The sequence below is a fragment of the Rhinatrema bivittatum genome, chromosome 8 (assembly GCF_901001135.1).
Source record: "Rhinatrema bivittatum chromosome 8, aRhiBiv1.1, whole genome shotgun sequence".
Taxonomy (NCBI): domain Eukaryota; kingdom Metazoa; phylum Chordata; class Amphibia; order Gymnophiona; family Rhinatrematidae; genus Rhinatrema; species Rhinatrema bivittatum.
Genome location: NC_042622.1, coordinates 267,247,743 through 267,391,921, shown reverse-complemented (window position 1 = coordinate 267,391,921; position 144,179 = coordinate 267,247,743). Strand labels below are relative to the sequence as shown.

The 144,179-nt window shown below is 48.4% G+C and overlaps 2 protein-coding genes across 2 annotated transcripts in view; both read right to left on the bottom strand.

The window, feature by feature from the left end:
* The window catches only part of LONP1 (lon peptidase 1, mitochondrial), a 132,430-nt gene extending 91,557 nt beyond the window's left edge, over positions 1 to 40,873 (bottom strand). The window contains exons 1-3 of the mRNA XM_029614947.1: positions 40,266 to 40,873; positions 30,663 to 30,751; positions 5,834 to 5,953 (exon numbers count right to left, since the gene is read on the bottom strand). Of these exons, the coding sequence (XP_029470807.1) occupies positions 5,834 to 5,953; positions 30,663 to 30,751; positions 40,266 to 40,715 (659 nt within the window). The 5' untranslated portion in view covers positions 40,716 to 40,873. The remainder of the gene's footprint in view (positions 1 to 5,833; positions 5,954 to 30,662; positions 30,752 to 40,265) is intronic.
* Positions 40,874 to 74,625: 33,752 nt separating this feature from the next.
* On the bottom strand, positions 74,626 to 133,816 carry PRR22 (proline rich 22). The gene is made up of 3 exons (XM_029614945.1): positions 133,689 to 133,816; positions 103,921 to 103,983; positions 74,626 to 75,968 (listed from the first exon to the last, which is right to left on the bottom strand). The coding sequence occupies exons 1-3, from the start codon at positions 133,750 to 133,752 to the stop codon at positions 74,743 to 74,745; spliced, it is 1,353 nt and encodes a 450-aa protein (XP_029470805.1). The 5' UTR covers positions 133,753 to 133,816; the 3' UTR covers positions 74,626 to 74,742.
* Positions 133,817 to 144,179: the final 10,363 nt, after the last annotated feature.

Here is a 144,179-nt window from a genome sequence, read left to right as displayed (position 1 = left end):
ATGTATTCTTTGATTCAGGCCATAACTGGATCAGTAGTCATGGCCCATGAGTACCTCCAGGATTTGCAGTAGGAGGCTTTGCAGCCAACTGGAAGCAAAGATTTATTTACATAAAGATATGATGTCACTTTTTTATGTTAATGTTTGCCATGTTTTGGGTGCAAATATCTCTACTGTGTAGTTCTTAATTTTTTTCTCTCTAATGTCATTTGAAAGAGCACCTTTTTTGCTACAAAAGTCACCCAGTTTCGTCTTGGACCCAGTCTTGCTTTGGCCTGAATTACAGTCCCAAAGACTAGCATCATTTGTATGTGTGAATGCACCATGTTAAAGAGAGCCATCTTTGGCACCCAACTGTGAAACATGCAAAACAGCTAGAGATGTGAAATTTTACAATGCAGCTCAGTTTACTGTGCTTACCACACTTCAGGCCTTTGACACATATTTGTTTAGACATGTTGTTATAAATCAGTCATCAAAGTCAGAGCAAAACTTTGTATGCTGATTAGTTACCTTGCATTGATCAGGAGTGGTTGAGTTACTGCCAATTCAGCAAAATCGACAACCCCATTGCCTAGGAGCCACTCCAGTCAGATAAGGTACCAGCCACAGGTTTCCAAGCTTTTATTTAAGCACAAAACAAGAAAAGGCAAGGCACTACATATGAGAATTGCTTAAAGTGCAGATTTCACAAAAATTAATTTAGTGGTTTTTCCTGCCTTGCTCATGCCCTTGAATGTCCATGCTGCCTGCCTGATGAAGTTGTTATGGGTGCATCAGGGGTAGCAATATTGTGCGCTTCTGGAACCCAACGGGTGTCTCTACGGGGCGGCCAATAAAATGACCTGGCAGGACCTTAGAGGTGCAAGCAATTGACCAAGACATCACTTTCCTCAGTTGAGACTTCGCATATATGGCCAATCCACCAGGATTTATCATAGATGCAAGCTAACTACTGTCCAGATTGGAAGCTGGAGACTTGAAGGGCATCAAAATATTCACATTCATGTTCTAGATCACTTGCAATGAATGAGGTGACATCATTTGAAATTTTGCTAAGGCAAATTTTAGTTGCATCAATGGGCTTGAGTTTCCCTTGGCCAGCAACTGTATGACCTTTGCTAAACCTCTCATCCTGAACAGGTCTGATTGCTTCAATGTCCTCCTTTGGCACAAAGAAAATTTTGATGCCAGGGTACAAAGAGCACAGTGGTGTCACAGGCCAGGGCACGTTCCCAAAATCTCTGCCGCAACACACTGCTCACATGACATTACCATAGTTCCTTGTGAAGGTGATACCTTTGCATGTTCAGGCTTGCATGCAGGAAATAGCACAGCACAATAAAGTGTCCATTTTGAGGGGTCATTTATTAAAGTATGTCGAAGCAAGATGTGCCATCAGCTACAAGCATGGTAAGCACAACAAGCTGCGCTGCACTGTAGAATTTCACATCTCCAGCTCATTTGCGGGTTACACAGCAGAGCGCTAAAGATGCACCCACGCATGCAAATGATGGATATCGTTGGGGCCTTAATTCTGACCAAAGCAAGATCGGGTCCAAAATGAAACAGGGCAGCTTTTATAGAAAAAAAGATGCTCTTTCAAATGACATAAAAAAGAAAAGAATTAAAAACTACACAGTAGAGATAATTGCACCTGAAAATTAGCAAAACCTTGCATAAAAAAGTGACATTGTGTCTTTATGTAATTATATTTTTGCTTCCAGTTGCCTGTAAAGCGTTTTAGTGCAAATCATATACGTCTATGCCATGATTATTGTCCAATCAGGGCCTGAATCAAAGTACAGGTCAGGAGTAATAAGGAGTCAAAGTAGGCCTTATATTTCTTTTGTAACATTTTTCACATACTTTGCTGGCCCATAAAAAGGGAGGCAAGCTCACGCTATGTTCCAAACTTTGCACTGGGACTTACCACCAGGGGTTGAACTAGTCCACCAAATTTCAGACCCTGAGAGGTGTTGGGCTGCAGCACCTGGACAAAATGGTCATTTTAGGTTGGACAGAGCTTGGTACTCTGAGGTGACCTCCATTCAACTGCCTCTAGCTCTCCAACCAATGGAGGTCCAGGTGAAAAGTTTAGTACGGTTTTGTTTGTGACCCTAGAGAACATCCGTGCAAACGTTTGTTTGATTTGGAGGAGGCTGAGTGTGGACCCCTGGTCCACTTGATACGGAATGACCCAATACTACCAGAAGTGGTTATTGTATGAGGATCTAGAAGGGGCAGACTCTGCAGTAACAGCAGAAAATGTTTCTTTACTGAAAAGGTGGTGGATGCATGGAACGAAGTACTAATGGAGGTGATAGAGACAAAAACAGTAACGGGATTGAAAAAGCCTAGAATAAGCACAGAAAATCCCTAGTGGCAAAGAAGTAGGAGGAAAGTCAGATTAGCTGCAATCTGTCACTACACCAGGAGTAAGTGAGGGCAGGCTAGATGGGCTGAATGGTCCTCATCTACTGTCATGGTCTGTAAGAGTGGTAAGAGAGCTGGGAGATCAAAATACCGCGAACACCCTGCCTTTCACCCCCTGAAGAGCAGAAGCCGGGGAGCGATAGGACAAGACAAAGGAAACATGACCTAGTGATTCTGCAGGCCGTTTGGCACCAACAGGCTAGAATACCCCAGCTTGGTACAGACAGGTTTGTGATGTCCAGCAAAGGTCACAGGAGGCCAGATGTTCGGGCAACAACTGCACTGGGCTGGGACAGACTTCAACTAGCAGTTTACGTTTGGTGGCGGGTTGCAGGGTCCGTTCTAGTGGAAATGCTTGGGCAATGCCCACGTTAATACCGATGCCACTTAGATCATTGCCAAGCAGGAAAGCAAAATGGGAATTCATATCCTCATCTGCCCAAGAGAGTAGAAAGATGAGAAAAACCTCTTACAAATGATCACACCAGGCAGTGAGAACGAGAATAACTGGGCAGACAGGATGGGCCAATAGATCTTTTTTTCTGCCGACATCTACTACGTTAAGTGCAAGCACAGTATTTAATCTTTGTTAGCTAGTAAACCATTTTACAAGGAAGAAATGTTATAACATTTATAAAAATAAAAAAAGCCTGTAATAAGTAGCTCCATCAGACCCAATTTTAAAAAAGAGCCATAAAAGTCACGCCCCAGCATGAAACTTGCCACATCTGACTGCAGTCCTCACCCAGTACGGGCAGGAGTCACGTACCCCATGCTGAGCACATGAACCAAGACCTCCGTTTCCTCCGTATTACCGCAGTTACATTTGGCTTGGTAAGTTTCCACCCCTAGCATGCACGGTTTCCCCTCTCGCTCACGGCGTGCATCTAAGCAGGGAGAAACAAGGCCTTTGTTTTCCCCACTCAGTGTGGCTGTTAACACACCCTGCGTGTGTCTCTTCCTCAGGTGACTCCCAGGCATGACGCAGCAAGTTCCTGGGAGGTGTGATCAGCACCGGCAGAACACAGAGAGAGGGAGAGAGAGACGGCCTGGTCTTTCGCGGAGTGGCCAAACCAGATCTTGGGGTGAGTTTCTACAATGCTGACTCAGACACCAGTCCAGCAAACGGCCCCGGTAGGAAGGAGGTGGTGAGAGGCAGACGCCGTGCTCTGAACAAACACTTGTGATATTTCTGCACAGATAATGTAGAGATGTGAGACAAGATGATCCTAAGCAAGTCGCAAGCTTTCCCCAAACACCCCCCCAAGCTCCTGCCACATGGGGGAACGTTTACCCAGGACAAAAGGAGCTGTCTGAAGCACTTTTACCTTGCACTGACTGGAGGCATTCCTAGGACAGGGAACTGCAACAAGGGGCCTGCGTTTTGCAATTTTCAAAACTAGAGCAGTTGGGGTTTTTTCAGGGAAACAGTATCTTCAGTGAAAGCAGGGGCAAATCTCGGTGGGCACTTCCCCCCCCCCGAGGCAGTTTTCAAAGGGAAAGTAAGCGTATATGTTCCCTAGAGAAATCCGGTGCAAAGCCCCGTGAGTAAAACTACCTGAGCACTTTGCATGAAGATTGCCCCCTTAATTTTCTTCTGAACAGAAAAAGTCATTCTACAGTCTCCAGGTGAGGGTCCTGTCAGCCCCTCTGTTCTGTGGCCCTCTATAAGCAAATCATCGCCATGTGACTGCACTGATGGCGTTTTATAAATAGTTTCTGCAATTGTTAGTCCTGGGGGGGATTTGCCCAGAATTCCCCACCCCCTACGCAGAATTGCCAAATTCTGCGCAGAAAATAACAGAGGAGACCTCGGCATGCCGCAAATGGAGCGTGCGAAGACGAAGGCCCACGTGTGCCGCGGGATGTGCTCCATTCGCGGTGAAGATGGAAGGCCCTGGAGAAAGAGAATGGGTGTGAAAGAGGGGAGGTGAGGGTGAGATTGAGCATGGGAGGTGAGAGAGCGGGAGGGATGCTTGAGTGTGGGTGCCAGAGAGAGGGAGCCTATATGAGGAGATTGTGAAGGAGTGTGAATGTGTGTGAAAGATTGGGAGCTCGTGTGTATGAAAAAGGGATCGTGTGTGTGTGTGAGAGAGAGCCTGTGTGAAGGGGTACATGAGAGAGAGACGTAGGTAACCTGTGTGAGGAGATATGTGTGAGAGAGAAAGGGAGCTTGTGTGGGTGTGTATGCAAGAGTGAGGGAGCCTGTATGAGGGGGTGTGTATGCAAAAGAGAGGGCCCTGTATGAGGGGATATGTGTGTGTGCGCGAGAGAGTGAGAAAGCCTGTATGAGGGTGTGTGTATGTGTATTAGAGAGAGGGCGCATGTGTGTGAGAGAGGGAGGAATAGAGGGAGCCTGTGTGAGGATGTATGCATGAGAGAGAAAAGGAGCTTGTGTGGGTATGTATGCAAGAGAGAGAGCCCTGTGTGTGTGTGTGTGTGCGCGTGCATGCGCACGCGAGAGAGATTGAGGAAGCCTGTATGAGGGTGTGTGTGTGAGAGAGTGAGGGAGCCTGTATGAGGGTGTGTGTGTGAGAGAGTGAGGGAGCCTGTATGAGGGTGTGTGTGTGAGAGAGTGAGGGAGCCTGTATGAGGGTGTGTGTGTGTGAGAGAGTGAGGGAGCCTGTATGAGGGTGTGTGTATGTGTATTAGAGAGAGGGAGCCTGTGTGTGAGAGAGGGAGGGACAGAGGAAACCTGTGTGAGGGGCAGTACTGAGAACAGGGTCAAACTCTGGGACTGGAGATAGAGTGGAAGGGGTTGAGCCTAGAGGTGGAGGGGAGAGATACTGGCAGGTGGAGGAGTTGGGGCCTGAGAGGGCAAAGTGGCCAGGGGAGTAGGGAGAGTGAGTGGAAGGGACAGTCTTACAGTGAATTTCTAGGGAAATTCTGCTCAAAATATTTAAAATTCTGCATCTTTAAGAAATAACTTTTTTCTGTATTAATTTAAAATGTAATTACTTAAAGACTGTCATGTAAATTGTGTTATTTTGACCAATATAAAGTTTGCAGAATTTTAAGTTTTTGTGTGCAGAATTCCCCCAGGAGTAAGTTGTATAGTGCTGTGTACACTGATGGCACTTTGTACAGTGCCATCTACATTGATAGCACTTGGCAGTTAATTTTCCAAGTCAGAATAATCAGCCTGCATAATGTCAAAACATTTTCAAAACACCTTTCAAATGTGTAGCAAATACGTAGATGGAGACAAAGGCAGAATGAACATCCCCAAGAGAGGTCAACCTATGAAATCATCCCCTGGAGACACAGCATAGGCAAGAGGACAGCCTTCAAAAGCTGCAACGTGCGGCCTCGCACTCATGCCGGCGGCTGGCTGTAAAAGCGTGGGGGTGGATATAGAGAGGGTCCGCTTCCTTTGCGCGACCCGGAGGATCGTTACCTGCGGTGCCCCATGACAATCATGCGAAGCTTGTCTCCGAGGTCCTGCATCTCGTGGATCTGCACGAACGTCCCCATTTGGTAGATCTCGTTTAGGTTTTCCACGACATCCGACTCATTGCTAGCAATAAAGACAGTAGCATGGTTTTCAGACTTATTGTTCATTAGCATCACGTCAGCAAAACAACAAAAAAACACATGCTACATTTTATACAAATGTTCCAGTGCATGCACACAAACACATACAAAACCTTTCTGACCATCTCAAAAAATATACTGTAGGGGGCAGATTTTAAAAAGCATTTACATGCGTAAATCTGGGTTTTACGCATGTAAATGCACTTTACTCGAGTAAGTGGGCTTTTGAAAATTGCTACAATATATGCCATTGAATCGTCCATAGGATTTATTCGCATAAGTGCACTTTACGTGAGTAAATGGCTTTTGAAAATTGCTACAATAGTAGTTACATTTATGCGCGTAACTCCTTTGAAAATCACCCCCTATATAGATTGCTCAGATTAGGAAATGCGAGTCAGAAAAGTAATTTAGGCACACGCAGAACTCAACTTAGAATATAGTTTTTTCTGCATGGAAGCAAAGTTTGCAGCAATCTCAGAGATCACTGGGCAATTTATTTGTATTTTAAGTCTCATAGTCCATAATACAATAAAAATAAGGGTTGTAAAAAAAAAAAAATGGGACAACATGGTATAAATCAGGTCAGCCCTGCAGCATGCTCTGTTATCCCAGTACGGCACACACTCGGCACACACACAGCTCTGCCAATGCACCCTTAAGAGTGCCTCGCAGCTCCCCCCGTTATCCTGCACAGAGCCTGGCGATCTCCGCACTGCTTCTGGGACAGCTGTGAATGTCCAGCAGGCACTAAAACCGACTTGCAACCTGCAGCAAGGTTTACAGTCAGGACTTCAGCAGCAACAGGTTTTTGCATTAAGCCATTTCACCATCTAGTGCATTTCCTCATTGTAGTTATTTAATTTGATTTATAATCCGTCTTTCTAGGAAAGCGCATCCGAGTACAGTATGCGCCTAACAATAAGTATGAGAACTACAACAATACCCAACACAAGCATCTTAAAAGCATGAAATAATATAATGCATATCAAAATAAAAACATCTTAACATAAACTTCATACCAAGTCAGAGCAAAGGTCCATCAGGCTCAGCATCTGACAGAGGCCAGTGCAGGCCACAAGGAGCCCGCAGGATCCCGAAGAAGAGAAGCCAAACCCTCTTACTCATAACCGGGGATAAGCAGGGGGAAAACTCAAATCCTCACAGCTAATAGCGGTTCACAAACTTTTAGTCCAGGAACTACTTCAAACCCAGCTATGCTAACAGCTTTCACCACCGACTTTGGCAACAAATTCCATAGTTTACTTGTTCACTGAAGAAAAATGTACTTTCTCCAATTTGTTTTAAATGTGCTATCTATCAACTTCATGGAGTGTCCCCTAGACACTGTGAAGCTAATTATTTATATACTGCACCCCCAGTTATAAAGAATAGCTCAAAGCAGTGTAAAAGATCTGCATACAAATGCAAACAAGTTTTATGGTGGTTTTTCGTCTAAACCCTGTATAATACTTACAATAAATAACAACCATCCTAATTCCAGCGAACCTAACCCTCCCACCACAAACCGCAGAAAATAAAATGATTCCTAAAAACTACATTGATGCCCATTAAGCTACTACAAATCACCCCAAGATGCCTCCATCCCCCTAAGCCCGAGAAAACATTCAGTCCCAGCTAAATGCTTTCACTGTGCCCATTCTGCAGCAGGTATTCATCATCGTTTGCGCACACGGTGCCGTATGGCGGCGGGGAGCAAATTGCGGACGGCGAGCAATTCTAAAGGTGGGCTCGCTGGCTGCCCAATCAGTGAAGGCAAAGGTAGCTGTGCCGAGGAGGCGCTGCAAGCTTAGGAGGGAGGGAGCCGCCACCAGGCCAGGCCCAGGGAGAGGAGCTGCTTCTGCTGTGCATGGGAAGAGCCACCCGTGGGGTTCACAGCCCAGGAGCTCCGGCAGGATCTCTACCAGGGAGAGAGAGAGAGCGCGAGCCCCACGGGAGAAAAGAAGTGGTGAGGAAAATGGGCAAAAAGGTCAGAGAGAATGAGGACGTGGAGGGAGGGGAGAAGAAAGGCAAAAAAAAGTAAAAGAAGCAAATCAAAACACGAGAAAAACAAACAAACAAACAAAAAAAAAAGATGAGCAAACTAGGAAAGATACAACCACAAATACAGAGAGAAAAAAAGGACTGAAAACAGTAAAAGAGCAATAAGAAAACAAAACAAAGAAGCAGGGCAGGGTGGACTGGAGTTTCTCTCAGCTCCTAAAGCAAAGCTTTGAAAAATGTCCCGGCGCTTTCCATTTGGCTGGCGTGCTCTGGCCCCGCTGCCTGGGAGTGCTGTGTTTGTGTCCCTAGTTTGCATGGCTCTCTGTGTCCGTCTGGGTATCTGTTTCGCACTCTGTCGCTCTGCGTGGGGTGTCCGTCTCCATAGGAGGCCTCTCTGCTTGTGCGCCTGTGCTTACTCCTCTCAGCAAGCTAAAGAGAAACAAGATGGGGGCTTTGAGTGAATACCTGTCGTGTGTGTGTGTGTGTGTGCGGGGAGGGACCTCAACCAATTGCATGAATGGAAAGGGGGCCACGGCTTCAAGAGACTGCTCACCCCTGTGGTCCAGAGACAGATAACGGACACTCCCTACACCAGACAGACAGACGAGGACACAGTGAAAATCAAATAAGGTGACTGATGACTGAGAAGGTTTTAAGTAGGTGGGAATCTCTCACAAGGCCAAGGTTGCTCTAATACATATCAAAACTCCTAAGCCAAACCCCAAAACCTCAAGATCCGCTTCTGTGCTCCCCTGTCACGCACACTTTAGAGACGGCTGCAGCCAGGATTTGTAAGGGCAGGCCAGAGTGAGAACGCTCTGCCGCAGGGACGCTCGCTGCTTTTCCCACTCCGGGTGGTGCTCGCGGCTTCCCGCAGACAAGCTGGACAGATGAGGGTGCAGATGAGACCCCGAGTAACGTGTGCTTCACTCCTTCTCCTCAGGTGCACAGCGGAACAGTCTGAAGAGGACGCCGAGCGCTGAGGTGCATCTCAAGCGGGAGAAAAACCCAAGGGTTTCCGGAGCCGCAGGCAACGAAAGCCGCAGCAGAGCGCAAGGCTTCGTTACTCCCTGAAAGGGGGGTGCGTCCATGCTCGGAGAGCCACTGGCCAACGAAAGGCCGACCTCTCTCAGCACGAAGGAGGCAAGTGAGAGAAGTGTCCTCATGCGAGTGGGGGGAGGGGCTGCTTCTCGGATAGGTGGACCTTCCTCAAAACCCCTCCGTGGCACAAGCCGAGAGCAGCTGACCGCTGCGTGCAAGGGGATCTCAGAATTTCTTGGCCTCTGGCCTGAGAAATCCCACACACTACCTTCACACCAATGTCTGATTTAGGCAACTTGGACTACAAGAGGGTATATACCGAATCTCAGAGTATGCCAAAGAATAATATTTTGTCAATTATTTTGCCAACAGCTCAGCAAACCGGGAAAGGAATCTGCAGCCCTGTGGCAGAACAGCTGACACCTTTCCAGGCTTCCACGTGGATGTTAAGCCAGACCAGAACGGGTAAGAAGCCCTCAGGGGCTTGCCACAAATTCTACTAGCCAGTCTGGGCGTTTTCAGCCCGCAGCTTCCTCCTGGCTCCTCTGGGCTTTCAGTTCGCCTGGTGCCAGCCAGCTTCATTCACAGGGAGCGCCCTCAGCCCCAGACCAGGGCTCCCTTCAGAACGCCGGGGCACACGTAGCTACATCCGCGCCGCAGTCTCTCCCAGGCGATGACCAAGACTGCCCCCCCCCCCCCCCCCATGCCAAAAGGCCACAGAGCAGATCCCTTGGCCTGGCAATCGAATCCAGCTCTCCGGCACTGGGCATCAAATGACAAATTTTCTTCCAGGTGCTGAAAGCTGTGCCGGGGAGGGGAGGAGATGCGAGATATTCAAAGGCAGCAGACATTTTACAGAGGGGAAAAAAAAAAAAAAATGCTGTAGAACAACAGGGTAGACTCAGGAGCAATAGCTGAAAATATTTCTATGTAACTGAGTGAGTTACAGCAGAAATGTCTATGATCCATTTTGTACAATCGCTTAAAAAAAGCTTGATCAGCTTGAGTGATCAATAGATGATTTTTTATATATAAAATGCCTTTCTGCATGGAAGAGCCTCCCAGGGAACAGGGTAGAGGCAAAAACAGTAAGAATTTAAAAAGCCAGGGAATATGCCCGGAGGAGCCCCAGACATGAGGAAGGGCCCACAAAAGCCAGGGATTGACGGCATCCCCGGCACTGCATCGGGAATGAAATGAGCTCGACCAGATGGGCTTCACGGTCTTCATCCGTCATCGTATGATCTTAAAAAAAATGAAGTAACGAGGCTGGGCAGACAATAAAGTGTCCCGCTTCAAATGCCTTTGGACAACCAACTCATCGCATCCCGCGGCAACAGCCAGGTTTATGGCACTGACACGAGTAGGCTTTAAAATAACCCTTAGGCCTTTCTTCCATAAAAAGCAATGAAACTTTCGGGTGGCCCTAACGTAACGGATGCGGTCTTGTGACCTCTCCAGGCCCGGGTGTGGTTTAGCTGGGTAAAAAACACTACCATGCTCAGAAAACCAATAAAAATTATTAATTAAAAAACAAACAAACCCACTACCGTGCACCTAACATCTTTCTAAAAAGAAAGCATTTGAAAACCAAAGGCAGGCGAGGAGAGCTGGCGATGAAGCGGCCCGGGTCCCTGCCAGACAGCGACGTGGCGCCTCCACCCGCCGGGGCCTCGACTTCAGCATCAATCTCGGGGGGGGGGGGTCACGTTTTCCTAACTGCGCAGTCCGCGGGTAATTTTTGGTTTCCTCTGGGGCCAACATTCGAAGCCCAGGAACACGCGAATGCTTTCGCTTGGCGCCTCACCCCGGGAAGACCACGCCCGCTCCCTCCCGCGGGGCGGTTTCCTGGGACGGTGCACAGTTCTGAAAGTGCGAAAATAAAACATGCGTGTTGCTCCCAACCCTTCCCCCTCCTCCAGCCCTGGGAGGAGGAGGGGGGAAAGAGTCATCACTGTGCGTAAACTTATGCACCAGCATTTCCCCGTGCACGGTGGGGGTGAGTTTCACAAAGCACTGTTCTACCCCCAGAAAGGTCTTTGAAAACGACCCCTTACAGGCCTTACTTCCAACCAAAGATTAATTTTAATCTTTTTCTTTTTTCTGTGTTTTTAGACTGTGGGGGTTCCTCTGCCTAAGCCTGAAACAGCAGCAGACGACAAATGCAGCTCGGACCCTTACGGAGGCGAGTTTTCAAAATCCATTCACGCAAAGCTCGCAGGCCCTGCGACGACGAGAGTTGCCCCTGCAAGTGAATTTCCCAAAGAGAAATCCTCACCGAGCGTCCCATTGAAAATCCGGAGCCAGACTGCGCGCCGTGGGTACTTCAGAATAAAATCCGGCGCCGTCTGTAACTGCGATAGGCTAGGAGGATGTGACAAAGGAGTACACTGTACGTGCACAGGGACGAGGAGATGCTGGAAGTCGTGAGGCCGATGCGTGGAGCTGCCACCTCCCCAAGGCACGAGCTCCCGAGGCCTCTCTCTCTCTACCAGCGGCACAGCCCCCTGCCCCTCTAGGTTACTGGATGGGATCAGCCCGGCACTATATTCCCAGGTTAAGAGTCTGGGAGTCATCTGAGGCTCAGAACTGAACAGGAGGGCAAATCCCTTTAATGTGGCAAGATACACACGATGTATGCCACTAGACCTTATTTATCATCTTTGAGTTTATCGCATGCCATGGGGTTATCACGCATCCATGACTGTAATGCACTATGTGAGTGTTTGCCAGGCAGACATATTCATTACCTCCAGCAAGTACAGAAAATATCCGCCCGACTTATTGTCAACTGTTTTGCCAGAGACCACTTTTCTCCTACAAGGAGGGAGGTGCGCTACATTCCTATAGCCATTCGAGCTCTATTTCAGATTATATGCCTGACTTCCACAGCATTCAATGATTTGGGGCTGCCTTATAGCTTTCAGATCTCTCCAGGAAGCATTTTTAAGTGTTCCCTCTTTTAAAGGAAAGATAAAAAACACAGACACATGACGCCAGAGTTGGACCACATGGCCTATCTAACATGCCCACCCACACCAGCTTTACAATCCCTCCCCCTAGAGATTCCCTGGGTTTATCCCAGGCTTTCCTGAATGCAGACACTGTTTCTGGTCTCCATCATTTCCACGAGGCGGCTGTTCCATGCATCCACTGCCCCCCCTATGAAGAAACATTTCCTTAGATTACTCTCGAGTCTACGCCCTTTCACCCTCATCCCGTGACCCCTCATTCTAGAGCCTTCTTTCAGTTGAAAGAGACCCACCTTCTCTGCACAGAAAGCTTGGAATTATTTAAACATCTCTATCACTTCTCCCCATCCTTACCTTTCCTCCATATTTTAGATCTTTAAGTGTAGCCACATGTGCTCTAGAACGAAGGCCGCTGATCACTTTAGCAGCCTCTCTCTGGACAGACTCCAGCAGGAGTATTACCTCCAGCATTGTACACTGTTTTCCAAATGAAGTCTCATCGGGGATCTAGAAGGGTCTTAGCTGTCAGAATCTACACTAGATCCCTCCTCATGTTCACCACACATTCCTGCACATCTGCCCCGCTGCAAACCTTGGTCTCGGCAAACAGACAAATCTTGCCCCAAAGTCCTTCCGCTACGTTTTTCACCCAAATGTTGAGAAGAACGGATCCAAGGACCGATCCATGTGGCACTCCACTAGTTATGTCCCCCTTGTCACGTCCCACTCAACCGGTTTCCAACCCAGCCACTTTAGGGTTAAAAACCAAGAGGGCTCGATTAAAGTTGCCTTTGCAGACCCACGTCAAAAGACTTACTGAAATCCAAGTACTCGCCCCGATCCAACTCTACGGCCACCCAATCAAAGCCATTGATCAGAGGCGTCTGACAGGATTTACCTCTGGTGCTGCCTCGGGCCTTGCGATCCATGGGATTCCAGAAACTGCACTCTCCTCTGTTTTAGCAGCGATTCCATTAATTTGCTTAACCATAAAAGGCCAGACTAACCAGTCTGTAGTTCCCAGCCTCCTCCTTACTTCCAACTTTTGTAAACAGCAACCAAATCCACCAATCTTCAGTCCTCCAGAACTATTCCCAACTCCAAAGCGGAGCTGCCCAATGCTTTCTCTACTTTCAGTTTAGTTAGCTCCTCACAAACACATTTTTAGGGAAAGTGACTGAGGTTTATCTCGCTCCTAATCTTGTGTTAGTTTATGTGTTTCTCCTCCAGGCCCTTCCACAGTGAACATTGAACAGAAATGCCACTTTGGCACTACCCCCAACAGCTCAAAAAAGAAGTCTCCCCAACTGTTTTACCGTATTTGCTATTTTTTTCTTCCATTTGAATTTTTGCATTCCTGACCACTTTCCTAGCTTCTCTTAGATTTTCCACACATTCGGGCCGATTCAGTAAAAGTCGCGGGAGAGCGGGCAAGCACCCGCTCTCCCGGCGCGCACACACGATTCAGGGGGGAAGAAGATGCAAATTAGGGCCCGCGGTAAAAAGAGGCGGCTGTCAGTGGGTTTGACAGCCGACGCTCAATTTTGCCGGCGTCGGTTCTCGAGCCCGCTGACAGCCACGGGTTCGGAAACCGGACGCCGGCAAAATTGAGCGTCCGGTTTCCGACCTGCGGGCCGCCGGCCGATTTAAAAAAATTTTTTAGATTTTTGATTTTTTTAAAGTTTGGGGCCTCCGACTTAATATCACCATGATATTAAGTCGGAGGGTGTACAGAAAAGCAGTTTTTTCTACTTTTCTGTGCACTTTCCTGGTGCCGGCAGGAGTTAATTTCTGAAAGTAAAATGTGCGGCTTGGCTGCATATTTTACTTTCTGAATCACGCGGGAATACTTAATAGGGCCATCAACATGCATTTGCATGTTGCAGGCGCTATTAGTTTCGGGAGGGTTGGACGCGCGTTTTCGACCCCTTACTGAATAAGGGGTAAAGCTAGCACATTGAATGCGCACGTCCAAACCCGGGCTAACAGTGCGCTACAGTACAGTGCGCTCTACTGGAGCGCACTGTACTGTATCGGCCCGATTGTCGCATGTCTTCCTCTTCCTGTGATCTCTTGTAGGTTATGAATGTTAAACCTTTTTTCCCTTACCTTTTCAGCTATTTCTTTTACACAATCCTCTTGCCTTTATTTGCATTCCAAACAAAAGGTTAGCTGCTCTTACACTATTTCCTTTTAGTGTTGTCCACTTCCCCTAGATTTTTCCATCCAGCTAATGACTCCTTAAGGTAGTCATCCTTTTTAACGAAGTTAGTTTTCCTGATGTCTGAAGACCTTTGCTTTAGAGCAGGGGTCAGGAACCTATGGCTCGGGAGCCAGATATGGCTCTTTTGATGGCTGCATCTGGCTCACAGACAAATCTTTAATAAAAAAGTAAAAATCTAACAAAATCCCCCACCCTCCTGACCCCCCCAAGACCTGCCAAAAGTCCCTGGTGGTCCAGCGGGGGTCCAGGAGCGATCTCCTGGACTTGGGCTGTCAGCTGCCAGTAGTCAAAATGGCGCCGACGGCCCTTTGCCCTCACTATGTCACTGGGGTCGACCAATGGCGGCGGTAGCCCCTGTGACATAGTAAGGGCAAAGGGCCGTCAGCTGCCAGTAATCAAAATGGCGTCGACGGCCCTTTGCCCTTACTATGTCACAGGGGCTACCGCCGCCATTTTGACTACTGACAGCCGACAGCCCAAGTCCAGGAGATCGCTCCCGGACCCCTGCTGGACCACCAGGGACTTTTGGCAGGTCTTGGGGGGGTCAGGAGGGTGGGGGGTTGTAGTAAATTAATTTTGGCGCTCTTGGGGGGCGTCAGGAGGGTTTTGTTAGATTTTTACTTTTTTTTATTAAAGATTTGTCTGCGAGCCCTGGACCCCCGCTGGATCACCAGGGACTTTTGGCAGGTCTTGTGTGTGTGTGTGTGTGGGGGGGGGGGGGTTAGGAGGATGGGGGGTTGTAGTAAATTAATTTGGCAGGTCTTGGGGGAGTCAGGAGGGTGGGGGGGTTGTAGTTAGTATGGCTCTCACGGAATTACATTTTAAAATATGTGGCGTTCATGGCTCTCTCAGCCAAAAAGGTTCCCGACCCCTGCTTTAGAGCCTTCATCTCCTGTGCTCTAACCCTGCCCCACACCATCCTGTGGTCGCTGGATCGCAGACGATGGGCCACTACAACATCAGAAACACCGTTGCCGTTGGAAAGCACCAGGTCCAGTATCACCCCCCTCCCGTGTGGGTTCCCGTTACCAGGTGACACAACAGTTCTCCCTGCACAGCATCCAGGATCTCCCTGCTTCTGGCATACACCACAGCTGGGATGTCCCAATCAACATCCGGCAGACTGAAATCTGCTGGCAATAGCAGCTCCCCCTTTCACAGCAATTTGGTGAACGTCCTCCATAAAATCGCTATCCATTTCTTCTGTCTGTGATGGAGATCTGTAGTGTATATTACACCAAATAAATATATATTCCATTCCCTCTTTCCAGATTAACCCACAATGCCACTGCCTCCTTCTCTCATAAGCCCTGCAATTCTACTGCTTTAATATATTTTTTTTATATATATAGTGCCACGCCTCCTCCCTTCCCAGTCCTTCCTGAATAGACTGCAGCCCAGTAGAACTATACCCTAGTCATGGTTTTCTGTCAGCCATGTCCCTGGGACAGCCACTACATCCAAGCCAGCTTCTTCCATGACTGCCTCTAGATACAGGACTTATTTCCCATCCTATGAACATTAGTGTACATAGCTGTCCAGATGTTGCCCTCTCCCACCCCTTTTCTATACAAGTAGTTAATATTTACTTATCTTAGGATCTTATTCATTCATCTCCAATGATCCTTGTTTAAGCTCTCTCCTCAGTAGGTTTGCCAGTTTGTGTTGGAAGCCACTACACCCCTTCTTCAACAGGTGGACCCCCATCTCTACTCAGAAATCCTTGAAACACCATCCCATGGTCCAGGAAGCTGAAACACTCACCAACACCATCTATCCATCCATTCGCTCATCTCCAGAACGTGAGCTTCCCTGCCTTGACTGGAAGGTTGGAAGAGAATAACGCCTCTGCATCTATCGGCTTTACCTCTCTTCTACAGCCATTAAGTCAGTTTTGATACAATCTGTGCGATACCCAGCAGTATCATTCATTACAGCATGGATGAGCAACATCAGATAGTAGTCAGTAGGCTTAAGGACTTTCGGCAATCTCATCATATCTTGGATTTTGGCACCCAGCAGACAGCACCCTTCCCAGAACAAGCAGCCTGGTTGGCAAAGGAAGCCTCCATGCCCCTCAGAAGCGAGACTCCAAACACCACGACCCTCTGCCTCCTAGGTGCAGTGGTTGAGTCCACAGCTTTGAAGGTTTGCAAGTTTCAGTTTGTCCTCATCTTGGGATGGTTTCTGTTTCTCCACTTCCAAGGCTGCATAATTCTTCAGCTCTAAGGAAATTGACGATAGGGTATTGGACCTAGTAGATGTAGTAATCTGGGTCCAGTTGTCTTCTTTTCATCCAGTTTCACCTTTCCCTCTGCCCGAGTGATCCATTTTGACATCTCGTTAAGCATTTCATCAATATGCTCCTCACTCTCCCAGATGCTTCTCAGTCTTATCACCTCCTCTCTCGATTCTGCTACCTGTTTCCGGAGGGAGTCAATCTGCAGACATCTTTCACACTAAACTGGTTCCTCATTGTGGATCAGGACTGCAACAGAAGTGGTAACAGTGACAACAGCTTTGGCGAGAGGTTTCCTGGCCATCATTCATTTGTTGAGAGCTTCTGGTACCAGTTAAAAGAAATGAGAAAGACCTAGCAGTCTCTGCCTTTTGCTAAAAAGTAACACTGGCTGGCCTGTGGAATCAACTTCCACCTCCACACTTGGAATTCCCGCTTGCTTGCAAGTATGCCATGTCTTATCTTATTCTTTCAGATACCAATATGTATTTATAAATCTATTAGGTGTGTAGTTTTGTGTTGCTCGCTTTGTAGACTCTTCTTGCTTAGGATATAAAAAGTAAACCAGAGCAACTAGAAATTATTACCACACAGGTCAAATGTGATGCTACCAAACGAAGCTCTGAAGAAATTCACTTTATAACGTTCTATTAGCAGATGACACAAAATGACCTAAATCATCCGCTGTCCCTCCTCTTCCTGATACACAGCACCGCTTTCTCCAACTGATGACTAATAATGTATCGTAATCTATGATCTTCATCTATTATTTCTTGTAATTTTGGTTAGGGAATAGAACTCGGTCCTGTGCCTTTTCATTTATAGCCCCCAAACATTGAAACTCAAGTAGTAGGGGAGAATATGCTGAGAAGAAGTACTGAACTTACTGAATGCTGATTAAAAGCTGGGTTTTCTTTAAAACCTTAGCTCAGTATTTTTAGTATTTACCATGTGGACTCTGTATTTGGAGATGAATTAAATGTCTACTGCTCACTGTTAGCGCCTTGATAGTGCCCATTGCTATTTGGATACCTAACATGTTAGCTTAGTATGTTTATGTTTGTCTGATTCTAACTTATTGTCAATATTTGAAACTGATACTGTTATATTATTATTTATTGATTTTTTTATTTGTTGAACAGCACTTTAAGCTTTCCCAGAAAGATTTTTTTTTTAATCTAATGGTAATAAAATTACAGTATCCTGGCTGCCCAATCTCCCATGTGCGTTATTCCCTACCTCTAAACACTGCCCCTAACCTTCCACAGTTGTGCAGCACTGGGAGAAACTGCATAATCGACAGCCTGCCACAGAATCAAAATACCCGAAGCTTCCCCACCTCTTAATTCAATATTTTAAAAGAAAGCTACTGGGTGCCTAGCTTCAGGCTAAACACCTGCTGTTCCTGCTGGCTGGCATGTGTGGCCCAATCATACAACATTTACAAATGCTGGCTGACTTTTTGGAAGTCTGCAGCTGCCAGTGTCTCACAGCTTGCAGAGAGGGCATTCATTTCAATTCACAGACGCCTTGATGACTGGCACTATTACTGACAAGTTTCAAAATTGGGTTAATTCAACCTCTTTTTGTGTCTGTTACCATGTATCCAATATTTGCACACATCTTTATGCACACTTAACCGTATGACAAACTGCTGATGAAAGGGCATTTTTTTTTTCATAACTGAACTCATGCTCAATAAGAGAAGGACTCTCTCAAGAAAATACAAAAAGGATGGTTGTGCTATTTCAATTCAAAACAAAAGTGACATTTCACAGTTAAAAGTTTGTAACATTTTAACTTGATAGATTGATTTTTGTTCTTGGTACTACATTTGTTTGTATATAAATTAAATATTATTCAAAACCAATCAATGTGAATGGTTTTCAATTTAAAAAAATTGACCGTTTTCCCATAGTCAGGAAATGTGAATCTTTATGCAAAATTATGCAAATTTGCCACATAACCTTGAAAAATCTGCTGCAGGAGCCCAGGGATTCTTCCTATGAATACACTCGTTTCTTTAAAGTCACAGCTATCAGGCTTGTTGTTAGTACCCCCAGACCCTCCACACCACACAATCCCAGCTACAAGGCCAGTCACAAACAAGGGCAGAAAACTTGCTGGCAAAAGAAATTGGCCAACTGGATCACTGAACTCAGATCTTCCTGTTAAGAATATGCCCCTCCAACGGGCCGATACAGTAAAGTCCGCGGGAGAATGCCCGCTCTCCCGGCACGCGCACCGGCCATTCGCTGGTGCACGCAATTCTGTATTTAAATTAGGCCCGGCGGTAAAAACGGGCAAAAGGAGGCGCTAGGGACACGATGTCAGCATCTCCTGCAGGGGGGATTCCCCCGTCACTCTGCCTCCTCTCCCAGCATGATGTCAGCATCTCCTGCAGGGGGGATTCCCCCTGTCACTTTGCCTCCTCTCACAGCATGATGTAAGCATCTCCTGCAGGGGGGATTCCCCTGTCACTCTGGCTCCTCTCACAGCATGATGTCAGCATCTCCTGCAGAGGGGATTCCCCCTGTCAGTCTGCCTCCTCTCACAGCATGATGTCAGCATCTCCTGCAGGGGGGATTCCCCCTGTCAGTCTGCCTCCTCTCACAGCATGATGTCAGCATCTCCTGCAGGGGGGATTCCCCCTGTCAGTCTGCCTCCTCTCACAGCATGTGGTCAGCATCTCCTGCAGGGGGAATTCCCCCGTCACTCTGCCTCCACTCACAGCATGATGTCAGCATCTCCTGCAGAGGAGATTCCCCCTGTCACTCGTGCCTCCTCTCCCAGCATGATGTCAGCATCTCCTGCAGGGGGGATTCCCCCTGTCACTCTGCCTCCTCTCACAGCATGATGTCAGCATCTCCTGCAGAGGGGATTCCCCCTGTCACTCTGCCTCCTCTCCCAGCATGATGTCAGCATCTCCTGCAGAGGGGATTCCCCCTGTCACTCTGCCTCCTCTCACAGCATGATGTCAGCATCTCCTGCAGGGGGGATTCCCCTGTCACACTGCCTCCTCTCCCAGCATGATGTCAGCATCTCATGCAGGGGGGATTCCCCTGTCACTCTGCCTCCTCTCCCAGCATGATGTCAGCATCTCCTGCAGGGGGGATTCCCCCTGTCACTTTGCCTCCTCTCACAGCATGATGTCAGCATCTCCTGCAGGGGGGATTCCCCCCATCACTCTGCCTCCTCTCACAGCATGATGTCAGCATCTCCTGCAGGGGGGATTCCCCCTGTCACTTTGCCTCCTCTCACAGCATGATGTCAGCATCTCCTGCAGGGGGGATTCCCCCTGTCACTCTGCCTCCTCTCCCAGCATGATGTCAGCATCTCCTGCATGGGGGATTCCCCCCATCACTCTGCCTCCTCTCACAGCATGATGTCAGCATCTCCTGCAGGGGGGATTCCCCCCGTCACTTTGCCTCCTCTCACAGCATGATGTCAGCATCTCCTGCAGGGGGGATTCCCCCTGTCACTCTGCCTCCTCTCACAGCATGATGTCAGCATCTCCTGCATGGGGGATTCCCCCCATCACTCTGCCTCCTCTCACAGCATGATGTCAGCATCTCCTGCATGGGGGATTCCCCCCATCACTCTGCCTCCTCTCACAGCATGATGTCAGCATCTCCTGCATGGGGGATTCCCCCCCCCCCCGTCACTCTGCCTCCTCTCACAGCATGATGTCAGCATCTCCTGCAGAGGGGATTCCCCCCGTCACTCTGCCTCCTCTCCCAGCATGATGTCAGCATCTCCTGCAGAGGGGATTCCCCCTGTCACTCTGCCTCCTCTCCCAGCATGATGTCAGCATCTCCTGCAGAGGGGATTCCCCCTGTCACTCTGCCTCCTCTCCCAGCATGATGTCAGCATCTCCTGCAGAGGGGATTCCCCCTGTCACTCTGCCTCCTCTCCCAGCATGATGTCAGCATCTCCTGCAGGGGGATTCCCCCTGTCACTCTGCCTCCTCTCCCAGCATGATGTCAGTATCTCCTGCAGAGGGGATTCCCCCTGTCACTCTGCCTCCTCTCCCAGCATGATGTCAGCATCTCCTGCAGAGGGGATCCCCCCTGTCACTCTGCCTCCTCTCCCAGCATGATGTCAGCATCTCTTGCAGAGGGGATTCCCCCGTCACTCTGCCTCCTCTCCCAGCATGATGTCAGCATCTCTTGCAGAGGGGATTCCCCCGTCACTCTGCCTCCTCTCCCAGCATGATGTCAGCATCTCCTGCAGAGGGGATTCCCCCTGTCACTCTGCCTCCTCTCCCAGCATGATGTCAGCATCTCCTGCAGGGGGGATTCCCCCTGTCACTCTGCCTCCTCTACCAGCATGATGTCAGCATCTCCTGCAGGCTCAGGGATTCCCCCCGTCACTCTGCCTCCTCTACCAGCATGATGTCAGCATCTCCTGCATGGGGGATTCCCCCCCTCACTCTGCCTCCTCTCACAGCATGATGTCAGCATCTCCTGCAGAGGGGATTCCCCCTGTCACTCTGCCTCCTCTCCCAGCATGATGTCAGCATCTCCTGCAGAAGGGATTCCCCCTGTCACTCTGCCTCCTCTCCCAGCATGATGTCAGCATCTCCTGCAGAGGGGATTCCCCCTGTCACTCTGCCTCCTCTCCCAGCATGATGTCAGCATCTCCTGCAGAGGGGATTCCCCCTGTCACTCTGCCTCCTCTCCCAGCATGATATCAGCATCTCCTGCAGAGGGGATTCCCCCTGTCACTGTGCCTCCTCTCCCAGCATGATGTCAGCAACTCCTGCAGAGGGGATTCCCCCTGTCACTCTGCCTCCTCTCCCAGCATGATGTCAGCATCTCCTGCAGAGGGGATTCCCCCTGTCACTCTGCCTCCTCTCCCAGCATGATGTCAGCATCTCCTGCAGAGGGGATTCCCCCGTCACTCTGCCTCCTCTCACAGGGTGATGTCAGCATCTCCTGCAGGGGGGATTCCCCCGTCACTCTGCCTCCTCTCCCAGCATGATGTCAGCATCTCCTGCAGAGGGGATTCCCCCTGTCACTCTGCCTCCTCTCACAGCATGATGTCAGCATCTCCTGCAGGGGGGATTCCCCCTGTCACTTTGCCTCCTCTCACAGCATGATGTCAGCATCTCCTGCAGGGGGGATTCCCCTGTCACTCTGCCTCCTCTCCCAGCATGATGTCAGCATCTCCTGCAGAGGGGATTCCCCCTGTCACTCTGCCTCCTCTCCCAGCATGATGTCAGCATCTCCTGCAGGGGGGATTCCCCCTGTCACTCTGCCTCCTCTACCAGCATGATGTCAGCATCTCCTGCAGGCTCAGGGATTCCCCCCGTCACTCTGCCTCCTCTCACAGCATGATGTCAGCATCTCCTGCATGGGGGATTCCCCCCCTCACTCTGCCTCCTCTCCCAGCATGATGTCAGCATCTCCTGCAGAGGGGATTCCCCCTGTCACTCTGCCTCCTCTCCCAGCATGATGTCAGCATCTCCTGCAGAAGGGATTCCCCCTGTCACTCTGCCTCCTCTCCCAGCATGATGTCAGCATCTCCTGCAGAGGGGATTCCCCCTGTCACTCTGCCTCCTCTCCCAGCATGATGTCAGCATCTCCTGCAGAGGGGATTCCCCCTGTCACTCTGCCTCCTCTCCCAGCATGATATCAGCATCTCCTGCAGAGGGGATTCCCCCTGTCACTCTGCCTCCTCTCCCAGCATGATGTCAGCATCTCCTGCAGAGGGGATTCCCCCTGTCACTCTGCCTCCTCTCCCAGCATGATGTCAGCATCTCCTGCAGAGGGGATTCCCCCTGTCACTCTGCCTCCTCTCCCAGCATGATGTCAGCATCTCCTGCAGAGGGGATTCCCCCTGTCACTCTGCCTCCTCTCCCAGCATGATGTCAGCATCTCCTGCAGAGGGGATTCCCCCGTCACTCTGCCTCCTCTCACAGGGTGATGTCAGCATCTCCTGCAGGGGGGATTCCCCCGTCACTCTGCCTCCTCTCCCAGCATGATGTCAGCATCTCCTGCAGAGGGGATTCCCCCTGTCACTCTGCCTCCTCTCACAGCATGATGTCAGCATCTCCTGCAGGGGGGATTCCCCCTGTCACTTTGCCTCCTCTCACAGCATGATGTCAGCATCTCCTGCAGGGGGGATTCCCCTGTCACTCTGCCTCCTCTCCCAGCATGATGTCAGCATCTCCTGCAGGGGGGATTCCCCTGTTACTTTGCTTCCTCTCCCAGCATGATGTCAGCATGTCCTGCAGAGGGGATTCCCCCTGTCACTCTGCCTCCTCTCCCAGCATGATGTCAGCATCTCCTGCAGGGGGGATTCCCCCTGTCACTCTGCCTCCTCTCCCAGCATGATGTCAGCATCTCCTGCAGGCTCAGGGATTCCCCCTGTCACTCTGCCTCCTCTCACAGCATGATGTCAGCATCTCCTGCAGGGGGGATTCCCACCGTCACTCTGCCTCCTCTCACAGCATGATGTCAGCATCTCCTGCAGGGGGGATTCCCACCGTCACTCTGCCTCCTCTCACAGCATGATGTCAGCATCTCCTGCAGAGGGGATTCCCCCTGTCACTCTGCCTCCTCTCCCAGCATGATGTCAGCATCTCCTGCAGGGGGATTCCCCCTGTCACTCTGCCTCCTCTCACAGCATGATGTCAGCATCTCCTGCAGGGGGGATTCCCCCTGTCACTCTGCCTCCTCTCCCAGCATGATGTCAGCATCTCCTGCAGGGGGAATTCCCCCTGTCACTCTGCCTCCTCTCTCAGCATGATGTCAGCATCTCCTGCAGAGGGGATTCCCCCTGTCACTCTGCCTCCTCTCCCAGCATGATGTCAGCATCTCCTGCAGGGGGGATTCCCCCTGTCACTCTGCCTCCTCTCCCAGCATGATGTCAGCATCTCCTGCAGGGGGGATTCCCCCTGTCACTCTGCCTCCTCTCCCAGCATGATGTCAGCATCTCCTGCAGAGGGGATTCCCCCTGTCACTCTGCCTCCTCTCACAGCATGATGTCAGCATCTCCTGCAGGGGGGATTCCCCCTGTCACTCTGCCTCCTCTCCCAGCATGATGTCAGCATCTCCTGCAGGGGGGATTCCCCCTGTCACTCTGCCTCCTCTCACAGCGTGATGTCAGCATCTCCTGCAGGGGGGATTCCCCTGTCACTCTGCCTCCTCTCCCAGCATGATGTCAGCATCTCCTGCAGAGGGGATTCCCCCTGTCACTCTGCCTCCTCTCCCAGCATGATGTCAGCATCTCCTGCAGAGGGGATTCCCCCTGTCACTCTGCCTCCTCTCCCAGCATGATATCAGCATCTCCTGCAGAGGGGATTCCCCCTGTCACTCTGCCTCCTCTCCCAGCATGATGTGAGCATCTCCTGCAGGGGGGATTCCCCCTGTCACTCGTGCCTCCTCTCCCAGCATGATGTGAGCATCTCCTGCAGGGGGGATTCCCCCTGTCACTCTGCCTCCTCTCCCAGCATGATGTCAGCATCTCCTGTAGAGGGGATTCCCCCTGTCACTCTGCCTCCTCTCACAGCATGATGTCAGCATCTCCTGCAGGGGGGATTCCCCCTGTCACTTTGCCTCCTCTCACAGCATGACGTCAGCATCTCCTGCAGGGGGGATTCCCCTGTCACTCTGCCTCCTCTCCCAGCATGACGTCAGCATCTCCTGCAGAGGGGATTCCCCCTGTCACTCTGCCTCCTCTCACAGCATGTCGTCAGCATCTCCTGCAGGGGGGATTCCCCCGTCACTCTGCCTCCACTCACAGCATGATGTCAGCATCTCCTGCAGAGGGGATTCCCCCTGTCACTCGTGCCTCCTCTCCCAGCATGATGTCAGCATCTCCTGCAGGGGGATTCCCCCCGTCACTCTGCCTCCTCTCCCAGCATGATGTCAGCATCTCCTGCAGAGGGGATTCCCCCTGTCACTCTGCCTCCTCTCTCAGCATGATGTCAGCATCTCCTGCAGAGGGGATTCCCCCTGTCACTCTGCCTCCTCTCCCAGCATGATGTCAGCATCTCCTGCAGGGGGGATTCCCCCGGTCACTCTGCCTCCTCTCCCAGCATGATGTCAGCATCTCCTGCAGGGGGGATTCCCCCTGTCACTCTGCCTCCTCTCCCAGCATGATGTCAGCATCTCCTGCAGAGGGGATTCCCCCTGTCACTCTGCCTCCTCTCCCAGCATGATGTCAGCATCTCCTGCAGGGGGGATTCCCCCTGTCACTCTGCCTCCTCTCCCAGCATGATGTCAGCATCTCCTGCAGAGGGGATTCCCCCTGTCACTCTGCCTCCTCTCACAGCATGATGTCAGCATCTCCTGCAGGGGGGATTCCCCCTGTCACTCTGCCTCCTCTCCCAGCATGATGTCAGCATCTCCTGCAGGGGGGATTCCCCCTGTCACTCTGCCTCCTCTCCCAGCATGATGTCAGCATCTCCTGCAGAGGGGATTCCCCCTGTCACTCTGCCTCCTCTCCCAGCATGATGTCAGCATCTCCTGCAGGGGGGATTCCCCCTGTCACTCTGCCTCCTCTCCCAGCATGATGTCAGCATCTCCTGCAGGGGGGGTTCCCCCTGTCACTCTGCCTCCTCTCCCAGCATGATGTCAGCATCTCCTGCAGGGGGATTCCCCCTGTCACTCTGCCTCCTCTCCCAGCATGATGTCAGCATCTCCTGCAGGGGGGATTCCCCCTGTCACTCTGCCTCCTCTCCCAGCATGATGTCAGCATCTCCTGCAGAGGGGATTCCCCCTGTCACTCTGCCTCCTCTCCCAGCATGATGTCAGCATCTCCTGCAGGGGGGATTCCCCCTGTCACTCTGCCTCCTCTCCCAGCATGATGTCAGCATCTCCTGCAGGGGGGATTCCCCCTGTCACTCTGCCTCCTCTCCCAGCGTGATGTCAGCATCTCCTGCAGGGGGGATTCCCCCTGTCACTCTGCCTCCTCTCCCAGCATGATGTCAGCATCTCCTGCAGGGGGGATTCCCCCTGTCACTCTGCCTCCTCTCCCAGCATGATGTCAGCATGTCCTGCAGGGGGGATTCCCCCTGTCACTCTGCCTCCTCTCCCAGCATGATGTCAGCATCTCCTGCAGGGGGGATTCCCCCTGTCAGTCTGCCTCCTCTCCCAGCATGATGTCAGCATCTCCTGCAGGGGGGATTCCCCTGTCACTCTGCCTCCTCTCACAGCATGATGTCAGCATGTCCTGCAGAGGGGATTCCCCCCGTCACTCTGCCTCCTCTCCCAGCATGATGTCAGCATCTCCTGCAGAGGGGATTCCCCCTGTCACTCTGCCTCCTCTCTCAGCATGATGTCAGCATCTCCTGCAGGGGGGATTCCCCCTGTCAGTCTGCCTCCTCTCACAGCATGATGTCAGCATCTCCTGCAGGGGGATTCCCCCTGTCACTCTGCCTCCTCTCCCAGCATGATGTCAGCATCTCCTGCAGAGGGGATTCCCCCTGTCACTCTGCCTCCTCTCCCAGCATGATGTCAGCATCTCCTGCAGAGGGGATTCCCCCTGTCACTCTGCCTCCTCTCCCAGCATGATGTCAGCATCTCCTGCAGGGGGATTCCCCCTGTCACTCTGCCTCCTCTCCCAGCATGATGTCAGCATCTCCTGCAGGGGGGATTCCCCCTGTCACTCTGCCTCCTCTCCCAGCATGATGTCAGCATCTCCTGCAGGGGGGATTCCCCCTGTCACTCTGCCTCCTCTCCCAGCATGATGTCAGCATCTCCTGCAGAGGGGATTCCCCCTGTCACTCTGCCTCCTCTCTCAGCATGATGTCAGCATCTCCTGCAGAGGGGATTCCCCCTGTCACTCTGCCTCCTCTCCCAGCATGATGTCAGCATCTCCTGCAGGGGGGATTCCCCCTGTCACTCTGCCTCCTCTCCCAGCATGATGTCAGCATCTCCTGCAGGGGGATTCCCCCTGTCACTCTGCCTCCTCTCCCAGCATGATGTCAGCATCTCCTGCAGAGGGGATTCCCCCTGTCACTCTGCCTCCTCTCACAGCATGATGTCAGCATCTCCTGCAGGGGGGATTCCCCCTGTCACTCTGCCTCCTCTCCCAGCATGATGTCAGCATCTCCTGCAGGGGGGATTCCCCCTGTCACTCTGCCTCCTCTCCCAGCATGATGTCAGCATCTCCTGCAGGGGGGATTCCCCCTGTCACTCTGCCTCCTCTCTCAGCATGATGTCAGCATCTCCTGCAGGGGGGATTCCCCCTGTCACTCTGCCTCCTCTCCCAGCATGATGTCAGCATCTCCTGCAGGGGGGATTCCCCCTGTCACTCTGCCTCCTCTCCCAGCATGATGTCAGCATCTCCTGCAGGGGGGATTCCCCCTGTCACTCTGCCTCCTCTCCCAGCATGATGTCAGCATCTCCTGCAGAGGGGATTCCCCCTGTCACTCTGCCTCCTCTCACAGCGTGATGTCAGCATCTCCTGCAGGGGGATTCCCCCTGTCACTCTGCCTCCTCTCCCAGCGTGATGTCAGCATCTCCTGCAGGGGGGATTCCCCCTGTCACTCTGCCTCCTCTCCCAGCGTGATGTCAGCATCTCCTGCAGGGGGGATTCCCCCTGTCACTCTGCCTCCTCTCCCAGCGTGATGTCAGCATCTCCTGCAGAGGGGATTCCCCCTGTCACTCTGCCTCCTCTCCCAGCATGATGTCAGCATCTCCTGCAGAGGGGATTCCCCCTGTCACTCTGCCTCCTCTCACAGCGTGATGTCAGCATCTCCTGCAGAGGGGATTCCCCCTTTCACTCTGCCTCCTCTCACAGCATGATGTCAGCATCTCCTGCAGGGGGGATTCCCCCTTTCACTCTGCCTCCTCTCACAGCATGATGTCAGCATCTCTTGCAGAGGGGATTCCCCCTGTCACTCTGCCTCCTCTCCCAGCATGATGTCATCATCTCCTGCAGGCTCAGGGATTCCCCCCGTCACTCTGCCTCCTCTCACAGCATGATGTCAGCATCTCCTGCAGGGGGGATTCCCCCTGTCACTCTGCCTCCTCTCCCAGCATGATGTCAGCATCCCCTGCACAGGGGATTCCCCTGTCACTCTGCCTCCTCTCCCAGCATGTCAGCATCTCCTGCAGGGGGGATTCCCCTGTCACTCTGCCTCCTCTCCCAGCATGTCAGCATCTCCTGCAGGGGGGATTCCCCTGTCACTCTGCCTCCTCTCACAGCATGATGTCAGCATGTCCTGCAGAGGGGATTCCCCCTGTCACTCTGCCTCCTCTCACAGCATGATGTCAGCATCTCCTGCAGAGGGGATTCCCCCCGTCACTCTGCCTCCTCTCACAGCATGATGTCAGCATCTCCTGCAGGGGGGATTCCCCCGTCACTCTGCCTCCACTCACAGCATTATGTCAGCATCTCCTGCAGAGGGGATTCCCCCTGACACTCTGCCTCCTCTCCCAGCATGATGTCAGCATCTCCTGCAGGGGGGATTCCCCCTGTCACTCTGCCTCCTCTCCCAGCATGATGTCAGCATCTCCTGCAGGGGGGATTCCCCCTGTCACTCTGCCTCCTCTCCCAGCATGATGTCAGCATCTCCTGCAGAGGGGATTCCCCCTGTCACTCTGCCTCCTCTCACAGCATGATGTCAGCATCTCCTGCAGGGGGGATTCCCCCTGTCACTCTGCCTCCTCTCCCAGCATGATGTCAGCATCTCCTGCAGGGGGGATTCCCCCTGTCACTCTGCCTCCTCTCACAGCGTGATGTCAGCATCTCCTGCAGGGGGGATTCCCCTGTCACTCTGCCTCCTCTCCATGCATGATGTCAGCATCTCCTGCAGGGGGGATTCCCCCTTTCACTCTGCCTCCTCTCCCAGCATGATGTCAGCATCTCCTGCAGAGGGGATTCCCCCTGTCACTCTGCCTCCTCTCACAGCATGATGTCAGCATCTCCTGCAGGGGGGATTCCCCCTGTCACTCTGCCTCCTCTCCCAGCATGATGTCAGCATCTCCTGCAGGGGGGATTCCCCCTGTCACTCTGCCTCCTCTCACAGCATGATGTCAGCATCTCCTGCAGGGGGGATTCCCCTGTCACTCTGCCTCCTCTCCCAGCATGATGTCAGCATCTCCTGCAGGGGGGATTCCCCCTGTCACTCTGCCTCCTCTCACAGCATGATGTCAGCATCTCCTGCAGAGAGGATTCCCCCTGTCATTCTGCCTCCTCTCACAGCATGATGTCAGCATCTCCTGCAGAGGGGATTCCCCCTTTCACTCTGCCTCCTCTCACAGCATGATGTCAGCATCTCCTGCAGAGGGGATTCCCCCTGTCACTCTGCCTCCTCTCACAGCATGATGTCAGCATCTCCTGCAGGGGATTCCCCCTGTCACTCTGCCTCCTCTCCCAGCATGATGTCAGCATCTCTTGCAGAGGGGATTCCCCCTGTCACTCTGCCTCCTCTCCCAGCATGATGTCAGCATCTGTTGCAGAGGGGATTCCCCCTGTCACTCTGCCTCCTCTCCCAGCATGATGTCAGCATCTCCTGCAGGGGGGATTCCCCCTGTCACTCTGCCTCCTCTCCCAGCATGATGTCAGCATCTCCTGCAGGCTCAGGGATTCCCCCGTCACTCTGCCTCCTCTCCCAGCATGATGTCAGCATCTCCTGCAGGCTCAGGGATTCCCCCCGTCACTCTGCCTCCTCTCCCAGCATGATGTCAGCATCTCCTGCAGAGGGGATTCCCCCTGTCACTCTGCCTCCTCTCCCAGCATGATGTCAGCATCTCCTGCAGAGGGGATTCCCCCTGTCACTCTGCCTCCTCTCACAGCATGATGTCAGCATCTCCTGCAGGGGATTCCCCCTGTCACTCTGCCTCCTCTCCCAGCATGATGTCAGCATCTCCTGCAGAGGGGATTCCCCCTGTCACTCTGCCTCCTCTCACAGCATGATGTCAGCATCTCCTGCAGGGGGAATTCCCCCTGTCTCTCTGCCTCCTCTCCCAGCATGATGTCAGCATCTCCTGCAGGGGGGATTCCCCCTGTCTCTCTGCCTCCTCTCCCAGCATGATGTCAGCATCTCCTGCAGGGGGGATTCCCCCTGTCAGTCTGCCTCCTCTCCCAGCATGATGTCAGCATCTCCTGCAGGGGGAATTCCCCCTGTCTCTCTGCCTCCTCTCCCAGCATGATGTCAGCATCTCCTGCAGGGGGGATTCCCCCTGTCAGTCTGCCTCCTCTCCCAGCATGATGTCAGCATCTCCTGCAGGGGGAATTCCCCCTGTCATTCTGCCTCCTCTCACAGCGTGATGTCAGCATCTCCTGCTGGCTCACTATAGATTTACTATATAAAACTGCTATTGCATTTATAGAAATAATCAGCACGCACTAGAAGGCAAGATACCCTTGAAAGGTCAAAAGCAGCATTTAAATGTGGTAATATTTTTCCTATCACCTTTAAGGACCACATTTATTAAAAAGATTCATTTGTAAATGGAATGTATGAATGTCACAGACCACCCCCCCCCCTTCCACTGTACACCCCAGTAGTAACTGAATGTTATCCAGACATGACCAGAGCCGTAGCCGGGCAATTTGGCACCTATAGGCAATTGAAAAACTGCACCCTCAGCCACTACACAACACATGATGAGATGGGAGACTCTGCTCAATGTTTGTACAGCAATGCCCAAGGACAGTGCAAGGGTTATAGAGGCCCCACCCTATCCCATCCTCCTGCATTTATAACAAAAGATTTTACATGAAAAAGATTACATTTAAAGCACAGTCTTGAGGTAAAAATAGAACTTACAACAACATTTACACAGAAAAAAGCAAGAGACACTTGGAACCTATATAGTATTAGGTCTACTGTAATCTAAGAGGCACGAGAAAACTGAATTTCTATATCACAATAGCAACAACCCTATCTATGAAAGTTAAGCCTGCAAATATTACACCAGGCCTACACCCCCTATTAGGAAAATCGCTACACATAACCTACACATACTAATGGGATACCTCATTTCAGTCACACATACAAGACATAGTCAGAGCCTCAAATACAGAATGAAGAGACCGTACAGTATAAACAGAAATGTAAAGTCAAAAACTGCAAAAAGCCAAATTTCAAAACAGACACATCACATAAACACCCAACAATTAAAATAAGGTGCCATAGCGCTCTATGCTGTCAGTGGCAAACAGCGGCGCCATGGCCCCTTTTGATGGTTATGCGTGTGACCATGGTCACACTGGCCATAGGCAGACTACGGCTCTGGACAAGGAGACTTACTTGTCGTCTTTCTTGAGGAAAATGCCGGCATAGGGCTGAGCGAGTCGGACCTTCTGCCTCAGGAGCTCCACTAACTTCGGATTTTTAACCTGGAAAAGGACAAAGGTAGGGTATTAGCCAGGGCAAAGAGGGCACCACACACAAACTGCATTTCAAAGTGCAGTCACAGAGGCCACCCTGAAAGAGCCACTCAAAGGGCTTGAAGCGAGGGAGCAGCCTGAGCACCTGAGGCATTACCAACCAACTAGTTATTTGTTGCATTTATAGTCACCCTGCATTTAACAAATTCAATCTATGCAGATCACAAACGAACACACATAAACCAAAACACAAAATCATCATTATAAAACATCAAATTCACTCCTGTACACTTTTTAATAAAATGTCTGTTTTGACTACTGGGAGATAAGGGTGAGCCTCGCCCTGGAAACAGAGCAGCTGACAAGGCCACAATCTCTCCGCTATTGCCAGTCCTGCACTCATCCCCTGCTGGGACCTCGGAAGGCAGCACAGGACAGATAAGGCTGCAGGGAAGCTTCCTCTGGCCTCAGGGATGTCCTCGAGCTGCAGCTGCCCTCCAAGGAGGAGTTTCTACAGGACTGTCACATTTCAAATATAAAATACTGAACACGAAGAGCTGCTTCCTTCTGGTATATAGACAAAAAAATAGGTATACATTATATATATACACACATACATATATACACACACACACACTTTAATTCAAACTAATTTCTAGAGAAAAAGCCTGAAAATCAAAAGGTTTTAAATTCAAGGCAGGTAGGGGTAGGGAAAAAAAAAAAAAAGGTATCCAAAATTCAGATTTCTCTCTCAAATTCAACAAAATTTTACATCCGAAGTTTCTGTAAGATGGCAATACAGAATCAAGGGAGAGGGGAGGGGTGAGGTCAGTGGCAAGTCAGCTTTCAGATTTAATCCTGTTCTAGAGCTCATTTTTCTTGAACTCCTTCGCTGCCGCTGACTGTATCAAAGTAGAAAATTAGCCATCAGAATGGAAATGAGACCGCGTAGCTGGCAATGTGTTCTGCACAGACATTTCTGCCACTGCTTGCTAGGAGTTCCATATTAGGTGCTACAACCCAAGAAAGAGATCTAGGTGTCATAGTGGATAACACATTGAAATCGTCGGCTCAGTGTGCTGCGGCAGTCAAAAAAGCAAACAATGTAGGGAATTATTAGAAAGGGAATGGTGAATAAAACAGAAACTGTCATAATGCCTCTGTATCGCTCCATGGTGAGACCGCACCTTGAATACTGTGTACAATTCTGGTCGCCGCATCTCAAAAAAGATATAATTGTGATGGAGAAGGTACAGAGAAGGGCGACCAAAATGATAAAGGGAATGGAACAGCTCCCCTATGAGGAAAGGCTGAAGAGGTTAGGGCTGTTCAGTTTGGAGAAGAGACGGCTGAGGGGGGATATGATAGAGGTGTTTAAAATCACGAGAGGTCTAGAACGGGTAAATGTGAATCGGTTATTTACTCTTTCGGATAGTAGAAAGACTAGGGGGCACTCCATGAAGTTAGCATGGGGCACATTTAAAACTAATCGGAGAAAGTTCTTTTTTACTCAACGCACAATTAAACTCTGGAATTTGTTGCCAGAGGATGTGGTTAGTGCAGTTAGTATAGCTGTGTTTAAAAAAGGATTGGATAAGTTCTTGGAGGAGAAGTCCATTACCTGCTATTAAGTTCACTTAGAGAATAGTCACTGCCATTAGCAATGGTTACATGGAATAGACTTAGTGTTTGGGTAATTGCCAGGTTCTTATGGCCTGGATTGGCCACTGTTGGAAACAGGATGCTGGGCTTGATGGACCCTTGGTCTGACCCAGTGTGGCATTTTCTTATGTTCTTATGAGTGTGAATTCAAAGCAAATTCTCTTAGGTAGGAGACAAACACAACCTGTAACTTCCCTGTGAAGGACAAACACAAAGGAAGCAGAGTATACGTGGACACAACACCCCCACGGATGTGGAGATGTGTCTTATATGCCTAGGTGGGTGCCGGCAGCTGCTGGGGCGCACACCCCACCAGCCAGAAATAATCTTTGATCCTGCTTCGATCCCTCACTGACCCCAGGACTCCCTACCCCCATTGTGGGCTGGGTGTTCCAGGGGTACGAGTGATCCCCAGTGAAATGGTTGCTGGCCAGCCTGAGGCGATCCCCATCTTCATTAAACAAACAAAAAAAATCCACTCTTTATGTCGATCCTTTGTAAAAAGGTATCAGATCTAGTTTTCTCCAAGATCTATAGTGCTCCCAGGCTTCTGCACTATAGACTAATGGTCAGCAAACAATGTAAGTGATGCCTTTTTATTGCCTTAGCTTCATATACATTCGTGACTAGCTTTCGAAGCTAAACTCTCTCTATTCAGTCAGTGCAAAATGAACAAAAGAAAATACCAGAATATACTGAAGTGAAGTGAGTACAGGGCTGAAGAAAAGAAGCATTTGTAGAGATGTTTTTTCGCCTCTGGCGACTGCAGGAATGATAAGAGGCGGCAGCCCTGGCACGGGCTCTTTCCTGTGGCGAATAGCAGAGCGCACACGGAAAAAAAAACCCCGCACCATCCACACAGACCAGAAAAAAAGGAAATCGCTACAAAATCCAAATGAACTGAATTACTGTCCCAATAAAGGCAGGAGAACCAGCACGTAGCCCATAAGGAGTGAAAGCACTGCTCCTACCACAGAATGACACATTTCCAAGCAGATCACCTGAAAAGAGACCAAACCAAAAGCTCGTTCCTCTCAAATCCTCACCGAGGCTTTTCTCTCCTTTCGTTTAATTTTAAAACTACTTCTTATTCGCCTGATTACATCTCTCCAAGCAAATTTACCACATAATCGTAACATTCAAACGGTGCACACAAGAAAACAGATCTCAACAGACCAATACTGCCAAAAGCTGTCCTTACTAACCACTCACCAAGCCCGGTGAAAAACAGGGAAAACTTGCCTTTTATCCCACTCAGGCTGGGGGTGCCCTTCCCTCACCCCCCATGCTGAAGGGAAGGCCTTAGCGCCTCGAGCAGAGTCCAAACTTCCTTCTCTTCCCTTTTGGCTGTGCCGCACGGGAACCACCCTTTGTATCAACAAACCCATCCCCTTCGGCATCACTGCCCTGTAAGGACCTCCCCAAACTTCCCACTGCTGGAAACTTCTCCATTTTAAACAGCAGCTGCCTTCCGGTGAAGCCCAGACAGGGCACGCTGGGAGGTGGATGGGGTAGGGAGGAACTGCCCCAGAACAGGTCCGCAGAAGGATCAGGTGCAGACCGGATTAACATAAGCATCACTGATGCAAACTGATGCCAACCCAAGCACCCCTGCCCGATGACCTCCACGGAGTGAATGCCCAATCCTCAATTTCCAGTCACCAGAAATTTCACATCCTGGACATCAACGTCTGCTGCGTACTTTTACCACGTTGAACATGGTAGTTTATGCCCCACCAGGATTACTAGAAGCAGACGCCTCTCCCCTTATAGAATCTATAGTGAAGCACATCAACACAGACCTTCCAACCATGATCATGGGAGATTTTAACCTCCATATCGATGCCTCGCCCCGCTCTTCCAATTGTGAAGCCCTCCTCGCCTCCCTCAGTGCAATGGGATTCAATCAAATAGTCAACAATCCCACCCACAAAGCAGGACACACGCTGGATCTTATTTTCATCAACTCAAATTTCTCCTGCACAACGGAACCCTCTTGTACCCCAGTCCCCTGGTCAGACCACTTTCTGATAACCACCACCCTCTCCACAAAAAAAACAGACATACACCCCACAACACCATTCCACCATTCACTTCAGGAAACCATGTGCATCCAATGTACTCAGTGATCACCTTTCCAAGGAATTCACAAACTTAGATATATCCAACCCCGACTCAGCCGTATTCTCCTGGCACAAGATCACTGAAGCAGTAGCAAATAAATTATGCCCCGCAGTCTCCAAAATAATTAACCCAGCAAAAAAAGGAAAACCACCCTGGTTCTCTCCTGAACTTAAACGGATGAAACAAGACCTCCGACACAAAGAAACAGATGGCGCGAAGCCCCCAATTCATCTACACTATCGGCATACAAAGGAACCCTACATCATTACAGGACCTCAATGCTAAAGACAAAAAGAGAATTCTATGCCAATAGAATCCATGATCTCCAATTTGATGCCAAGGCTCTTTTCTCCTATGTGTCACAAATCACAAATTCAGCCCCTCCGACGATACCAGACGAACAGGCACAAACCAAGGCTAACGAGCTCACATTATTCTTTCAGAAGAAGATTTCAAACACTCTTGCACTCCTCCCAACCAATACGACCCCCCTCGCTACATTCTCCAATATCCACAACCTCTCTGGAGCCAATCTCGACAATTTCGAACTAACCTCCCCCAGAGAGATTGAATCCCTTAAGAGACAGAAACCATCCAGCCACCCAGCAGACAACATCCCATCCAAACTTCTGCTACTTATCCCACACACGATCTCTCGACCTCTGGCCAACATTATCAACTGCTTGCTAACTCAAGGTATTTATCCAGACAGACTAAAAACCGCTTCTCTTAAACCCCTCCTCAAGAAACATAATTTAGACCCCAAAGAATTAGCTAACTTCCGCCCCATCTCTAATCTCCCATTCTTAGCCAAACTCACAGAGAAATTGGTAAACACCCATCTCTCAGAATATCTAGAAGAACACAATATCCTATATCCGTCCCAATATGGCTTTCGCAAATCACGCAACACGGAAACCCTCCTCATCTCACTAACAGACCATATTATTATGGGATTAGACTAAAGCCACACTTTTCTTCGAGTCCTTCTAGACATCTCGGCGGCATTCGACACCGTCAACCACTCCATCCTCCTGAATCGCCTATCAGACATAGGTATATCCGGATCAGTTCACAGATGGTTCAACTCTTTCCTCAGCAACAGAAGCTTTAAAGTCAAAATTAACAATAAAGAATCATCTACCACATATTCTTCACTTGGTGTACCTCAAGGATCATCCTTATCACCCACCCTTTTCAACATCTACCTCCTCCCCCTTTGCCAGCTACTAACAGATCTTAAACTAATATACTACCTTTATGCAGACGACGTGCATATTTTGATTCCTATAACAGAGTCCATCTCAAAATCGCTCACGTTCTGGAACAACTGCCTACAATCTATCACCAGCCTTCTCAACAGTCTAAACCTGGTCCTTAATGCCACCAAGACCGAACTCCTCCTCATCTCCTCCAACCAAGATAACTCCCCCACCCAGACCCACTCTAACACCCAGGTCACACACACTCATGTAAGAGATCTCGGAGAAATACTCGACAACCGCCTAAACCTAAAGAAAATGATCAACATCACAACCAAAGACTGCTTCTACAGACTCCAGGTTTTAAAAAGACTCAAACCTCTCCTGTATTTCCACGACTTCAGGACAGTTCTGCAATCCTTGCTATTTGCTAAAATAGACTACTGCAGCACTCTCCTCCTAGGACTCCCCAGCTCTACCACCAAACTGCTACAGATGATACAGAACGCCGCGGCTAGAATTTTGACCAACACCAGCCGGGGAGAATACATTTCTCCCATCCTCCGAAACTTACACTGGTTACCAGTTAACTACAGAATCCTACACAAATCACTCACCTTAATACACAAATCCATCCACAATCACCTTCAGTTCGACCTCAAAATCCCCTTCAAACTCCACACCTCCAACAGACCGATTAGAGAAGTCTACAAAGGAACTCTTCAAGCCCCTCCAACCAAAGCCACTCGCCTCACCTCGACCAAAGACCAAGCTTTCTCGACAGCAGGCCCAGCTATTTGGAACAACATCCCCACAGACCTCAGACTGGAACCCTGCCATCTAACATTTAGGAAAAAACTCAAGACTTGGCTTTTCCGCCAAGCCTTCTCATATTCCCCTGATACATACTAACTGGCCTAACACTCTTCACAAGCTATGGAACTTCTAAATACCTAATAAGCACATGCCCTTAATCCTCAATTGTATTATGTTCTTAGTTAACTGCCCTCTTTGGCCTTATCCTTCCGGCTGCCTAAGCCTCCAAGTTTACCCTCCTTGTTGAATGTAACTTTTGCTTCTTCTGTTAAATGATTGTTCTTTGTTACAGTTTACCCAGATCTGTGTAAACCGATCCGATATGGTTATTTAACCATGAAGGTCGGCACAGAAAAGAGTTAAATAAATAAAACAAATAAATGTCCTATTCAGCTTACAGAGATCAGTGTAATGTAACTCATGTGGTTACAATGTTCCCAACGCAAAGCTGGGTCTAGTTACTCAGTGGCAAGTTCTGCGCGCCGCCATGCGCAGGACCCCTGAGTTTGACAGACCTAGCGCTGGCAATGCTGCAGAGGCAACATTCACAGGCCCCTGGGAGCAGAGGGAGATTTCCGGTCACCATGCAACGACGACAGCTAGGGGCCCATGATTACGCAACCTCCCAGATGAGGAGTGGCACTGCAATGAATGAGCCCATGCAAGCTGGAAGGGCAAATATCCCCGGCCAGTTGCAAACAAAGGCTCATGGCGCCAGACCCCCAGCTCCAGTTTTGATTGAGCAACAAGCCCACAGTTGCAGGAGGAAACTGCCGGGCTCAAAGAAAACAGAAAAAAAAAAAGTTCCTGCCCCAAAGATCTTCCAATCTTTGCAGGGGGAGGTGGCGTGGCTTGCTCAAGGTGCGACAGAGCAATGGAAACCAAGGTCCAATTCCCATGATTTTTTAAGTGGCAATAAATCGCTACCAGAAGTACAATGGTGCCCTACTGTTACCTGACCCTCTGCATGAGCTTTCAAGGACAGAGTTCGCTTCGCCAGATTTTGTATATATTTTACCCATCTCCTGCACTGACGAAGCGGACTCTGTCCTTGAAAGCTCGTGCTGTAATAAACTGGTTAGTCTATCAACGGTGCCACTCGACGCCTGTTATTTTTGAAGGGAAAAAAAAGGTTGCCTGTGTAATGAAGAGTCCAAATGCTATTGAAAGGTCCTCGGCTTTGGGGGGCAGGCACCTTTAAACATGCTTCAGCCTTAAAAAGGCAAGCAGCTCCACCCAGCTGCTTCTCGGGTTTTTTTCAAATTGAAAATGTTTTAACGTCCCAAACATCAGAAAGGGTGTGAGCCGGCACAAAGATGAAAACCATGAGGAAGCATCAACATTTGGATTTACAGAATTTTTTATTTCAGATTCTAAGGTTTTCTAATCATATTCACCGACTGCATTCTGCAAGCAGTACATTATTTCGCATTTAACCATAGCAGCTGTGTCATCTAATAAACGATTATAAGCATGTAAAAAAAAGGATGAATAAAGTAGTGGTAGGCCACTTGAATGGGAACCCTGGAAGAGCAATCTTAACTGCGTTGTCACGCTCACAGAGGGGATTCTCAGACCCTTAGTGTACAACACAAACAGCTTCCTACAAGGCACCACAGACTTTCTGAACATTGAAGAGCTAGCACCTGACAATCTCCTGGCCACTACGGCTTAGAATCATTAGACAGCATGGGGGGAGAGTGGCTGTGCCAACTCCCTGAAACTTGCCCTGCTCTCTCCCACGTCAGAGGTCAGTCTCCCAACAGGACAGGGCGTTTGCCTGCTTTCTGTAGTGTTGAGGAACCAACAGTTATTCATGGCACAACACCTTCCCTTTCATTCCAGTTTAATTTGTGAAAGTTTATTACTAAAGAACTCTGCACGGGGTACAAAAATGGAAGAAAATCCTTTGGATTAGTGCACTTCATTTGTGGCTTTCCAAAATGTTATGAATGATTGCAATTATATTGCCATTTCTTTTCAAATATAGTAGAAATCACAAACAAGCAACAGGAAGTTCCACCTAAACTAAATGAGCCTGCTACTTGGGACACGTGTGCATGTATATATAAATCTGAAAAAAAAAAAAATCAACTGTCAGCGTCCTCAAAATTCCTCCCATCCCGAAATGTCCTGAAAAGTTGATATGGATAGGACACCAAGCACTAAAGTTATTACACCCACACACAAACAAACAGGGTTCCCAGGGGTGTGGCAGATACAGGAGCAGATGCGATATTTGCGCATAGAAAATGGGCACTCAGTGTTGAGCGTCCGTTTTCCTAACGCACACCCAGCCACCTCTCCTGGGGGTGCAATGCAATATTTAAATTAGGGGTCACGCAAAAAAGGAGGCGTTAGGGAAAATTTGGGTATCCCTAGCACCTTCTCGGCTTCAGGTGCACAGGAGAGGTGGCTGTCAAGCAGACAAAGAAAATGAACACTCAAATCTATGAGCATCTGTTTTCTCCCGCTACCGGCATAGGCACACACAAGATACACAGCCTGGATTGTGTATTTTGGGTGTCCAGAAATTTTTTTTTCAAAAACTTTTTTTTAAACAAAATCTGCTTTATTTGGTGCCTCCTACTTAGTATCACTGCAATACTTTTAAGATGAATCACAGAAAGCAGGATTTTTTTTTTCAATACACCCTTGAGCATGGCATAACTTTACACCAGCCCTGGGCTGGTGTAAAATCTGCTATGTTGCAATGGGCGCATTGGCCAATTGGGAATTTTTTTGCATTGCAGGGGATTAGCTAATAGCCTCATCTACATGGAATTTACATGTAATAAGGGCTATGAGCTACACAGTGATTTGGACGAGCGTTTTGGATGCACTAATCCCCGTACTGCATCGGGGGATATGGACACACGTGCTTACAAGCACATGTTAATCCGCTGCGCACGGTATTGCATTGGCCCCACACTAGCGCGTCCCTAGCGCCTCCTTTTGGCCTGGAGCGGCGGCTGTCAGCAGGTTTGACAGCCGACGCTCAATTTTGCTGGCGTCGGTTCTCAAGCCCGCCGACAGCCACAGGCTCGGAAACCGGACGCCGGCAAAATTGAGCGTCCGGTTTTCGGCCCAACAGCCACTGGCCGAATTCAAATTTTTATTTATTTTTATTTTTTTAACTTTTTTTACTCTTCGGGACCTCCAACTTAATATCGCCATGATATTAAGTTGGAGGGTGCACAGAAAAGCATTTTCCCGGCTTGGCTGCACATTTTACTTTCTGTATCCCGCGCGCATACCTAATAGGGCCATCAACATGCATTTGCATGTTGAGGGCGCTATTTGGTGCCGCGGGTTGGACGCGCGTTTTCCTCCCCTTACTGAATAAGTTGTAAGGGAAAACGCGCGTCCAAGAGCAGGCTAACAGTGCGCTCCGTCACTGCGCACTGTACTGTATCGGCCTGTTAGTCAGTAGTAATTTCTAGATTTCTCAGAAGCTGGCAAATCTGCCCTCTGTCTTCCTCCTGAGATATAGATGTAGGGAGAGGGTGTGTGAGCTCTTGCCTAGTTGTGATATTTTTATTTTCCCCACCCTAAGAATTAACCAACTGAAAAAGGGAGCTGTGGGATCTCGGAGATTCGGGCACAGCATGGTCTCTGGAAAACCCAACAAAAGTTGTCACAGCCCCCAGAGACCTTCGCACAGGATCAGCCCTCGGTGACAGCCGGAGCAGCGGAAGGGAGCGGGGATACTCACGCACCTCGATAATCTTGATGAAGCGGGGGAAGACGGGGTTCCTGGTCACGGCGATGAGCGGCACGTTGGGGAAGACCTCTGGCACCAGCAGGGGGGTGAGAGCTGTCATGCTGGGGGCAGCACCCGAGCCGTCCGCGCTCTCTCCGCCCTCCTCCCCGCCGCTGCCGCTGCCCGCCGCGCTCTCCGAGCCGTCATCCCCGGCGCTGCCGCGGCTCCCGAAACCCCGCACACTCCGGCCTCGGCTGACAAGCGGCAGCGCCCTCCCAGCTCCCTCGCCGGCGGGAGCAGAGGCCCGCGCCCAGCGGCTCGCCACCGGGAGCCGGAACCCGGCGGCAGCCCCGCAGGGACGAGCGCCGCCGCCGCCGCTCGCTAACCCGCGGCCCCAGAACCGCAGCGAGCTCCGCATACAACTGGCACCGTAGAGCCGTAGGAACAGCGCCATCGCCAGCACCATGCAAGTGCCACCTGCTTTCACTGACAGACAAGCCGCTTCCGGCGCGTTTTGGTGACGTCAGGTCGTCCGCTTCTACACAGCCAATGAACGGCCTAGCTGACCGTAGGCGTCAAAGCTCTTGTGTTGGAGAGAGAGACTAGGATCACACGTGCCAAATGGTATCCCAAGCGGACGAATAATCCGTCAGCGCGCATGTCTTGGCTTGCGGCGATACCCAAGTCATGGCCTTTGTGACGTCAGGGGGGGGGGGCGGGCTCCTAGCCGGGCGCCGGGTGCATTCTGGGAAGCTGAGGACAGAGATGTCAGAAATGGGCAAGGCGTTCGGATGTGTAGTCACAGGCCAGCAGGGTTAAACGTTTCCTGAACCCCTGATTACCCTGTCATTGCGAAGGCCTAACCTTGGCTCCGGCGCAGAAGGGTTGCCAGGCAGAGAGCAAAGCACAGCAGCTGCTCAAGTCTTGGTTTTTGCCGCATTGCATGCTCTAAGTTCTATAATAGGTGCACATACATCTCTTATGCATGTAGTGTGGAAAACAAGCCTCTCCAGGGTGGCCTGCCGTGCTGCCAAGTGAGATTTTTAGCCAATCTTCTATTTCTGACATCACCATCCTGATGCTTTATGGAGCACGCAGAGCTGATTTACTTATTTCAAGTCATTGGTGACTCAGGCTACCAAAGACAACCCCTGTCATGGGTGACTGTCTCAAAATCTATTTAAACCAACAGGCCTTAAGTGTTAGTATGGCAGGGAGTCACCATTAGCAGTCCTCACCATGCATGTATTTGTTTACTTATTCCATCTTATTTTCCGTTATTTCCACATTGTTCAACATGGAGTGCAAGAATAACATTCATAATTAAAATACAATTAAAACATCACATAAATAGGATAGAATTAAAAAAAAAAAAAGCCTAACATCTCACAATACAAGGACTACTCTTAAATTATTGCCACTTCACTTTAATTTATTTGATAAAGGCTTGCTGAAATAATACTGCCTTGACCTTCATGAATTTCATAAGATCATGTTCATTTTGCAACTCAAATGATAACAAGTTCCATAAGATCAACACTGCTATCGAGTGGGCTTTTTCGCTGGTCATATTTAAACAAAAAACAGAAGGTGGAGGAACCTGGAGAAGCTTCTGAGATTCTGACCTCAAAGTCTGTAATGGAAAATACCAGTGTATTCTGTCTGATAGACAAAAATTCTCTTTAAGTATACTGACCTTGAGGTCTATTTAAAGACAGACCCCCAACTGTTGACATGGCAGGAGCTATCAAAGTAGCTCCACATCCCATGGGGTAACCACAAAAGGAAACAGACTCTGAAATAATAACAGACAGGTTATTTCCCACCTGTCAGACTGAAAACTCAACGATCTTCTCAAGCTCGACTAATCTCAATAACAATGGCAGGGGGAGGGGGGTGGGAATTAAACACTACAATATACTAATAAGACTATATTCTTAGCTGACGTTTCACAAAGACACACTTGTGAGACACGCATAAAGATAACATAGGCTTCTGTGCTATGTTGCATCTGGGTTAAGTTCTTAAATAACTTAGTTATCTTTGACTTCGTCACAAGGGGGCAGGGGTTCTAGCCCTGATGGATGTAAAGCAGGGAACGTCCCATGAGGCCCCACACACGACTTCTGGGGCAATCCTGCATTCAGATACACAGCAAAGGGCAACGAGGAGGTCCAATTCCTGGTTTAAGTCACTCTCCTCCCTCCCATCTCCTATGCCTTGGAGAGGGAAGGAGAGGATCTGGTGCAGAGAAGCAGCAGGCTCATGTACTGCATTCAGTGCCAACATGGCATACCACTCTGTGGGTCCTATCTTTCCCTCTTCTCAACCCTGGGTCCAGCCCTACCAGGTGAAGCTGGAACTCAAAAAGGGAAGAGGGGGTTCTGCCCACTGTTGAGCCCCTACAGGAAGGCAATAACAGCTGTAAGGTCTGTAGGGTGGATGATGACCCCAGATCTCCTGACCCTACCCCAGAGTGGAGAACCTCCTGATGTGGCCCTTTCTTCACTGCCATCTTCACCCTCCTCAGTCCTTCCAATATCCTAGGGCAGGGGATCAGTGAGTGAGTTGCCTCAATTTGCATGGCACCTCTGTCACTGGGAACCCTCAAGGCACTTCTAGGGCAGAAGGCAGTCATTTGAGTCTTCTTTTTCTTGCTTACTCCTACTCTGCAGGTTACCTTCCTTCCATTTCTCTCACCCATTATGTTCCTGAGTTTATTATCTGGAAGGGAAGGATTAAAGATGACACTCAGGCACTTCACCACTGTTACAGAGACCAATGGAACTTCTCCTCGGGAGCCAAAGTGTCCCGGAGCACTCCTGGACTCAGAGGACCCAGTAGCTGCACCATTAGATTTACTGGGCTGCAAGGCTGCACACCCTTCTGGGGTTTGGGTGCTCTAGAGGCCAATGCATCAGCCCCAGGGCCCCACCATCTGGCAATGATAGCATCTTTCTTCCCCAATAGCATAGTAAACCTGGCAGGGATAACCCACAGGTGGAAAACCCTGAACCACCCCCTCACTTCCTGGTATCCCTCAGACAAGCAGATGTTAACTTGGTGCCTGAAGGACGTTAGGTGCTTGAGCTGTATGTCCTTGTGCCCTAGAGGAATCACAGACATCTCCGAGATAACCTTCCCCGGGGCACTCAAATGTGGCTGCAAAATGTCATCCAGGAGATAGGATGGTACATTTAACAGTGCCACCCTTGTCCCCTGGCTCCTCTAAGGGCCTCAACTACTGGGTTGTGCCTCCACTCTTTATTGTCTTCCTCCACTACCTGTGTAACTGTGGCCATGGCAGCGAGGAGTACACTTGCCCTTGTGGTCACCAATACAGCCTTCGGCCCCACCCGATTAGCCACAGAAGGGGTGTACTGATGGATATTAAGGCCGGGCAGCATACAGCAAGACACCATATGCTGCCAGCCTATACTTTCGCCTGCTGGTAGGTTCTTCCTCTGTTGGGCAAGAGAGACCTGCCCAGACGCCATTACAAATGGGCCTCCAGCAGCCAAATGTTTTTCTTTTTGACTTGCCTTCTTGCCCCCTCCTTCCTCTTGGGAAGGGTTGTATCTCTGCCACCTGTCTTTGATGGCGTGCTGCTGCTATTGGGCATGATTGTCCCCTTTTCCTCCAGGTCAGCACCCTGGAACCCTATGGATCGCAGGCCTTCATGAAAGGAGAACATCTCTTGGAGGCCAGGAATGCCTCAGATTGCTGGACAGGGACAAATGAGGCAGGTAGGGGGGTTCCACGACCGGTGGCGTGGTCCCCTCTTCAGCCACCTCTTCGGGTGGCTTGTCCTGTCCGCGAGGTGAGGGTGGGCTATTGTGCCCACCCTCACCTGCATCTCCTATTTCTGTACCTTCAGCCAGGAGAGGGGGAGGGGATTCCTGGGCCATTAGATTGAGCCCTGGCCCAGGTCTATTTTCCGCAGTGAGCCCCACGTCTCTTATCTCCATCGCAGCCGCATCCTCTATCCGGAGGTCCAGACCACCAGATACTCGTAATAGGTGCCAGGGTCCTTCTGCCTGCCCAGCCTCACCTGTGCGTCCCTCATATGATCAGGAGGCCCCCTCCCAACTACGGGAGAACATTCTTTAAGAGGGAGATGCCAGCAAGTCACAGGCAGCAGACAGGGTGGTAGCAGCTGCAGTCTCCAGCTGACCCCACTGACTTCTAGGATCCCATTTCATGTCTTGGAAAGCAGTAACTTATGAGTTACCACCCAGGAAAGAGATCTAGGCGTCATAGTGGATAATACTTTAAAATCGTTGGCTCAGTGTGCTGCGGCAGTCAAAAAAGTGAACAGAATGTTAGGAATTATTAGGAAGGGAATGGAAAATAAAACGGAGAATGTCATAATGCCTCTGTATTGCTCCATGGTGAGACCGCACCTTGAATACTGTGTACAATTCTGGTCGCCACATCTCAAAAAAGATATAGCTGCACTGGAGAAAGTGCAGAGAAGGGCGACCAAAATGATAAGGGGCCTGGAACGTCTGCCCTATGAGGAAAGGCTAAAGAGGTTAGGGGTGTTCAGTTTGGAGAAGAGACAATTGAGGGGATATGATAGAGGTCTTTAAGATCATGAAAGAACTTGAATAAGTTAATGTACATCAATTATTTACTCTCTCAGGTATTAGAAGGACCAGGGGGCACTCCATGAAGTTAGCAAATAGCTCATTTAAAACAAATCAAAGAAAATTCTTTTTCACTCAGCGCATGGTTAAGCTCCGGAATTCATTGCCAGAGGATGTGATTACAGAAGTTAGTATAACTGGGTTTAAAAAAAGTTTGGATAAGTTCCTAGAGGAAAAATCCATAAACTGCTATGATGGTAATTAATAAGCAATAGTAGCTTGTGATCTAATGTTTGGGTACTTGCCAGGTTCTTATGTCCTGGATTGGCCACTGTTGGAAACAGGATGCTGGGCTTGATGGACCTTTGGTCTGAGCTAGTATGGTAACTTCTTATGTACCGAGGTGTAAGATGCAGAAAAAGAAAGAATAAGAACAATCCCTAAATTGTGCTTATTCTTTCTAATTAGAAGTTACATTTTCTCACACATCTTTATTTGGTCAAGTGAGATTGTTTGGTTTTTTTGGTTGGTGGGCATACCTGGGAACTTCTGACTTCCAGTCACCCTGAGATTACCATGGATTAGTGGGGGACAGGAGAACTGCACAGTGGGACGGGATGCTTACAAATTTGCTCTCATAAACACTCTTACATGTTCACACTTTCACTGCTTATTCTCTCACATTCTCACATGTCCATTTACACCTTTACTTCTGCCATTCTTCTACCAACACACACACACTCACTCACGTCTCTCCCTCTTCCATACACACATGCCCACTCACTTTCACTCAGCTCTCTCCTACTCACCTACATACACTCTCAGATCTCTTCTTCCTACACAAATACACACTCACTCACTCACGTCTCTCCCTCTTCCATACACACACACACTCGCTCACATCTCTCCCTCTTCCATACACACACTCACTCACATCTCTCCCTCTTCCATACATACATGCACACTCACTTTCACTCAGCTCTCTCCTACTCACCTACATACACTCTCAGATCTTTTTCCTACACAAATTCACACTCACTCACTCTCACAGACACGCTCATTCATTCTCTCTCCTCCCCTTTCCAAACAGCAGACTCTAACTTGGGCTCCTGGAGCAGCAGCAGCCTCTTCCTTCTCTGCTGCAGAAGTGGATGCTGCCTGTTTCTTACTCCTCGTTTGATGCACGGGCAGGAAATCGCAATGTTGATTGGCCAAAGCAAACAGTATGGGGCGGGCAAGTGGCTGGATACAGGAAACAGGCTGTGCAGGAGCAGGTGGTGTCACGAGGAAGCGAAGTTAAGAGTTAACAAGGTCCAGAGATGGTAGAAATCACCGTCGAGTTCCTCCTTTTTCAGCCATGCAAGACCAATGACGTTCCTTTCTTCTTTCCGGGTTCAAGCAGATTGGTTTTGCTGCAGCACCCGGAGATTTCCGGCATTGGCCCAGAAACCCGGTAGTTCTTTTAGAATTCCAGAATCTCCGGGCCAGATCTGGAGAGTTCCCAGGTATGGTGGTGGGGAAGAGTGGTGCTACACACTAATGAGGTAGGGGTTTAAGGGGGAGGGCTGGGTTATAGGGAAGTGAGGATACTATGCACTAGAAAGGGAAGCGTGGGGAATGGGCCTGGATAGAGCAGGATGTGCAGTGTCGTATGGGTGTGCCAAGTAAAATTCAGATCTGTATAAGTCAAGATCTATATCACTCAATGTACATAAACCATGAAATATTTTCTAAGACTGAAATGTAATATAACATGGTAAATGACAGCAGATAAATACTAACATGGTCCAGCCAGTCTGCCCAGTAGAGGTTCATCCACTTTTGATCTATACAAACGCACAGTCCTTTATGCAGCCAGACACTGGTTCTTTCACTCGTCTCCATCCTTTTCCCACCCCTGTCTTGAGCATGCCCAAAATCTGCCATTCTCCCAGCTAGTAGGCTGTTTCAGGCCCTGCTATCTTCAACTTTATTTCTCAAAAAAACAATGCATAAGCCAACAATCCAATGCAATTATACCACTTCTGTTTAGGGTTGTAACTACCTCTGTGCAGTTACCCCAGTGCATTCCTGGAAGCAGAAAGCGATCATACCCCAGCTGTTATGTGCAGGCCAGCCAGTGCTTTATTATCAGGGATTCTCTGTTCATCCCACTGTGTGTCTTTTTTTTTTTAACTCTTGTTACTGTGCTTGCCTTCAGCTTCTCCAGAAGGGCGTTCCAGGCATCCACTGTCCTCTCAGTGAAAACCAAATGCTTCTTAACGTGCTATGGCAGCCCAACAAAGACTGGGTTGTATAGTATGGTTCATTCTGTGTTAGAGCAGCTGAAATGGAAATTAGACTTGAGGTTTCAACTTGACCAAAACTTGGCTTCAAAGTTTGGCATGTACGGTGCTTTTAACCCCATGCAGAGATTCCAGTGTCTGTTACAAGGAGCGGTGTTCCAGCTGTGTGCAACCATGGCCTGATAGCTCGCTTTGATAACCCACTGCTAAGGATGCTCTCTCCTTTTTGTCCCAAGCTTGCTTGAATTTTCTGACGTGCAGCATTCTGCCCAAACTACCTCCATCTTAAGAGGCTGATCGGGCCACCGCTGCCATGGGAGAACACATGCTGGTACCCAGTCAGCTAACCTATGTTTTTTTAAAATTTCATTATTGCACTGTAGCAACAGTGTACACTGGTGATCTATGCTATCCCGTGTGGGAAGAATGCCCTAAAATCCAGTGTCACTTGACCAAATAAAGATGCGTGAGGATATGTAACTTCTAATTAGAAAGAATATGCACAATGCAAAGGCACATCATAAAGGACTCAAAGGTTTTAATCATCAGGCAATCTAAAACTTGCGTGAACAAATTAAGATCCACCCAGTGTACCGTCCAACAGTCCCTGTTTTTTTAACCGGTGGTTAGCGGTTTCTTCGCCTGCCGGCTTGCAGTAATGTTGGGAGATCATAAGGAGCGGGTCTGTCATGCAGCAGCTCTGATCCCTGGACATTTTAAGCAGTGGCCTTAATGAATTTTGCGGTTCCTTGCATGATAACATTTGGGCTCTGTTGACACTAATTTTGGCAATGTTCCCTCTGTTCCTTTGAAGAAGGAAGACGTATTATCTCCCAGAACATTGCAGTGTTGGGTATCTGATTTACAATGCTGTGGCACTGATAGCAAATAGCATCCCTCGGTCTTTGCAAACATTATTCTTAAGTATTTATGGATTTACTACACATGGCATATGAGAAATGTATTTCATTTTGCATATATAATTTATCCTTTTAAAAAAACAGGGACTGTTGGACTGTACATTCTTTCTAATTAGAAGTAACATTTCCTCACACATCTTTATTTGGTCAAGTGAGATTGTTTGTTTGGTTTTTTTTGGTTGATTTATATCATTCTTACACTTTTGGGTTTTTTATTCTTTACTAAAATCCAGGGTGGCAGGACCCCCCCCCCGCTCCGTCAGTACGAGCCCTTAGATCCAGTCCCTGAGATTTAACCCTTCTCGAGCTTTCCATCCCTCCCATCCGGGAGCGCCAGGGTTGGTTGCTCTGGCACTTATAACCCGGCCATTTTGTAGACTGAGGCGTGGCTAGAATCAGTTCAGTGCAGGCATCGAGCAGTAAAGATGGCTGAGTTTTCCTCCCTGCCTCATCGGGTTTTTTTTCTTTTTGAGGGGACTCTCCTCTGTGCACATCCTGCCAGAGGCTCTCTTGGAGTTTTAGTTACAGTAAGGAGCTCTCTTTTTTTTTTTTTGCTGGAACCCCTGTGGGCCTGAAGACCAGTGAGCCCCATTCCCTCCCTGAATGAGGCAAGCACCTGTTACAGGCTTGGCTGTGTGAGAGGACTGAAGGCTGGAAGAATCCTGTTTTTGGAAGGGACCATGTTTAAACTGTTCTCTTTTGAGGAAGGTCACCCTCGCTGGCTGCACTCGAGGGCAGGGGCTGAAGACCAGTGAGCCCGTTCACCTCATGAATGTTGCAAGCACCTGTGACAGCAGAGCACCAGTCCAGGAAGATTTTTTTATTAAGAAAATGTAACGCCCCCTTTGACCGCTTACCTCGTGAGGCGTTTCTGGGTCTGGGACTGACCTGGCGGGAGCCCACACCCCTCTCCTCCAGGGCAGACTCCATCGGTCCTCATGTTCTTGGAGCCTGGTGCCCCCACCTGGAGAGGAAGATGTTAGTGGATGGGATTTCCCTCAATTCACCCCAGGAAAACAAATGGGACTGTGAATAAGGCTGGCAGCATGTACAAATGTATACAGGATTATTAGACTATATAAGTATATACATCTCTACATGGCTATGTATTTTATTTATTTAAAAAATTTATATACCGTTTTATAAAATGAGTTTTTGTCAAAACGGTTTACATGATTAAAATAAAAATTATTCAAAGAAAATCAAATTAAAATAAATTAAAATATACAAAAATTAGTTAATAGCTAAAATCACTAATAAGATGTCAGACAGCACACTTACACGGATAATAGTCTCAGGCCACACAACTATATACATGTCTACAAAGTAGCAAGATCATTTCATATTTTGGCAGTTTGGGATTGTTGGCCCTCACAGTATACCACCATATAGAATAGAAGGGACCTCTTGAGTTCCCGCTTAATCAAGTGGGGTTATTATCCTTCCCCCTTTTTTTTCCCAAGTCTCACCCATGTGAAAAGATGCAACTGGACTGGTGTGCAGTGTTAGCCTCGTGGGTCCATTGTATCTAAACCTCTGCCATTTCCTCTCTGCTGCTTCCGCTCTTCTGAAAGGTCTGTACCAATGCTGGGGTCCACGCCCTCCTGGGGACCTGACTCCGCCTCCTGGTCTGCTGCTGGGGTCCGCGTCCCACCTGGGGCACCTCTCGCTCTGCTGCTGGGGTCCATGCCCCTCCTGGTGAACGCCCCACCTCTGCATTTGGCACTGTCCTTCGGTTCCTCTCCCTGTAGGAGGGCTTTTCCTGGCTTGGGTATACAGATCCACTAGGCGCATGGCTTGTTTAGCGTTCAGTGATTCAGGCCCTCTGCAGTCTCAGCTTTCAGTGATTTTTAGCTCTGCTAAGCTCATGGCCAGTCATTTGCAATTACCCAGCCAGATGGGTCGCCTTCTCTCAGCCAAAAGACCAAGACCCATGTGGGACCATGGGAAGAATATGTGCATACACCTCTCCATCCTGCCTGGCCTTTTTTTTTTTTTGTTCTGTTGCCTGAGAACTGGGTACCCAAGGGTCTGACTCCCCTTGTGGGTCAGGGTGAGAATCTGTTTGCTTCCTAGGACTTTTTTCAGTACTCTTCTCTCATAAATACCTGTCTCATTCAGAGTTCTCCAATGTAGGACTTTTCCAGTCATAGTTCTGTTGATTTGAAGTGATATTTTACCCAAGTTTCCAACAGTAGTCCAGGGGCTGTGACATGCAAATTCCCCTACCTGAGTTTCTGACTGATCTATTTAATGGACATTTAAGCACCTTCATAGTAAGGGATTTGGCAACCTTTTCAATTTCAATCCAGATTTCCTGGGCTGGTGGCTCATGTCACATAGCTGCATTGTCCTCTTTGTTTTCTCTGCTGCAGTTTACTTAAATGGTAGCATGCTCTTTAACCTCTGTCTCCCTTGGGAGGTGGGTTTCACTCTCCCCCACAAATGTCTTGTCCTGAACAAGATGCCGCTGTCTTGCATGTACCTCCCATTTAGACCAAAGTCTCAAGGCATTCCTTCATTAATTTTTGGGTAATAGGCAGTCACCTGTTTGTGTGCTACCGCCAGGGGGACATTCACTGGTTTTCCAGGGCTATTATAAGTGAACATTATTGTGGGCTTCACAGTCCTACCTGTCTTCTAGACTCTCAGGGTGGCAGTGGAACCAATTCCTCAGCTTCTGCAGTTTCTGATATTCTTTAGGGGTGACTCTCACCTGTAGCATCTCTTTCCCTTTCTTGTTTCAGGCTGTCCATCCCTCTCTTCCCATCTGTACCACCCTCAGTCCTATCATTACTCTGGAAGGCTTCTTGGATTTCCCTGTCCTGGGTTTCCGTCCCCGGGAACTGAATTACTAAGTCCCCATCATGTGCCTGTTGGTTAGGGGTATGGTCTGTCCAGTGTGGCTCCCAGGTGAACCTCATATGTCCCCCACCTAAGTCTTCTTCTGAATCCTCAGTATCATATCCATTATGTCTGTCTTCCAGTGGATACTGAGGGGTCCCTACCAGTTCCCAATGGGAATTCCTGTCAAACTCCCAATGAGGTTGGGTCTCAGGTCTTACTGTTCCCCTTCTTGGTCGGGGTGGAGGGGGGTCAGCTATATCTTGGGGTTCCTCTAGGGGAAATACTAACTGTCCAATGGACAGGAGATGGTTTCTGTGTACCATTTTTACTGATTCTTCACCCCACTCTGGCCTTACCCGGTAAACAGGCAGGTTGTTCAGTTTTTCCTCAACCACAGTTTGTAGGCAGACTCTGCAGCCAACTTATAGGCTGCCCCCAACTGTTCCTTTAGCCTCTTCACATAGGTCATTGCCCCAGACTTTTCAAAGCTATCTACTGAAACCCCAAAACACAGATCAATTGGCAACCGGGCCTCTCGCCCAGACATCAGAAAATAGCGTGGAAACCCTGTAGCAACATTATATGTGCAGTTGCAAGATGCACCAAATAGCTCACATACTGGCTCTAGTTCCTCTCTTGATCTGGCTTCAATGTCCCCAACATGTTTAGAAGTGTCCTGTTAAACCTCTCGGGCTGGGGGGTCTCCCTAGGGATGATAGGGAGAGGTGTGTGACTTTCTAACCTCAGACACCTGCATCATCTCTTTAATGAGTTTGGCTGACTCATCACATTACACCTAAGCTGTCTTTTTATCTGAATCTGGCGAGGTTAGGTCTTGTTTGTTGCCTTTTACAGTGCTTCAGGTGCTCTGTGAGTTTGTTTTAATTTTCTTAGCATTCAGATAAGTTAATCCACACCAGTGGGTTATGCACCTCTACCAGCAGATGGAGACAGAGCAAAGCTGATATCATGGTATATATACCCCTGCACTGACATCAGCCCGCCAGTATTCTTAGTCTCCAGCAAATGGTAGACGTGCATCTCCTTACTGGGGATTGCTTCCAAAAAAAATTTTTTTAAAGGAGAAAAGAAGGAAATTAATTTGCCCTGTTCTCTCCTGTGGTGATGCCTTATGGTCCGTCGAATTTTCCTGAGGTGATATCTGTGGATCCCTCCCTCGGTAGAGTGCCTGCCTCGGTCCGGTAGCTGGTTTTCCAGCATGGACTTAGCTGTAGAGAGAGAAACAGCCTAGAGGCTATCGGGTGCAGGAAGCCGAACGTAGCAGTGAATGTCTTTTGCTTCCCCCCTTGGAAGCTGGAGACCAATTCTATACTCAGCAGGGATGGGCTGAGCTCAGGTAAAGAGTTAAAAAAATTTTTTTAAAATAGTGAGGGATTCCCTTCTTCTTCTGGTCTCCAAGCCTCGGCACACTGATCCGACATCCATTCCCGCCTCCAAGGGAGCTTGGGGAGTTGTGGCAGCTTGGTGGGTTGAGCAGCCTTTCGGCTAGGCCCTGCTCTCAAGCTTTTCTCAGAAGCTGCAGGGTAGGCCGTGGCAGCGTTCGCTCACTTTTCTATGCAGAAGTCTGCCACGAAACAGTGTCTAATGTCTGTTTGCGCTTGGGTGGACGCCTACCTGGACTGTGTATCGGGCGCCTACATTTTGGGCATCCATAGTGTGCACTTAGGGGTAGATTTTAAAAGAAGCGCAATCAGCCTACTTTTGCTTGCGCATCAGACTCAAGCAAAAGTACGCTGGATTTTAGTAGATACGCGCGGAGCCGCGCGTATCCACTAAAATCCTGGATCGGCGCGCGCAAGGCTATCGATTTTGTATAGCCTGCGCGCGCCGAGCCGCGCTGCCTCCCCCCGTTCCCTCCAAGGCCGCTCCGAAATCGGAGCGGCCTCGGAGGGAACTTTCCTTTGCCCTCCCCTCACCTTACCCTCCCTTCCCCTACCTAACCCACCCACCCGGCCCTGTCTACACCCCCCCTTACCTTTGTCGGGGGATTTACGCCTCCCGGAGGGAGACGTAAATCCCCGCGCGCCAGCGGGCCTGCTGCGCGCCGGGCCGCGACCTGGGGGCGGGTACGGAGGGCGCGGCCACGCCCCTGGGCCGTAGCCACGCCCCCGTACCCGCCCCCAAAACGCTGCCGACACGCCCCCGGAACGCCGCGACGACCGGGCCCGCCCCCCGACACGCCCCCCCCCGAGAACCCCGGGACTTACGCGAGTCCCGGGGCTCTGCGCGCGCCGGGAGGCCTATGTAAAATAGGCTTCCCGGCGCGCAGGGCCCTGCTCGCGTAAATCCGCCCGGTTTTGGGCGGATTTACGCGAGCAGGGCTCTGAAAATCCGCCCCTTATTGGACAGAGCTTGTTTTTGGGCGCCCTGGCCAGGCTCGCTTGTGCGGACGGGCAGTTGGGTGCACAATTATCAGACGTCGTGCGTGCAGCTAGCGGGTGTTTATCCATGGCAACAGTAGCAATGACGCTTAAGTGCCTTACCCTTTGTGCTGCTGGCATATTTGGGCCTATCAGCCTGGCATCCCCCTCTAACTTGTGTCAGCGCCGCTTGGAGGCTCAGGGAGCGTTGTCTCCAGCTGATTTCGCTGAGCCTGGCCCTTCCCAGCATGATGCGGGAATGGGACCAGAGGGGGAACTGCCAGAGGCTTCGCCTGGTTTTGGAGCCCCCCTAACTGGTTCACCAGTTCACTCAGTGAGTGCAGGACCGATGCCCCTTGGTTTTGGTATGGATCCTTCTACCCTTCTTGGGTGAAATGTTTTCTAGGGCTGCAGTCCTTTCTTCAGGCGCGGTCGACGGAGCCGGCCAAACCTAAGAATTCAGGATCGCAGACTGTGGATCTCCATATGCCTGGTGCCATGGGAAAGCATCGGATTACGTCTAGACCTGGGGAAATTCCTCCGGGGTTGGTACTGTATAGATCAATGTTGCTGGCTCTGATCCCCCAGACGCTGAAGATGCTCGGGGTACCGGGGGCTGATTCCATGTCTGAGTCAAAGAAGAAACCCATTCTAGTTTCTCTGCGTAAAGCATTTATGGATGCTACTCAAGAATAGATTGATCTTGAATGGGGCACCCCGGAAGCAAATTTTAAAGGGGTACGAGACTTGGAAGCGCTGTACCTCCTGGATCCGGCGGCCCGAGAGCAGTTGCGCTTTCCAAAACTGGATGCACTGGTGTGTGCCATCACCAAGTGGAGAACTATCCCTATAGAAGGGGGAGCAGCATTGAAGGATGCACAGGAAAGGAGAATTGAGGCGTAGCAATTAATATGCAGATAGCTTCTTTCTGCTCCCTAGTGGCTTGTTTTTGGTTCTCTCTCAGGAAGTCGATGAGTCTGGTTTGAATTCCAGGGCACTGATGGAACCGGCAGTTGCAGGCTGCGACCTGGTCCGCACTTCTGCCAGAGGGGTGGCTTCGGTGATAGCAGCCAGGTGTCAGCTAATGGCTGAGGGATTGGTTGGCCAATACAATTTGAAAGTCTATTCTTACGAAATTGCCTTTTAAAGGATCAGTCTTGTTTGGGAGTGAGTTTAAAAAAAGACCAATAGCTGGGGTGAGTCTCAGGTTCCTCGGTTACCAGAGCATTAAAGGCAGGCACCGTGCTTGTTCAGTGCGAGAGGTCGAGCTAGAGGTTTCAAATGTTTTCGACCCTACAGAGGAGCAGCTTCACAGAGGGCTAGACCTTTGTGTAGATCTCAGTCCTTCATCCCAGGCAGCCTAGGCAGAGTGTGGGCTCGAGTGGCGGTGCCCCCCAACCTCCCCTCAATGAGGGTGTACTGACCCATCCCTGGGAACAGGAGATAGGGGGTCACCTGCCTCCCTTTATTTTTATTGGAGGTGGGTCAAGATTATGTCAGACCAGTGGGTTCTGGAGGTGATAAGAGTCGGCTATACTTTTGGAGTTTTTTTCAGCATTCCTCAGGATGTTTTCGTGGTGTCTCCCTGCAGCTCTCTGCAGAAGAGACAGGCAGTGGAGTGTACATTGTCAAGGCTTCTCAGCCTGCGGGCCATGATGCCAGTGCCCATGTCTCAAGAAAATATAGGCCGATAGTCCATTTTTCGTTCTACCCAAGAAGAAGGGTTCTTTTCACCCCATCCTGGATCTCAAGGGAGTCAACTGGCTTTTGCAAGTGTCTCATTCCTACATGGAAACCTTACGCTTGCTGATAATGGCAGTACAGTAAAGAGTTTCTTACATCTCTGGATTGTCAGAGGCATGTATACATATTCCCATCCGGCTGGAGCATAAACTGTTTTCTGCGTTTTGCTGTTTTGGCACGACATTCAGTTTCGGCAATACCCTTCGGTTTGGCCCCCACGCTCAGATCCTTCTTCAAGATCATAGTGTGATAGCGGCAGTGTTGAGAGAGGATGTCATTCTGGCCCACCCATACTTAAGACAATTGGCTAATTTGGGCTGAGAGCATGAAAGAGCCTTCAGGCCTTACGCAAGGTGATCTCCAGGCTACAGGAACTAGGTTGGGTGGTGACCTTGGCCAAGAGCACTCTGCAGCCAGTCCAGACACTAGAGGATCTCAGTGTTCATTTTCAAAACGAAGCAAGGCAGGGTGTTCCTGTCAGAGATCCGCATTCAGAAACTGATGACGCAGATGCGACTATTGACAGAAACAATACGCCTGACGGTGTGATCTTATCTATAGGTGTTTGGGTTGATGGCAATCATCCTAGAGGTGGTTCTGTGGGCAAGGACGCATTTACCCTCCATTGCCTCAGGTACAAAAACTTAGATTGTAAACCCTCTGGGGATAGAGAAATACCTACAGTACCTGAATGTAAACCGATGTGATATCTCAATTGAGATCGAATGTCAGTATATAAAAATAATAAATAAATAAATAAATAAATATGCGTCCTCTTCAGCAGACACTGCTTGCATGTTGGAGTCCACAGGATTACTTGATTCGGCTTCAGTTTCTGGTGGAGATCAGCATCCAACTGCAGTGGTGGTTGCAAGTGGATAATCTAATGAAGGGCGTTCCCCCTACTTGTGACAGATGTGAGCCTCCAGAGATGGGGGGGCTCACTGTCAGGAGTTGACAGTGCAGGGGTGCTGGAGTACAGAGGAATATCTCTGGAGTATCAATCGGCTGGAAGCCTGTGCTGTTTGGTTGGCATGCTTGTGATTTGTTGACTGCTGCAGGATCTAGCAGTCCGAATGATGATGGACAGTGCGATGACGGAGGCTTACATCAATTGCCAGGGAGGAACCAAGAGCCAGCAAGAGTCGCAGGAAATAGCCTGTTACGGATTTGATAGTGGAACCAAGGTAGAGAACCGCCTTACCTTATTCTGTGAGATGATCAAGGTTGTCCAAGAGGCAGTCCAGTCTGGCAAGAGTTCCAGAGCAAACAGATCCGACAGCAGGCAGTAAAGCAAGGCAGGTCCAAAAGGCAGTCCGGGTCGGGGCAGGCAGCCGACAAGAGTTCCAAGGCAAACAGAACTGAATGCAGGTAGCAAAGCAAGGCAGGTCAGAGGAGCAATCCGGGTCAAGACAAACAGCAGACAAGAATGCAGGCAGGAACCACCGAAGCTTCAGCAGAAGCAAGCCTTTAGCAGAGGCGACGCTGTGCTGGAGAGCTCCCTTTTCCCGTGCTACCACGGGAACTTCTGGCCAGGCTGCTGATGACAAAAAGGGGGCGGAGTCACGCCGCGAGTCGCGCAGTGCCAAGCGAGCTGAACGATGCCATTGAGCTGCACACCACGGGAGCCTGCTGGGGCTTCGCTGAACAGTAACAGTACCTCTCCCGCAAGACCCCCTTCATTTTTCTTTAGATCTGGGCTTAAGGGGAAAGCATTGATGGAATTCTTTGAGCAGATGGGGAACCTGTATATTGTGGGCTGGCTCCCACATGCTTTCCTCCGGCCCGTAGTCTTTCCAGGAAACCAAATACTGTAGAGTTCCTTTATTTCTTCTAGAATCCAAAATTTCCTCAACCTCGAATTGTGTATCGTTTCAACAATTGAGATATTGGGTTTTTTCTTTCTAGAGGGCCATGACAGAATTGCTGGTTTGAGAAGTGAAATGTGGAAAACATCATGGATTCGTAGAGTTGATGGTAGACTAAGTTTAAACATGACTTTGTTGATTTGCTTGTCTATAGGAAAAGGACCAACAAATCTGGGTGCGAATTTCAAAGATGGTATGCGGCAAGTGAAGATTTCGAGTATTTAACCAAACCAGATCTCCAGAATGAAGCTGAGGAGTCGGTCTCCTCTTTTTATCAGCTTGAGTCTTCATTTTCAAAACAGTCTTTTGTAAAAGGCATTGTGTCTCCTCCCAAAGCATAGCCATGGAATGGATGATTTGGTTAACTGCAGGACATGCTGATGGTGTAGTGATGATTAGTGGAACTCGGGGGTGTCTTCCAAATATGACAAAAAAGGGTGTTTTTCCAGTGACATGAGCCACATGATTGTTGTGACACATCTCTGCCTACATCACTAAACATGCCCAATTGCCTTGACGTTGATTAACATATGATCGAAGTAAGGTCTTAAGGGATTGATTAGTCCATTTGCTAAAACCGTTGGATTGGGGGTGGTAAGCTGAAGAAAAATCAAGTTCAATTTTTAATTTCTTACAGAGTTCTTTCTAGAATCGGGCTGTGAATTGAACACCTCTATCGGAAATGATACTTACCGGCAGCCCATGAAAATGAAAGATATGATGTAGGAATAGCTGGGCTAGTTCCACGGCGGAAGGTAGTCCAGGAAGGGGAATAAAGTGGGCCATTCTGGAGAAACAATCTACTAAAACCCAAATGATCGTGTTCGTTTCTGAAGGAGGGAGATCAGTGATAAAATCAGTGGCTATGTGAGTCCATAGTCTTTTAGGAATAGGCAGAGGCTATAATAACCCCGAGATCTGCTGACGGGGAGTTTTCTGAGTGGCTCAGATGTGGCAGTAGAGGAGGACAGGAAGGCTCATCTGCATACTGCTCCCAGCATCCCCTGGGATAGGAGTCCAGAAGTCACCGCAAGCGATCCAGGGATTGACGTCCATAGCCCCAGCTTCCAGAGGCCCCGCTCCCCTTTGCAGTAGAGGAGGACCGGAAGGCTCATCTGCATACTGCTCCCAGTATCCCCCAGGAGAGGAGTACAGAAGTCACCGCAAGCGATCCAGGGATTGACGTCCATAGCCTCAGCTTCCAGAGGCCCTGCCCCCTTTGCAGTAGAGGAGGACTGGAAGGCTCATCTGCATACTGCTCCCAGCATCCCTCGGGCGAGGAGTCCAGAAGTCACCACAAGCAATCCAGGGATTGACGTCCATAGCCCCAGCTTCCAGAAGCCACGCCCCCCCTTTGCAGTAGAGGAGGACCGGAAGGCTCATCTGATTACTGCTCCCAGCATCCCCCGGGAGAGGAGTCCAGAAGTCACTGCAAGCGAATCAGGGATTGACTTCCTTAAACCCAGCTTTCAGAGGCCCTCAAATCATCTCCATTTTGGTTTATATTCTTTAGAAGGTGCAGGCTCTAGAACGATGTCTTGCTAGAGATTTATAGAGAGGCATTCCTGCTGGCTATTCCTCTCCCTATTTATCAACGCATCCTCCTGGCTTTTGCTGTTGCCTTTTCTATCGTTTTTGACCAGCTTAAGATCATCATGGATGATCTGCTCTAGATCCTGTTCTTGTTTTGTGCACAGAATGTCACCTTCTTTACTGTAACTTTCCCTTAGGTTTTTGCAACCCAACTGCATGACCCTGCATTTTTTTTTTTTTATAATTCAAAATTTTTATTGGATGCATCCAATGAACTTAAACAGTGACAGAAGCATACCGCACAAGCAAACATCCATAGTTTCCTATACAGTGAAATCCCCAACCCTCCGACCCCATCAGCTTTCATCATAAAAATCAAAACAATATAATACAAAACGGCACATATCAGAAAACAAGAACCTTGGTAACAGAAATACTACCACGATGTGTCAAGGTCTCCTAGAGCATTTTGTTCTGAGTGCAAAACATCATACAAATACAAAGAAAGCAAGACTATATCAAAAGCCCGAACCAAAGATATACAGGCCATCAATGAAAGAAGAAAAAAGAAAAGATAAATAGAAATTACTGGACAAAAGAGTCACAGGTTGGCATAGTATTAGACCATCTACCCCAGGGATGTTTGCCACTTAACATAAGGCTTCCAAGTTTTCTCAAAAACAGCCATGCTATTATGGTGTAAGGCGATTAAGCTGCCCATGACCCCACAATTTCGCCAACATAGGTCGCTAACAGAGGGATAAATGCGGTGTAATCTAGCAGGGGTGGGATACCAGTGATACAATAACTTAAAACAATTTTCCTGGCGAGCAGTAGAAATGGAGTATTTGCTTGTACAAAGATACAAAGAGTCCTACTCTTCGGGGCTCAAAGTAGTACCCAAGTCCAATTCCCATGCTTTAATGTGCGGGTAGGTATCAGATATGCGCCCATTAAGAAGACAATATATTTTGGCAATCATGCCCTTTATTTTGTCAGCTTGATCACAATAGTTTTCAAACATCAACTCGCTCTGTCGGATGGAAAAGGCTCTTTGCTGGGTGGCAAGAATGTGCCGGTTTTGGACATACTCAAGAAAATCCACTCCCTCCATCTGATACGTGTCTGAGAGAGCAGCAGGAAGCAGGGTAACCCCCTCAACAATTAAATGATCTATCCTGCAAATACCTTGAGCCTTCCATGCCATAAACATAAGGGAAAAGAGACATTGTGAAACAAATGGGTGAGATAAAAGTAGTCATGGGTGCCAACCAATTTAGCTTTCTACTGAGACCAAACCCGCATGGTTGTATTTAAAGCATAGGATAACAATTCAGGGTATGGCATGTAAGGCGAAGTTGCCAAGGTAAGGTGCTAAGAGACATCACCCCAATCATCGCTTGCTCTATCATTGTGCATATCCACATAATGCTCTGACTTGAGAGGCAGCATAATACCACAGTAAGTTGGGCACCCCCAGGCCTCCTCTCACTCTTGGCTGATAGAAGACCAATCGAGAGACCTTTGGGGGCCGCCTTCGACATATAAAATAAAAAATCTTCTTCTGCCAAACGCGCAATATAGCAACAATGACAAAAATGGGCAGAGTCAAAAACAAGTATAGGAAACGGGGTAGAATGTTCATTTTAGTAATAGCTATACGACCCAACCAGGAGAGATTTTCCTTCTTCTACTTCTCCAGGTCTTCATCAATAGATCTTATGAAGAAGACATAATTCAGGGTGAATAAATCCTTTACAGAGGAGCCTATGTGAACTCCTTAATAGAGCGAGTTGCCCATCTAAAAGGGAACTGCTGTTTCAATTTACTAATGGCAGACTGAGATAGATTAACATTTAGAATCTCGGATTTGTCAAGATTAACCTTGAAACTAGAAACTGCACTGAACCACCTCAATTCAGCCATTACACCTATTAAAGAAATATCCGGGTCAGTAAGAGTAAACAAAATATCATCTGCAAATAAAGAGAACTTTGAGCAGAAAAGCACCCAAGCTGACTCCCACAATCTGGTTGGACTGACGCACTCTGGTGGTGAGTGCTTCTAAAAAGAGAGTGAATAACAAGAGAGATAAGGGGCATCCTTGTCTCGTCCCATGCCCTCTATCAAAGCAGCTCCCATATCCTCTGTTAACCTTAACTCTAAAGGATTCGTATAATTTCCTATTCCATTGAAGAAAAAAAAGGACCAAATTGCATCTTTTCCAGGGTTTTAAATATAAAGGACCAGTGTACCAAATCAAACGCTTTCTCAGCATCATTAGATAATAAAATGGTAGGAACTCTTTCCTTTCCAACCCACCAAAGAATATCAACAATTTTATGGATGTTATCTACTGCCAATCGAATGGGAATAAAGCTATCTTGGTTATTATGGACCAGCAGTGGCATAAAATTATTCAAATGCATAGCTAATACTCTGGTCAAAATTTTTAAATCTAGATTAATTAGGGAAATTGGTCTGCAGGACCCACATAGGATGGGGTCTCTGCCAGGTTTTGCCAAAACTGAGATCCCAACTATGTTAGACTTACCAGAAAAGAACCCCCTCTCTAATAAAATTAAGCATGTCTGTCAAAGGAGAAACCAAACAATGGGAAAATAGATTATAATACTCGCTAGAGAACCCATCCAGGCCCAGGGATTTGCCTGTTTTTAAGGATTTGATAACATGCAAAAATTCAGAAGTGCTAATCAAGCTCTCCGAGTATTGTTGTAGGTCGGGAGTAATACACGGAAAAGACACTGAATCAAGGTAGGTATCACTATCCCTGGCCAATATACCATCATCTGTACTATAAAGAGAAGCACAGAACTGGGAAAAGTACTTCCGAATATTAGCAGACTTGGTGATTATTTCCCCGGTGGATGCTTGAGGTTTGGCTATAGAGCGCTGTGAGAGGAAGGATTTCAAAAGCCAGGCTAGATTCCCTTCTTCAGAATATTCCTGTTTAGTGATCTCCAACTAATGAAGCAAAAGCCCATCATCCAATGACTGCAGTTCTGCTCTAGCTAGGGATAATCGCTGGAGAGCTAATTTGGACTGGGTCTGCATGTGAACACAGTACAACCTTGTAACTTTGCCCAGCAGCTGAATGTGTTTAGACTCCCTTTCTTCCTTCCTAAAGGTGGCATGTGATATTAGGAAACCCCGTGCCACTGCCTTTGAACAGTCCCAGACCATCCCCTGGGAAACAGATGTAGAAGAATACAGAGGGAAATATTATTTTTAACAGTCAACTATAACTTTGCATAGAGTCTTGTCTTTCAGGAGAGTTGCATTTAACCGCCAAAACCTCTAGCCTCCATCTAAGTGTGCATGGTCAACCATGTAATATTCCCAGTGCCCACCCCCACTACTCGGTTCTGTAGCATTTTGTCAATAAGAAAATAATCAATGCGGGAATAAGTCCCATGAGATGAGGAGAAAAAGGTATAGGTTCGAGAGTGAGGATACCTCTGCTGCCAACTATCCACTAAACCCCATTGGACCATGAGACAGGATAATGCCTGTCTCATCCCTTGTGCTGGAGTAGGAGTTTGATGTGAGTTATCTAATACAGGGTTACGAGTAAAATTAAAATCTCCACCAATAATTAACAATCCTTCAGCATGGGAGAGCAGTATGTTATTCAGTACTTTCAAAAAAGAAGTTTGATTGGCATTAAGTGCATATATGTTGACTAAAGTGACAACTTCTTTACCCACTCAAGTTTCACCAGGATATATCGGCCATGGGGATCACATATTTGACAAAGCACCTCATGCGTGAAAAGATTAGATATGGGGATGCCTACACTGGCATATCAGGAACTTTTGGAGATAGCTGCTGGAAACATATGAGGATAACACCTGAGGGATAGAATGCGCTCATGACGTTTCCTCAATTGGGTTTCCTGTAAAAAGACAACAGCAGCTTTGTAAGAGACCACCTCCTGAGAAAGAAGATTAAGGCCTTTCACATTGAAAGAGAAAATTCTAGACATCATTAGAAAGCAGATAAAAATATCTTACTGATATGCACGGTTAAGCACTCCAACACCCATCCATAGCCAAAGCAAAAATAATGTGACCTCTTTGCATTTATACACCTCCCAATAAGGATATGAATGCCCTCACCCAAGAATTGCCCCTTCCCGTTTTATGATCTGAATGATCCCTCTGGCAGATCCCTCTTCTCCTAGGGGACATCAGTGAGAGACCAAGATGAAAGCACTACCTACCCCTCCCCCCCCCCCGACTGACTGACAAAATATTAAAGCATATATAATATAAGTTGCTTAAGCTAAGTACGAAGGAGCTTATTTTTGCCACGATGGCTCCAGCGTCGTTATCTGCAACATCTTCTGGCACTCCTCGCATCCAAAGATTACACCGTAGAGAGCGGTTTTCCAGATCCTCCAGCATCTCTGCAAGGTTCGCGATTTCAATTTGTGCTGATTGTTGTCACGCCGTCGGTGTATTAATAATATTGGCATAGCTGTCTACCTGCCTGTTAAGCTCATCCGCACGAGTTCCAAGGCCGCCACGTCATCACGCACCTCTTGCGCTGGTGGTTGCTTCGTATCTGCTCTGAGCTCCATAAACCAGCCCTGTAGTTCTTCTCTGGACGGGAAGTCAGCAGATCCTGGGCTTAGCAGGGGAGCGGATAAGGCGCTATCAAGATCTAGCCCGCCAGAATCGTCTGCGGCCCGCCCGCCCCCATCAGCAAAATTCTCTGCGGCGTGCTTGCTGAATGAGAATTGCTTCAGATCCCTTGGTTTTGCGTTTCGCCGCCATCCAGACTGGATACAAGACAGATTGATTGAAAAACTCCCTGAAGAAACACACTATAGATTGTGAAAAGCGCTGAGAAAAATCAGTCGGGGGAGAGGAGCTCGTCGCTCAGGGTTAGATCTTGGCCAATCGCGTTATCGACCCTGCATCTTTTAGCATTAAATCTTAGCTGCCAAACTCTAGACCTCGAGTGGGTGACTCTGGGCCTTGAGTGGCACAAGCTGTTTGTGTGTGAAGGCTATCCATAATGAATATGCATGAAATACATTTCTATGTGTGTGGGGGGAGGGCAGTGCATGCAAAATGCACCTCGTGCAGATTCAGTGTGGATTATCTTCAAAAGCCTGATCAGCTTGAGGTACTTGTGGACTGGAGTTGCCCACCTCTGCTCCAGTCATTCCTTAAGCTTCATTAGTTCTCTGGTCATGTTTTCCCACAGGGCCCAGAAAGCTGAGCAGATGATGTGGATGTGCAAATTAGACAGACCATTTTGCTTCATGCACTGTCATGCTCTGTGTTCACCCTGTTGCAGATTTTGATATCTGCAAAAAGACAAAACCTTTTCTGATAGCCCCTTCTGCAATTTCACTTAGGAAAAAGAAATGTATGAGGTCCGATCCCTTTAGCACACCACTGATAAACCCCTTTCCCCTTTCCTTGGAGTGAACGCTGTTTATTACTTCCCTTCGTTGTCTTCAACTTGAATAGTTTCTATCCCTGTTAGTCCCTTCGGCCCCTAGCTAGACACATTCAGTTTTATAAGGTGCCTATGTGACCAGGCGATAACGTGCCTAGATTCATGTACAAAACAAATAAAATAGATGTGCCGTCCTACAAGCATGCACTGTAATCACTTGTAGTCAGACACGGATGCTGCTATTCAAAATGTGGAACATTTCTCACAGCCCTGTTGTACACAATATGTTCTCTAGCTCCCCCCCCCCTCTGGGGTGAGGTACCTGCCTGCAGCCGCTGGGCATCGTCTCTTCTAGACGAGGACACGGGTGATAGCACAGAGAAAAGGGTTCCCCTCCCTCCACTGCACCGGGAATAAGATCTGAAACACCAATACAAGAAAATGCCTTTCAGTCGCCAAAGAGTTACAAACCAGCTTTCAAGTTTAACCTCTAATCCCAAACTGTCGGTCCCTCAGAGCCATGCCAGGATACATACACATACCATTCTGCCATTTTGCTGGTTGTAAGATCAAATAAAACAGAAAGATGTACTTACAACACTTTGCAGAAGGACTTTTCACCGTGTCTCCTAGAGCATCAGCTGTTGGTAGGAGTCAGCGGACACCAATGTGCCTGCCTGCGGCTCTGTGCTACTCCAGTCTCTGGCATTCTCTTTATGATCAGGCAATGAAGAAAATCACATGGCACATATAGCACGAAAGACCAAAAAGGCGGTACCGTAGAGGAATTTAAAGAGCTCTCGTCCATTCTATAGAGCTAATACACATAACGAGATCACGAATATGTGAAAAATAGGAGTTGAGGCCTGATGTTCTCTCCAGTTGTTATATGTGTGTGGATCAGCTGGTGGCGCTTCTCTTTTATGACCAATTAGAGCTGCCTAATGTTAAGCAGGAGTTTGGGGCAACATTACAGAGTGAAAGAGCACCTTCCTGTAGATGTGTACTGGAAGGCGACAGAAGACACAAGTGGCACATCCGTGTTGAGATGTGCTCATGTCTTGGTGGATGCCATGGCTGCTTCCATTCCCTAGCACACGCCGTATGCCCCTCCTGGGCATGTTAGTTCAGAGGTACCAAGATGCTGTTATAAAAGATGGAATCATTGCCAAGAGCCAGGGGCATCCAGCCCTGCTGAACCACAAGGGGCTGACTTTGGTGCTCAAGAGCCACAAACAGCCCTCGCTTTTAGCTTAATCCATAATGGAAATGCAAGGAGACCGATTTGCATGCACTGTCTCCATTGTATGCAAATGTATCTCATGCATATTCATTGTGGACATCCTGAAACTCAGACTTCTTTATGGTTCTTGAGAACTGAACTTGGCCACCCCTGTGCTGGAATAAACGAAAACCACCAGAAGTGCAACTTCTGCCACACTCAAAAGTGAAACTCGACCAAGTGAAGAGAAAAAAACGAACTTGAAAATATTTAATTTTATTTTTGTAATTATTCGGCTTTTTCAATATTGCCTAAAACATCCACCACAATTAATTACATCTAAACATTAGATAGTTGACATCAAAAACAGGTGCAACCTTCACCCTTCGTTGGATCAGGGCTATACACCACTTTTCAACTGCCAACTAATTTAAAGCCTAAATTTGTTAATAATTTTCAAAACATGCATGCGAAAAAAAAAGTCTTTCATCCAAATTGCTCAAAATGTCCAAACTGGTTTTCCACGTAGACTAGCTTTGAAGTTCAATTCGATGCAAGAAACAGAAGATATTTCACCACTCAATTTTCAAGGGCAGCAGATGAAAATAAAAGCCAACTTAGCAATCATGAATCACGGGCCAACAATAATCTGTTAGCGTCAGGTGACCCACTCGTAGCCCTGCTGTCTCCCAATGTTTTCATGTCCTGCACATCAAGATCTTAGAATTTCAAAAATCGAATGTTTAGATTGAATTAATGGTAGTGGATGTTTTAGGCAATCTTAAAAAAAAAAAGAGTGTTGAACGTAATTACATTTATTTTGATAATTATTCAAGTTAGGTTTTTTTTTTCTCTCTGCTTGTTTGTTTTGAGCACTCTGGGCTAGACCCACCTTTATTGGGTTTTCTGAGAATGGTTGCAACAACATGTTATCTAGGTCATTTATTTTATAGAGTTTTACCTGGATTTTGCTGAAGCTAGATGCACCTTTTGGAATCACACATTCAAATTAAAGAAGGTGGAGGCTCAGGATGATATTTGTGAATGGGTAGACAACTGGTTATAGGGAAAGCACTAATGTGTCATAATTAGGGGTACATTAACCTAAGGGGGGGTTCCAAAAGGGACATTGCTTTGGCTGATGTTTAATATTTATCAGTGATGTGAAGGAAGGAATACATGGATGACAGCAAAACATTGTGAATACAGAGCAGGATTCAGTAATTTTGCAAAAGATTATGAACAGTGAACACTCTAAGGGGCGGATTTTAATTGCCCTGCTCGTGTAAATCCGCCTGGATTTATGTGAGCAGGGCCCTCGCGCGCCGGCGCGCCTATTTTGCATAGGATGCCGGCGCGCACAGAGCCCCAGGACGCGAGTAAGTCCCGGGGTTTTTTAAAAGGGGCAGGAGGGGGCGTGTCGGGGGGGGGGGCGTGACGCGGCATTTTGGGGGCGGCGACATGGGCGTGGTTTCGGCCCGGGGCGTTCCGGGGGCGTGACCGCGGCCTCCGGACCAGCCCCCGGGACCGGAACACGGACGGGGCAGCCGGCCGACGCGTGCAGATTTATGTCTGCTTTTCGCAGGCGTAAATCGTGCGATAAAGGTAAGGGGAGGGTTTAGATAGGGCCGGGGGGGTGGGTTAGGTAGGGGAATGTGGGGGGAGGGCTAGGGAAAGTTCCCTCCGAGGCCGCTCCGAAATCGGAGCGGCCTCGGAGGGAACAGGCAGCACGCGCTGGGCTCGGCGCGCGCAGGTTGCACAAATGTGCACCCCCTTGCGCGCGCCGACCCCGGATTTTATAAGATACTCGCGTATCTTATAAAATCCAGCGTACTTTTGTTTGCGCCTGGTGCGCAAACAAAAGTACGCGATCGAGCAATGTTTTAAAATCTACCCGTAAGTGAATGGGCACTTTTTTCCCCTAGGCACAGCATGGGAAAAGTCCTTGGTGCAGAAGGCCCTTCATGTGGATAAGTGCAGGAAAATTCACTTGAGGCACTAGAATAGGCAGGTGCAAATTACTGTGAATAGGGCAATATTTGCTGAAACTAATCAGGGAAAAAAAGACCTGGGATATTAGTTCATAACAAGCTGGGCCAGAGTGTGCAAAGCCTGACAGCTGCAGCCTGAGCAAGGCCTATCTTGTCATGCATTGAACGATAGTAGAAGTCTGGAATGAGGACAGCATCCTATAACTGGATAATACATTTGTTGGACCACAGTTGGAGTAGGGGGGTATAGTTTTTTGGGCATCCATCAACAGAAATTGGTATCCACTTGTTGGAAGAAGGTCTAAAAGAGGCCACTAAAGGGAAGAGTATCCAACCGGGGGTGTTGGATTCGTGGACCCTTGGGCCGATCGGAACCAGAGGAGAAGTTGCTGTAGATGGTGGCAGCAGTGGCCCCGACCGGGAGGCGGCAAAGACAGGCTCGGAACTGGCCGAAGGAGGAGCTCTGGAAGCCCTATGCGACCAAGGGCTTTGGCGAGGAAGGTGGAGACGACGGAGCCAGTCCAGTAGTGGGAGGATCTTCGCCCTGGAAGCCGATCCTCCCCCGAGAGGAGCTCGTAGGAGTTCAGCCGCTGGGACTTAGGAGGTTCACCCTGGAAGCCGGAGTCCCCCCCAGGAGGAGCCTGTAGGGGACCCGGCCGCTTGGGACTTAGGCGGACCCGCGAGGGTCGAATTGGATGAAGTCCAAGGTCAATTGCCGAAGGGGTCGTCGCTCGCCAGTCCAGAGTCAGGAACCAAGGGATCACCGTAAGCCAGTCCGAGGTCAGGAGTCAAAGCGTCAACGTAAAGCCGGTCCGGGGTCAGAAGCCAGAGGATCACCATAAGCCGAACCGGGGTCAGAAGCCAGGGAAACGTCGTAAGCCAAGTCCAAGGGTCAAGAGCCAGGAATCACCGTCAGCCGAACCAGGATCAAGGGTCAGGAAGCGCAGAGGAGCTCAAGATGCAGCAACTGGAGTCAGGAGAACCCTGGGAACCTCGTTGCAAGGCAGGGAAGCATCTTGGTGCAGGGTTTAAATACCCTGAGCGTCTGACGTCATCCGGAGAGCAGTGCACAGGTTCCCGCGCTGGCCCCTTTAAGACTTGGAGCCTGCCGCGCGCGCGTCTAGGGGGCGGAGTCAGCCACGGAGGAACGCTGGCGGAGCTGCAGAGGCCGGAGCGCGGTGCCGGAGGGCCCTGCAGGCCCAAGCAAGGTCGGGACGCACCGGGGACGCAGCGCCCGAGGTCCCTGCACCCCCGGGGGACCGGAGCCCGCGGCGAAACCACGCCGGGGTGAGTGCCGATCCCGGGGCCACCCCGGGATCGCAACAGTACCCCTCCCCCTACGCCCCCTCCCGGGGGGGTCGCGGCTTGTCCGGATGTGTCACGTGAAACTGGTAAAGAAGATCCTTATCCAGAATGTGCGAGGGAGGGCTCCCACGAATTCTCCTCAGGACCGTACCCCCTCCCAAGAGAGGAGATACTCCCAGCGATGGCGACGGAACCGGATATCCAAGACCTCTTTAAAACCGTGTACGTGGCTCCCGGATCAGTAGCAACCTTAGCGGGCTCCGGAGGCAGCGGTCGAAAGTGGGAGAGGACTACCGGCTTGAGGAGGGAGACATGGAAGACGTCATGAATTGCGCAGGGTAGAGGGAAGACTTAAGCCGTAGGACACCACGCCAACACGTTCGGTGCTACCAGGAAGGGTCCCATTTAGCGAGGGGCTAGCCTCATGGAGGGGATCCTGAGCTGGATATTCCTGGTAGAAAGCCAAAACCCTGGAACCGGTTGAAATACCGGAGCGGGTCGTCAGGACTTGTCTGCATAGGCTTGAAACTGGGCGGGGCCGTACGATGAGATTCTCTTGAGTGGTGTGCCACAGCTGGTGAATCTGCCTGGCCGTCAGTTGCGCCGCTGGTGAGGAGGTAGTCACTGGTAGAGGTAGAGGAGGTCTGGGGACCCTCCCGTAAACCAACCGGAAAGGGGATTGGAGCGTGGCGGAGTGTCGATGTCGATTGTAGGAAAACTCGGCCCAGGGAAGAAGCGTGACCCAGTTGTCTTGCTGTTCACTGACAAAAGCCCGGAGGAACGCCTTCAGGGTACGGTTCGTGCGTTCAACCTGGCCGTTGCCCTGGGGGTGGAATGCTGTGGTTAAGTCTAGCTGAACCCCAAATTTCTTGCAGAGTGCCCGCCAGTATTTGGCCGTGAACTGGGGCCCTCGGTCCGAGGCAATATGTCGAGGCAACCCATGCAGCCGGAAGATGTGCTGGATGAATAGTTCGGCCAACTCAGGAGCTGTAGGCAGCTTGGCAAGCAGGACAAAATGGGCCATCTTCGAGAAGCGGTCAATGGTAACCCAAACCACAGTCTTCCCTTGAGACGGAGGCAACTCCACGATGAAGTCCGTGGAGATGTGGGTCCAGGGCTCCGAGGGTACAGGGAGTGGTTGGAGGAGTCCCCAGGGGCGGCCAGGCGGGGGCTTCTGCTGCGCACATGTAGGACAGGATGTAACGTATAGACGAACGTCCTCCTTGACCCGTGGCCACCAGTAGAACTCCGTCAGTAATTGAAGAGTTCGAGCAATCCCGGGATGACCTCCCGTCAGGGAGTCGTGAGCCCATGCTAGGACCCTCCTTCTAGCACGGACTGGAACTACCGTCCTCCCCGCAGGAGCGAGTTCAGTGGCTGCCAGTTGGACCTTAGCTGGATCCAATATGTATTGTGGGGTCTCGGAATCCTCCTCAACCTCCGTCGTGCGTGACAGGGCATCCGCCCTGGTATTCTTGGCCGCCGGTCGGTACCGAAGAGTAAAGTCGAACCGGCTAAAGAAGAGGGACCAGCGTACCTGTCTGGGGTTGAGCCTTTGCGCATAGGACAAATATTCTAAGTTCTTGTGGTCCGTGTAAACCACAATGGGGTGTTGGGCCCCCTCCAACCACTGGCGCCAAGCTTCAAAGGCCAGCTTAATGGCCAATAGCTCCTTGTCCCCGATGCCGTAGTTCTTCTCGGCAGGGGAAAACTTTCGGGAGAAGTAGGAGCATGGCCGAAGTTTGCCGTCCTTAGAGACCTGGGACAGGACGGCCCCCACGGCTATGTTGGAAGCATCCACTTCAACGATGAATGGGCGCAAGGGGTCCGGGTGTCGAAGGCAGGTGTCCTGGAGGAAGGCCTCTTTCAGCTCCTGGAAGGCCTGCACGGCAGTGGACGGCCAAACTCATGCATCCGCTCCCTTGCGTGTGAGCGCCGTTAATGGTGCCACTAACGAGGAGTAACGTGGGATAAAGTGGCGATAAAAGTTAGCGAACCCTAGGAACCGCTGGAGCGCCTTTACTCCCACAGGCTGTGGCCAGTTCCGGATGGCAGCGACCTTATCGGGGTCCATAAGGAAGCCGGTGGAGGAGACGATGTAACCCAGGAAGGGCAACGACTCCTCCTCGAACTGGCATTTCTCCAGCTTAGCGTATAATTGGTTCTCTCTTAGTTTAAGCAAAACTTGGCGTACGTGTTGCCGATGTTCTTCAAGGTTCCGGGAATAGATTAATACGTCGTCGAGGTAGACGATGACCGAGGTGTATAGAAGATCGCGGAGGACCTCATTCATTAAGTTCTGGAATACCGCTGGAGCGTTGCAGAGACCGAACGGCATGACGAGGTATTCATAATGACCGTCCCTGGTGTTAAAGGTGGTCTTCCACTCATCGCCAGGTCGGATTCGCACAAGGTTGTACGCCCCTCTAAGGTCCAGCTTGGTGAAAACGCGGGCTCCTTGTAGGCGATCCAGGAGCTCCGGAATCAGAGGCAAAGGGTAGCGGTCTCGTCGGGTAATCTGGTTCAGGCCCCGGTAATCGATACAGGGCCGAAGAGACCCGTCCTTTTTGGCCACAAAGAAGAATCCGGCCCCAGCCGGAGAGTTAGAAGGTCTTATGAACCCTCGGTCCAAGTTCTCTTTAATGTAGGCGGACATAGCCTTGGTCTCTGGTAAGGATAGAGGGTATACTCTCCCACGAGGGGGCGTGGTATCAGGAAGCAAGTCGATTGCACAATCAAAGGGACGATGCTCGGGAAGCAATTCGGCCTTTTCTTTAGAGAAGACATCCTGGAAGGCCTGGTACTGCGCTGGTACCGTGAGGGGAGTAGCCAGAAGTGGGAGAGTCTGTAGCGGGCGAGCAGGAAGGCAATGGTGGGCGCAGCCTGGCCCCCACGAGGCTATCTGGAGTGAAGACCAGTCGATTACTGGCGAATGCTTCCTAAGCCAGGGTAGACCTAAAACTAGTGGATGTATAGACCTCTCCAGGATGAGGAAGGAGATCTCCTCCTTATGAAGAAGTCCGACCTGAAGCTGGACTAGTTGTGTACGAGTGGTAATGGTCCCTGGGAGGGGAATCCCTTGTATGGATGATACCCGCAAAGGTGGCTCTTGCGGCACTATTGTAAGTTGCAGTTGTTGTACCAGGTCTCGGAGGATGAAATTCCCCCCCGGACCCGGAGTCAATCAGTGCCAGGGTATCTAACCCTCCGCCGGGAAGGCATAGTCTCGCTGGGACAGTACATGGGGAGTCCGGAGAGGTACTGCCTAGAATCAGCTCCCCAGTTGATTCTAGGTTCGGCCGTTTCCCGGCCCGCTCTGCTACACCGAGCCAGGAAGTGCCCCTTACCACCGCAGTAGAGGCATAGGCCCTGCGCGCGACGGCGCCTCCGCTCCTCAGCGGATAGCGGCCCGCGACCCAATTGCATGGGCTCTTCAGGCGGAAGGACAGCTGCCGCCGATGGTGGAGCTCGGGCCCGAGGTGGTGTGGTTCGGCGAGTGCCGTGCCCTTGGCTGGACCTTCGCTCCCGGAAGCGGCGCTGAATGTGTCGGTCCACCCGTCCGGCCAGTTCCACGAGTTCTTGGAGATCGTCTGGAAGATCTCGGGCAGCGAGTTCGTCCTGGAGTCGTGGAGACAGTCCCTCCAAGAATATCCCATGGAGGCTGTCCTCCCCCCATGCCAATTCAGTGGCAAGGGTCTGGAATTCCATCGCGTATTCTTCCAGGGGACGATTGCCTTGCCTCAGCTGGAGAAGTTCGGAGGCAGCCGTAGAAGCACGGGAGGGCTCATCAAAAATTCTCCGGAAGGCCTTGACGAACTGCATGAGATTATTCAGGCGGGAGTCTTGTCGTTCCCAAAGGGAGGAGGCCCAAGCTAGAGGTCGCCCGTCGAGAAGGGAAATAATGTAGGTCGTCTTGACCCGGTCGGTCAAGAACTGTGCAGGCAGAAGATCAAAGCGGATATAGCACTGGTTGAGAAACCCCCGACACATCTTTGGGTCCCCAGAGTACCGAGATGGGGATGGCATCTGTACAGGAACTGAGGAGCTCGCATGGAGTTGTGATGAGGATGAGGCGGGGCGAGCCGCGGAGGCTCCTTCAACTCGATCCGCCAGGCGTTGAACAGTGGACATCAGGGTATCGAGGCAAGACTGTTGCTGCTGAAGCTTCTGGGCTATGCCTGGAATAGCCTTGAGGCCGGCAAGATCCGCCGGGTCCATGGCCTTGCAATCTGTTGGATTCGTGGACCCTTAGGCCGATCGGAACCAGAGGAGAAGTTGCTGTAGATGGTGGCAGCAGTGGCCCCGACCGGGAGGCGGCAAAGACAGGCTCGGAACTGGCCGAAGGAGGAGCTCTGGAAGCCCTATGCGACCAAGGGCTTTGGCGAGGAAGGTGGAGACGACGGAGCCAGTCCAGTAGTGGGAGGATCTTCGCCCTGGAAGCCGATCCTCCCCCGAGAGGAGCTCGTAGGAGTTCAGCCGCTGGGACTTAGGAGGTTCACCCTGGAAGCCGGAGTCCCCCCAGGAGGAGCCTGTAGGGACCCGGCCGCTGGGACTTAGGCGGACCCGCGAGGGCCGAATCGGATGAAGTCCAAGGTCAATTGCCGAAGGGTCGTCGCTCGCCAGTCCAGAGTCAGGAACCAAGGGATCACCGTAAGCCAGTCCGAGGTCAGGAGTCAAAGCGTCAACGTAAGCCGGTCCGGGGTCAGAAGCCAGAGGATCACCGTAAGCCGAACCGGGGTCAGAAGCCAGGGAAACGTCGTAAGCCAGTCCAAAGGTCAAGAGCCAGGAATCACCGTCAGCCGAACCAGGATCAAGGGTCAGGAAGCGCAGAGGAGCTCAAGATGCAGCAACTGGAGTCAGGAGAACCTGGGAACCTCGTTGCAAGGCAGGGGAAGCATCTTGGTGCAGGGTTTAAATACCCTGAGCGTCTGACATCATCCGGAGGGCAGTGCACAGGTTTCCCGCACTGGCCCCTTTAAGACTTGGAGCCTGCCGCGCGCGCGTCTAGGGGGCGGAGTCAGCCACGGAGGAACGCCGGCGGAGCTGCAGAGGCCGGAGCGCGGTGCCGGAGGGCCCTGCAGGCCCAAGCAAGGTCGGGACGCGCCGGGGACGCAGCGCCCGAGGTCCCTGCACTCCCGGGGGACCGGAGCCCGCGGCGAAACCGCGCCGGGGTGAGTGCCGATCCCGGGGCCGCCCCGGGATCGCAACAGGGGGCTTTTTATATGATCCCCTACAGGGATCTCTTTACTGCAGGAACAATGACAATTCAAAAGGGGCCATCCTCTAATATTACAGGGCTATTAGATTTTACTTGGAAAATGTTATTCATTCAGAATGTCATGGCTATATGGCGGTCAAATGGTAATGTAGGCACACTTTGGGGAAAAGTGAAATCCTGAGCACTGCAGCCTGGTTTTAGAAGGCCTCTCCCTTCTGAGCCAGCACTGAGCTGATGTCCCAGCACAGTTGGAAACCACTAGGGTGGCCAACTAGTTCCATGTCATAAGCAACAGGCCTGGTTTTACCTTATTACATGCATGAACTTGCAGTCCTGCTTTTCCAAAGGAAAAGGAAGGTAGAGAAAGTAGAATACAAGGGGCTGGAGGTTTTAAGTGAGAACAAAACTGAGGAAGCTTCCCAGTAGATGCTGAAATATCCAAAGGCAAAAGAAGACAGATTAGGTTTGTTTTTTGTTTTTTTTGGGGGGGGGGGGGGTTAGAACTTGATTGTGCAATAGTTGACAGTGGCAACACAATAATAAAAAACCCAACACTTTCCTGGGTGAATAAAATAAACATGGAAGCCACAGAAGGAACATATACCATTATCATGGCCACATTTCTAGCCAATGCCTGCTTTTACTGGATGCAGGTTGGTGGGTGATGTTCTAGGTAGGTGAAAGGAAATGATAGGCATGGGAACATTTTGTGTAGGTGGCAGTTTCTTATTTTTCCATGCTTCAAATCTATAAAACCATCATTCATCCTCTACCTCCACTCCCCTTCTTCCCACATTCTCTCTCCCATTGATTTCAACATCTGTTAGAAGAATATTAACATTATGACCAACCTAACTTTAAATCCTCTTGAGATTTCAGCCCGGTGCTTATTTCCTAATTGCCATTCCAATGCATGCTGGTCATTTCACTTGAACAGAATGCATTGGACTAGGAGTTTGAAACCCAACCAGGGCAAAAAGCGTTGGCTAGCACAACATTTAGCTGGCATAACTAAGCAAAGTATCCATGCAAAGAATGGTGTTTACAAAATTGTAATAAAGTTTTATTATTTCAACATGTAGCAAAAATGTGCTTCTTTTGATTAACAGTTAACTGAAACTCATTTTTACTCAACTTTCTCTGTGGTGGCCATTGTGATTAGACTTCCAGATGTTCCTGGGCACAGGTCTGACTGCTGCCTGGTGCTGACCTTTTTTTCAGGCTGTTCGGTGGAAGCTGACCATTCTTGACTAAGATGCTACTGGGCTTCTGTTTCCCCGACAGTTGTTGGCTTGTGAAGTCATGCTCTAAGGTGCTCGTTGAGGGCTGACTAGTCATTCCATCCTCCCAGTTAAGATCCTCCTCATTGGATTCCAAGAAATTATAGAAATAGTCAATATTGGATACTGTGTCTGAAACCTCCGGAGTAGTGTAATCAGGAGAAAGAAGCTCACCTGGAAGATTGAGTGAATTTATATCACATAATGAACCTTTACAGGGTGATGAATTGCCCATCACTGCCATTGACATGTTCATTTCTATTCCTTGGTCATCTTTGCTACCTTTGGTCTGAGAATGGTTTCTGAAACTCCCCAACTCTCTATTGCCTGGAATGCAATCAAACATCTTCATGGCATCTTCCAATAGAACTTCTTCAGGTAGACCAAGAGAAGTTTGTACATCCAGAGTTTGACATACTTCCAGCTGGATATTATTGTCCTTCAAAGGGTCGTTCTGCTCTGTGCTATCATGAAGGCCATTGGTTGGGTTACTTGGTGCTCCAGTGCATACTGTTGGGATCTGGGTGTTAAGAACAATTTTAGATGTTGTGTCATTTTTATTTGGCACTCTTCCTTTGTCTTGGCAGCTGTCATCTTTCTGGAGCTCTTGGGATTGGTGGCTCAAGTCGAGGTTAGTTTGGTGAAGGGGGTCTTGATGCAATCTCTCATTAAGGTTATTGTAGACACTTGTTGAGAGAACATGCCCATCATGTTTTAAGCCAGGGATTGTTATAACCAACTGGGGTACCTTTATTTCCTTTGTCAACACTACTCCTTGTTTCTGCAGATTCAGAATCTTCAAACCCTGAGCTTCGTGAAGTGAGGTTGGGGCAAAGTGAATCTGTTCGGTAAGAAGAGGAGGGCTCTCTTGACTAAAAGCGGACAGCACATGCTGGGAATTGCCTGGGGGTGGTTGGTAAGAGGAGTACGAGGCTGGCTGTCCAGGAGTCTTCATGTATCGCTGAGAATCAGGAAGGCTGACATTCTGCGGGCCTGGTCCACCCATGACTTTGAAGACAGGGGATTGAGGAAAATCGTCTGGCGCCCATTCTATACGGTATATTCTTGGATCAAAAAAACACCCACAGGGAGCCATTTGAAGGCCTTTATCATGGAAAACAAAAGTATTTTTAGTGCAGAAACATATAATGTGAACTATTTTTTCTCTTGGACATTGCTGAAAGTATGTCATATATTGAGGCATTTTGCCTCAGGTGGGAGAACCTGAGCACTATTTTGACTGCTTGTATGGCTGGGACCTGTGAGAATGCTCATCTCTAACCAACAAGCGATGGCAGAAGTACGTCATTTGTTTATCTGTTCCTGTGCTAACCAATGGAAGCACTGCACCTTTAATCACAAGCAGTGGTGGCCCACAAAATAAATATGAGCTGCGGTAAACTGAAGAGAAATAAGATGGGGAGAAGAAGGACAGAGGGCAATAGAAAGCTGCAGCACTTGTTTCGAAATCTCTTTATAGTGTGCCGTTATGGGTGCCTTTCAATAAAAATGACCTTTTACAAAATAAACAGGAATTAACTGCATCAGCTGAACTTAGACGAGGCCAAGTGTAATAATGTTATGGCCACAGAAGGAAGCCTTGTAAATCGGATATTATACATACAGCCCAACTGAAAATCTGGGAAATATCTGAACTTGTGACTCATGGCCTCTACAGTATGTCTGAATAGTTCTTGGGTCTGTGGTGCTCAACCCAGTCCTAAGAACCTCCTCCCCCCATCCCAGCAAGTTGGGATTTGCAGGATATCCCTACTGAATATGCAGTGTACACTGCCTCCAATGCATGCAAATATATAGCATGCACTGAATATTCATTAGAAAGATCTTGAAAACCTAGCTGGCCAGTCTAAGCACCACTGTAGGAGTCGCTAGAACAAACCTTGCTCAAGATTTCAGGCTGCTGCTTTGATATCCTAGTGAATTCATGGGCCAGTCATATTCCTTTGCCACCTCATGTGACTTTCAAACCATAACAGTTTTGAAAGAGGATATCCTATGCAAGTCACTGAGGAGATAATTGACCACTACAGTTCGAAACTGCAAAACAGGGCCAGCCTAGAAGCAGCGTAGAGGAAATTCAACTTCAAATCCTGAATTTGGCTCCAGTTCCTCAGGGTGGTAGGTGCTGTGGACATTTTTCACCATAAGGAGGAAGTCCTGGACATTGCACAAAAGTGGCATCTGCTGACCAGGCTTGGGGTATCTGCGCTGGGTGGGCCCTAGTCAAGGAATTGCCAATGACATGAGCAAGCCACAGTGGCTTCCAAACGTATCCTGGTTACTCCACAGCCAGTCAGATTTTCAGACTATCCACAATAAATATGCATGAGATATCTTTATATATAAAAGGCCTGTGTCGGTCAGTCACACTATCATGTCTATCTGTGGCCACCAAATGACACCCAGAACAGTGGAAGGTGCACTGTGCAAAAACAATATACTCTGTCTGCAAAGTACTCACATGGATACATGGACGCACGCACGCACACACACACATGCACACACACATACACACACACACACACACACACAGAGGTACAGGCAGACATATACACAGGCACAGGCACCCATATACACACACAAAAGCAGACCACACATCAGAGGAACACACACAGGCACATACACACACAGGCAGAGGTACCCTAGCATAGGTACAGACACACACACACAACCCAGTGTGCTCTGTCTGCAAAGCCTGTCTCTCATGCTCTCACACACAGGGATAAACAAGTGTAGGCACGTGCACACAGGTGCACACAAGCCTGCACGAACTTGCAAATGCACAAGCTTGCAGAAGTGAACCCAAGCTCATGCAAGTGTGCAAAGTGCACACAAGCTTAAGCAAGCATGCACAGGCTTGCACACATGCACACCTTGGCTAGCACACTCAGACTCGCACACACCTGTGATGGCCGGCGTGGGTGTGAGTCCTTTATGCTGTGGCATAGTTGATGCAGTCTCTACGCCGACAGCTGGTGAACGCGCCCTGATTGCGGGACAGGCTGGAGCTTCGCCTATACCAGCCGCCCCTCCTGCAGGTTGAACGTTTGGGTTCTGGCGGCCGGCAGGATGTAGAGGTGGGTCCTAAGGATGGTATAGAGAGCAAAGGTCCAAGGGCACACTGGGGTTAAGGCAGACAGCAGGCTGGAGATACCAGGACAGGCCAAGGGTCGGGGTCGAGGTCAGGTCTAGGCAGCAGGCAATTGTGGCCAGGCCCAAAGCAAGAGGTCAGGATCAGGAAGTCAGGCCAAGGGTGGATGAAGACGCTCAAAACCCACTGGATGAGACAGGAAGGGGCAGGACAAGACAAGGCTGAATGAGGCAGGCTGGGCAAGGCTGGAGGACAGGAATGCGGGAACCAGGAAGGCAGGAGCAGATAGGAAGGAAGGAAGAACAGGTGCTTTTCTAGGCAGGCAACGCTGCAGGGGCTTTGCTTCAATAGTCATCAGGGGGTGCCACTCCTGAATTTCCCCGCCATGGGGAGACAGCGGCCCGGCTGGGATGGCAGAATCAGTGGCCGTTGGTGGCGTGCAGCGATGGTGGCATCCCACTGTGATTGGAGCTGGAGTGAGCGCATCGGCTCGCGGGGGGGGCAGTCCTGTGAGCCACCAAATGTAACAACACCCACATAGAGAGAGACACACGGAAATACACAGGCAGAGGCATTCACACACCCATGCACAGGCACAAGCCTCTCCTCACCGACACAGGCATACACAGGCATGCAAGGCACAAGCAGACACACGCACACACGCGCAAGCTCCCTCAAACATACACAGGCACAAGCCTCTCCTCATCGACACAGGCATACACAGGCATGCAAGGCACAAGCAGACACAGACACACACACACGCGCAAGCGCCCTCAAACATACACAGGCACAAGCCTCTCCTCACTGACACAGGCATACACAGGCATGCAAGGCACAAGCAGACACAGACACACGCACACGCGCAAGCGCCCTCAAACATACACAGGCACAAGCCTCTCCTCACTGACACAGGCATACACAGGCATGCAAAGCACAAGCAGACACACGCACACGCGCAAGCTCCCTCAAACATACACAGGCACAAGCCTCTCCTCATCGACACAGGCATACACAGGCATGCAAGGCACAAGCAGACACAGACACATGCACACGCGCAAGCTCCCTCAAACATACACAGGCACAAGCCTCTCCTCATCGACACAGGCATACACAGGCATGCAAGGCACAAGCAGACACCGACACACGCACACGTGCAAGCGCCCTCAAACATACACAGGCACAAGCCTCTCCTCATCGACACAGGCATACACAGGCATGCAAGGCACAAGCAGACACCGACACACGCACACGCGCAACCTCCCTCAAACATACACAGGCACAAGCCTCTCCTCACTGACACAGGCATACACAGGCATGCAAAGCACAAGCAGACAAAGACACACGCACACGCACAAGCGCCCTCAAACATACACAGGCACAAGCCTCTCCTCACTGACACAGGCATACACAGGCATGCAAAGCACAAGCAGACACACGCACACGCGCAAGCTCCCTCAAACATACACAGGCACAAGCCTCTCCTCATCGACACAGGCATACACAGGCATGCAAGGCACAAGCAGACACAGACACATGCACACGCGCAAGCTCCCTCAAACATACACAGGCACAAGCCTCTCCTCATCGACACAGGCATACACAGGCATGCAAGGCACAAGCAGACACCGACACACGCACACGCGCAAGCGCCCTCAAACATACACAGGCACAAGCCTCTCCTCATCGACACAGGCATACACAGGCATGCAAGGCAAAAGCAGACACAGACACACGCACACGCGCCCTCAAACATACACAGGCACAAGCCTCTCCTCATCGACACAGGCATACACAGGCATGCAAGGCACAAGCAGACACAGACACATGCACACGCGCAAGCTCCCTCAAACATACACAGGCACAAGCCTCTCCTCACTGACACAGGCATACACATGCATGCAAAGCACAAGCAGACACAGACACACGCACACACGCGCAAGCTCCCTCAAACATACACAGGCACAAGCCTCTCCTCATCGACACAGGCATGCACAGGCATGTAAGGCACAAGCAGACACAGACACACGCGCCCTCAAACATACACAGGCACAAGCCTCTCCTCATCGACACAGGCATACACAGGCATGCAAGGCAAAAGCAGACACATGCACACGCGCAAGCTCCCTCAAACATACACAGGCACAAGCCTCTCCTCATCGACACAGGCATGCACAGGCATATAAGGCACAAGCAGACACAGACACACGCACACGCGCCCTCAAACATACACAGGCACAAGCCTCTCCTCATCGACACAGGCATGCAAGGCAAAAGCAGACACACGCACACGCGCAAGCTCCCTCAAACATACACAGGCACAAGCCTCTCCTCACTGACACAGGCATGCACAGGCATGTAAGGCACAAGCAGACACAGACACACGCACACACGCGCAAGCTCCCTCAAACATACACAGGCACAAGCCTCTCCTCATCGACACAGGCATGCACAGGCATGTAAGGCACAAGCAGACACAGACACACGCACACGCGCCCTCAAACATACACAGGCACAAGCCTCTCCTCATCGACACAGGCATACACAGGCATGCAAGGCAAAAGCAGACACACGCACACGCGCAAGCTCCCTCAAACATACACAGGCACAAGCCTCTCCTCATCGACACAGGCATACACAGGCATGCAAGGCAAAAGCAGACACACGCACACGCGCAAGCTCCCTCAAACATACACAGGCACAAGCCTCTCCTCATCGACACAGGCATGCACAGGCATGCAAGGCACAGGCAGACACAGACACACGCACACGCGCAAGCTCCCTCAAACATACACAGGCACAAGCCTCTCCTCACTGACACAGGCATACACAGGCATGCAAAGCACAAGCAGACACAGACACACGCACACACGCGCAAGCTCCCTCAAACATACACAGGCACAAGCCTCTCCTCATCGACACGGGCATACACAGGCATGCAAGGCAAAAGCAGACACAGACACATGCACACGCGCAAGCTCCCTCAAACATACACAGGCACAAGCCTTTCCTCATCGACACAGGCATACACAGGCATGCAAGGCACAAGCAGACACCGACACACGCACATGCGCAAGCGCCCTCAAACATACACAGGCACAAGCCTCTCCTCATCGACACAGGCATACACAGGCATGCAAGGCACAAGCAGACACCGACACACGCACACGCGCAAGCTCCCTCAAACATACACAGGCACAAGCCTCTCCTCACTGACACAGGCATACACAGGCATGCAAAGCACAAGCAGACACAGACACACGCACAAGCGCCCTCAAACATACACAGGCACAAGCCTCTCCTCACTGACACAGGCATACACAGGCATGCAAAGCACAAGCAGACACACGCACACGCGCAAGCTCCCTCAAACATACACAGGCACAAGCCTCTCCTCATCGACACAGGCATACACAGGCATGCAAGGCACAAGCAGACACAGACACATGCACACGCGCAAGCTCCCTCAAACATACACAGGCACAAGCCTCTCCTCATCGACACAGGCATACACAGGCATGCAAGGCACAAGCAGACACCGACACACGCACACGCGCAAGCGCCCTCAAACATACACAGGCACAAGCCTCTCCTCATCGACACAGGCATACACAGGCATGCAAGGCAAAAGCAGACACAGACACACGCACACGCGCCCTCAAACATACACAGGCACAAGCCTCTCCTCACTGACACAGGCATACACAGGCATGCAAAGTACAAGCAGACCCACGCACACGCACACACGCGCAAGCTCCCTCAAACATACACAGGCACAAGCCTCTCCTCATCGACACAGGCATACACAGGCATGCAAGGCACAAGCAGACACCGACACACGCACACGCGCAAGCGCCCTCAAACATACACAGGCACAAGCCTCTCCTCACTGACACAGGCATACACAGGCATGCAAAGCACAAGCAGACACACGCACACGCGCAAGCTCCCTCAAACATACACAGGCACAAGCCTCTCCTCATCGACACAGGCATGCAAGGCACAAGCAGACACAGACACATGCACACGCGCAAGCTCCCTCAAACATACACAGGCACAAGCCTCTCCTCACTGACACAGGCATACACAGGCATGCAAAGCACAAGCAGACACAGACACACGCACACACGCGCAAGCTCCCTCAAACATACACAGGCACAAGCCTCTCGTCATCGACACAGGCATGCACAGGCATGTAAGGCACAAGCAGACACAGACACACGCACACGCGCCCTCAAACATACACAGGCACAAGCCTCTCCTCATCGACACAGGCATACACAGGCATGCAAGGCAAAAGCAGACACACGCACACGCGCAAGCTCCCTCAAACATACACAGGCACAAGCCTCTCCTCATCGACACAGGCATGCACAGGCATATAAGGCACAAGCAGACACAGACACACGCACACGCGCCCTCAAACATACACAGGCACAAGCCTCTCCTCATCGACACAGGCATGTAAGGCAAAAGCAGACACACGCACACGCGCAAGCTCCCTCAAACATACACAGGCACAAGCCTCTCCTCACTGACACAGGCATGCACAGGCATGTAAGGCACAAGCAGACACAGACACACGCACACACGCGCAAACTCCCTCAAACATATATACAGGCACAAGCCTCTCCTCATCGACACAGGCATACACAGGCATGCAAGGCAAAAGCAGACACACGCACACGCGCAAGCTCCCTCAAACATACACAGGCACAAGCCTCTCCTCATCGACACAGGCATGCACAGGCATGCAAGGCACAAGCAGACACAGACACACGCACACGCGCAAGCTCCCTCAAACATACACAGGCACAAGCCTCTCCTCACTGACACAGGCATACACAGGCATGCAAAGCACAAGCAGACACAGACACACGCACACACGCGCAAGCTCCCTCAAACATACACAGGCACAAGCCTCTCCTCATCGACACGGGCATACACAGGCATGCAAGGCAAAAGCAGACACACGCACACGCGCAAGCTCCCTCAGCATACACAGGCACAAGCCTCTCCTCATCGACACAGGCATGCACAGGCATGTAAGGCACAAGCAGACACAGACACACGCACACGCGCAAGCTCCCTCAACATACACAGGCACAAGCCTCTCCTCATTGACACAGGCATACACAGGCATGCAAGGCACAAGCAGACACAGACACACGCGCAAGCGCCCTCAAACATACACAGGCACAAGCCTCTCCTCATCGACACAGGCATACACAGGCATGCAAGGCACAAGCAGACACAGACACACGCACACGCGCAAGCTCCCTCAAACATACACAGGCACAAGCCTCTCCTCATTGACACAGGCATACACAGGCATGCAAGGCACAAGCAGACACAGACACACGCGCAAGCACCCTCAAACATACACAGGCACAAGCCTCTCCTCATCGACACAGGCATACACAGGCATGCAAGGCACAAGCAGACACAGACACACGCACACGCGCAAGCTCCCTCAAACATACACAGGCACAAGCCTCTCCTCATCGACACAGGCATGCACAGGCATGTAAGGCACAAGCAGACACAGACACACGCACACGCGCCCTCAAACATACACAGGCACAAGCCTCTCCTCATCGACACAGGCATACACAGGCATGTAAGGCACAAGCAGACACAGACACACGCACACGCGCAAGCTCCCTCAAACATACACAGGCACAAGCCTCTCCTCATTGACACAGGCATACACAGGCATGCAAGGCACAAGCAGACACAGACACACGCACACGCGCCCTCAAACATACACAGGCACAAGCCTCTCCTCATCGACACAGGCATACACAGGCATGCAAGGCACAAGCAGACACAGACACACGCACACGCGCAAGCTCTCTCAAACATACACAGGCACAAGCCTCTCCTCATCGACACAGGCATGCACAGGCATGTAAGGCACAAGCAGACACAGACACACGCACATGCGCAAGCTCCCTCAAACATACACAGGCACAAGCCTCTCCTCATCGAGACAGGCATGCACAGGCATGTAAGGCACAAGCAGACACAGACACACGCACACGCGCAAGCTCCCTCAAACATACACAGGCACAAGCCTCTCCTCATCGACACAGGCATGCACAGGCATGTAAGGCACAAGCAGACACAGACACACGCACACGCGCAAGCTCCCTCAAACATACACAGGCACAAGCCTCTCCTCATCGACACAGGCATACACAGGCATGTAAGGCACAAGCAGACACAGACACACGCACACGCGCAAGCTCCCTCAAACATACACAGGCACAAGCACGCACACATGCAGGCTGTTAGAGACCAGACCTGAGCAACGCCAGGCGTTTTTCACGAGTATTTGTTTATATTGGCGACCCAGTATATGTAAATATAACTCATGCACATTAATTGCAGATATCCTGAACATTTGACTGGCTGTTTGGGTCAATAAATCAAATCTGGCAACCACTTTTTTTTCCCCATGATTGTTGCAAGAGGCTATAATAATGAGAAAAAAAAAACCCACATGGATATAGCAAATATAAAGAAAAGACTACAAAATAAGTCAATTTTTAAGCAGACTTAGTTATATAAATATATTATTTTCTCCCGCTATGATCTATAATGTTTTAATGGGATCCCACAAGACCGTATCATAGTTATAACAGTGATCTCCGGTTACCATGCCAGGAGTGCTGCATCTGTATCAAACGAGAGCCCATGAAACGAACAGCATTTCAGCACAGCTGATTCCAAATTCCCTCGCAAATGTAGAGTAGTGCCTGGCAGCACTATACGCCCTACATCAGTGCTCCCCAACCTTTTTTGCACCAGGGACCGGCTTCAAGCAAGACCATTTTTCCATGGCCCGGCAGGGCGGGGTAGGGGTGGGGCAGGGGGCGGGGCTTTGGTCATATGGGGGCGGGGTTATGGAGGGGGTTGGATTTTAGTGCATACTTATCATTTAATTATGACATTTATAATGTGAATGTGACTCAACTCACCATAGGTTCAGAATGAGTGGGAGCACCGGGCTTGTTTCCCTTGTTTTCCAAACTTCACACCTCTCTCCTCCACCTGACGCCTTCCCTCTCATGACTTCCCCTGGCTGTGAGCACCAAACCAAGCTCCCAGTCATTCTCACACTGAACCCCAGGCATGCACACATTCATTCTCACACACACACAGACCCCAGGCAGGCACCAATTCATTCTCACACACACACACATACACCACACACAGGCAGGCACCTATTCTCACACATACAAACCCCAGGAAGACACCCATTCATTCTCACACACACAGACCCTCAGGCAGGCACCCATGCATTCACACACATACACCCCCAGGCAGACTCCCATTCATTTTCACACATACCTCCCCATCCCCCAGGCAGGCACCAATTCATTCTCACACACACATACACCACACACAGGCAGGCACCTATTCTCACACATACAAACCCCAGGAAGACACCCATTCATTCTCACACACACAGACCCCAGGCAGGCACCAATTCATTCTCACACACACATACACCACACACAGGCAGGCACCTATTCTCACACATACAAACCCCAGGAAGACACCCATTCATTCTCACACACACACAGACCCCAGGCAGGCACCAATTCATTCTCACACACACATACACCACACACAGGCAGGCACCTATTCTCACACATACAAACCCCAGGAAGACACCCATTCATTCTTACACACACAGACCCCAGGCAGGCACCAATTCATTCTCACACATACATACACCACACACACAGGCAGGTACCTATTCTCACACATACAGACTCCAGGAAGACACCCATACATTCTCATACACAGACACACCCTCAGGCAGGCACCCATGCATTCACACACATACACCCCCAGGCAGACTCCCATTCATACACATGCACACTAAAGGCAGACCCCCCTCTCTTTCTTTTGCCAGCAACCTCGGAGCCTCTCTCATTCCTCTGCTGCCACTGTCACTGCTGCCGCGTGGCTATTGGGGAGGTGCCAATTGCTGCTACTGGCACTGAAGCCCATTCTGCTGCCTCCTCTGTGCAGGCCCCGTGGGCTTCCACTTTCTCCATGTTGATCTCGTACATTAGAACATAAGAACATAAGAAAATGCCATACTGGGTCAGACCAAGGGTCCATCAAGCCCAGCATCCTGTTTCCAACAGTGGCTAATCCAGGCCATAAGAACCCGGCAAGTACCCAAAAACTAAATCTATTCCATGTAACCATTGCTAATGGCAGTGGCTATTCTCTAAGTGAACTTAATAGCAGGTAATGGACTTCTCCTCCAAGAACTTATCCAATCCTTTTTTAAACACAGCTATACTAACTGCACTAACCACATCCTCTGGCAACAAATTCCAGAGTTTAATTGTGCGTTGAGTGAAAATGAACTTTCTCCGATTAGTTTTAAATGTGCCCCATGCTAACTTCATGGAGTGCCCCCTAGTCTTTCTACTATCCGAAAGTGTAAATAACCGATTCACATCTACCCGTTCTAGACCTCTCATGATTTTAAACACCTCTATCATATCCCTCCTCAGTCGTCTCTTCTCCAAGCTGAAAAGTCCTAACCTCTTTAGTCTTTCCTCATAGGGGAGATGTTCCATTCCCCTTATCATTTTGGTAGCCCTTCTCTGTACCTTCTCCATCGCAATTATATCTTTTTTGAGATGCGGTGACCAGAATTGTACACAGTATTCAAGGTGTGGTCTCACCATGGAGCGATACAGAGGCATTATGACATTTTCCGTTTTATTCACCATTCCCTTTCTAATAATTCCCAATATTCTGTTTGCTTTTTTGACTGCCGCAGCACACTGCACCGACGATTTCAATGTGTTATCCACTATGACACCTAGATCTCTTTCTTGGGTTGTAGCACCTAATATGGAACCCAACATTGTGTAATTATAGCATGGGTTATTTTTCCCTATATGCATCACCTTGCACTTATCCACATTAAATTTCATCTGCCATTTGGATGCCCAATTTTCCAGTCTCACAAGGTCTTCCTACAATTTACCACAATCTGCTTGTGATTTAACTACTCTGAACAATTTTGTGTCATCTGTAAATTTGATTATCTCACTCGTCGTATTTCTTTCCAGATCATTTATAAATATATTGAACAATAAGGGTCCCAATACAGATCCCTGAGGCACTCCACTGTCCACTCCCTTCCACTGAGAAAATTGCCCATTTAATCCTACTCTCTGTTTCCTGTCTTTTAGCCAGTTTGCAATCCACGAAAGGACATCGCCACCTATCCCATGACTTTTTACTTTTCCTAGAAGCCTCTCATGAGGAACTTTGTCAAACGCCTTCTGAAAATCCAAGTATACTATATCTACCGGTTCACCTTTATCCACATGTTTATTAACTCCTTCAAAAAAGTGAAGCAGATTTGTGAGGCAAGACTTGCCCTAGGTAAAGCCATGCTGACTTTGTTCCATTAAACCATGTCTTTCTATATGTTCTGTGATTTTGATGTTTAGAACACTTTCCACTATTTTTCCTGGCACTGAAGTCAGGCTAACCGGTCTGTAGTTTCCCGGATCGCCCCTGGAGCCCTTTTTAAATATTGGAGTTACATTTGCTATCCTCCAGTCTTCAGGTACAATGGATGATTTTAATGATAAGTTACAAATTCTTACTAATAGGTCTGAAATTTCATTTTTTAGTTCCTTCAGAACTCTGGGGTGTATACCATCCGGTCCAGGTGATTTACTACTCTTCAGTTTGTCAATCAGGCCTACCACATCTTCTAGGTTCACCGTAATTTGATTCAGTCCATCTGAATCATTACCCATGAAAACCTTCTCCATTACGGGTACCTCCCCAACATCCTCTTCAGTAAACACCGAAGCAAAGAAATCATTTAATCTTTCCACGATGGCCTTATCTTCTCTAAGTGCCCCTTTAACCCCTCGATCATCTAACGGTCCAACTGACTCCCTCACAGGCTTTCTGCTTCGGATATATTTTAAAAAGTTTTTACTGTGAGTTTTTGCCTCTACAGCCAACTTCTTTTCAAATTCTCTCTTAGCCTGTCTTATCAATGTCTTACATTTAACTTGCCAATGTTTATGCTTTATCCTATTTTCTTCTGTTGGATCCTTCTTCCAATTTTTGAATGAAGATCTTTTGGCTAAAATAGCTTCTTTCACCTCCCCTTTTAACCATGCCGGTAATCGTTTTGCCTTCTTTCCACCTTTCTTAATGTGTGGAATACATCTGGACTGTGCTTCTAGAATGGTATTTTTTAACAATGACCACGCCTCTTGGACATTTTTTACTTCTGTAGCTGCTCCTTTCAGTTTTTTTCTAACAATTTTTCTCATTTTATCAAAGTTTCCCTTTTGAAAGTTTAGCACGAGAGCCTTGGATTTGCACACTGTTCCTTTTCCAGTCATTAAATCAAATTTGATCATATTATGATCACTATTGCCAAGCGGCCCAACCACCGTTACCTCTCTCACCAAGTCCTGTGCTCCACTGAGAATTAGATCTAAAATTGCTCCCTCTCTCGTCGGTTCCTGAACCAATTGCTCCATAAAGCTATCATTTATTCCATCCAGGAACGTTATCTCTCTAGTGTGACCCGATGATACATTTACCCAGTCTATATTGGGGTAATTGAAGTCTCCCATTATTACTGCACTGCACTACCAATTTGGTTAGCTTCCCTAATTTCTCTTAGCATTTCACTGTCCGTCTCACCATCTTGACCAGGTGGATGGTAGTATACCCCTATCACTGTAGTCTTCCCCGACACACAAGGGATTTCTACCCATAAAGATTCAATTTTGTATTTAGTCTCATGCAGGATATTTATCCTGTTGGACTCTATGCCATCCCGGACAAAGCGCCACACCTCCTCCCGACTGCTCCTCTCTGTCATTGCGATATAATTTGTACCCCGGTATAGCACTGTCCCATTGGTTATCCTCTTTCCACCATGTCTCTGAGATGCCAATTAAGTCTATGTCATCATTCACTGCTATACATTCTAATTCTCTCATCTTACTTCTTAGACTTCTGGCATTGGCATACAAACATTTCAAAGTTTGTTTTTTGTTTGTATTGTGAGATCGGCATAGAGAAAGTGCTACTCCTGCACATTACCAAAGATTACATGTGCCAATCATTAAAAAGTAATTTATTTTTTTTTACCTTTTCTGTCTGATCTTAGTTTTCTAATTGGTGGTCACAGGATTTTTTTTCCACCTTCCCTTTCTTATTTTTTTCCACCTTCCCTTTCTTATTTTTTTGCCAATTCCTTTTATATTGTCTTTTTTTCCATTTCTTTTCTCTCCATCTTCTTCCCTCAAACACACAGTCAGGTTCTCATTCTCACATGCATTTCTCTCATTTCTCTCTCTCTCACACACACACACACACACACACTCTCACTGTCACATGCTGTCTCTCATACAGTCATTCATACACACAGTCTCTCTCTTGCGCATGCTGTCTGACTCTCACACACACAGGCTCTCTCTCTCTCCCACATGCTGTCTTGCTCAAGCACAGGCTCTCACTGTCACATGCTCTCTCTCATACAATCATTCATACACACAGTCTCTCACTGCCTCATGCTGTCTAACTCTCCCACACACAGGCTCTCTCGCTCAAGCACAGGCTCTCACTGACACATGCTCTCTTTCATACAATCATTCATACACACAGGCTCTCACCGACACATGCTCTCTCTCATACAATCATTCATACACACAGGCTCTCACTGTCACATGCTCTCTCTCTCACATACACAGAGGTTCTCACATGTTGTCTCTGCAAACATTCAGGTCCTCACTCTCACACACAATCCCTCAACTCATCTCATACACACACACACACACACACACCCTCTACAGACCCTCAGCCTCTCTCTCACCTCTGGGCCTCCTCTTCACGGGTCGCCGCAGGATGGGCTCTGCAGCGGCCCTGATCTTCTCGGGCAGCAGCGGCCCTGCTACCGGGCCTCTTCCTCTTCTTGGGCCATTGCGATTTGGGATTCACGGCAGCGGCCCATAAGCGCTGCTCCTCTTCTGCACGCGCTGATGCTCCTCCACCTTCCTGCCCACGCGGCTCCAGCAACGTTTACTTCCGGGGCCGCACAGGCAGGAAGGAGGAGGAGCATCAGCGCGTTTAAACGCCATCTTTTTCTTCGGGCCCTGGTGACGTGAGCCTCACCACGGCCCTGCTGATCTGCCTTTCACAGCGCCACTTGAGCCTCCCTGCGCCCGGGGGCATTGGCTCCCCTCGGGATACCACTGCTCGTGGCGCCCCCTAATACTCGGCGCCCTGTGCTTCCACCGGCCCTGGTGCTGGTCGGCGGCAACGCTGCGGACCGGCAAAAAACCCCCAAGGGCCCGGTCCTGGTCCGCGGCCCGGTGGTTGGGGACCCCTGCCCTACATGACCTGATGACAAGCACCGGTGTGAGGGAGTGTACCAACAGCTCCCCCATTCTGTCTTAAAGAGTCGGATTCAGGTTTCTGACCCAGTCCTTCTTAAGGCAGAACGCTGCAAGGGATTCTGGGTGGAGGGAGGTTCCCGTCACCCTACCATAAGAACCCTGGCCTAGAAAGCTTGAGAAGGCCCCAGGGAGCTTGGAGGGACCTCCTGGTATATTTGTACGGAGTACCTTTATCTGAACAGTTGTACCTGACGCAAGGTAAGTCGCTGTTTTGTTTCTGTAAGGGTGAAGCACTGCAAATAAATACTTGCACCAGTACTGGACTGGTCGAGCCTCGTTGTGTTCCTGGACTATTCCTGAAGCCGCAGCAGGCCCCAATGTGTTACCATCAGAAAAAGTCTCTGTTGCTTCCCAAACAGTGCTCTGATTCAGGAGTGGGGATGGCCCAGCAGGGGATTGTGAGAAAGTGGTCCTAGACTCCCTCTTTAACCCGAGTGGCACCAAGCATATAGCCTGGTCCACCTTAAATCCCATAGAGGGAGAGAGCTCTGTGGGCAGGACCCTGCTGGGGCAGGATAAGAGGCTGAACTCAGCTAAGATCAGGAGACCCCCACATCTCTAAGAGAAGGCAACTCCTCAATACATTTCTGATCTAACTGAAACTACGAGTGTTGCTGCTAGAAGATCGCCAGTCTTCTATTGACTGTTTTCCGAAAGTGTTTAATAAAGTGAATGTTGCATGAAGAAAAGCTGGAGTCAGTCTGGTTCCTGCCTCCAGCCTAAGAAAGTTGCGTATGGTGTCATTTCAGGGATTTCTTCTCTATGGAGGTGAACAGAGAAAAAAAAAACAGTTTCCTGGGGAGGGAAAAAGCAGTAGAGAAGAAAAGAAAGTCTCTGTGCAATTCCTGCCAAAGAAGCAATTGGTGTAGAAGCAGTGTTGATGATTGTGCCCAGAGCACTGAGGACTGTAAAAGACTGTCCCATGGCTCCAAGCAGGGTACAGAGCACAGGAGGGCACACAGCACTGAGGACTGTAAAAGATTGTCCCATGGCTCCAAGCAGGGTACAGAGCACAGGAGTGCACACAGCACTGAGGACTGTAAAAGACTGTCCCATGGCTCCAAGCAGGGTACAGAGCACAGGAGTGCACACAGCACTGAGGACTGTAAAAGATTGTCCCATGGCTCCAAGCAGGGTACAGAGCACAGGAGTGCACACAGCACTGAGGACTGTAAAAGATTGTCCCATGGCTCCAAGCAGGGTACAGAGCACAGGAGTGCACACAGCACTGAGGACTGTAAAAGATTGTCCCATGGCTCCAAGCAGGGTACAGAGCACAGGAGTGCACACAACACTGAGGACTGTAAAAGATTGTCCCATGGCTCCAAGCAGGGTACAGAGCACAGGAGTGCACACAGCACTGAGGACTGTAAAAGATTGTCCCATGGCTCCAAGCAGGGTACAGAGCACAAGAGTGCACACAGCACTGAGGACTGTAAAAGATTGTCCCATGCCTCCAAACAGGGTACAGAGCACAGGAGTGCGCAGAGCACTGAGGACTGTAAAAGACTGTGGCTCAGGGAGGAACACAAAGCCAGTTTAAAAGGTGTTTTTTGTTCAATAGAGAATTGTATTTTGGGGCCTGAAGTAAAAGGTAAAAACTTTTAATTGTTTGCTTGCCCAGTAAGGAGACAAGCTCTGTTTGCCTAAAGTTTAGGGAATTGAAGTGAGTTAGCTGCTGAAGAAGCAGGATTGCTTTTCCTTTTTTCTCCCCCTTTTCAGAGAAGAAAAAAAAAAGAGAAACAGTTGTGCAGAGAGACCGTGCTTGAACTGCGTGTGACCCTGCAAGTAAAATTGCCAGAGTTGCTGTATGTTGGAATAGAGCGAGGCCCTCCAGCAGCAAGCAAGTTGCTCTGTACTAGAGCTTAAGGAGTACAGCTGCCAGAGAAAGCTGAAAACCTGGAATAGAGCCAGTGAGTACACTGCAGGAAGAGTTTGCAGAAGAGAAGCCAGAGTGTGTAGAAAAAGTGGACATCCATGTACTTTTGTGTGGTAGGAGTTCCCCACTCTCAAGAGCTGGAGGAGAGGGAGAACCTGGGGCTGCAGTTATGGCAGCTAGAAAAGCAAGCCAAGGTAGTGAGGCCAGAGAGCCCATTTCCAGAAATCCAGGGCAGACAGAGAAGTAAATGCTGCTGGATGGAGAATGCCTATAAGCTGCTGGTTGAAATAGTGGAGATTCTGGAAGAGAAGATCCATGTGGAGAGGAATTTGTGGCAAACTGTTCCATTAAAAAGGAAGGAAGAAGGAAAGACTGCCAGTCTATCAGAAGTAAAGCCAAGGAAGAGTTCAGGGCTTCTGGAAGCTGAGGAAGCACAGCAGCCGTTTGTATCACATGACTTGTGCTTTGTCCTTCGGAGGGACAAAGCTGCAGAGAAAGATAAAATCAGCAAAGGTGCTGAAGCTGGAGAAAAGCCTGTGGATGGTGTGACAAGAAAAACTGGAGGGAAACCAGTGAACACAAGGCTGGAACAGGTGGCAGAAAAAAGTCTGAATTATAAAGACAGACACAGCTGCATGCAAAAAAAAAGAGAATAAGAGCCAGGTGATTGAATCTGAAGTAACTGTGACGGTTATGCAAGAGAGCTCATGGCGGAGCTTCAGAGAGTGACCTGAAGGAAGGAAGCAATATGGATTACTCTGTAGTGGCATTATAGTGTGGCCTGTGGGATACCACACCAACTGGCTGGAGGAAGCCAGCATGGAGGACCCAGAGAGTGGCACTGCAGAGAGCCCAGAGAGGATTATTGCTGGGAGCCCGGAGAGAGGCACGGCAGAGGAGCTAGTGGGAGACACTGCAAAGAAAACTGAGGGAGGCACTTCTGGGAGCCCAGAGGGAGGTGCTCTGGAGTGCCCAGATGCAACCCCTGCAGAAGGGCCAGAGGGAGGCACTGCAGATGGAAAAGGTGCAGAGGAGTTAGAAGACACCATGAGGAAAGTTTCTGGGGCTACTAAATGCAAAAGGCTTTGAAAGAGAAGCAACAGCACATTGAGCAGTTTCTAGCCATTAAGCCTACCGGCTCTGAATCGACTCCCCGTCGCTCCCTCGCTCCTCTCGCATCACCGGGGCAGCAGTGTCCTCCTCCCGAGCAGGGACATCGCCGGCGTCAGTCATTTCGGCCCCGCCCCCTAGGTGCACGCATCCCCTGCACAAATTTAAAGGGCCCGCGGCAGGGAGACGCCGTCGGCCCCTCCTGTTCACGTCGGGCCTCTCCCCTTTATATTCCTTGCAGCAACCCAGGACGGACGACTTGGCAACAGATCTCATAGCTGCCTCTTGCTGCTTCTTCGTTGGCTCCTGCTTTTGCCTCCAGTTCTTGTCTTCACCTGCCTGTCTGTCTCAGCTCCTCGTTGTGGTTCTGTCCCTGTCCCTGTCTTCCTTCACTTGTTCCAGACCCCAGTCTCCTCCTTCTCCCTCCGGACAGATTCCTTGGCTTGACCATTGGACTGGACCTCACCTTGCCTGATTGCCGTCTGCCACCGATCATTGGACTGGACCTCACGTTGCCTGATTGCCGCCTGCCACCGACCATCGGACCAGAACCCGTCTCCTCTACTTCCCACATCTTCATAGGGGCCCACCGAAGTCCAGCCAGTCCCGGCACCCAAAGGTTCAACCCGCGGGGAACGGGATTGGTATTAGTGAAGCTCCAGCTGGCCCCTGCCTTCCGTCTGCCTCGCCTCCTGTCGCCAGGGACCCGTGGTAGGCCTTCCTCCCAGGTAGTGCCAACCCCAGCACAGGCAAAGGTCCACACTTCTACCGAGGTCACAACACTAGCGGAGAAAGACCTGGAGCTAGCTGAAGTTGCTAAAGCCACCATGAATGTAAAAGAAATAGAGCAGAAGCTGAAACTGATCCATGATGGCCATGATCAGTATGTAATAGAAACGGAAGCAAATATTGTTCAGCTGCGATCAACAGTAGAAACTGCTGACCAGGAGAAGGTGGAGCATCTCAACCAGCTCAAGGAGAAAAAGAAGGTTGAGGACCTGCAGTTCTATGTATCAGGAAAATCAATTACTAAGGGAGACCTAGAGGTAGCAACAATGTTTGAGAGTTATACGTAAGACTGCAAGAGAAGGAATCCTCGAAAAACAAGCATTAGTATGTCAACAAGGAGAACAGAGGTAGGAGAACTTCAGAAGGTAAAGCTGAAGCCTGAACAGCAAAATTTAGTGGAAAGTTTAAGAATCAGCCAAGATGCTGAGAGATTCACTCTTGCAAAAGAGACTCTGGAGAGTGTGCATTTAGACTGCATGGAACAAAATAAGAAAGCTTTGGAAACCTTGCGTCCAAGCTGGAAAGGGCAGAACAGCACCTAACAGAAATGAAAAATGTTTTGAGCATTGTCAGTAAAACACAAGGAACGGTCTTCTGGTTATGGCGGAAGCCTGAGCAGACACTAAAGGTAGAAGCTCCGTGGACCCCCCCTTTATTTTTTGTGCTGGGCTTTCCCCCTTACTAAAAGCAGGATTGCGGACAGAAGGCTGCGGAGCAGCAGATGGACTCTTTTGTCATTAAAAAGCAACGTGTTATGACCAGAAACATGGCACGCACAACACAGGAGAAGAGTCATCTCTTGTAGCGCAAAATGGCGGCACCCTCCCCGAAGGCAGAAAACGACAGAATGGTGGCGATGGTCTCCGAGGATGTTGCTCATATCATATCTAAAAGCGTATCGGCAGCCTTAGAAGACAGGCTTTCAAAAATACAATCGACAATAGAAGAAATCAAGGATGGTTTGGAAAGCCAAACACAGCATTTGCACGAAGTTGAGCAGCGCGTGTCGGCATAAGAAGACCACGCGACCCAGGTAGACACCCAGCTTTTGGCTTTGCAAAAAGAGAATGCTGAACTTCTTGATCGCATAGAAGATCAAGAAAACAGAAATCGCAGAAACAATCTTCGGGTTATTGGTATCAAAGAAACTGTTTCAGAAAAAGACTTACCGAAACTGATTGTAAAATGGCTGCCAGCCGCATTGGGGTTGGATATCATGAAGACCCCCATTAAATGTGAACGAGTCCATCGGGTAGGTGTATTCAAAGAGAATTTTACCAAGCTGCACCTGGTAATAGCCAGAATACTAAGTTGGTCTTATCAGCCCAAAGTACTACCAGCATATCGGGCCAAAGGAGAACTCAAACATGAGGGCTCTAAACTACTATTGTTCAATGACTATTCAGCCAAGGTCACGGCCCTAAGGAGAGAACTCTCCCAACTTGTGCAGAACTTCAGCACCGGTGAATATGGTTTGCAGAATTGTATCCCGCTAAATTAAGGATTGTTCATGGGGGTAAAACCCTTTTCCTAACTACAAAGGAACAGATTCTTAATTTCATGAGCACTCCACAATAGAAGTCCATCTCACATCAAGACTGTAGGAAAACAGCTTTACTTTACTTTTGATCAGCTAAGCGTGCAGCGGTGAGAGGCTGTGTAAAAACGCCAAACTAGAATTTTTCTTTTTCTCATACGGAATGTCTCAGTTCAAGGGCCTGGAATGACTTGATCGGCTATTATGCCCTATGAGGGGTTGGTTAATATGTTTCATATAGATCTGTTCAATGTTATACCCAGATAGGAGGCGCTAATAGATGACAATTTGCTCTCATGACTGTATCAGAGAAGGTGGAGTTGTTTTGGTGTATGCTGCCCGTGGTGAATTCGTTGGCTAGTGAAAACGCCGTATCCATAACTAGTAAGCGTCCCGGTAGGGAGAGTGGTGGTGAACTGACAGATTTGAAACACTGTGTTAGTGGCTGGTGTCGCTGTGTATGAGTGGACATCGGGAAATTCACTGGGAGAAGATGGTGGACATGAGTTAATTGACTTCTGATTGGAACTTGCATGTGGAGTTAGGGGCTTGTCCTTGTGAAGATTAAGAGTTGGTTAAAAATACCTCCGAGGAAGCCCCATTTTGGGCGAAACAAGGCACCTTGTTGGGGATAAATCTTTCAAGAAGAAAAGAGTTATAGTTTTGAAGAGAAGAGGGGATAACTCCATCAAGAAGAAAAGAGTTATAGAACTGAAGAAAAGAGCTACAGTATTAATAAGACAGGAATTATAGATTTAGGTAGTACTCAGTGATGACATCGCAAGCATCTGTATTTTAGATGGGGGGGAGGGGTTTAAATAGATAAGTGTTGGATGAATGTGGTGTGATTGGTGAGAATGTGGGTATGATTATGGGGATTGATGGGGTTAAAGATTAATATGATATGTTCATGTCCATGGTATGTGCAATATTTTGAGCAGATAATGTTCTGCCATAATTGATGTATCCACTCTTTGAAATAATTTGTTGTATTTATGTATGTATTTGTAAACACCACTGTATAAGTTGAAAAAATGTGTCTATGCAAAAGTGTGTTTGAAGAATTTCTTAATAAATATATATATGCAGTATATGTAGAGTTATTGAAGGTAGTAAAGAATCTCATCTCTATTAAGTCATACACAAATAAGTATATATTAGCATGACTAAATTCATGTGATTCCCATAGTTGATGTTGTATCAGAGAAGAGACATGGTGAGGCCAGGAGTTACCAAGCTCTAGACATGGAGGTTTCGGCAATGTTTTGCAGTAAATCATGCATCAGAAAGTGCCCAGACCGTTGCCAGGTCCTTGGACAAAGATGAGCGAGAGTACTTTCTAGAATAATGCCTGTTTCAGCGGACTTACAGATGGACATGTGTGCTGATGACCTTTGAGGGGGGTCCACAACAGGCACCTTCTCCTAGAGTATTACAAGGTGGATGACTCGAGGAGGATGGTGGTCTCTTGGAGCTAGTAGGGGGGGTTTACGACAGCGGCATGTGTGGAGATGGATGCTTGTGAGTGGATGGTTGTGTATATGTGGGTGTATTGCAATTGTACTGGGGAAATGGGGGGTGGGTAGGGGGGGAGGGATACGGTTTGTGGGCTATGGTCAATGGAGATACAGCTGGATAGGAGGAATGTAGGGCATTTGGGCTTGAAAGAGGATACTGGAAGGCTCGGGTTTTGGAGCAGACTACTTGTATTCCATGCTCAGGCTGAGAGGCATAGGGAAGTGAAATGTATGAGATCACTATGCATCGTAAGATGATTCAATTTATGCTGGTGTATTATGAACCAGGGTGAAATAACATTTGCCACTCTTAATGTGGACGGTGTACACTCCCTAGTGAAACACACAAAACTACTGTCCATGCTAAAAAGGGAGAAGGTACCCATAGCTTGCCTGTAGGAAACTCACCTATCCGATACTGAACACTTGAAGCTGAGAAAAGACTGGGTGGGGAGCTGTTTTTTTCAGCTCATATTCTATGCGGCGATGGGGTGTAGCGATTCTTCTTCATAAAGATCTACCCTTTCAAATGGAGAAAATAGTGAAAGATCCAGAAGGACGCTATCTTTTTGTAGCGGGTTCACTTTATGGTAAACAATATCTGCTGGGTGTTACGATTCCTCTCGTAGCTGTGCCACGAGAGGCCTCTCACCTTTTCTCCGGAGGCCGCACTGAAGCCGGGGCCTTGCCTGGACAGTCTATCCCGGTTTTGCTCCATGGCCTGGGAGGCCGCCGTTGCCATCTGGGCCTACCTGAGGCCTGCTCTGATTCCTCCTTGACTTTCTGGGATCCATTTATGCCCCCAATATCTATTCAGTGGCTTTTTTCACCTCATTAATAAAGGTGGTCCTTGCCTTTCCTGAGCATTTAATATGGTGTCAGAGGGCACATTGATTGTAAACCACCTAAGCCTTGTAGGAATTCGGACTCGGGAAAGGGAGTAAATTATTTGATCAATACCTTGGGAATATTAAACATCTGGAGACTGTTACACTTGGGAGAGAAGGATTATACCTTTTACTCTCATCCTCATGATAGTTACTTCAGGCTGGATTACATCTTAATAGATGAAAAACTGTTCTCAAAAGTGTGTGCGTCCCATATTGACACAATCACTCTCTCTGATCATGCGCCGGTATTTGTGAGGCTGAGTTTGGGTGGTGCTTCCAAGGGGTCCTTTAACTGGAGAATGCCCGGGCGATTACTTAAAGACGAGGAATATGGACAATATCTGAGAACTCGATGGGATGCATATTACACATTGAACTCCGTAGGGGATTCTTCTCTCACACTGATATGGGAAGCGGTCAATGCTGTAATGAGGGGGAGGAAATCATTGCATACTTGGCGAAGCAGCGGAAAAGGAGGGAAGCTCAAATACTGCGTCTCACCAATCTACTAAAGGAAAAGAAAAGCGAGCACATTCGTACCATGTCAGCAGAGTCTAGGATTTCCCTTCTGGAAATTAAAACCAATCTGAATCACTTACTCCATTTGAAAGCAATACGATCGATACGGTGTCTTTAGTTCCACATACAAAAATTTGGAAATAAGGCAGGCAAGCTGCTGGCAAACCTTAGGAGAGGCCCACGTCAAAAAGCATACATTACAGAGCCGAAATCCAAAGACGGGAGTCTGGCGGTGGAAACCACCAAGGTTCTGGAGATTTGTAGATCTTTCTATCCAAAACTTTATGAAGCTCGACCATGTGATGCTGCTCAGCGTGATCTCTTTTCTGAAGGACTTCCTCTCCCTAAGGTTACCTTAGAGACGCTGGAGACGTTAAATCAGCCTATAAGTGATGAAGAGGTCTTTAGAGCCATTTCAAAGTTGAAAACGGGCAAAGCCGCTGGAAATGATGGCCTAGGGCCAGAATTTTATAAGATTCTAAAATTTCAAATACTGACCCCCTATGGTAAAGATGTTAAGTCGCGCTATGCTGCATGGTTTTTACTCCAGTGCTATGAATCAGGTTATAGTGGTGGTACTGCCTAAGAAGGGGAGAGATTTAAGCTCGCCAGCCTCCTATCGCCCTATCTCTTTGCTAAATGTAGATGCTAAAATACTTGCTGCTATTCTGGCCGCCAGGTTAGCTAAGGTGGTACCATCCTTTGTGGGAATAGACCAAACAGGATTTGTTATTGTTGCTTCCGTCGCTGCTCGACGCCCTCACTCCGCCCTCTTTACCTCTGTGGCGACTCCCTCCGGGTCTGATGGACGGTTAGCTGCCGCGGCATCTTCTTGCCATCTCCCTCCAGCATCCCCGGACCGGCACGATGCTGTGGATCCGCCATGTTCCTGATGACGTAGGGCTCGCGCGCATGCGCTCCGATTGATGTACCAGCAAGGGCGCGAACCTCGGGGGTCCCCCTGAGATGACGTCATCCGCTTCCAATATAAAAGGTCTCAGTATTCGCTAACGAATCGAGTTAGCAAGGGTTACACTCTGCTGGTAACAGATTGCTACTCCTTCTCCATCAGGAGTCTCCAGCAACTGATTTGTAACAGATTGCTACTCCGCAGTCTAAACCCTAACAGATTGTTTACTATTTATTTATTTATTTATGGGTTTTTATATACCGCAGTACGTAAAGAAATACATCACCGCGGTTTACATTTAACAATAACTTAGCAACAGGCTTTACATTGACATTATTAATAGGTATTAAATAAACTAAATTCCATATAACAGTTTTGACGGAAAACAGGCTGAACAGACTGTAGACCATCCAATAAAGTATAACATACAATTAAAATATTGATGTAACTATTAAACCAACACAAAAACTAAGTAGTATCTAAAACAATACCGTTCTGAGAGTGGATACAATTTCTATATTGCTCTCTACAGGAGCTGAGCATATCAGATTTCTAACTTCTCCTTCCACAGGAGCAGATTCATTACAGATTGCTAACTCCTCCCTTCTTGAGGAGTAGATCATAACAGTTTACTAACTCCTCCCTTCATAGGAGGCGAAACCTAACAGATTGCTAATTCTTCATGAGAACATAACAGTTATGGGACGGAATGGGGTAAACAATGTAAGGAAGTTGTTAACTATGTTGCAGAGATTTTCTGACAAATCTACAGAAGGAGTAATTTTGAGTTTAGATGCGGAAAAGGCTTTCGATAATGTAAATTGGGAATTTATGTTTTGGGTATTGGAGAAATATGGGATTAGGGGACCTTTTTTAGAATGGGTCAAGACATTATATTCAGATCCCTCTGCCCACATTTTAGTCAATGGAGTGCTCTCGGAACCCTTTCCCCTCAAAGGAGGAGCGAGACAGGGATGCCTCCTATCTCCTTTATTATTTTTTTTAACTCTCGAACCATTAGCTTTACGATTACGGCATATGGGGGAGATAAAAGGACTAACCATAGGAGCCCAAGAAATTAAGCTATGTCTATTTGCAGATGACTCTTCTTTGAACGGTTCAATTTTGTCCTTTGCTATTGCCCAGGTCCCAAGAACCTCTGTGCTGATGCAGTATCCAGATCCTTTGAACGAGAGGATGTTCCTGATGTTCCCAGACACATCATACATCCTGCCTACATATCCCTTGCCGTGACCACCACTGTTCCAGTGAGGGAAACCGTCGTTCCACATAGATTACGTGAACGAGTTCTGAAATGGGCCCATGATTCCAAGTTGGCAGGACTCCCGGGTCGTACCAGGACCCTAGAGATGTTGTGGAGATATTACTGGTGGCCTAACATGGTGCAAGACTCTCGTAACTATGTGGATTCATGTCCCGTCTGCGCCCAACAGAAGCCACCTACCGGACGGCCTTGGGGCCTAATCCAGCCGCTTCCAGCACCTATCAAGCCATGGTCCAGCATTTCAACAGACTTCATCACAGACCTGCCTCCGTCCCAGAACAATACCGTAATTTGGGTCATCATTGACCGTTTTTCGAAAACGGGTCACTTTATTCCCTTGCTGGGCCTCCCATCGGCCCCAGAACTAGCCAAGTTGTTCCTGAAACACATTTTCCATCTGCATGGACTCCCAAAGGAAATAATATCTGACTGAGAACCACAGTTTGCTGCCAGGTACTGGCGCTCCTTATGCAAGAAGTTTAACATAGTCTTGAATTTCACGTTGGCCTATCACCCACAGGCCAATGGTCAAGCTGAAAGGACCAACCGGACCTTGAAAACATTCTTTCATTCCTATGTGAATGACCAGCAGGACAACTGGTCTGATTTGCTACCCTGGGCTGAGTTGTCACATAATACTCACGTCACTGTTGCCACCGATGTCTCTCCGTTCTCCGTGGTATTCAGACGCCAACCTCGGCTGCCACTGACTGTTCCTTCTCCAGCTGCGCAATTCATGGCCCACACCATTCGCCAGGTGTGGAATCAAGTCAAAGAACGCCTTACTCAGGCCACCGAATGTTCCAAGCATACTTCTGATGCCCACAGACATCCCGCTCCACTCTTCCTGGTCAGAAGGTGTGGTTAAGCACCCAACACATAAGGTTGAGACTTCCTTCTCATTGCCTGGCTCCTAAGTACATCGGCCCGTTCCCAGTGCTTTGAAGAGTGGGAGCGGTGTCTTATGAGCTCCAGCTACCACGTAACATGGGCATCCATAAGACATTCCATGTCTTGCTGTTAAAGCCTTTAGTCCTCTCCTGGCCCTCTCATAGAGATCCTTCACCTCCACGGATTCCTACCGAACCAGACTCGTCTCTTCAGGTAAGAGAGGTCCTTGACGTCCATCGGCGTCAAGATAGATGGGAATACCTCTTAGCCTGGGAGGGTTATGGGGCCGAGGAGAATTCATGGGAACCTTCCCACAACATTCTTGACAAAGAACTCCTTAAAGCTTTCCATAGAACCTATCCTGACAAGCCACGGCCGCACAGAGGGAGGCCTAGAAGGGGGCGTACTGTTGCACGCCCCTTCCGCGTACGGCCCACGCACCAGCCTGATCACCTCGCTAGCTCCTCTGCAGGGCATGGGTCAGCCTCCCCAGCGGCAGCCGCGAGCTCCTCTAGGCCTCGGCGTCCTGCAGCGACGGTTGCCGGGCCTTCCACGGCGCACCAGGCCTCACGCTGGAGTTCGGCGTCTCCAGTGGTGTTGGCCAAGCCCCTAAGCGCACGCGTGCAGACCGCCCGGCCTCTTGTAGGGCCAGGGGTGGGTCCTAGCTACCGCGGCCTGCCCTGATTAATGGAACAATATAAGGACGTCCCTGCCTGCACTTCCTTGCCTTGGCAATCGGGTCATCACTGTATTGTGTTCTAGTTTGCCTCCGCATTTACAGTCTTGTTCTAGTCTTGTTCCAGCCTTGTTCCAGTCGTGTCCCAGGCTTGTTCCTGCATCCTACTGTTCCAGCCTTGTCCAGTGTCCTTCTGTTCCTGAGTCTGTCTGTTCGTCTTCCCAGATAGTACCATCGGACTGTCTCTCTGGTACTGACCTTGGCCTGTTCCTTGACCATCCTGTCTGCAGCCTGCATCTTGACCTCTGCCTGCCTTGTGACCTCATCTGACCTCCGGAACCTGACCTCTGTCTTGTTGACTTCTCCTCGGACTGACCCTCGGATTCTGACCTTGGCTGCCATTGACCATGTCTTCTGATTCTGGCTCTGTTCCTTGCCTTGTCATTGCCTACGCTGTTCTGGCCTTCCTTGCTCCTCCAGACCAGCAGCGTTAAGCCTGACCGTGCTCCCTTGCTGTTCGTGGGCACACCTCTCTACTACCTCTCCGGGAGACCCTGCGAGGCCCACCTAAGTCCAAGCGGCCTGGGTCCCTACGGGCTCCACCCAGGGGGACCTCAGGCTTCTAGTGGTGAAGCTCATCCTAGTCTCTGTCTCCTCCTGTGCTCTGCCCCCTGGGGGCAGGTGCTTCCTGGTCCCTAGCAGGGAGCCGTTCTCCACTGCTCCAGGACAAGGGTCCACCTCCAAGCGCAACACAGATGACTCCTGATGACAGCAGACAAGGAGTGAAGAGGGAGTCATGTATGATGGGCCCTTGATAAGTCATAAGAGAAAAATTAAAGAGGAGCAGTGCGTGATGATCCCCTGAAGTCAACTGGATGATTAGAATTAGGGTACCGATTGCACATGGAAGTATTAAGTGAAGAAATTTGAAACAAGTAGTGAATATGTCATCCTAGTCATTTTTGTTTTCTGACAGTCGGCTTTGAAGTTAAAGCACGAGCTGGACCAATGATCAACCAATGAGGTGACAGCCTCAGGGTGGGCAAAAAGTAGAGTGCTCACAATCCTGGGTCATACAGAGACAAGGGACAATCTCAAGTGAATGGAAGAGTACTCTCATTCCTGAGACATACAAAGTCATTGTGACAATCTCAGGTTAGATAGGTTAATGGCAGAGGGTTCAGCTCCCAGGCGCATATACAGACAGTCTCGGTTTAGGTTAAAAGTAGAGTGCTCCCATCCCTGGGACACTGGAGCACACACACAAATGTGGCAGTCTCAGGCCTGATTAATGGTAGAGTGCTCACGTCCCTGGAACATACATATATTAGGTTAATAGTAAGTGCTCATGTCTCTGGGACACATACAGAGATGAGACAGGCTCAGGTTAAAAGTCAAGGCAGAGGTAACAGTCTTGGGTTAGGTTAGCATGAGAGCGCACGTGTCCCTGCAATCTACATACCTGCAGGATGATTCTTGAAATCTATTTTCTCTTGGCTTGGATGAAGATATTCACTTGACTGCCCTGGAAAAGGTTATAAAATATTACAGGTTTACGTTTTCAAAAAAGTAAGATTTACACTGTGTCTTATTTATTTTTTATTTAAAATCATTTCTTACCTGCATTTCCAAAGGTCACAGGGGGTTACAACATAAGAATGCATAAAAAGGTTATCGCATATGACAAAACAAAATAAAACTAAGCATGATCAGCGTCAAACACAAAAAAAACCACACTTTGTCCAGGCCCAATTCTAATCGCATGGGATCTAAAAACATGACAGCATCTGTGAGCATGTGTGTGAGAGAGAGGGATCTTGTGCATGTGAGCAGGTGTATGTAAGAAGGAACATGTGCGAGTATGAGGGAGAGAGCATATGTATGTATGTGTATGTATAGATATATATCTATGAGAGACAGAGAGGAGAAAGTTTATGCATCTCTCTCTCACTAATCCACGACAATCTGAGTGACTGGAAATCAAATGTTTCCAGGTATGGAGAGTGAGAATTATTTTATCCTTATTAGTTTTAATTTTTGGATGCTGTTGATGTGTCTGGTGTTTTGAAATATTTTATTGGTGTTTGAGAAAATGAAAACAAATTGTTTGAGTTTTTAATTATTGGATCTTCCATTCAACAGCTATTTTGAAATATTTTTATTAGTATGTTTATACTGTTATGATTAATGTATTTATTCTATTTCTTGATTTTAATGTTTAATGGATGAGGATTGGGGATTTCTGCTTTTCCATTGTTGCATTGCATACAGTCTGACTTGTTGCGGTTTTCCTATTCATTTTTTGCCTGCATGTTTCTATTTATATTTTATGGTTTCTTTTCCTTGTATTTGGTTAGGGTCTGCCTGTGTTCTGCATGTGAGACAGAGGAGGGGTATTCTGGTAACGTGTAGGAATCTATAGCAGCTTAGTTTCTTCTATTTTCCTAATAGGAGGTATATTGGTGTTTTAGGGCCTGGTGTGGGGTTGTTACTTTTTTAAGAGCTGGTAGTTAGTGCTGTTTTGGTGTGGGAGGTTTATTACATTGTAATTGTAATTTACTCATGGCTTTCTGAGGATCAAGCTCACACCTAACACGCATTACAATGGCCCTAATGCCATATGGGTTCCAAGTGTCTTTTTTTTGTAGGATTTTCTGGTTGGCACCGAGGAAGTGCATGCAAATACTTATGATGGTTTTTTACCTCGGACGTCTGTCCTTTGAATATTATTTTCCATGTAAAATCTGTTATTATAAATGCATCATTTGTTACCATGTACCTGGAGAGAGCAGGAGGGGGGGGGGGGGGGGGTGCAAGGGTTTAAGGTTTGCTTAGGGCACCTCATACTCTTGCACCAGCAATGAGTTACAGGGGAGGGGGTGAAGACCCGGAGGGTAGAGGGTAACAGTTTTTAAAGTTTACGTTGCTGGAAGGAGCTGGGCTTTTTTTTGGCAGGCCCGAGACAAAGAATGAATAAAGTGTGTGTGTGTGTGTGGGTGTGTGTGTGTGGAGGGAGGGGGCAGCACAATAATTGGTCGCACAGGGCAGCAAAAAAGCTAGCGCCGGCCCTGGGTACTGATCCGCATGTTTGCATAATGTTGGAAAGTATAAATAAAGAGTTAAAAAAAACAAAGTAGGATCTGTGATATTTTGGTATCGGTTAATTCCTTGTTCAGATTGCTCTTTTGCTTACTCTTCCACACCCTCTCGCAATGGCTTCTTCTCTGTCTTGGCTCAGTGTTTCATTGGGACTGTGGACTGTACAGAGCAGAGAAGCAAACCGAGACGTTGTGCGCCAGAATCCGTGGGACAGTTGTGTCCGAGAACACAGAGAAGAGGCTTTCTAGTCTCCTATTGTTAGGCTCTTCATTTTCAGTTGAACCTGATTTTCACCCATAAATTCCCAGTTTGTTTAAACTGGTTTAAACCAATTCTCACCTCAATTTTAGGCTAACTTACAGGCCGATACTGTAAAGTTCGCGGGAGAGCGGGCAAGCTCCCGCTCTCCCGGCACGCGTACAGGCCAGTGTCCTGTGCGCGCGATACAGTAAAACAAAATATTTAAATTAGGGCCGGCGGTAAAAGGAGGCGCTAGGGACACTAGTGCGTCCCTAGCGCCTCTTTTTGGACAGGAGCGGCGGCTGTCAGTGGGTTTGACAGCAGATGCTCAATTTTGCTGGCGTCAGTTCTCGAGCCCGCTGACAGCCACGGGTTCGGAAACCGGACGCCGGCAAAATTGAGCGTCCAGTTTTCAACCTGTGAGCCGCGGGTTGATTTTAAATGTTTTTTTTTAATTTTTAACTTTTTTTTAACTTTTGGGACCTCCGACTTAATATCGCCATGGGGTCTTCATCTTCTCCACTACCTCCATGGGGAGGCTGTTCCACGTGTCCCACCACCCCTTCTGACTCATCCCGTGACTCCTCATTCCAGCGCCTCCTTCCCATTCTAGGAGGCCCGCCTCGGGTGTACTTATTCCTTGGAGGTATTTGTAATGCTCACTTGGATTTTTGTAATCTGATGACTGCATAATCCTGCACTTTTTTAGCATTAAATTTTAACTTGCGAATCTCTAGGCTATCCCTCAGGTTTCACTGGATCCCTCTTCATGTTTTCCACACCTTCCGGCAAGCCTACCCTCTTGCTGCTTTCGATATCATCTACCAAAACATAGCAGAAGAAACAGACGTGCGATATTAAGCCTGTAGACTGTCCAGTGCTTCAAGACCAGGAGTGATAAATCATTGGAGAGTGCTTTATTGAAAACTTCACAAGAAATCATAGTTGATAAGGAGAGGGTCCCCAGATTATGTTTGAAGAAACCCCTTTCCTTGGAATTCAGGTTATAATACCTTTTGACATCCCTTCTGACAGCCCTCCGGCGAAACATGGAGCACGTCGGGGGACACACTCTTTCTGAATTGTGATTTCTGCTCTCAAATGATTTACCAGTTGTGGTCTTGAAGTGCCGTACAGTCTAAAGGCTTCATATCATACATCTGCTCCTTCTGCTGATTACCCCGAGTGTGTGATTTTTCACGCCATCCTTCGGTTACTGCATCAGCTACAAAAAGGCAAATCTTTCCTGATAACCCTACTGCAAAATCGCTTGAGTTTAACAAGAAGATATGGAAATAAATGGACAAGAACAAAAAGGTGCTTATGAGGGGCTAGACTCAGGAGTAGCATAAGGACATTTTATTTCACATAAAGCACGTAGGGCAATGTATGGAAAGTCTTCAGAATGGTTTAAGAAGTTGTTTTGTCAAATCTGGAACTGTCCGGGAGGACCACTGTCAGATTAGCGCAACCAAACCCGACCAAGCCCAGGCTTGGTTCTGACAGGCACCTGCTGACTCGTCACAGGCAGAGCCAAGGCACAGGCAGAGCTAGAGCAGGCAAAGATCTAGCAGAGCCACATTGCAGGCAAAGGTCAGGGCTGACGGAGACCAAGCAGAGACACAGAGAAGGCAATGGTCAGGGTTGGCAGAGCTCAAGCAGAGTCGTGGAACAGGCAAAGGTCAGGCCTGGTGGAAATCAAGCAGGCATAGAGCAGGCAGAGGTCTGCCCATCCTGGGTTTGTGGGGGAACATAAGAACATTAAGATATGCCGTACTGGGTCAGACCAAGGGTCCATCAAGCCCAGCATCCTGTTTCCATCAGTGGCCAATCCAGGCCATAAGAACCTGGCAAGTACCCAAACACTAAGTTTATTCCATGTTACCATTGCTAATGGCAGTGGCTATTCTCTAAGTCAACTCAATTAATAGCAGGTAATGGACTTCTCCTCCAGGAACTTATCCAACCGTTTTAAAACCCAGCTACACTAGCTACCTTAATCACATAATCTGGCAACAAATTCCTCAGCTTAATTGTGGGTTGGGTGAAAAAGAATTTTCTCTGATATGTTTTAAATGTGCTACTTGCTAACTTCATGTAATGCCCCCTAGTCTTTGTATTATTCAAAAGCATAAATAACCATTTCACATTTATCCGTTCAAGTCCTTTCATGTTTTTGTAGATCTCTATCATATCCCCCCTTCAGCCATCTCTTCTCCAAGCTAAACAGCCCTAACCTCTTTAGCCTTTCCTCATGGGGGAGCTGTTCCATCCCCTTTATCATTTTGGTCATCCTTTTCTGTACTTTCTCCAGTGCAGCTTTTTTGAGATGCACTGACCACAACTGCACACAGTTTACAAGGTGTGGTCTAACCACTGAGTGATACAGAAGCATTATGACATCCTGCATTTTATTCGCCATTCACTTCCTAATAATTCCTAACATTCTGTTTGCTTTTTTGACTGCCTCAGTACACTGAGCTGACGATGTCAATGTAATATCAACTATGATGCCTAAGAACATAAGAACATAAGAAATTGCCATGCTGGGTCAGGCCAAGGGTCCATCAAGCCCAGCATCCTGTTTCCAATAGTGGCCAATCCAGGCCATAAGAACCTGGCAAGTACCCAAACACTAAGAAGATCTCATGCTACTGATGCAATTAATAGAAGTGGCTATTCCCTAAGTAAAACTGATTAATAGCCATTAATGGACTTCTCCTCCAAGAACTTATCCAAACCTTTTTTGAACCCAGCTACACTAACTGCACTAACCACATCCTCTGGCAACAAATTCCAGAGCTTTATTGTGCGTTGAGTGAAAAAGAATTTTCTCCGATTAGTCTTAAATGTGCCCCATGCTAACTTCATGGAATGCCCCCTAGTCCTTCTATTATTCAAAAGTGAAAATAAGCGATTCACATCTACTCACTCAAGACCTCTCGTGATCTTAAAGACCTCTATCATATCACCCCTCAGCCGTGTTATCCTGTGTGATAACTCTCAATATGTAACCTAACATCGTGTAACTACAGCAAGGGTTATTTTTCCCTATATGCAACACCTTGCACTTGACCACATTATATTTCATCTGCCATTTGGATGCCAAATCTTCCAGTTTCGCAAGGTCCTCCTGCAATTTAACTTGCCAGTATTTATGCTTTTTCCTGTTTTCTTCAGATGTATCCTTCTTTCAATTTTTGAAGGAAGATCTTTTGGCTAAAATAGCCTCTTTCACCTCACCTTTTAACCATGCTGGCAATTGTCTGGCCTTCCTTCCACCTTTCTTAATGTGTGGAATATATCTGGACAGTGCTTCTAAGATGGTATTCTTAACAATTGTAGAAGCACCTTTCAGTTTTTTTCTAATTATTTTTCTCATTTTATCAATGTTACTCTTTTGAAAGTTTAGTGCTAGAACCATGGATTTACTTATTGTCCCCCTTCCAGTATTAATTCAAATTTGATCATGTTATGATCACTATTGCCAAGTAGCCCCACCACCAGTATTACCTCTCTCACCAAATCCTGTGCTACACTGAGAATTAGATCTAAAATAGCTTCCTCTCTTGTCGGTTCCTGAACCAATTGCTCCAGAAAGCTGTCATTTATTCCATCCAGGAATTTTATCTCTCTAGCATGCCCTGATGTTTCACTTATCCCATCAATTTTAAGGTAATTCAAATCTCCCATTATTACCGTACTACCAATTTGGTTAGCCTCCCTGATTTCTCTTAGCATGTCACTGTCCGTCTCATCATCTTGGGCAGGTGGACGGTAGTATACCCCTATCACTGTAGTCTTCCCTGACACACAAGGGATTTCTACCCATAAAGATTCAATTGTGCATTTAGTTTCTTGTAGGATCTTTATCCTGTTGGACACTATGCCATCCCAGACATAAAGTGCCACCAAGTTGCTCCTTCCTATCATTGCAGTATGATTTGTACCCTGATATAGCACTGTCCCATTGGTTATCCTCTTTCCACCATGTCTCTGAGATGCCAATTAAGTCTATGTCATCATTCACTGCTATACATTCTAATTCTCCCATCTTACTTTTTAGACTTCTGGCATTAGCATACAAACATTTTGAAGTATTTTTGGTTTGTATTAATAACCTGTTTTTCATTTCTTAGGGATAATTTGGAAATCTTTAGCTCAGGTGATTTTTTACATATAGGCACATGGACTACGTTTGCTTTTACTGGAACCTCTCTGTTGGGATGTCCTAACTCTAATACCTCATTACAATTCTGATGGTTACTATAGACCCTGGGAGAGGTTGGGTGAGGAAACCAGTAGGAGAAGCTGGGCCAGAAAGAAAACCCAGGAGGAACCTTGAAAGCCAAGGAATGATCAGAGAGGGAGAAAAAACTCCCCCACTTAGAAGATCTGGTGGTGGTGGTGGGGGGGGGGTGTGTTCTGAAAATAAAGAGGGAGTAACTTCATAGACTTCCCATCATTATGGAGAGGGGGAGATGGCCTGAAGGAGGGGCCAGAGAGGAACAGGAAGAAGCCCTATAGCAATGAGTCAGAAATAACTGGCATCTTAGAGATCGCTAAAGCCACACAAGTAAGACACCAATAGAAGAAACCGCCATGGGTGGGGGTAGCTGTAGCTGGGCAAGCCAAAACATTGTGCATGAGTTTCCTCTACAAGCTACAGTGGAGCTTGTTTTCCCCACACCAAGCCCACAAGCGCTAGAAGCTGTGCTTGAAAAGACGTTTCTGGTCTCGGCTGTAAAGTGGGCTAAGAAAAGGAGACTACGTTTGAAAACAGACAGGGTCAAGCCCTGTGGCACAAACAGGAGACTGCATTGGTGCTGGACGGATGGAAGTGCTTTCCTCTCTAACTTTAAGTATCTTGAAGGAATAAACAATTTGCTAAAGCACAGGCTGTGTTTTGCGCTTACCTCACTATATTGAAGTATCCTGCAGAGGAGAACTGTTTACTAAAGCATTGGCTGGGTTGGGGAATATTACAACTGCATTTCAACCCGTGGAAAGCCAGGGACCAGCACAAAGATTCCTCTCTCTGAACCTTGTGCTGTTGAGCAACTTTTGGCTTTCCCCTTTGTTCTAGTTTAAAAGCTGCTCTATCTCCTTTTTAAAGGTTAGCGCCAGCAGTCTGGTTCCACCCTGGTTAAGGTGGAGCCCATCCCTTCGGAAGAGACTCCCCCTTCCCCAAAAGGTTCCCCAGTTCCTAACAAAACTGAATCCCTCTTCCTTGCACCATCGTCTCATCCACGCATTGAGACTCCGGAGCTCTGCCTGCCTCTGGTGACCTGCGCGTGGAACAGGGAGCATTTCAGAGAATGCTACCCTGGAGGTTCTGGATTTCAGTTATCTAAAAGCCTAAATTTGTTTACAGAACCTCCCTCCCACATTTTCTTACGTCATTGGTGCCCACATGAACCACGACAGCCGGCTCCTCCCCAGCACTGTCTAAAATCCTATCTAGGTGACGCGTGGGGTCTACCACCTTTGCACCTGGCAGGCAAGTTATCAGGCAATCCTCACGTCCACCAGCCATCCAGCTATCTACATTTATTTATTTATTTAATGAGTTTTTACATTCCTAATAATTGAATCACCAACTATGACAGCCGATCTAACCCTTCCCTCCTGGGCAATAGCCTTGGGAGACACATCCTCAGTGTGAGAGGACAATACTTCACCTGGCAAGCAGGTCCTTGCTACAGGATCCTTTCCTGCTGCACCAGGTTGATGCTTTCTGACAGGAGACCTTCCTCCTCCAAAGCAGCCCCAGGCTGCCAGATTGGAGTTGGACTTGGCTACTATGTCTCTGAATGTTTCATCTATATATATCTCTCTATCTGCTCAGCTCCTCCAGATCTGCCACTCTAGCCTCCAGAGATCAGACTCATTCCTCTGAGAGACAGTAGCTCTTTATACTGGGTGCACCACACATACAACCTCTTACAATGGGCAAAAAAAAATCATACATGTGACATTAGATGCATAAGTCTGTAAAGCCCACCTCTTGCTGCTGGATTGCTGCCTTCATCTTAATTTTGTTGAATCCTTAGTTAAATTTCTAAGGGAATAGGTTATATAAATAAGAGACCTTTAAATTTATTGGTATATTCACTATCAATCTGGTAGTAACCTGCAATGGGATAATTAAACTCTTGATAAGGGCTGGGGAAATCCTGTATTTTAGATAAAAGGCTGATTGATTTTTAATGTGAAAGTATCTCTTGCCTATAAATCAAAGAATGAGCTGGGGTGGGTGGGAGGGAGGGAAAGGCAAACATACACAAACTCTAAGCTATTGCCTATCTTTTGGCTTGTTTTTTTATAAACACACACAAACTCTAAGCTATTACCTACCTTTTGGCTTGCTTTTTATAACACACACACACTAAAAAATATAACCTAATAGATTGCCTCTCCCCAAAACTTTTTAAGTTCTAAAATTTCTCAAAGCAATACTTACCTTTCCTTTTCAGCCACCAGCAAGATGATCTTCTCCATTCAGTACTCCCACTGGATTGAGGGTTACTGAATTCTTCCCCTGCAATATATCTTGTGCTTCTAAATCAAGTTAGTACAGCACAGTCCCTTTGTCACTCAGGCTAACTCAGTTAGTTAGCCTGAGTGACTTGCTGCTATTCTGTTTAAGAAATGTTCAATCATTCTACTCTAAAACCTTTTCAAGGTGAGTAACTGACCTTTTTCAACATTTTTACTTAGGTATACACAAACTCTAAGCTATTACCTACCTCTTGACTTGCTTTTGGCGTAGAGGCCATGATCCTTCAAGCGTCAGAGCACCATTTTACTTGGCTCCTGTGTGCCAGAAGAATGACGAGTAAATCAAAATGTTATTGAAGTAAACCAAGACACAGAAGTACAGAGGTCTCAGAAGATGTAGTTAACAAAGTTCTGGAAGACAGCCATGGCATTGCATAGGCCAAAGAGCATCACTGAATATTCAGAGAGAACATCTTTGGTGTTGAAGGCTGTCTTCCACTTGTCCCCTTCTTGAATTTAATGAGGTTGTATGCTCGCCTGAGGTCCAACTTGATAAATATGGTGGCGCCCTGGAATCTGTTGAAGAATTTGGAGATCGGGGTAGGGGATATTTATTTTATATCATAATAGTATTCAGTCCCTTGTTGTTGATACAGGGTCTTAAGATTCTGTCCTTTTTTCCCCACAAAAAAAAAACCTGCACCAGCAAGAGAGGAAGGGGGTCTGATGAAGCCACGTTCCAGGTTTTCCTTGATATAGTCTGACATTGCCTGTGTTTCTGGGATGGATAAGGGATAAATTCTCCCTCATGGTGGCATTTTGCTGGGCAGAAGGTCAATGTAGCAGTCATAAGGACAATGTGGAGGTATGGTTTCAGTCCATTTCTTGCTGAACACATTGGTGAAAGCCCTGGGGAGGCCGGATACAGACAGTAGTTCTGATAGTGCGAGTGAAATGGGTGACTGTTTTGGCAGAAAACAATGCTGGAAGCATTGTTTTCTGGTCTTCTAATTGATGCTGGGGTCATTCTGCTGTGACCATGGTAGGCTGACTATCACTGGGTTTATCGACTTCTGGAGGATGTAAAACGAGATAAGCTCCTAATGCAGGGGCATGGTGATGAACTTAATGGTCCTGGGCAGCAGTTCTTCATAGACTGACGAGATGGAAATGGGGGCCTTGATGGGACCACAGAGAGGTGGTTCTCCTTTACCAACTCTTCTTCAGTAAAGTTGCCAGTGGCACCTGAATCCAAGAAAGCTTCATCGAAGAAACACCCAAGCAGCTTACAGATGAACCAGCAAAATGATCGGTAGTGGGGAAGATGGTCAAGTTGTGCTTATGGCTACCTCCCTTAGCAGCCCTAGGCTCTGAAGTTTCCTGGTTTCTCAGGACAAGTGAAGCATAATGGCCCTGTCCTGCACAATACAGACATAAATTCATGGTCCTTCATCTGTGCCTCTCCTCTTCTAGTAATCTCGACTGACCCAGTTGCATGGCCTGGGGCCAGCACTGGCTTGTGAAACTTGGGGTCAGGCAGATGTTCTTATGGATGAAATCTTGTTCCTGGGCCCTTTTACAGAAACACTTTCAGGCATAAGGAGATCAGATCTTCCAATATGGCGAGTGTGTCATGATCTACCAGCTCATCTATAATTCAATCAGATCTTGCCCACCATGTTAGGACCCTGGTGTAGATGAATCAACTCAGCTGTGGCAGAAGAGGCATGGGCAGGTTTATGAAATATCTTCCAAAACTGGTTTGAGAAAGCCTAGAGGTTGGACAAGATGGGGGTCATTCCTCTCCCATAAAAGGGATACACATGTCAAGGCCTGGCCAGACAGGAGGGAGATAACGAATGTCACTTTGGCTCAGATGGAACAATAACTGGCTGCTTGCAACTCAAATTAGATGAGGCAGGAGGAAGTGACGTCACCGTTCGTGATGGCCGCCTGAGTCTGGGGCTCCCGACCCAACCACAAATAATCCCTCCCCATCGGCCTGTCCCGGTACAGATTCTCACATAAAACCGCTGCAAAAGGCTGCCCGTAGTGCTATAATGGCAGCCCAATGAAAAAAGCCCGACCTGCAAAAATTCTCTTTCGCTGTTGCCATGGCGCAGCTGGAGGCGGGCTTGGACAGCAAGACACAGGCCGCATATGCAGCTGAGTAGGCAAGTGGCAGCAGCAACGCCGGGGTTGGGGATGTACTGCCGAGCCATGCTGGTTTGGGGAGCTCCGTGGGGACATGGTGAGCCTAAAACGAGAACTGCAACGCATTATGGGGACGTTGCAGCCCTGGGAAACAGGGTGGAGGACACTGGGAACCACTTGGAGGACCAAGTCTCCGAACTCACTGGCTGCAAACTGGCCCAGAACAAATTATTGTAGACCAATGTTGACCTCATGAACAAAATTGAAGCCCTGGAAAACAGGTCGAGAAGAGATAACCTTAGGTTCCAGAGGGTAACCTGAGTCCCCTGATTTTATTATTTGTAAACACGTGGTGGCCAATATCTGTGCCCAGGTTCTGAGCTCTGAATCCACACCGGTGAATGCGACAACTATCAAGCTGGAGAGGGCCCATCGAGTGCTGGGAGCAGCTCGCAATAACAGGCCCAGAGATATTATATGTATCAAAAAATACACCACTGAATACAGTGAACTGATAACTAATCAAAACAATCTGGCGATCGATAGAGGAAGATCGCTATGTGGCAGACACTGACACCACTCAAGGAACCGCTGAGAGGAGAGCTTCAGACCCCGTGAAGTTGGTTTTTCAATATTTATCCAGTCCCCTGAGGAAAGGCTTGACGTCTGAAACATGAATCGTTCATGTCAGGATTATCACTAAAGGACGGACATTACACACCAACAACAACCGGGGAAGTCTGTTTTTCTCTTTTTGAACATTATTCTCAGTTTCATAGAGTTTATGGCGTAGAGTACGCATATAAATCAGTAGTATATCATTGCCACGGAAGAGTCTCAGGTTATCGGGATAACATGCAACATAAAAATTTTTTTTTAAAAAAGATCTCAAGGAGGAGGAGGAAGGTTGATGATTATGATTATAACCACTAAGCAGTGGTGCAGGGCACCTACACTATATATGAAACCCTCCTCTAACTCCATATATATTATTTAAAGGAATAAATTAAACATACTGTTACGAGCGCGCGCGGGCGCGGTCGTCTCGGGCGGGTGGTGAGCCCTTGGGCCACGGCAGGACCCCAGGAGGAGCCCAAGGCCACACCGTGGGAGGTGAGCTGAGCAGGCATGGTGAGCCAGGCAGGCAGGAACAGAAGCAGGGAGTCCGGCCCTCAGCCGGACCTGCATGCCCATGGTAGCCAACACGGGGAAGTTGACTGATGAACGGTCCTCTGACTGTTCCCGGCCCTTTCGGACCTGCCGCAGGGAACGGCAATGGGCAGCAGGCCGGACAGAGGCGAGGGCAGACAGAGTCCTTAAACAGAAGACATCAAACGGGGCAGAAGCAGGCTGAAGCAAGACGGAGACATCAGGTCAAGGGCTGAAGCGAGACACAGGAAAGGCCCAGGCGAGCAGGAACTCCGATGCTGGGATACTCACATCCGAAGCCCCCTCGGCTGGCAGAAGCTCAAGAGCCCGTGGGACGAATCCCTCCTGTTGGCCCCTCCAGGGCCCAACAGGACAGAAGGCTCAGGAACCAGGTCAAGGCAGAGACAGGTAGACATCCGGACAAGGGCTGAAGCAGACACTGAAGACAAGGCTGGACAGGAACATTGCACTGTCCATCAGGGCGCCCTACTCAGCCCACCCGTGGAACTGAGTCGCGGACCACCCTGTCCCAGACGCGCCCTACACAGCCAGGAAGGCTGGTCGCGGACCACGCTGAGAAGGAGGGCGCGGGGAAGACCCAGGCGAACAGGAACTCCGATGCTGGGATACTCACATCCGAAGCCCTTTCGGCTGGCAGGAACAGGAACAAACATCTAGGCAGAGACACTGGACAGGGATCCATCAAAGCATAAGTGATCACGGAAGACCTGGATCGGCAAGGATACAGACGACTGTAGGACCTGGATCGGGAGAGGCCACAGGCAACTGTGTAACCCAATCCGAAGGCCGAAGACAAGCAGGAGTCGGAGTCACGGACCGGAGTCAAGGCAGGCTGAAGACAAGCAGGAGTCGGAGTCACGGACCGGAGTCAAGGCAGGCTGAAGACAAGCAGGAGTCGGAGTCACGGACCGGAGTCAAGGCAGGCTGAAGACAAGCAGGAGTCGGAGTCACGGACCGGAGTCAAGGCAGGCTGACGACAAGCAGGAGTCGGAGTCACGGAGGACCTGGATCGGGAGAGGCCACAGGCAACTGTGTAACCCAATCCGAAGGCAAAGACACAGTGAACAGAAAGTCCTTAAATACTGGAGGTAGAAGGCAACTCCCTGGGAGGAGCCTGCCAGGACCGCCCACCGCTGGTCCTATAACTAGGGTAGAGAGCTGCGGGCCAGCCCCTAGGGAAGGGCGTCGCCCAACAGGAAGTCCAAACACTGAGGCTGCAAGCCACCGGCACAGCTAGGCCTCTCAGGCCCTGGAACAAGTCCTGGATGATGCGCAGGCGAGGCCCAGGCTTCAGAGCGGCCTCTGGAGGAAGGTAAGAGACCTCCTGCAGCGCAGCAGCAGGGGGGATCGCAACACATACACAAAAAAACACACACCATTAGTTGTGTAGGGGTTTAAATAATACTTAAAATATTTAGAAAATAGTATTATCCTTTTTAAGTTGTTACTGTTGACAGCGACAGAGCACTGCTCCAGAGATATTATAGCCTGTTTTCACAGCTTCTCTCAAAAGGAGGACATAGCTATATGGTCCCGCAAGTCTGGCCCTATACAGTGGCAGAATCACAAAGTGGAGGTTTACCAAGACTTAGCTCCGACCACCATCCGCAGAAGAAGAGACCTACGGGACATTACCACCATTCTACGCAACAATAATATCAAGTATCGATGGATGTTCTCGTTTGGCCTGAGCTTCACCATTGCTGGAGTAACCTCCCAGATATCCACCATAGAGGAAGCGGCTGATAGGGCTGCTGGTATGCCTCTTTCAGCAACAGAAGACATTTCAGGTCCTGGCCCAAGCAACAGACCTCGCATCGACACTCCCAGATGGCAACGAGTGGAGAATGGAGGCAGGCGACTACGATGGCAACTTAATAGTGTTCTCTGCACATGATTATCCCTGTTTATAACTTTTGGTTGGGGAGAGTTTCAACTATTTCCTCCTTCAGTTATATTGTAAACCGGCATGATGTACCCACGAATGTCAATATATAAAAGCTAATAAATAAATAAACTTTTGTTGTTGTTATATAAGCCTTAAGGTTGGGTTGGGTTGGGGTGATGATGGAGGTGAGGGCCAGGAGTGGTGATGATCTCATTCCTCCAGGAGGAGAAGGCCTGCTTGGGAGGTATATGGGCCTGTTGTAAGGGGAGGGTTGGGTAAATTGGGAGGGGGTTCGGTTATTAGATGTGTATCTAAGCATAACATTTATTGGGCAGTCGTGTGTTCCAGTAGAGTGTTTAACAGCTTACTTATGGGAGGTGTCTCACGGGAGGAAGCACTTCTACTTCTCTCCATGCTCATCAGATGGCAGGGTTGCGCATAATTTCTGTTAATGTAAGGGGTCTTAATCCCACAACTAAGAGGAAATTACTTTTCCAGGAGGCAAAAAAGGGGCGAGCAAATGTTATCTTCTGCCAAGAGACTCACTTATTAAAAAGAGCGGAATGCTTAATTTGGGATAGATCCTTTCCCCAACAATTTCTATCCTCAGCTTCTGTTCACCGGAAATACTGTGGTGCGGGGATTTTATCTGCCAGTTCTCTAGTGATACATGTTAAAGATATCCAGTGCGATACTGAGGGCAGTTATATAGCCCTAAAGGCCTTAATTGACAACATCTTGTTCACATTACTAACGTTATATGGCCCAAACACTGACTAAATAATATGTAAATACCTGTGTATAATTTAACTCAGTTTTATTATTGCTCTTTTAATTTAACACATATACAATTCACAATTTATATTAAAACCAATACTATCACTCATACCACATTCACACAGGTATTTACATATTATTTATTCATACGATTTATACCTGTGGGTTACCCATATGATGTTCTGTCTAGTTGACCAAACACTGACTAGCAATCTCTTTTTCATCGTACCTCTTCCTTGTTGGAGACCTGGGCAGAGGGGCAAGTAATAATTGGAGGTGATTTTAAAATTCCTAAGTATCCTTACTTAGATAATACTGGCAATGTAGGGGGCGGAGGTCTGATTCATAGACAGGCTTTGAAAACTTTAATCACTGAAAGGGGACTAGTTCACATTTGGCGATTGCAGAACCCAACACAACTATACTTTTTTTCTCACATGCCCACCAATTCTACTCTCGTATCGACATGTTTTTAATTGATAAGGAAGCTGTAGAGTTAGTACAAAATCGGTCTTATCACCTGGTCAGATCATGCCCTCATATGGCTAGAGGTCCGGTTACCAACTAGAACCACTGGTAAAACAATATTGGCATTTAAATGATAGCTTATTAAACAATAAAACCTTTGTGGAATCCTTGACTAGTGAAATTCAGGAATATTTAACTCTAAATAGCACAGAGGACATAGCACCCGGAACAGTTTGGGACTGCTTAAAGGCGGTTGTTCGGGGAAAGTTAATTTCAAGGGCCAGCTTTCTTAAAAAAGAAAGGAACGCTAAGTGCCTGCCTACACCACATGCAGCGTATTGCCAGATTAGTTGTTAGCCATAAGCTTTTCTTAGGTCCCAAGAAGCTTGATGAACTGGAATCTGCCAGAAGACAACTGCAAGCCCTCAACCTAGCGAAAATAACATTTCATCTAGATCTGCTACGCCAGACTCACTTCGAATTTGGCAATAAGGCAGGACGTATGCTTGCTAGGAAACTTAAAGAAAGAGCAGCCCAATCCATAAGAACATAAGAAATTGCCATGCTGGGTCAGACCAAGGGTCCATCAAGCCCAGCATCCTGTTTCCAACAGAGGCCAAACCAGGCCATAAGAACCTGGCAAGCACCCAAACACTAAGAAGAACCCATGCTACTGATGCAATTAATAGCAGTGACTATTACCTAAGTAAACTTGATTAATAGCCATTAAGTAAACTTGATTAATAGCCATTATCGCCAAAACACCGATAAAACAAAGAAGGATTTCTACACGGCGAGAATCCATCAATATCAATTCAACCCTCAAGCACTCTTCCAATATGTCAAAAGTCTTATTACTGCACCAGCTATTGCTATCACAAACAATGACGAGGACTCAAAATGTGAGGAACTAGCTACGTATTTTTATAACAAAATACAATCAATAATAATGCGATGTAAGTCACAAATTACATTGAATTCAAACACTAATATTAACTCCTCCTACATTAACAATCCTACTGATCATACTGCTACTTCACACTCTAATCAAACTACATCAGCCACTCAAAATAAAGCTGAAACAAAGCTTGTCAATCTAGAAATTACTACTGGTATTGAAGTCGAATCAATTTTAAAGAAAATAAAACCAGCTTTCCACCCCACAGACATCATGCCTACTAAGATTCTCCTTGCAATACGTACAACTATAGCTAAACCGATTGCAAAGATTCTTAACAAATCCATCACCTCAGGCATTGTTCCTTCTTTACTCAAACATGCTATAATAACGCCTACATTAAAAAAGCAAACCTAGACTCATCTGATCCAGCAAACTTTCGCCCAGTTTCTAACCTTCCTTCCTTTCAAAAGTAATGGAAAGAATCATCAACAAACAACTAACTGATTATCTAGATGAACATCATCTACTCTTCCCATCCCAATATGGGTTTAGAAAGTATCACAGCACTGAAACTCTATTAATATCTCTCTCAGAGATGTTACTAAAAGCTTTTGATACTGGAAAACCATATCTTATCGCTCTTCTTGATATTTCTGCTGCATTCGACACAGTAAATCACAACATCCTTATAAACCGCCTTTCTGAAATAGGCATTACTGGCTCAGCACTACTATGGTTCCAATCTTTTCTGAGCAACAGAACTTACAGTGTTAAATGTGGACAAAGTGAATCCAAACCAAGAAATCTCTCTCAAGGAGTCCCACAAGGATCCTCTCTTTCCTCTACTTTATTTAATGTTTACCTTACACCACTATGCCGGTTACTCTCTAAACTGGGTCTTCAATATTTTATATATGCGGATGACGTACAGATTATTATTCCTATTACCAGTTCAATTACAAATGCCCTGAGCTTTTGGAATACAGCATTATCAGAAATTAAATCAATTCTTACGGACAACCAATTAGCTATCAACACTAATAAAACTGAACTTATGATTATATCACCCCCAAATAATACTATACTGAACAACTCCAACCTCTCACAACACATCTCTACAATGTCTCAGCAAGTACGTAGCCTTGGCGTTATTATTGATAACAATCTTAATTTCAAAAAATTCATCGCTGATACGATTAAAAATGGATTCTTTAAGCTACACACACTAAAACGCATTAAACCCCTTTTATACCATTATGATTTCCGTACAGTCTTGCAAGCAACGATTCTGTCAAAAATTGATTACTGCAATGCATTGCTTTTAGGTCTACCTAAAACAACAATCCAGCCTTTGCAAATGCTACAAAATGCAGCTGCCCGCATCATCACTGACACGAGACGCCATGAGCACATCACTCCAGCACTTCAGTCATTGCACTGGCTACCTGTGGCTTCCAGGATAGTATATAAATCCATGACACTTATACATAAAGCCGTTCATAACAGAGAAATGCAATGGTTCAATGATCAATTACAATTCAAAACATCTATCTGCCCTACTAGATTCCAACATTTAGCGAAACTGAAGATCCCAGCGCCTAATTTGACCAAACTATCGACTACAAAAGAACGTTCTTTCACCATTGCTGGATCCACAATATGGAATACTATGCCCTCTGAATTACGCCAGGAAATTTGCCACAAAAAATTTAAACAAAACCTAAAAACCTGGCTATTCAAAAAAGCCTTCTATCAATAAACTGAGTTCTATTATATACCTTTCAGAATATTTCTACAGACACTTTTATATTGATTTTCTTTATGTGATTACAAAGTTATATTTGGTCTTATATTCATACAGTTATTATGTTATATTGTAAAGCTCTATGCTGAATTAATGTTTGAATGTAAACCGAGGTGATGTTTTTTACGGACCCCGGTATATAAAAATCCTTAAATAAATAAATAAATAATGGACTTCTCCTCCAAGAACTTATACAAACCTTTTTTGAACCCAGCTACACTAACTGCACTAACCACATCCTCTAGCAACAAATTCCAGAGCTTTATTGTGCATTGAGTGAAAAAGAAAGAATTTTCTCTGATTAGTCTTAAATGTGCTACTTGCTAACTTCATGGAATGCCCCCCTGGTCCTTCTATTATCCGAAAGTGTAAATAACCGATTCACATCTACTTGTTCAAGACCTCTCATGATCTTAAAGACCTCTATCATATCCCCCCTCAGCTGTCTCTTCTCCAAGCTGAACAGCCCTAACCTCTTCAGCCTTTCCTCATAGGGGAGCTGTTCCATCCCCTTTATTATTTAGGTTGCCCTTCTCTGTACCTTCTCCATTGCAACTATATCTTTTTTGAGATGAGGCGACCAGAATTGTACACAGTATTCAAGGTGTGGTCTCACCATGGAGCAATACAGAGGCATTATGACATTTTCTGTTTTATTAACCATTCCCTTCCTAATAATTCCTAACATTCTGTTTGCTTTTTTGACTGCTGCAGCACACTGAACCGACGATTTCAAAGAATTATCCACTATGACACCTAGATCTTTTTCCTGGGTGGTAGCTCCTAATATGGAACCTAACATTGTGTAACTACAGCAAGGGTTATTGAAAAGCACCGGTCCAAGTACAGATCTCCGAGGCACTCCACCGTTTACCCTTTTCCACTGAGAAAATTGACCATTTAATCCTATCTTCCTGTCTTCTTCCTGTCTTCCTGTCTTGTTTTAACCAGTTTGTAATCCACGAAAGGACATCGCCTCCTATCCCATGACTTTTTAGTTTTCCTAGAAGCCTCTCATGAGGGACTTTGTCAAATGCCTTCTGAAAATCCAAATACACTACATCTACTGGTTCACCTTTATCCACATGTTTATTAACCCCTTCAAAAAAATGAAGATTTGTTAGGGAAGACTTCCCTTGGGTAAATCCATGTTGACTGTGTTCCCTTAAATCATGTCTTTCTATATGCTCTATGATTTTGATCTTTAGAATAGTTTCCACTATTTTTTTTCCTGGCACCGAAGTCAGGCTCACTGGTCTATAGTTTCCCGGATCGCCCCTGGAGCCCTTTTTAAATATTGGGGTTACATTGGCCACTCTCCAGTCCTCAGGTACAATGGATGATTTTAATGATAGGTTACAAATTTTAACTAATAAATCAGAAATTTCATTTTTTAGTTCCTTCATTACCCTAGGATGCATACCATCCGGTCCCATGTCACTAGAATCAAGGATTCCATAGGGATGATTTTATACGATGCGGGTGAGATTCATAATCGCATTACTCACTTTTATGAAGAATTATATGCATCAAATGACCTGGGGGTGCTCAAATTATTGTTGATTATTTCCACCCTTGCAAAGGGTGGAAATATCATCTCTCATGGAAGAAGTGAGTGAGTTTTTAAATGCTGAAATTACCCACTCTGAAATTTATCAAGTAATTCAGGGCCTGAAGCTAGGGAAATCCCCGGGACTAGATGGCTTTACCGCTAAGTTTTATAAAGTCTTTCAGGTTGCATTGATTCCACCCTTACTTCAGGTGTTTAATGCTTTGATGTCTGAGGGCTATATCTCTCTTGATGCAAACTGTTATGATTTTGAGGTGTTGGTGTGGATTCTTGGGCACTACGGTGATGGCTTATGATCATATGTTTTAATATTTATTATGTGATTTTATTATAGCCCTGATGCAGCCACTTAAGCCTGGTGAAACTCGGCCACAGTCGGGCAGTTTTTATCACGTCTCCACCAAAATAAACATTTTTACAAGTAGCTTGGATTTTGATTTTCAAACTGAAGTACAATTGTTTTTTAGATGAACCCCACAGCTGACTCCTTGCTGTATTTTGAGCTGCAGTCTTCCTCCTGAGAGCTCCTTTCCCAGGGAGTACAAGCTGACCAGCGATTGTGATTGGGGTGAAAGCGAACGACTGCGATACCAATCCCCACTGATGCACCAAGAGCCCTGGAGGCGAAGGCTTCGTCTCCGCCAGTGAACCCCGGGATCCCAGAAGCTCCTGAGTGGAATGGCAGATAGATGAAGAGGTCCAGGACGTTACTGTGCAGCCTTGGGAACTGCATGGCCCCTAACTTAGTCTACTAGGTGAAGAGGGGTTACAAAAGTAAAGGGCATGAGAGAGAAATTCATAACAAGAGGAAGAGAAGGGGAACTGGAAGAAAGAAGACTGAATAAAACGCCAGATAAGAAAGAGAATGGAAGAAGAGCAATGCAAGATGGACGAGAGATGAGGAGAGGTTTGTAAAGGAGCAGGAAAAGAAAAGTGACCGCAGAGACACATTATCCAGCCAAATCCATTTTATTTATTGCATGCATTTCATTAAGAATGCTTAAAGTGAGCTACAAATACAATAAATACAATTGTAAAACAACAGCATAAAATAAAATTTAAAAAGTACGTAAAGAACAAAACAATAGAATCCTGACATCGATGCCCAAATTCAGAAGTCTGTACAATCAGTGTATGAAATTTCTAGGTTCCTTCCCTCCTTAATGGTTCGCTCCTACTTTTCATAGTTTCTCATACAAACACCCAGAGAAAACTTGCTTCAGAATAAAGATTTAAAAAACAGAAAACGCAGACAGATCAGATACTTCTTGTTACTACCACCCATTCAAAGACATTTTTGAGGATCTTCATCGTATACTTATCACGGATGACCAACTGAGAAACATATTCACTGAACCAGCTATCTCAATCTAGAAGCAACCTCCAAACTTACTCATCAGGAAAAAGAAATGGTAGGGATAGAAGGGCTGAGCAGTTAGTATGGATGGGCAGACTAGATAGACCATATGGTCTTTTTCTGCTGTCATGTTTTTATGCTAACTACCAGGCTACAGGACCAAGAGGACCAATATTCTGCTCTCCCATCTCTCCGCACCTGGGATTTCCAGTACCATTCTTACCTGGTTCACCTCTTTTCTTTCATATCATTCATTCCCAGCAGGTTAGAGTGAATTCAGAGCTTTCATCCTGGCATTCACACCAGTGTACCCCATGGTTCATGTTACACGTACCGGTTGCGGCAGACCCGCAGCACAGCCCTCTCAGCTTTTCTTACGGATGCCGGCCTCTGGTTCCTCCTCGCTGGTGGCGGTGGGCCGCCAACTCCGTCCTCGGGCCTCCCCCGGTGCCTCTGGCCCCGCTGCAGCTTCTGGCATTCCCGGTCTTGATGCCACTACTCGTCGGGCCTCTCCACGTGGCCCGCGGAGAGATGCCACCACTCACGCCAAGCCCCTCCCTAGGTGCGTGCGTGCTCATCGCTGATCCTTACGAAGGGACCGCTGCGGGAACCTGGCCGCGGCCCCGGATGATGACGTCAACCTCTGCATAATACTTAAGCTCAGGCCCTGCTCCATAGCTTTGCCTTTGCAACAGGTCTCCTCACTACCCGAGTACTAGTTGCTGCTAGAGATTCGTCTCTACTCCTCATCATTCCTGGTTCCTGTTTTCCTTGTTCCTGCCCTGCTTATGCTTTGGATTGATTACACGGACTTTGACCTCACTTTGCCTGACTATGCTTCAGCCTATCTCCAGACCCAGACCACCGCTTCATCCGACTACGCTATTGCCTTCTCTGCGATTTGACCTCAGCTTTGATTGACTACACTACTGACTATCTCTGTGATCAGACCTCAGCATTGCTTGCCACAGCCCCTGGATTGCCGCCAGCCCTGACTCAAGCCTACTATTGGATGCCTCTTCTGCCTACTCCCTGGACGTGGACTTACTAGGCTTCGGCCTATCTTTGCTTGGGTGCCCTCAGTCTGCCTTTGTCTCATTGGCACCCACGTTTCCAGAACCTTACCCAGTCCAGAGTAGGACTAATCCATCCCTCACCTGCTGTCTCTGGGCTGAACCAGCTTCTCTTACTATCCTACCTCGAGGCCCACCTAAGTCCTGCTGGCCCTGGCACTCAAAGGCTCATCCCGCGGGGAACGAGGGTTGGTATAGGTGAAGCTCCAGCGGCCTCTGCCTATCAGCCCACTCCACCTGCCGACGACGTCAACCCTACCTCGGCCCAAGGGTCCACCTCCGACGCAACAGGTTGCAAAGCCCATGGACTCGTTGGAGCTGCGTGCCCTCCAGGCTATCCCAGGCCTGGCATCCAAGGTACAAGAACAGCAGCAGTTTCTTGAGGCATTGGCCTCTTCCCTGGACCACCTTCATGCCCGGCTTGATGCCCTTACTAATAATCCAGCTTCTACTCCGGCTCCTCCTCATTCATATCCATCTCCATCGATGCCTCGAGCCTTGTTGGCACCCACACGCTTCAACAGTGACTCTAGACTCTGCAGAGGGTTCATTAACCAATGCTATATGCAATTCACCCTGCGGCCCTCCATCTTCTAGGAAGAGCAGACCAAAGTCACCTTCATTCTTTCCCATCTCGAAGGGAAGGCGCTGGCTTGGACTTCCCCCCTGTGGGAATGCTCAGATTCCTTGTTGAAGGAAATGTCTCAGTTTGTGACTGTGTTTTGACGGACCCTCGATGATCCTGGGCGGCATGCCGTGGCAAGCAACAGCCTACTACACCTCTGCCAAGGACAAAGAAGTCTCTTCGACTATACCATCGAGTTTCAGACTTTGGCTTCGGAGCTTGCCTGGCAGGAAGACTGCCTACGAGCTATTTACTTGGATGGACTTTCCTCACAGCTGAAGGATGAGCTGGCTGCAAGGGAGCTCCCTTCCTCTCTTAAAGACCTTATAGACTTGACAGGCCAAATTGACCACCGTCTCCAAGAGCGTCACCGGGAGAGTCGGATGTCCAAGAAGCCTTCTCGGGTTCGGTCCCGTTCACCACCGACCACCAACCCTGCTCCAAGCAGAGACATTATGGCAGCTAAGATGAAAGAACCTATGCAGTTGGGTCGTGGGCGGCTAACACCGGAAGAGCGCCTCCGGCGGAGACAAACAGATCTGTGTCTGTATTGCGGAGCACATGGCCACCATCTACAGACTTGTTCTATCCGTCCGGGAAACTTCCTGGCCCGAGTTCAATAGGGGTCCTGAACTTGGGCGCAAACTCTCTGGCCTCCCAGCTATCTGTACCAATTACCTTGATCTGGGACTCCCGGTCCTTTCCTGTGCTTGCTCTAGTAGATTCCGGAGCAGGAGGTAATTTTATTATCAAGGACCTTGTCCAGCTCCTGGGTATAAAGACCCATTCACTCGAGACCTCCTTTTGCATCTCATCAATTTATGGAGAGCCATTACCTGGTCGAACTTCTCTGACTACTGAACCCGTCCAGTTGTGCACCGGTGCTCTACACACCGAGGAACTCGAACTGTTAGTGTTGGAGAAATCCATCTACCCGGTAGTTCTTGGAGTCCCTTGGCTACAGAAGCACTCTCCCCAGTTTAATTGGGGTTCGTTGCAACTGGTGGAGTGGGGTCCCGCCTGCCACCAGTCTTGTCTTCAGAAAGTGGCACCTCCATCCATAGTTCCTTTGGCTGTCACTTCCTCTGGCATACCTTCCCCCTACTCAGACTTCGAGGACGTGTTCTCCAAGCAAAAAGCAGACCTTCTTCCACCTCTTTGGGGGTTGATTGCCCTATTGATCTCCTTCCAGGGACCACACCTCCTCGAGGACGTACCTACCCTCTGTCTCAGCCCGAGACAAGGGCCATGACGGAGTACATCCAAGAAAACCTTGCAAAGGGATTCATCTACTTCTCCTGCCGGGGTGGGATTCTTTTTTGTGACCAAGAAAGATGGGTCACTTAGGCCATGTATTGACTACCACGGCCTAAACGCCATCACTCGTAAGGACAAGTTTCCCTTGCCACTAATCTCCGAACTATTTGATTGTCTTCAGGGAGCATCCATATTTACAAAGCTGGATCTACGCGGTGCATATAACCTTGTATGAGTCCGTCCCGATGACATCTGGAAGACCGCCTTTAACACCCGGGACGGGCACTACGTATACCTGGTGATGCCCTTTGGCCTCTGTAACGCGCCCGCAGTATTCCAACAAATGATGAACGAAATTTTTAGAGATTTGCTGTATACCAAAGTAGTAGCTTACTTGGACGATATCCTTGTCTTTTCTAAAGACCTGGACACCCACCGCACTGATGTCCATACCGTTCTCCAATGCCTTCGCGAGAACCACCTGTTTGCAAAATTGGACAAATGCTTGTTTGAGAAAACCAGCCTGCCTTTCCTCAGTTATATTATTTCCCAACGAGGGTTCTCCATGGACCCAGCTAAGTTAAAGGGAATCCAGGATTAGCCCCAGCCCGTGGGCCTTAAAGCTCTCCAGGTTTCCTGGGATTCCTTAACTACTATCATCACTTCATCCCACATTACTCGACTCTGGCTGCTCCTTTGAAGGCCTTAACTTGCAAAGGGCGAGATACGCAAAATTGGACTCCGGAGGCTGGGGCGGTCCTGAGTCAACGTCCCGTACTCCTTCTACTCCCATAAAATTTCATCTGCGGAGCAAAATTACAGCATAGTAGATCGTGAGATACTTGCCATAAAATTGGCTCTCGAAGAATGGCACCCGTGGCTAGAGGGCACACAACACAAATGTACTGTGTTCACCGATCATAAGAATCTGGAACATCTGAGCCAAGCCCAATGTCTCAATGCCCGTCAAGCTTGATGGGCTCTGTTCTTTTCCAGATTCAATTTTGAGCGTTGTTATCACCCAGCCAATAAAAATCTCTGGGCAGATGCCCTATCATGATCCTTCGAGCCTGAAGACACCCCGGAAGAGCCTAGCCACATCATAGATCCATCCTGTATTTGTTTATCTGCTACGCACCCAGTTCCTGCTGGGAAGACGGTTGTGCCCCGATGACTCCGAGAAAGAGTCCTCCGCTGGGCACATGATTCCAAATTTGCTGGTCATCCAGGATGAGCACGGACCTTGGCACTGCACCAGCAGTTCTTCTGGTGGCCTCCTACTATGGTCTCCGACGCTAAAGCATATGTCGAATCCTGTAATATCTATGCACAGCAAAAATCCCCGGTCGGTCGACCTTGGGGGTCTTCTACAGCCGCTTCCAGCTCCCAAAGAACCGTGGACCCACCTTTCTAAGGATTTCATTGTGGATTTGCCTCCATCAAAGGGTCATATCGTAATATGGGTAACCAAAGACTGATTTTCATAAATGGCCCATTTCGTCCCTTACCGGGCCTACCATCTGCTCCCTTACCGGGCCTACCATCTGCTCCAGAACTGGCATGCCTATTTTTCCATCATATTTTTAGACTGCATGGACTACCAAAGGACATTATCTCAGACAGAGGTCCACAGTTCGTTGCTAGATATTGGCGTGCTCTTTGCCGAAAATTAATATTAATATTAGTTAACGGACAAGCCGAGCGAATGAATCGCTCTCTGAAGGTCTTCCTGCGCACTTACATCAATGACTGCCAAGACAATTGGTCCGAACTTCTATCATGGGCGGAGTTTTCTCACACTTCCCACATTGCCACTGCTACAGGCACATCTCCGTTCTCTATTGTCTATGGAAAACACCACGACCACCGCTGCCCATACTTCTATCAGTGCCATCCCCTGCGGCACAGGCTATCGCTGATGCCCTTAAGACGTTATGGGAGCAGACAAATCTTCGCTTACGTCAAGCCGCTTCCTGGGCCAAGAGAACTGCTGACAGTCACCGACGCTTTGCTCCTGAATTCCACCCTGCCCAGAAAGTCTGGTTAAGTACTCGGTATATCCGACTTTGAATACCATCCCAATGCGTTGGGTGACCTTTTATGGTCACCCAATGCATTGGACCCATTACATATCAGAGTCGGCTACCTCCTACACTGGGAATACATAATACATTCCATGTATCGCTTTTAAAACCTGTGGTCCTATCCTGGCCTGCCTGGAAGACTCCTGAACTACCTCCACTTGTGGTGGAAACTGATACAATGTACAAAGTACATGAAGTCCTTGACGTCCGCCATAGGGGCTGCCGGTGGGAATACCTCCTTTCTTGGGAGGGTTACGGACCTGAAGAAAATTCGTGGGAACCAGTTCAGAACATCCTGGACAAAACTGTCCTTCTGAATTATCATCGTGCCCATCCGGGCGAACCCCAAACTCCAAGATGGGGGCATAAAGAGGGGGGTGGGGGGAGTACTGTTATACGTGCCGGCCGCGGCAGACCCGCAGCACGGCCCTCTCACCTTTTCTTAAGGACTCTAGCCTCTTGTTCCTCCTCGCTGGTGGCGTGGGCCACCAGCTCCGTCCTCGGACCTCCCCCGGTGCCTCCAGCCCCGCTGCAGCTTCCAGCATTCCTGGTCCTGATGCCACTACTCGTCAGGCCTCTCCACGTGGCCCGTGGAGAGACGCCACCACTCACGCCGCGCCCCTCCCTAGGCACGTGCATGCTAATCACTGATCCTTATTTATTTATTTGTTTGTTTGTTTTTATATACCAACGTTCAAAAATATATCACATCACAATTATGAAGGGACTGCGGCAGGAACCTGTTGCTACTAGAGATTCGTTTCTACTCCTCATCAATCCTGGTTCCTGTGTTCCTTGTTCCTGCCCTGCTTATGCTTTGGATTTACACGGACTTTTACCTCGCTTTGCCTGACTACGCTTCAGCCTAACTCCAGACCCAGACCTCCGCTTCGCCCGACTACGCTACTGCCTATCTCCAGACCCAGACCTCTGCTTTGCTGACTACGCTAGTGCCTATCTCCAAACCTAGACCACCGCTTCGTCCGACTACGCTATTGCCTTCTCCGCGATTTGTCCTCAGCTTTGATTGACTACATTACTGACTATCTCCGTGATCAGACCTCAGCATTGCTTGCCCCATCCCCTGGATTGCCGCCAGCCCTGACTCAAGCCTACTATTGGATGCCTCTTCTGCCTACTCCCTGGACGTGGACTTACTAGGCTTCGGCCTATCTTTGCTTGGGCGCCCTCAGTCTGCCTTTGTCTCATTGGTGCCCACGTTTCCAGAACCTTACCCAGTCCAGAGTAGGAATAATCCATTCCTCACCTGCTGTCTCTGGGTGAACCAGCTTCTCTTACTACCTCGGGGCCCACCTAAGTCCTGTGGCTCTGGCACCCAAAGGCTCAACCCGCGGGGAACGAGGGCTGGTATAGATGAAGCTCCAGCGGCCTCTGCCTATCAACCCACTCCACCTGCTGATGGTGGGGACCTGTAGGTCCTTGCCTACGGGTTGCGTCAACCCCACCTCGGCCCAAGGGTCCACCTCTGACGCAACAGTTCAGCTCTATCAGCAGCTCTCTTTAATGTATATAAAACACCTCTATGCTGACTGTTAGTGGGCCTTTGGGTCCATTATAAATTGTACATCGATGATATTCAGTTTCTGTTCCCCTTGAAATTTTCATGGGAACTGACAACCCAGTTCACATCTCTGTGTCTGTCTACCATCCGCTGCTGGCTTTGGCAAAATGGGCTAACATTAAATAATGATAAGTCTGAGATTATCATCCTTTCATGGTGCTGTTTTCACTACACTGGCTTCCAATTTACTGGCGTTTCCAGTACAAAATGGCCATCATTATTCATAATCTCTTGTATAATGTTTAATCTCCTTGGATTGCTACAACAATGAAAGTCTGACCAACACGCATTCAAGGTCTCTTCCTTCAAGATTACACCGTTAGAAGAAATGTAACGCTTCGCTGAACTTGGTGCCCATCCCGTGGCTGGTGCACCCTTACCAACAGCTGGGCCCTGACCTCAATGCTCACCACAGACATCTGCATCCCTCATAGGTGCTCCTTTCCTTAGGCACCACGCGTGCTCCTTAGTCTCATAAAGGGCCACCAGCAGGAAATTTCAATACCATCTGGGAAGCCTTCAGGTGCCTCAGCAACATGTCCTCCAGCATCTCAGCTGGTGTTCATTGCTTCGTTTCTGTTTCCTGCCTTGCCTTGTTCCAGGTCTCCTTGTACCCGTCCTTCCTGTTTGGCCCTCTTCCATCCCTATCCTTCTCCAATTGACCTCCCATTGACGACTTGGACCTCTGCCTGGATACTGACCTTGCCCGACAATCATCTGCCTGGACTCTCTGCCTGGATATCGACTGTGCCTACCCACTGCTGGCCTCGAACGTCTGCCTGGATACTAGCCTTGCTGGACTGCTGCCTGATCTAACCCTCAGATCGTTCTTCTTTGCCGTAGACATTCTCCTAAGTGCTGCCAGCCTCAGAACCCAAAGGATCAACCTACAGGGGAAGAAGATGGTACAGGTGAAGCCCATTTACAATGTCCTAGCCTATGTCATGTCTGCCTGCTGCCGGCGTGGACCCAGTCCTTGCTTCACGAGCTAGGTAGTAGAAACTCTGCTGCCGCCCAGGAATTCACTCTTCCCACTCATGACAAGAAAAGAAAGAAAGGGCCTTCTCGACTGCATGCCCAATGCTATGGAACTCGCTACCTTCGACTTTACAATCTATCAGAGAACCTAGGGCTTTTAAGAAAGCTCTTAAAACCCATTACTTCAAGGAAGCCTTTGCCTTATGGCTGCAGAAATTTCCAGATTAAGACATTGATAATTGTAAGCACTTGCTTCTGTTTTTATCTGTCCTTTTATTTTGTTGCTGATGAGTTTGTTTTTATTTATTTCTGCATATACAAGTTTAGAACCCGCTCTGACTGTTGGAGAGTGCGGATAATACATATTTTAAATAAATAAATAAACAAGAGGAACTCTATCAAGTAAGAAAAAGAAATGTGAAATCTGAAAATAAATATGCACATAAATTACCAGCCCCATTCCATTCTATGAAAAAGATCATTCACCTGCAAATCAAGCAATGTGGTATATTACATCCAGTGCAAGGAATGTGCCAACAAGCAATAGGTAGGAAGGCCCACAAAACCAGGATGACCTTAATACCAGCACAACTGTTGGACAGCGTATCTCTCAGCCAGGGCATGCAATCTCTAACTTACCTGTGTTAGTCCTTAAAGGCAACTTCAAAAACTTCCATGAAAGGATACAAAAACTGTAATACCTTCATTTGTTAGATTTAACAAACTATGGACTGAGCCAAGACATTGGATCAGGGCCGGTGCAAGCATATTTTGTAGCCTAGGCAAACCCTTGGTCATTCACCCCCCCCACCCCCCAATTTAACTACGTGAGGCAGTGGCTCCAGCATAGTGCTCCCTTCTTTGATGGCATGGGCCCTGGTACGGCATTCCTCTGGGTCTCACATTTGCTGGATTTTAGTTGTCCCCCAAAATCTTGGCACTCTTGGCAACTGCCTAGTTTGTTTAATGGAAGTATTGGGCCTTACATTGGATTCCTGGTGCATTATGGGAACCTCTTAACACCTTTTGCTCATAGTACTAGAACGGCTATTCCCAGCAATTCCAACACCTTCATCGACTGAGCTCCTGTTCATTGTCTCTAACTGATAATCCAATTTCTACCAGACAACCTTTAATGACCTCTCTTGTGGGCATTCCCATTGAACACTATCCTCCAGATAGAAAAAGATTCCTCACAGCCCAACAGTGACATTTGAAGAAGGGATCTGTGGTGCTGGAAAGCTCATATATCTCATTGGTCCTTCAAAAGGTCTCACAACCTCCTAAGATTCCACCTTAAAGCCAACAAATAAACCTTACCAGGTATAATGGCTTGAAGGTCATCGAGCACAGCCAACCCAGATCCATTTTCTCTCTCTCTGCCCTTTCACTGTGGACATGATTTACCGAACATTTTTTCCCATAGACAGAGACTGGGGGGGGGGGGGGGGGGGGGGGGGAAGAAAGGTTTAGTAAATTAGATCCAGCAACTTCCAGGGATGTGCAGTCCATGTCACCTTTAGTACACTTTGTAACCACCTGAGCAAGGGCTCAAATCGTTCTGGAAAGCTAGTCTCAAATGTAGGGAGTTGCTGCAATGAAAAGCTCTCGCCTGCAACTTGTTTGCTTGACCTTTATTTCTATGGATTTAACTGGACTAACACAGTGATCACGTTACTTCACACCTAAGCCTTCCCCTTACCTATCAGCACAGGAGTTTCAGGAAGGCCGAATGATTGGAGTGAGGGGCTTATGTTGTGCTGCATTTTAGTCCTAAGGGAAGGCGTGCATGCTGGTCCGAGGGTCCGCACGACGGTTCTCCTCAGGAAGGCTGTGCTGCGGGAAGGTTCTGTTTTCTGTGGTTACCCAGGAGAGAATTCTGGAGAACAATGAAAGGTTCTTGAAGTTCTTAAGAGGTCAAAGATCTAAGTTAAGAGGGCTTAGCCCCATAATCTGTTTGCTGATCCTTCTTTACGCCTTTCTCCTTCAGCATTCTCTTAATTTCCCAGACACCTGACTAATGTGCTCTTCCATGACATGCAAAGGCCCTCAATAGGAGGAAAGTTGCTAGGGGAAAAGTACATGCAAACTTTAGGACGAGACTTCTGAAATGGATTGCCCTCTGGCAACTTGTGTCCTCAGGGGTTGCTTTAACTCACAGCTTCCCCTGGGATGGTACACTTCCACTGTATGACCAGGCGGTACTCTCTCTGACAGACTCCCATTAGATGGTATGCCTCCCACTGTGCCAGCAAGGGGTACTCTGACAGCTTATTTATTTATTTATATGCGGCACATACTGAAGCCCTAGGCAGCGTACAAACCAAGACGCATAAAAGTAAACATCAAACAAAAGTGGACAACATACAATAAAACGCCCTAGCACCCGTACTGCATCTGCTTGCTTTAACCACACGAGGTCATCAGCCTAAAAGAATACTTGTCTGAAAAAGAGCATCTTAGCCATGCTTTTGAATGTCTTGCTGGTCTCCATCAGACACAACTCCTGGGGCAAAGGGTTCAAAAGAATGGGGGCGGCACCTGATAAAGCCCTCTCCCTTAGGTCCTCAAGTCTTGCATGATGCACTGAAGGGACATCTAGGCCTCTTTGAGAAGAGTGTAGTGATCTGCAAGGATTTTAGATCTGGAGCAATGCGTTGGTCCATGGCAAAGCATCCAGGGCAAGAAGCTTATGCATTAGTACAACCCCTTGTATTTGAATAGGAAAGCTGGAAATTAGACATGCAGCTGCATTCTGCGATAGTTGGAGCGCCTTCATAGTTGTTAACGGCATGCCTAGATACGTTGAATTGCAATAGTCAAGAGTAGGTGTAATTAGGGCCTGAACAACTGCAGAGAAGTCAGCGGGGTTAATGCCAGGTTTTAATACAGCATAATAACTGCAGTGCCAGCCCTAAACACAGATTTTATCTGAGGGTTATAGACAGTTTTACATCAGTTATTACCCTGAGATTTCCAGCATGAGGCATGCTACTCTCTTCATTTTCGACTTTAATCGTAGGGGGTAACGTGATGGTTTCCCTGCTTTGAATATCCACAATTTCAGTTTTAGCTAGGTTTAGAGCTAATTTATTGTGGGTGAGCCAAAGTCTTACATAGGTTAAGCAAAGTGAAATCATTGTCGTTGTCTCCAACCAAGATTGACCTATAGGGATATAGAACTGTATGTCATCGGCATACAACAGAAACTGTCACAAAGGCCGTTTAGTAGTTTACAGATTGGCACTAGATAGATGTTAAATAGTAGCACCAATAATGCAAACCCTTGTGGGACTCCCATCTGCATAGGAAACCAGTTGGAAGAAGTGCCATTAGATGGTATATCTTATTAGACAGTATACTGCAGGCTGACCCGGTGCTTAAGGTGGCAAATGCTGTGCACTGCCATGCAGAAGGTCCCTGATTTGATCCCCGAGTCAGGTTCTTCCACTGCCTGCATCGGCTGGAACTGGGATGCTGAGGAGAAAGTATTCACAGCCCCCACTCTGCCCCTGAGGGGGAGGGAGTCATGGTCATTTTTGCATCGGAGGTGGACCCTTGGGCTGAGGTGGGTTTGACGCAACCCATAGGCCAGGGCCTACGGGTCCCCACCATCAGCAGGTGGAGTGGGCTGAAGCTAGAGGCCGCTGGAGCTTCACCTATACCAGCACTTGTTCCCCTCGGGTTGAGCATTTGGGTGCCGGGGCCGGCAGGACTTAGATGGGCCTCGAAGTCAGCGAGAGATGAGTAGCTGTACATCCCAGAAACAGCAGTTGGTAGATGGCGTAGGTCTATCCTGGACTGGATTCAGTACAAGAGCTCAGGTGCCAAAGGAACAATAGGAAGCTGAAGGCACCTGAGCAAAGGAAGGCCTGAGCCTTGAAAGTCCACGTCCAGAGGAGAGGCGAGGAGAGGTGTCACTGACAGGCTGGATTTGGAGCCGGCTGTGAATGGTAGTTGTGGCAAGCAACGAAGAACTCTGGACGAAGCAGAGTCTGTAGCGTAGTCATACAAAGCGAAGGTCAGGGCACAGAGAAGGCAGGTATAGTCAGTCCAAGCAATAGTCAAGATATGGAGCAGGCAAACATAGTCAGGCAAGGCAGTGGTCAGGGCACGGAGAAGGCAGGCGTGGTCAGGCATTGCAGAGGTCCGGGGCTGGAGAGAAGCTGAAGAGTAGTCAGGCGTAGCGGAGGTCCGGGGCTGGAGAGAAGCTGAAGAGTAGTCAGGCGTAGCGGAGGTCCGGGGCTGGAGAGAAGCTGAATAGTCAGGCGCAGCGGAGGTCCGGGGCTGGAGAGAAGCTGAAGAATGGTCAGGCGTAGCGAAGGTCAAGTCCAAGGAGTCAGTCCAACACATAGACGAAACAGGAACAAGGAGAACAGTTACCGGGAACCACAGGAAATCAGGAACACACGATGAGACAATGCAAGGAATAGCAACGAGTACTCAGAATACGAGGAGACCTGTTGCAAAGGCAACGCTATGGAGCGAGGCCTGAGCTTTTATACGCTGAAGGGTTTGACGTCAGCATCCGGGTCCATAGCCAGGTTCCCGCCTCGGGCCCTTTAAAAGAATCACTTGTGCGCTCGTGCCTAGGAAGGGGTGCGGCGCTGGTGGCGGCGTCTCTCTGCAGGTCATGCGGAGAGGGCCGACGAGTAGGGACATCTTGGTCGGCAACACTGGGCAGCGTGGCAGGGCCAGAGGCATAGGAGGGAACCCGAGGTCGGAGCTGGCAGCCCACCGCCACCAGCGAGGAGGAGCCAGCAGCTGGAGTCCGTCTGAAGAGGTGAGAGGGCCGCGCCGCAGGGCGTCACGCGTCACAGGTGACACCTGGTGGCTGGATTCAGAACCCAGGACTGCAGAGTTTCCTAGCATGGCCCCTGGTTGAGGACTGTCGCTGAGATGATTAGCCTATGTATGTTTAGGGAACGTGGATTATAAAATAGGAAAAAAGGTGAAGGCTCATGGCATCAGAGCCCAGCCCTCGTTCTGACTGAGCTGGAGGCCCAAAGGAGCCGGAAGAAACGTCTGAGTGAAAAAACAGAAAAGATAGCAGGATGGTACACCTCCCACTGGGCCACTGAAGGGAAGCTCTGACGCCTCACATGGTGAAAGGCACAATGCAGAGAGTTTTATCACTCTAATAGGCCTAAATTATCCAAGGCTTCAGTTCCATACTGATAACCCTCATCAGTTCCTCATCAGGGATGGATCAGAAATGCTGGATATTTTAGATGTATTAAAATGTAACTGCAACACATTAATAGAAGTCCGTGCCCTCACTGAGGGACCCCCCCTCTCATAGCTATTGGCTTTAGAAGGCTATGGGAAGGTCTGTGATGTGGCCCCCAAACTCTATTCAAGGGCCCCTGGTCCCCTAGCAGTTCCTTTGACTTGTGCTTGCCCTGTTTCCCCATGAATCTGTGCCTGGCTGATGAGGGCTGTCTGTCTATCCAGATCCTCTCATGTTATGCCCCTGGCAAAGTCTTTCATCAGCGAGCTAGCTCTGACTGCCTTACTGTTCGTTAAGTTTCTGGAAATGGATTGTATCCCCCGGATAAACCAAATGCTGCACGTCTATAATCCGCCTGGCTTGCTGTGCTTGTCACAAAGAGGATTATTAGAAATCCCCCTGTGAACACTTGGAGCGGACGTTTTCAGTCGCCGGCCCAGTCCTGTGCAACTCTTTACCTGTTCAGCTCTGCAGGCTTGAACGCATCAGAAACCTTTAGAAAGCTGTTGCAGATTTAGTTATTTTATTTATTAAGGCTTTTATATACCGACTTTCTTGATACAAATCAAATCAATTTGGTTTACAATGAAACTAAGCAGAATATAAAATTAACCAATCAACAAGAGATAAGGAGCATACAGTTACATTATAACAAGGAAGCCTTAACTTGGAGTAGGAAAAAAAGAAGGGGTGAACGGAGCAATAAATATATAAAGTGAAATAAAATAGAATAAATACTATATACAGAAGAGGGGGCAAGGGGCCAACCTCTCTTTAATGGATATTATGCATGAAAGATGTGTGGTGTACAATTCTAGATCAGGGAATGGAGTTTGTAGTGGGGAAGGCTTGGCTCAACAGCCATGTCTTTAGTTTCTTTTTAAAAGTTGTTAGACAAGTCTCCAGTCTGAGGTCCGGAGGCATGGCGTTCCACATGGAAGGGCCTGCGGTAGAGAATGACCGGTCTCTGATGTTTGCGTGGTGCACTAATTTGATTGTAGGAACGTGTAAAGATCCCTTGTAAGCATCCCTTAAAGGCCTGGCTGTCGAGTGCAGTCTGAGAGGATAAGACAGATCGAGCGGGGTTTGATGGTGGATATTTTTATGGATGATTGTGAGAGATTTATGGAGGATCCGGAAGTTTACTGGGAGCCAGTGGAGATCTTTTAGAATAGGAGAAATATGCTCTCTCCGATTGGTATTTGTCAAAATCCTTGCCGCTGCATTTTGTAGCAGCTGGAGCGGTTTAATGGTAGAGGCTGGAAGACCATGCAGGATGGAGTTGCAATAGTCGATCTTGGAGAACAGAATGGCTTGGAGGACGGATCTGAAATCGTAGTGGAATAGGAGCGGTTTGAGTTTTTTGAGTACTTGTAACTTGTAAAAGCACTCCTTAGTAGTGTGTTTTATAAAATGCTTTAGGTTCAGGTGACTGTCGATTAAGACTCCAAGATCTCTGGCGTGTGATATATGTGGAATATTTTGTGATTGGAGAAGTATGGGACTACCTTCTGGAGTAATTAGTAAGAGTTCGGTTTTAGAAGTGTTGAGCACAAGGTTGAGGCTGGATAAGTAGTGGTTTATAGTTTGTAGATGAGAGTTCCATAACCTGAGTGTTGAGTCCAATGATTTGGATATAGGGATTAAAATTTGAAGGTCACCTGCACAAATATAAAATTTGAGTTTGAGGTTTGAAAGTAGGTGGCAGAGGGGGAGAATGTAGATATTAAACAGGGTGGGTGATAGGGAGGAGCCCTGGGGGACGCCAAAAGGAGCATTAGTATGAGGTGATTCCATGTTTTTAATTTTTACCTTATAGCCTCTATTACTGAGGAAAGATTCGAACCATCTGAGGGCTGAGCCTGTAATTCCTATGTCTGAGAGTCGGTTTAGGAGGATGTTGTGATTTACCGTATCAAAAGCCGCAGAGATGTCGAGGAGAGCTAAGAGAAATGACTGTCCTTTATCAAAACCAATATATAGTTGATCCAGGAGGGAGGTGAGGAGGGTTTCCGTATTGTGTTCTTTTCGGAAACCATATTGTGACGTGTGAAGTATATTGTGGTCTTCAAGGTAATTTGAAAGTTGCTTATTTACAATTTTCTCCATGATCTTAGATACAAATGGGAGATTTGATATGGGACGGTAATTGTTGAGGTCTTCCGGGTCCAGGTTGGATTTTTTGAGTATGGGTTTGAGCGTGGCCAATTTGAGCGCGTCCGGGAATGTTCCTTGTGTAAGGGAACAATTCATGATATCAGCTAGATATTTGGATATGTATTCTGGAATGAGAATCAGTATCTTGGAAGGTATTTGGTCCAGCGGGTGGGTCGAAGGTTTCATTCTTTTTATCAGCGATTCTACCTCTAAAGTGTGGGTCGAATCAAAGGAGTCCAATCTTATGTCTGAGTTTGGTAGGAGAACTGTGTCCGGAAGAGGAGGATTTGTGTTGACAGGTAATCTGGCCAGGGTATTGGTGATTTTATTTTGAAAGAATAAGGCCAGGTCATTGGCCTTTGATTGAGCTGTATCGTCAGGGATATTAGGAAGAGCCGTTTTGGTAAGTTCCGAAACATAGGAGAAGAGGGCCCTCGCATCATACAGCATATCGTGGATGCGGTGAGCATAGAAATCTCTTTTTGTTCGAAGTGTTGCTGATCTGTACTGGTGGAGAGTAGTTTTGTATATAGAAAGAGTGAGGGGATTAGAGTTCTTCCTCCATTCTTTTTCTTTCCGTCTTAGATTTTGCTTCTGAGTGCGGAGTTCGTTTGAGAACCACGGTTGCTTATTTTTATGGGAGGGGTTTATAATTTTTTTTGACAGTGGGCATAATTCGTTGGCTATCATTTCAGTGATGTTTTGCCATGAGGTGATAGCTGAATTGGGATTTGAAAGATCCAAGTTTGGGAGTTTTCTGATCAGGGATTTGCCAAGATCTTCTGAAGAACAAATTTTCCTGTAGTATAGAGTTGTAGGCTGAAGAGGTGTGGTCAATCCTGTCAATGACCTGAAGGTGGAGTTGATCATAAAATGATCTGACCATGGGACTGGTAGGCATAAGGGGGGTGAGAGTGGGGTGAGGTTAGAATTTGTGAAGATAAGGTCAAGAGTGTGACCCGCTTTATGTGTTGGTTGGTTAATGTGCTGTTTGAAGCCCATGTCCGAGAGTGCTGATAGGAAAGCATCACAGTTGGTCGATCGAGGATTGGCATCAATGTGGAGGTTAAAATCTCCAATGATTATGGCAGGAGAGTCTAGTTTTAAGTATTTGGCTATAACTTCTATCATGGGAGAGGCATCTTGATCTAAAAGTCCGGGAGGAGCGTAGGTGAGGAGGATTTGAAGTGACTTAGACTTGAATAAGCCTACCTCAAGTTTGGGTATAGTATAGATAGGTTGTTTCGTGAGGTTAAAAAGTTTTTTTGCAGCTATTAGGAGACCTCCTCCTTTTTTTTCTTTCTGGGTAAGGAGAAGACATCATATGTCTGTGTAGGCAATTGATTTATTAGGACTGTGTCTGAGGATTTTAACCAGGTCTCTGTGATGGCACAGATGTCTGGTTTGGTATCTAGCAGATGGTCATTAAGGATGTGGGGTTTTTTTGTGATTGATTGGGCACACAGCCTCACTGGCTGAGCTCTTTACAGTCCCTCACAGTTATGTCAGGCGGGGCCCAGGGAACTCTGAGCCCCAGGTGAGCAACAAACCGGGCATGAGCAGGAGAGACTGGGGGCTGGGGGGTGCAGAGGGCTGGAGGCCTTGCTGAGGGAGCAGCTGAAGGCCTGCAGAAGCAGTGCCGAAGGCCCACTGTGGCCTCCGTAGGGGATTTTTCAGGAATTTGATGTTTCATGTTTTCCAAGGAAAAATTGTGCTGCCTTTGACAGGGCAGGAGGATTATGTCTGCCTTTGGTTTAATCTCCTGCTGTTTCACAGTTAGAATAAAGTCGCCTGTTGCAGGGTACTGTCCCTTCAAGGTTTGCCGGTTAGGACTCGCAGAATTGGCTCTTGCTTTTCCTACGGGCAAAAGTTTGCTGGGAAACAATACGCACGGGTTTGAAAACCACATCGGTGCACGTTGTGTCTCAAACCTGTTCTCGCTGTGCTCCTAGGAACTCCTTCCCCCTCCCAATCCAACTAAGAGTAGCTGCTTAGGAAGCCAGCGGCATCTGCTTTCAGCCAGACCAACAGGTCGATACTGTAACGTGCGGTTGAAGATTTCCCGTCTGTAACGTGCTGGGAGCGCACAATTTGGACGCGTAAGGCGATCCAGCGATACAGTCTCCAGTTTCACGCGTCCTTAGCGCTTCTTAATGAGGTCAATGCTTAACCAAGGTGGCCGGGTAAATCGCTGTTTATTTGGGGAAATGGCTCTAAAATGAATTCCTTTGGGAACCCCTGCAAGCCATCCTGCCACTAAAGTTTCCTGCATGGCAATAGGAAGTGATTCATCTCCTGAGCTCAGATCTGGCATCCTGCAGTGGGAAGCTTTGAACTCTCACCCTGAAATCAGTCCCTGCAGCATGGCCCATGGTCAGGGGGGGGCTGAGGGGCAACTTTTCAAGCAGCTTTGCCCAGATGCAAAGTCTGCAGCTGCTTTGTAGAGACTTGTCAGAAGAAGTCAGAAGAAAACTGCCTCTCCCCACAGTCACAATGGATCCGTGCACTTTGCAGCTGCAGATTTCTTGCTGGAAGATCCAATCCCTGCACGTGATTGGCCAACACCCCCCCAAAACCTGCCCCCCTTGGGAACTCCTTCCCCTCAGTCCGTCTAAAAGCAATGCAGGCTCTGTCAAACCTCGGATTTCAGTCGGGCCCATTTACTCAGGGGTGGGCGCCCTCCTCAATTTTCAGGTAGCTGCATGCCTGCATTACACCAGTTTTCAAAGCGAACCTACGTGTAAATTCACTGTGAAGATTAGCGCAACAAAACTCCCTGCACAAGTTAACACTCGCTTATAGGTGCAGGAGTTTTTCGGAAAAAATGTATGTGCATGTGTATGCAAATTGAAAGTATGCATGTAAATCCAAACCTTAGCCAGACTCCACCCCTCCCCAATGCCTGTCCACTACATGTGTAAAATTCCAGCCATTCTTGCTCGTTAGTGTTCAAAAGGGCCTTTTCTTGCACTGCTGCAGTGCAGAAGTCCCTTTGAAAATGACCCTCCCTGTGTTTTAAGATATGTACCAGCAGGTGGCGCTATAGCATCACATTTTTAAGGTTTCTGACAGGTGCATTTGCGGCTCCCATAGACCCAACTATTACAGCCTCCTCATTGTAACTAAAGAAATCGCCTAGCATTCCTCATCTACGTCTCTTAGCAGAGCCTCAGCAGGCACAGTAACACTGCTTTTCAAAATATCTCCAGTGAATATGCAGGAGCTAGATTTACATGCACTACCTCTATTGTATACCAATATTCTTCCCACGTTTGCATGAGCGGTGTGGGAAGGTAGGTGTTGCTGTCTGGGATGACTTAATGGTCAGAGCAGTGGACTGGGAAGGAGAAGAGATGGAGTAAAATCCTTCTGAGAAGAGCCAGGACATGACACATTATCCATTTTCCCACTTAGGTTGTAAGCTCTTTGGAGAAGGGACTCATGCTTGCATGGAGCTTGATGTTGCATACAGATGCAATACTATTTCAGCAGTGGTGTACATTACAACAGTGACAGTCATATACTGTGGCCTCACAGCAGATCACAGTCTGTGGGCGCTGAAGTACTTGCGGTGCTGGCTAGCCAAATTTTCAAATATAAGCGCCACAGGGAATGTCCCTTTGAAAAGTGGCTTGCAGGCCCCCTCCTGAGTACTTTGCAGATTAGCTGCAGGGTTTAAAATGTACGCTCCCCCATTCACAAGGCAAATGAGCTAGGGAAGGGGTAAGGTGGAAGGGCCTGGCGACAAATTTTAACCGTTGTCTACGCCAGCAAAATATTTAGGGCTGGGTTTTCTCAGCGAGGACACCGTCCTTGCTCGTTTCATCTGCCTGCTACGGAGGTGCTGGCTGGGCATCTCTCCTCTGCCCCCCCAGCAAGGGCACCGTGCCGCCGTCTTCTGCGCTCCGCAGTAAGGACCCTGGCTCTGCTGCTACCTCTTACACCCCTGGCCGCTCTGTCATCTCTTCCCTCCCAGACTAGTGTCTGCTTACAAGTGTGTGGCCCAAGCAACGGTTTAATCTTCTGCTTTGCAAAAGCCTGAAGCAAATGAAAGAGAATACCAACCCGGCAGGTTTTTGGCTCTGTGATCTGACAGGGCTAGGAATCTGAATTATAAAGCACGAAATGTCTTTCATCAGACCAGCAGTGAGGGTGCCAGGGCAGTCTCACACCTTATAAACCCACAGCTGGGGGGTTCTTGAGATTTCTGTACATGTGGATCCAGAAAAAGCCTATTACAACATGGCCCTCCTGCTCAGCATCAGCAGCCCTGGACCAACTGAGTGCATGGCAAAGCTATGAGCCACATGTCACTTTTTTTTTACTGAGTGGTGAGAGGGTGAAAAAAACACTTCGAGCTTCCCCACTTCTACAGGGAAGACCAGAGGCTCAGAGCTGCCTTTAACGGTGTAAAGAAGTCGCTCTGATCGGCTCCACACTGCAGAGAAAGCTTTGTTTTGGGTGGGGAGTGAGAGAGAACGAGCAGCTTCCTCCTGCTCCTGGGGGCTTCTAGCTTCATTCATTCCTGTAGATTCTTTTCCTTTTCTAGGGGTTGCAGGAAATAAATCCCTGAGCTCCAAAGCAACTGTTATTTTAAAGCCTCAGCAAACTAACACACAGTATTGGCTCTTTCTGCTTTTTTTTAAAGCCTGGTTATGAAGCTAGGCAGATAGCTTGGTAACATCATGCTGTCTGTCTCGCCCTTCATAATTACTTTTGAGCCTAGTCATTTAAGGTCATTCCAGTTTCTGCCCCAGCGAGATCTCCCCCGGCTCACATTTTCATCTGCCCCCATCGACACTGGAG

What these genes read in the sequence shown, in the direction of transcription:
- PRR22 (XM_029614945.1), bottom strand. Translation starts at nt 133,752, where the DNA reads ATGCAGCACAACATAAGCCCCTCACTCCAATCATTCGGCCTTCCTGAA. An exon ending in TGAAACTCCTGTGCTGATAG is followed by an intron (nt 103,984 to 133,688) that starts GTAAGGGGAAGG and finishes AACCTTTTCCAG; the next exon opens with GGCAGTCAAGTGAATATCTT. An exon ending in TTTCAAGAATCATCCTGCAG is followed by an intron (nt 75,969 to 103,920) that starts GTATGTAGATTG and finishes TCCATGATAAAG; the next exon opens with GCCTTCAAATGGCTCCCTGT.